Source organism: Somniosus microcephalus, chromosome 9 (assembly GCF_052327205.1).
Source record: "Somniosus microcephalus isolate GS21.2 chromosome 9, FLI_Smic_1.0, whole genome shotgun sequence".
In the NCBI taxonomy this organism is placed as follows: Eukaryota; Metazoa; Chordata; class Chondrichthyes; order Squaliformes; family Somniosidae; genus Somniosus; species Somniosus microcephalus.
The window spans coordinates 11,477,594-11,621,772 of NC_140995.1; the positions used below are offsets into that span (position 1 = coordinate 11,477,594).

The window sequence follows — 144,179 nt, forward strand, 5'->3', positions numbered from 1 at the left end:
GGAGATTTTCTTGAAAGATTACAGGATTAGAAGAGACCGTCACGGTCCATCTGGTTGGTTCCGAATTTGAAAAGATGCTGCATTCTACTCTATCTCAGGTAGCCCTCTGCGTAAACAATCTTAGAGAAAGTCTCAATTGTTGGTTCGCCTGCTCTCTTCTGAGCTTCAGTCTGTGCCCTCTTGCTGTAGTCGCTAGTGTGGAATGGGGAAGAGGAACCACAGTGATTGGCTGTAAGGTGGCACTGCACGCAATCTGCCATTCAACTCTGACCCTCACATACTTCAATCAGCGCATCAACGGTTGCACTTTAATTCAGGGGAGTGGGTGGTGAGTGGAAGCATCAGTGGGACTCCCCATTTAACTCATCCTAATCCATACGGTCTGGAGTGAGGATTTCAACCTCTACCAAATTGTTAGAAAACTTTTATTCAGTTAACGTTTCGAATTTAATTTGAAGACCATTTTTAACACTGAAATATAATTAAAATTGTTACTGTTCTATATGTGAGCTTTTTTGGAAATTGTAAACCATAAGATTTTAAATGACTGGTGCTTCTGTCAATCTTTAGGGTTAAGGACATTTGTTGAATGCGTTTGTGAAAACTGAGGCTGCAGCAGGGTTCTTGTTTACTGACACATAGAAACATAGAAGATAGGAGCAGGAGCAGGCCATTCGGCCCCTCGAGCCTGCTCCGCCATTCAATCAGATCATGGCTGATCATCCAAACTCAGAACCCTGTCCCTGCTTTCTCCCCATATCCCTTGATCCCTTTAGCCTTAAGAAATATATCCAACTCCTTCTTGAATATATTTAATGAATTGGCCTCTACTGCCTTCTGTGGTAGAGAATTCCACAGGTTCACCACTCTCTGGGTGAAGAAATTCCTCCTCATCTCTGTCCTAAATTGCTTACCCCTTATCCTTAGACTGTGACCCCTGGTTCTGGACCCCCCCGCCATCGGGAACATCCTTCCTACATCTAGTCTGTCTAGTCCTGTTAGAATTTTATAAGTTTCAATGAGATCCCCTCTCATTCTTCTAAACTCCAGCGAGTACAAGCCCAATTGACCCAATCTCTCCTCATACGTCATTCCTGCCATCCCAGGTATCAGTCTGGTGACACTCTGGGCAGGATTTTAACTTGGAGCCAGGTAGGGAGCGGAGGGGTTCGATTAACTTGGAGGCAGGTAGGGAGCGGAGGGGTTCGATTAACTTGGAGGCAGGTAGGGAGCGGAGGGGCTTGATTGCAGTCGGGAAACCCGGGAGAACGAATTTAACAGCAGGGCCTGATTAACATGTTTTTTCTGAGAGGCTGGCTGGCTGTCATGCGGGTAGGCCTGCGTCACCAGGCTGCCGCCGGGGAGCAGAGAGAAGGGAGGGATCGTAAGCCGGGATCGGGGTGGGTCGGAAGGCCGGGATCGTGGATGGGGGGGAGGGAATTGGAAGGCTGGGATGGGAGGGGGTCGGAGGTCGGGGGTGTGGGGGTCGGAAGGCCGTGATTGGGTGGATGGCGGGGGGGGGGGGTGATGTATCAGAAGGCCAGGATGGGTGGGCCGGAGGGGGGGTTGGGGGCCGGCAATCGGAGGCTGGAGTGGGGCCGGGGATCAGAGGCTGAAGGTGGGTTCGGGGCGGGGTCGAGGTCTGGGGATCAGAGGCTGGGAGGGGGGGGCGGCCAGGGGCAGGGATGGGAGGCCTGAGGTGGGTTCGGGGAGGGACTGGGGGCTGGGGATCGGAAACCGGAGGGGGGACCAAAGATCGAAGGTCTCGTGGGGGGGCGGGGGGAGGCCGGAGGCCTCATGGGGGAGGTTGGGGGGAGATCGGAAGGGTTGGGGGGTTCCGATTGCAGTGGGTGGGTGAGGCAGAGACGCTGGATCCAGCAGGTAAGTGGAAAGGCACTTAGCTCCTGGATCCTGCAGCCCTCACCTTTCTTTAGCTGGCGGGTTCTCCGAGGCCCGGGATACCCGGCTAATCAGAGTTAAATTTAAAATGGAGATTCAAAATGAGGCACGCAGCCTCATTCTAATATTTAAAACCAGAGCTGGGTGGGTTGGAGGCAGGTTGGGGGTCGGGATTCAAATTTCTACCACTTTAATCCGCCCATTTTTGTGGGTTAAAATTGCCCCCCTATACCTACTAAACATGACTGAATGAGAAAGGCTAGGGGGAAAAGTTTAGTTGTTTGTGCCTCCCGTTAGTGCTTTTAGAGGGCGCCAATTGGGGCGCAAAGCAACTAGCGCCCGGGCGCAACGATGTTTGCGCCGCTCACGAAATTAACTAGACATTTTGCGGCGGTGCTAAACACTACCGCCGCGATCTCCTGCGCCGGCAGATCGTGACGTCAGTCGAGTGCGCAACGCCCCGGTAGCACCCCGGACTGGATATTGAGTGGCGCCTCCTGCCTTACCGCCTCCCGCTAGCAACGACAGGTTGAGGGGAGCGTTTTGCTGTCAGAAAGGGACTGGGGGAGCGCTATTTAAAGGCGACCGCTTCCTGCCTTTTTTTGTCGGTGACATTTTTGCACCACGCATTCTGAGAGAGAGAGAGAGAGAGACTTCTGGAGAGATTCAACGCTGTGTGAAGGAGTTTTGAGTACTGAGCAGCACTTTGCAGGTTCATTTTGATTTGCCCTTCCTTGCTTTGCCAGCGCTCTGAGGTAGCACCCTCGCTCCTCGGCCTTTGCGCCTTAAGACAGGTGTGAAGTGCCCGATTTAGCGCTCCAATCACCTCCAGGGGCGATAAAAGCCAAGTTTGCTGTCGGAGGTGATAATTAGCACCAGGCGCTAAACTTTGCGCACGGCCGATAACGGCGCCCCAAACGGGGCGATACCAAACTTTTCCCCCTAGAAGTTTCATATTGGATCTGGATTTGGTTCCCATAATAAAAACAATTTTGGATTCTAGACTCTGAAGGCAAGTTGCATTCATCAAATGCAAACCCAAAAAGGGGAGGCAGGACAACACAACGGTACATTATACAATAGCAAAATACTACAGCTGCTGGAAATCTGAAACAACAACAGAAAATGCTGGAAATACTCAGCTGGTCAGACAGCATCAAGTAGAGAGAAACAGAGTTAACGTTTCAGGTCGATGACCTTTCGTCAGAACTGGAAAAGCTGGAGATGTAACAGGTTTTTAAGCAAGTGTCGGGGCCGGGAGAGGGAGGAGGGGAGGAAAGAACAAAGAGGAAGGTCTGTGATAGGGTGGAAGGCAGGGGAGATTAAGAGACAAAAGCGATGATGGTGCAAGGCAAAAGGAGATGGTGATGGGACAAGTTAAGAAACAAAAGTTGACTCTAGATGAGGTTTAAATGGCGATGGCAGAATGATCGACAGCTGCCATGTGAGAGAGAAAAGAAAAAATAGGGGCCGAGGTTATGGTCTGAAATTGTTGGACTCGATGTTGAGTCCAGAAGGCTGTAAAGTGCCTAATCGAAAGATGAGGTGCTGTTCCTCGAGCTTATGTTGAGCTTCATTGGAACAGTGTAAGAGGCCGAGGACAGAGAGGTCAGAGTGGGAGTGGAGCGGAGAATTAAAGTGACAGGCGACCGGAAGCTCGGGGTCACCCTTATGGACTGAACGGAGGTGTTCCGCAAAGCGGTCACCCAATCTGCGTTTGGTCTCCCCAATGTAGAGGAGACCACATCGTGAGCAGCGAATACAGTATACTAGATTGCAAGAAGTACAAGTAAATCGCTGTTTCACCTGGAAGAAGTGTTTGGGGCCCTGGACAGTGGGAAGGGAGTGTAGTGTATGTACCTTTAAGAGAGAACTACTTTTACAGCTCCTGTGTACTGTAGTACCGGCAGTGACCACACCTGTATATAAGCCTTGAGCAGGCATCTGTACTGTTAGTCTTTAGACTACCCTCCTTCAGTAAACACCTGTTGATTGTTAATCTGCAGCCTCCGTCTAGTTATTGAAGAACACCATACTTTAAGATTCACGGATTCAACAGTGGCGACGAGGTCGATTCGAATCTACCTGCAACTCTGCATTTCCTTCCAAGGATTCACTCCGGGAGGACGGTGGAAGAAAGTCGAGGCCAGAAGCACGGGCGTCGACCATGAGCAACCGCCCAGTCATCCGGCAGAGAGTGAACATCGCAGGGGAGGCTGTTGAGAGCTGGGCTTGGTTCTCCAGCCAAGACGATCCAGCAACAGACTGGCAACAGGTACAGCGCAGACCCTTCCCGGACAGCGGCGGCTGGAGCCGACCGACGGCACAGAAAAGGCCGAGCATCGTCGACGGGGTAAGAGAGAGGGTAAAGCGTACAGGGTGCAGCCGGGGGTTGAAGACTGAGCGGCGTCGACGGAAAACAAAAAGAGAGAGAGGGTAAAGCACAGCCGGGGTTCAGGACCGAGTGGCGGCAATGAGGGAGGCGCACAGGAGAACGCGCAGAGTGCAGCCAGGGCTCAAGGGCTGAGCAGCGTCCGCGGGGAAAGAAAGGAAGCGCGGGAGATGCCATTTGAGCCGCAGAGAAGAAGGGAGAGCGCGGGAGACGCCATTTTTGAAGCCGCAGCGGAGAAGGGCGAGCGCGGGAAGAAAGGAAAGCGCAGGAGACGCCATTTTGAGCCAGCGGAGAAGAAGGGAGAGCGCGGGAGACGCCATTTTAGACAGTTTAACCACACCCAGGGATGCCGAAGAGTGGCAGTGTCACTGCGTTCGACAATGAAGTCGAAGATTGGGCGACATATGTGGAACGCATTGAGGTGTACTGCAAGGCGAATGAAGTGCCAGATGCCAGGAAAGCACTGGTTTTGTTGAATTCCATGGGTGCAAAAACGTATGGCTTACTGCGAAACCTAATAACCCCAGAGGAGCCCGTGGATAAGGATTTCGAAAGCATAGTGGAAATCCTACAGGACCACTTAAACCCCACACCGCTGCTGGTAGCAGAAAGATTTAAGTTCCACAAAAGGAACCAGCATAAAGACGAAAGTAATGCTGAGTATTTAACGGAACTGTGCAAGCTATCGAAACACTGCCAGTTTGGAACGGGACTAGCAGGTACGTTAAGGGACAAGTTTGTGTGTGGGCTTCAAAGTGAAGGAACCCAGAAACGGCTTCGATCAGAAAAGGATCTTACGCTGGACAAGGCTTTCAGCATGGCAGTATCACACGAAGCAGCCGCACGGGGCACTGCAGAGATACAACGGAGACCCCAAGAATATGGCACCAATGAAATGTCATATGGAGCAGGGAAGTGTTATCGCTGTGGCAGAACAACACACGATCAGAAGGATTGTTGGTTCAAGGACCAAGTGTGCAGACAGTGTGGAAAAGCAGGACACATAGCAAGAGTCTGCAGGTCAGGGAAGAAAACCAGCAGCAAGAAATCTCCACAGGAGAAGTACAAAAAGATACATAAGGTGATGGACAGTAGTTCAGATGAACAGAAAAGTGATACAGACTCCGGAAGCAAGGAGCTGGGTTGTCTGAAACTACATAAGGTAATCAAAATGGAGGATCACCAGACTATCTGGGTCACGCTCAAGATAGACAGAGTCCAAGTGAAAATGGAATTGGACACAGGATCAGCCCTAACAGTCATAAACCGAAGGGACTACAAGCGGCTATTCTCACATATACCCTTGAAAGCTACAGAGATTGTCTTGAAGACGTACAAGGGGGCAAAAAGTCTACCCCAAAGGAAAAATAAGGGTGAACATGATATACAAAGGCCAGGAAATACCAAAAATGGACCTATATGTATTGCCAGATGGAGGACCACCACTACTAGGATGTGAATGGATCCGGAAGATACAATTAGATTGGCATTCCATACAGGCACTGAAGGTTGAGGCCAAAAAGGATGACGACGTCACACCTGGACGACTGTCAAAAATGCTAACTGACGCACAAGAAGTGTTCCAGGAGGGACTCGGAACACTAAAAGGCATAACAGTGACGATTAAAATAGAGGAAAATGCAAGCCCAAAGATTTTTAAGGCCAGACCGGTGCCTTATGCGATCCGACCAGCCGTCGAAGCAGAGCTGGAAGGTTTGGAACGTTCAGGAGTACTGTCAAAAGTGGACTGGAGCGAGTGGGCTACACCCATCGTTCCTGTAATGAAGAGGTCGTTGAGTAATACGCCTGGGGAACCAAAGAAGGTCCGCATCTGTGGGGATTTTAAGGTGACAGTGAACCCAGTCCTTCACACGGTACAATATCCGCTTCCACGGATTGAAGATATTTTCGCCTCACTATCTGGAGGAAAACACTTCACTAAGATTGATCTGGCCCAGGCGTACCTGCAAATGGAGGTAGACGAAGCCTCGAAACTATACCTCACGATCAACACTCACAAAGGTCTCTACCAATACAACCAGCTGGTGTTCGGGGTAGCATCGGCTCCAGCTATTTGGCAAAGGGCAATGGATCAAGTCCTGCAAGGGATTCCAGGGACCCAGTGTTATTTGGACGACATCCTGGTCACGGGCGAAAATGACAGTGATCACCTCGCCAACCTGGAGAAGGTGCTCACTAGATTGAAGGAATATGGGCTACGAGCTAATCGCCACAAGTGCGAGTTTTTCCAGAAGCAGATCTCGTATTGTGGCCACGTTATTGATGAAGAGGGGTTACATAAGTCCCCTGAAAAGATTGAGGCAGTAGTCAAGGCTCCAGCACCGGAAAATGTGTCACAACTGAGGTCGTTCCTCGGGCTGGTGAACTACTACCATAAGTTCTTACCCAATTTGTCTACAGTATTACACCCACTGAACACCCTACTGCAAACGGGAGTACCATGGAAGTGGAATGACAAATGTAAACGAGCTTTCCAGAAGTGCAAAGAATTGATCACATCAAAAGAGGTGTTGGCCCATTTCAACCCAGCACTACCAATTCGGTTGGCGTGTGATGCATCACCCTATGGTATTGGAGCGGTGCTGTCGCATAAATTCCCAGACGGGTTGGAGAGGCCAGTGGCCTTTGCGTCTCGGTCACTAACCTCAGCCGAGCGCAACTACACCCAGATTGACAGGGAGGCCCTCAGCCTAGTATGGGGAGTAAAAAAATTCAACCACTATCTGCATGGGCAGAAGTTCACCTTGCTGACTGACCACCAACCACTTGTCTCCATCTTTAATCCAAAGAAGGGCGTTCCGGTGATGACTGCACAACGGCTACAAAGATGGCCCCTTTTTCTAGGGGCGAACCAATATGAAATAGAGTATAAGGGCACGAAACAGCATGGAAACGCTGATGGGCTATCACGCCTGCCACTGCCTACTGTGGAGGAAGCACCAGCAGTGGACCCTGTCGAAATATTTTATTCGTCGATAATTGAACGCTTGCCAGTAACTAACGCGGATATAGAGAAGGAGACCTGAAATGATCCGACACTGTCTCGGGTATATGATTTGACGGTGAAGGGATGGCCAACACATGGCGACTCACTGTTGCCGGCATTCTCATCCAGAAGAGAACAGCTGTCAGTATGCCAGGGGACAGTGATGTGTGGATCCCGAGTGGTAATTCCACCCAAGTTAAGGGAGAGAGTGCTCAATGAGCTTCACGAAGGCCATCTGGGAGGGGTGAAAATGAAAAGCCTTGCTAGGGCTTATGTGTGGTGGCCGGGGATCGATCAACAAATCGAGGACCTAACAAAGAGCTGCTCAGGATGCCAGAAGGTCCAAAATGCACCACCACATGCCCCTCTACACCCATGGGAGTGGCCCTCCTCTCCATGGCAACGGGTGCATATTGATTTTGCTGGTCCATTCATGGACTCAATGTTCTTAATAGCAGTGGATGCGCACTCGAAATGGCCTGAGGTGATCAAAATGTCCTCCACCACTACGGAGAAAACGATTGCAGTCCTATGGACCATATTTGCCAGGAACGGCTTGCCAGAGCAGATTTGATCTGATAACGGACCACAGTTTGTGTCCGAAGAGTTTCGGAAATTTATGAGAAGGAATGGGGTAAGGCATTACACATCCGCCCCGTATCATCCAGCCACAAATGGATTGGCTGAGAGGTTCGTACAAACCTTTAAAAAGGCAGTAAGGGCCATGTGCGATGATGACATTCCACTACAGCATAAGGTGGACAATTTCCTGTTAGCCTACAGAAATGTGACACATGCAGTTACCAACCAGACCCCGGCCATGATGTTCTTTAACCGAAGGGTGAGATCTCGTCTGGATTTGCTCAGACCAAATGTGCAAAGAAATGTTGAGGATAAGCAATTCCAGCACATCAATGAGAAGCCGACAAGGAGCTTCAATGTAGGACGACCAGTCTTGGCCCGCGGCTACCGAACAGAGAAATGGCAACCCGGAGCAATATGCACACGGCAGGGGCCACTAATGTACACAGTGGATGTCGGGGAGAACATTGTGAGACGCCATGTCGGCCAGATCCTAGCGTCACAGGAACGAGTCAACCCCATGTCTCGCGTATCTGGGGATGAACCCGACATACCGGTAGCATCTACCCCAGAAACAGTAGCAGCGGGAACTGATGAACTAACCAACGACAGGGGGCCAGAATCGCCTCCGCACCAAGAACAAGACACTCAGGAAAGGCGCTATCCAGAAAGGATCAGGAAGCCGCCCCAAAGACTGAATCTATAAATGGACTATTTCAGTTAAATGTGCATGTTAAAGTGTTAACTGTTATTTGAATGTTATGGTACTGTTAATCTAAAAGGGGAGGAATTGTAGTGTATGTACCTTTAAGAGAGAACTACTTTTACAGCTCCTGTATACTGTAGTACCGGCAGTGACCACACCTGTATATAAGCCTTGAGCAGGCATCTGTACTGTTAGTCTTTAGACTACCCTCCTTCAGTAAACACCTGTTGATTGTTAATCTGCAGCCTCCGTCTAGTTATTGAAGAACACCATACTTTAAGATTCACGGATTCAACAGGGAGGAGGTAAAAGGGCAGGTGTTGCATCTCCTGTGATTGCACAGGAAGGTACCGGGCGAAGGGGAAGGGGTGTTGGGGTGTTAGAGGAGTGGATCAGGCTGTCGGGGAGGGGCCAGTCCCTTCAGAATGCTGAAAGGGGAGGTGAGGGGAAGATGTGTTTGGTGGTGGGATCACGCTGGTAGTGGCAGAAATGGCGGAGAATGATCCATTGAATGTGAAGGCTGGTGGGGTGAAAGGTGAGGACAAGGGGAACCCTATCATGGTTGTGGGAGGGAGGGGAAAGGGGTGAGAGCAGAAGTGCGGGAAATAGAACGGACATGGTCGAGGGCCATGTCAACCACGGTAGAGGGGAATCCTCGGTTGAGGAAAAAGGAAAACATATCGGAAGGTGGCATCGTCAGAACAGATGCGGCGGAGATGGAGAAACTGGGACAATTGAATAAAATCCTTACAGGAAGCGGGGTGGGAGGAAGTGTAGTCCAGGTAGCTGTGGGAGTCAGTGGGCTTATAGTGGATGTTTGTCGATAGCCTATCTCCAGAGATGGAGACAGAGAAGTCGAGGAAGGGAAGGGAAGAATCGGAGATGGACCATGTGAAGGAGAGGGAAGGGTGGAAATTGGAAGCAAAGTGAATTAAATTTTCTAGTTCAGGGCGAGAGCAGGAAACAGCACCAATACAGTCATCAATGTACCGGATGGAGACTGGTTGGGCCTCTGTTCAAGGAAGAAGTGGAACGCCCTCAGGCCATCCTGATGGGGGATGGAGGTGTAGAGGGATTGGACATCCATAGGGAAAAGGAGATGGTTGGGGCCAGGAAAGGGGAGAAAAAATAGAGTCGAGATAGGAAGAAATCAGTTCTGTGGGGCAAGAACCGGCTGAAACGATGGGTCTACCAGGGCAGTCCTGTTTGTGGATCTTGGGAAGGCGGTAGAAGCGGGCTGTGTGGGATTCGGGGACTATGAGTCTGACAGTCATGGAGGGAAACTCTCCAGAGGAGATGAGGTCAGTGACAGTCTTGGAAACAATGGCTTGATGTTTGGTAGTAGGGTCATGGTCCAGGGGGAGTTAGGTGGAGGATTCGGAGAGTTGGCGTTCAGCCTCCGCACGGTAGAGGTCGGTTCGCCAAACAACAACAGCACCACCCTTGTCAGCAGGTTTAATGGCAATGTTGGGGTTGGACCGGAGAGAACGGAGTGCTGTATGTTCAGAGGGAGGTAGGTTGGAGTCAGTGAGGGGAGCAGAGAAATTGAGATGGAGCCCAGGATTCTATTCACCTTCTGGGTCTGATTTTGGAAATTTGGATGAATTATCTTATTAACGTTAAAAACTTTATTGTGCATTTCTGGATCACCTTAGAATCGAGCCAACTAACACTCCCAGATTTGGCAGGAAACTCGTGCATGAGATCATGGCCTCAGACATGTCTGGACTGCTGAAGATCCCTGTTGTTTTTGTATAAACCCTCTACTTTTATTAGTTAATCATTTTAACTTATCCATGAATGCTGGAATAGCCCCACCTCCATCATCTTCTATTGCTTTCTGTCATTCTCCAACAAGAAAATATACTTGCAAATGGCAAAGCCAGGTGGAAAGCATTAGAGCGAAGGAGATATGAAGCCCAAATGATTGATGCTGGGCTAGTCCCTGCTACCCACGTGATGGACTCTGTTTGACACTTTTAACCATGTTTCTGTTTCAGGTGCGAGTCAATGCCCGAGGAACGCAGCTCACAACTAAAAATCTCATGCCTCGAATTCGCCCAATTTTTGACAGCAAGGCCTGCAATGTATTCTTCTCCTTCTTAGGCAGTCCCTCGGAACCGAGCATGACCTGCTTTCACATTAAGAATGAGTTCTCAGGTGACTGATGAGTCCAATGCGGGACCTGCAGTCTCTGTCACAGGTGGGGCAGACGGTGGTTGAAGGGGCGGGTGGGTGGGGTGCTTGGGTTGACGTGCGCTGCTTGCACTGCCTGCGCTTGGCTTCCGCTTGCTCCCGGCGAAGAGACTCGAGGTGTTCGGCGTCTTCCCGGATGCTTCTCCTCCACTATGAGCATAGAAACATAGAAACATAGAAGATAGGAGCAGGAGTAGGCCACTCGGCCCCTCGAGCCTGCTCCGCCATTCAATGAGGTCATGGCTGATCATCCAAATTCAGTACCCTGTCCCTGCCTTCTCCCCATATCCCTTGATCCCTTTAGCCTTAAGAAATATATCTAACTCCTTCTTGAATATATTTAATGAATTGTCCTCAACTGCCTTCTGTGGTAGAGAATTCCACAGGTTCACCACTCTCTGGGTGAAGAAATTCCTCCTCATCTCAGTCCTAAATGGCTTACCCCTTATCCTTAGACTGTGACCCCTGGTTCTGGACTCCCCGACCATCGGGAACATCCTTCCTGCATCTAGTCTTGGGCCAGGGATTCCCAGGTGTCGGTGGGGATGTTGCACTTTTTCAAGGAGGCTTTGAGGGTGTCCTTGAAGCATTTCGTCTGCCCACAATATTATTTACCTGCACAATGTATTCTGCGGCACACAATCCAGAATTAAATCCAGCTATACTTTGTAGCTGTATTGCAGCAAGATACTGTGCAAATCAGGCAGAAGCCGGGGCCCTTTCCCAGATCAGCCTGGGCCTGAGCTGAATTAATAATGATCCTACTTCAAGCACTGGACTTCAACCGGTTTTTGAAACCGTTTCATTTCTGACAGGGTGGTATAACCCAAAACGTACAACAGAGCCTGTCTAAGATGAACCTCCATTCACATTAAAATAATATTGTGGCACCATCTCATTTTTCCCTTTATTAGTTCATGAGTTTGTTAAATATAATATTGTAGGAATGTCTAGTTCCTATCAAAAGACTGAGGTCCACTCAGGCGATCAAATAAACGAGTTTTAATGAAAACTAACAGAGTTTAATGGATAATTACAGGAGAACATCGAATATAGGTCTAGTCAGTTCAGAGGCTCCATGAGGAGTGCTTGGGCGGTCCCGTGGCTGACGTCATGACGTCATCACGTTTTTCCCGCCAGTGGGGGATCACGTGATGAACCGCGTTTGCCCGCGCTATTAAAGTGATCGCGCTCTGTACATGTAAACAGTGAAAACAAAGATACAGACTCAGGCTGTGGCTAACATCTTATTAAAGGGAATTATATACAACTGATCGGAGTCCCTTAGTGGCTCCGCCACATGATGCTGTTCTGTCCCATGATGAAAATGTTTGCAGGAGCAACTCTTGATGTTTTCCTGGTATTTGACGCTTTGTAAAGTAACACAATTGTGCAACTAAATGCAAACGTGACATTAAATCTGTCAAAGACATTATTTAAACACTTAGAGAATTGTAGAATCGTACAGCACAGAAGGAAGCCATTCGGCCCATCGTGCCTGTGCCGGCTCTTTGAAAGAGCGATCCAATTAGTCCCACTTCCCCCCCTGCTCTTTCCGCCACAGCCCTGCAAATTGTTCCTTTCAATCTAGAAGTCGAAATTGAAATGACGAAGTCAATGTGCTGACCCGGGTCTGCCATTTGTAGCTCCCAAAGGGTTAACTATAGTAAGTGGCCCTTTGGAGATCATACACGAATGCGCACAGCTTTGTTTTTCCTCGCAGGGAAAATAGTCTGTATCTTTCAAGCTGCTTCCAATGACCAAAACCAACCGTTGTATCTGTAGCCTGCAAACGGAGTTCGCAGACGACAGCAAAAGAAAATGAGAACTACTGCTTGACATGAATCAGTCATTCATGAAAGAAAGACTTATAAAATAATACTGAGCAGCCTACTGGTGGCGCTGTCCAGGGAGAGTATAAATACTCGGGCACGGGCCCAGCTTGCGCAGGACATTCTTAACAGGAACTAGTGAAGGACACAACTAGACCTCCATGTTGTAAAACAGTTGATTAAAGCTTTGTTTAACGCTTAGACCAAGTGCCTAGTAGTTTTCTTACGTCACTGCTTGTTGAACTTATTGAACTGATCTTGTTGAAGCATATAAGATTCTGAGGGGGCTCGGCAAGGTAGGTGCAGAGAGGATGTTTCCCCTCATGGAGGAATCTAGAACTAGGGGCATAGTTTCAGAATAAGGGGTCGCCCATTTAAAACAGAGATGAGGAGGAATTTCTTCTCTCAGAGGGTCGTAAATCTGTGGAATTCTCTGCCGCAGAGAGCCGTGGAGGCTGGGCCATTGAATAAATATTTAAGGTGGAGATAGACAGATTTTGGAACAATAAGGGAGTGATGGGTTATGGGGAGCGGGTGGGGAAATGGGGCTGAGCGCAAGATCGGATCAGCCACGATCTCATTGAAATGGCGGAGCAGGCTCGAGGGGCCGAATGGCCGACTCCTGCTCCTGTTTCTTATGCTGTTAGTCTTCAGCACATAACCCACAACCACTCAGAAACTGGACAGACTGCAACAGGTTAAAAAAAAAAATAGACTGGTCAGCGTGCTTGCCTGGCACTGACTACAGTGCCTGTGGCAGCTGTCAGGAAATAAATAGAAGAGACAGCCGCAGATAAAGTGTTGGATGTTTTAAAAAGGAGCAGAAGATAGACTCTGTGGCAGGAAGTTGAGGTGTCAGGCCACTGAGCGATATGCTGCTTGCACACATTGGCATTAAAGAATGGAACCACCAGATAATGAGCAAGAGGACACAGCTGTCACTGGGATGATGAAGTAACTCCAAGGAAGTCAAACTTTGTCTGTGGTAAGTTACCCCACACTTTGTTTTCTTTGTATTATGTTTTTTTTTTCCTCCTCAGTTTTTTTAGTTGGAGTTTCTCTATTCTGTTGATTTCACAATCTAGGAGCATTTTATCCTTCTACCTACATCATACGTCGCTCACAGTCTTCTCTCTTTCAGTGCGGATTTCATGAACACAACCACAAACTGCAGATGACTTAAAGTCACAGAAACCCCGTTCCAGCGGCAGGTAGAACATCACAAAGGCAGATATCGGAACATAAGAGCCTTGATACTTTACCGAACAAAGATCTATCAGTTTCGGGCGTGAACATTTCAATTGGCCCCCCAGCAACCATCGCCTTTTGGGGGGACGAGTTCCAGATTTCCACTACCCTTTGTGTGAAGAAGTGCTTCCTGATTTCACTCCTAAATAGCTTAGCTCTAATTTTAAGATTATGTCCTCTCTTGTTCTGGATTCCCCCACCAGAGGAAATAGTTTCTCTGTATCTACCCTATCGAATCCCTACCTTGAATAGATCATCCCTCAACCAGGAGGGAGCTGTTCCGTTGGGACGGGCTTCACTTGGCCAGTGCTGGGACTAGAGTCCTGGCGGATCATATAACTAGGGCTGTAGAGAGGGCTTTAAACTAACTAGTGGGGGGGAGGTTCCTAGAGAGCAAATAATAAAAATGACAACAGAGAAGGTCATAGACTTAGGTAGCAGTGGGGAAATTAAAAACCAGAGCGTGTCAGGAAGGGGCAGAAGGTATGGAGTAAAAGGTAAAGTAATAAAAAGGGCAAAAGCAGGAACTAAGTGTCACAAAACATCTTTGAAAGTTCTCTATCTGAATGCACATAGCATTCGTAACAAAATAGACGAGTTAATGGCACAAATAAATAGATATGGGTATGATCTTGTGGCCATTACAGAAACATGGCTGCAGGGTGACAATGCCTGGGAATTAAACATACCAGGTTATTTAACGATCAGGAAGGACAGGCAGGAAGGAAGGGGAGGTGGGGTGGCTATGTTAATAAAGGAAGGAATCACTGTAATACAGAGAAATGATATTGGGTCAAAAGATCAGGATAATGAAACAGTTTGGGTGGAGGTAAGGAATAATAAGGGGAAAAAAACACTAGTGGGCGTAGTCTATAGGCCTCCAAACAGTGGCAACTCTGTTGGACGGAGTATCAATCAGGAAATAGTGGAGGCTTGTAATAAGGGAACATCTATAATTATGGGGGATTTTAACTATCATATTAATTGGACAAATCAAATTGGGCAGGGCTGCCTTGAGGATGAGTTCATTGAGTGTATTAGGGATGGGTTTCTTGAGCAGTATGTAACTGAACCGACCAGGGGGCAAGCAACCTTAGATCTGGTCCTGTGTAACGAGACAGGATTAATTAAAAATGTCCTAGTAAAGGATCCCCTTGGAATGAGTGACCATAACATGGTTGAATTCCATATTCAATTACAGGGTGAGAAGGTTGGATCTCAAACAAGCGTGCTAAGCTTGAATAAAGGAGACTATGAAGGTATGAGAGCGGAATTGAGTAGAGTGGATTGGGAAAATAGATTAAAGGGTAAGACGATACATGATCAGTGGTGTACATTTAAGGAGTTATTTTACAACTTCCAAAAAATATATATTCCACTGAGAAGAAAAGGGTGTAAAAGAAAAGACAGCCATCCGTGGCTAAGTAAAGAAATTAAGGATAGTATTCGACTAAAAACAAGGACATATAAGGTAGCCAAATCTAGTGGGAGGATAGAGGACAGGGAAAACTTTAAAAGACAGCAAAAAATAACAAAAAGATTGATTAAGAAAGGGAAGATAGATTATGAAAGTAAATTAGCAAAAAATATAAAAACAGATAGTAAGAGTTTTTATAGTTATATAAAAAGAAAAAGGGTGGCTAAAGTAAATGTTGGTCCCTTAGAGGATGAGACCGGGAAATTAATGGTGGGAAATATGGAGATGGCAAAAACACTGAATGAATATTTTATATCAGTCTTTACAGTAGAAGACAGTAAGAATATCCCAACACTGGACAAACAGGGGGCTAAAGGGGGGGATGAGCTTAACACGATTAAAATCACTAAGGAAGTGGTACTCGGTAAAATAATGGGACTCAAGGCGGATAAATCACCTGGACCTGATGGCATAAGAACATAAGAACATAAGAACATAAGAAATAGGAGCAGGAGTAGGCCAATCGGCCCCTCGAGCCTGCTCCGCCATTCAATAAGATCATGGCTGATCTGATCCTAACCACCAATCCACTATCACAGAACCATCTCCTGAATCTAACAGAATTAGACACACGAAATAGGAGCAGGATCAGGCTACACGGCCCCTGGGCCCGCTCCGCTACCCACAGGGCCATGACCGATCCGAACCGAGACTCATGTCCAAATTCCTGCCTGCTCCCCGTAACCCTTAATTCCCTTTACCTGGACCTGATGGCTTACATCCTAGGGTCTTGAGGGAAGTGGCAGTAGGGATTGTGGATGCATTGGTAATAATTTTCCAATACTCCCTGGACTCGGCAAAGGTCCCGGCAGACTGGAAAACTGCTAATGTAACAGCCTTATTTAAAAAGGGCAGTAGACAGAAGGCTGGAAACTATAGACCAGTTAGCCTAACATCTGTGGTAGGTAAAATTTTGGAGTCCATTATTAAGGAGACAGTAACAGGACATTTGGATAATCATAATTTAATAGGACAAAGTCAGCATGGTTTTATGAAGGGGAAGTCATGTTTGACAAATTTGCTGGAGTTCTTTGAGGAAGTAACGTATAGGGTGGATAAAGGGGAACCAGTGGACGTAGTGTATTTAGACTTCCAAAAGGCATTTGACAAGGTGCCACACAAAAGATTATTGCTTAAGATAAAAAATCACGGGATTGGGGGTAATATTCTGGCATGGATAGAGGATTGGCTATCTAACAGAAGGCAGAGAGTTGGGATAAATGGTTCATTCTCAGACTGGCAATCAGTAACTAGTGGTGTTCCGCAGGGGTCAGTGCCGGGTCCCCAACTCTTTACAATCTATATTAACAATTTGGAGGAGGGGACCGAGTGTAACATATCAAAGTTTGCAGATGATACTAAGATGGGAGGGAAAGTAGTGAGTGAGGAGGACATAAAAAACCTGCAAGGGGACATCGACAGGCTAAGTAACTGGGCAGAGATTTGGCAGATGGAATACAATACTGGAAAGTGTGAGGTTATGCACTTTGGCAGGAAAAATCGTAGAGCAAGTTATTATCTTAATGGCAAGAAACTGGAAAGTATTGAAGTACAAAGGGATCTTGGGGTCCTGGTGCACGAAACTCAAAAGGTTAGTATGCAGGTGCAGCAAGTGATTAAGAAGGCCAATGGAATGTTGGCTTTCATTGCTAGGGGGATAGAATATAAAAATAGGGAGGTATTGCTTCAGTTGTACAAGGTATTGGTGAGACTGCACCTGGAATACTGCGTACAGTTTTGGTGTCCATACTTAAGAAAGGACATACTTGCTCTCGAGTCAGTACAAAGAAGGTTCACTCAGTTAATCCCGGGGATGAGGGGATGGACATATGAGGAGAGGTTGAGTAGATTGGGACTCTACTCATTGGAGTTCAGAAGAATGAGAGGCGATCTTATTGAAACATATAAGATTGTGAAGGGGTTGGATCGGGTGGATGCGGGGAAGATGTTCCCGATGATGGGTGAAACTAGAACTAGGGGGCATAGTCTTAGAATAAGGGGCTGCTCTTTCAAAACTGAGATGAGGAGGAACTACTTCACTCAGAGGGTGGTAGGTCCATGGAATATGCTGCCCCAAAAAGCTGTAGAAGCTACATCATTACATAAATTTAAAACAGGAATAGACAGTTTCCTAGAAGTAAAGGGAATTAAGGGTTACGGGGAGCGGGCAGGAATTTGGACATGAGTCTCGGTTCGGATCGGTCATGGCCCTGTGGGTAGCGGAGCGGGCCCAGGGGCCGTGTAGCCTGATCCTGCTCCTATTTCGTGTGTCTAATTCTGTTAGATTCAGGAGATGGTTCTGTGATAGTGGATTGGCGGTTAGGATCAGATCAGCCATGATCTTATTGAATGGCGGAGCAGGCTCGAGGGGCCGATTGGCCTACTCCTGCTCCTATTTCTTATGTTCTTATGTTCTTATGTTCTTAAGCCATCAGGTCCAGGTGATTTATCCGCCTTGAGTCCCATTATTTTACCGAGTACCACTTCCTTAGTGATTTTAATCGTGTTTAGCTCCTCCCCCCCTTTAGCCCCCTGTTTGTCCAGTGTTGGGATATTCTTACTGTCTTCTACTGTAAAGACTGATATAAAATATTCATTCAGTGTTTTTGCCATCTCCATATTTCCCACCATTAATTTCCCGGTCTCATCCTCTAAGGGACCAACATTTACTTTAGCCACCCTTTTTCTTTTTATATAACTATAAAAACTCTTACTATCTGTTTTTTATATTTTTTGCTAATTTGCTTTCATAATCTATCTTCCCTTTCTTAATCAATCTTTTTGTTATTTTTTGCTGTCTTTTAAAGTTTTCCCAGTCCTCTATCCTCCCACTAGATTTGGCTACCTTATATGTCCTTGTTTTTAGTCGAATACTATCCTTAATTTCTTTACTTAGCCACGGATGGCTGTCTTTTCTTTTACACCCTTTTCTTCTCAGTGGAATATATATTTTTTGGAAGTTGTAAAATAACTCCTTAAATGTACACCACTGATCATGTATCGTCTTACCCTTTAATCTATTTTCCCAATCCACTCTACTCAATTCCGCTCTCATACCTTCATAGTCTCCTTTATTCAAGCTTAGCACGCTTGTTTGAGATCCAACCTTCTCACCCTGTAATTGAATATGGAATTCAACCATGTTATGGTCACTCATTCCAAGGGGATCCTTTACTAGGACATTTTTAATTAATCCTGTCTCGTTACACAGGACCAGATCTAAGGTTGCTTGCCCCCTGGTCGGTTCAGTTACATACTGCTCAAGAAACCCATCCCTAATACACTCAATGAACTCATCCTCAAGGCAGCCCTGCCCAATTTGATTTGTCCAATTAATATGATAGTTAAAATCCCCCATAATTATAGATGTTCCCTTATTACAAGCCTCCACTATTTCCTGATTGATACTCCGTCCAACAGAGTTGCCACTGTTTGGAGGCCTATAGACTACGCCCACTAGTGTTTTTTTCCCCTTATTATTCCTTACCTCCACCCAAACTGTTTCATTATCCTGATCTTTTGACCCAATATCATTTCTCTGTATTACAGTGATTCCTTCCTTTATTAACATAGCCACCCCACCTCCCCTTCCTTCCTGCCTGTCCTTCCTGATCGTTAAATAACCTGGTATGTTTAATTCCCAGGCATTGTCACCCTGCAGCCATGTTTCTGTAATGGCCACAAGATCATACCCATATCTATTTATTTGTGCCATTAACTCGTCTATTTTGTTACGAATGCTATGTGCATTCAGATAGAGAACTTTCAAAGATGTTTTGTGACACTTAGTTCCTGCTTTTGCCCTTTTTATTACTTTACCTTTTACTCCATACCTTCTGCCCCTTCCTGACACGCTCTGGTTTTTAATTTCCCCACTGCTACCTAAGTCTATGACCTTCTCTGTTGTCATTTTTATTATTTGCTCTCTAGGAACCTCCCCCCCACTAGTTAGTTTAAAGCCCTCTCTACAGCCCTAGTTATATGATCCGCCAGGACTCTAGTCCCAGCACTGGCCAAGTGAAGCCCGTCCCAACGGAACAGCTCCCTCCTGCCCCAGTACTGGTGCCAGTGTCCCAGGAAGCAAAACCCATTTCTCCCACACCAGTCTTTGAGCCACGCATTTAACTCTCTACTTTTATTTGTCTTACATCCTAGGGTCTTGAGGGAAGTGGCGGTAGGGATTGTGGATGCATTGGTAATAATTTTCCAAATCTCCCTGGACTCGACAAAGGTCCCGGCAGACTGGAAAACTGCTAATGTAACACCCTTATTTCAAAAGGGCAGTAGACAGAAGGCTGGAAACTATAGATCGGTTAGCCTAACATCTGTGGTAGGTAAAATTTTGGAGTCCATTATTAAGGAGACAGTAACAGGACATTTGGATAATCATAATTTAATAGGACAAAGTCAGCATGGTTTTATGAAGGGGAAGTCATGTTTGACAAATTTGCTGGAGTTCTTTGATGAAGTAACATAGAGGGTGGATAAAGGGGAACCAGTGGACGTAGTGTATTTAGACTTCCAAAAGGCATTTGACAAGGTGCCACACAAAAGATTATTGCTCAAGATAAGAAATCACGGGATTGGGGGTAATATTCTGGCATGGATAGAGGATTGGATATCTAACAGAAGGCAGAGAATTGGGATAAATGGTTCATTCTCAGACTGGCAATCAGTAACTAGTGGTGTTCCGCTGGGGTCAGTGCTGGGTCCCCAACCCTTTACAATTTTTATTAACGATTTGGAGGAGGGGACCGAGTGTAAAATATCAAAGTTTGCAGATGATACTAAGATGGGAGGGAAAGTAGTGAGTGAGGATGGCATAAAAAACCTGCAAGGGGACATAGACAGGCTAAGTAAGTGGGCAGAGATTTGGCAGATGGAATACAATACTGGAAAGTGTGAGGTTATGCACTTTGGCAGGAAAAATCGTCGAGCAAGTTATTATCTTAATGGCAAGAAACTGGAAAGTATTGAAGTACAAAGGGATCTGGGGGTCCTGGTGCACGAAACTCAAAAGGTTAGTATGCAGGTGCAGCAAGTGATTAAGAAGGCCAATGGAATGTTGGCTTTCATTGCTAGGGGGATAGAATATAAAAATAGGGACGTATTGCTTCAGTTGTACAAGGTATTGGTGAGACCGCGCCTGGAATACTGCGTACAGTTTTGGTGTCCATACTTAAGAAAGGACATACTTGCTCTCGAGTCAGTACAAAGAAGGTTCACTCGGTTAATCCCGGGGATGAGGGGATGGACATATGAGGAGAGGTTGAGTAGATTAGGACTCTACTCATTGGAGTTCAGAAGAATGAGAGGCGATCTTATTGAAACATATAAGATTGTGAAGGGGTTGGATCGGGTGGATGCGGGGAGGATGTTCCCGATGACGGGTGAAACTAGAACTAGGGGGCATAGTCTTAGAATAAGGGGCTGCTCTTTCAAAACTGAGATGAGGAGGAACTACTTCGCTCAGAGGGTGGTAGGTCCATGGAATATGCTGCCCCAAAAAGCTGTAGAAGCTACATCATTACATAAATTTAAAACCGAAATAGACAGTTTCCTAGAAGTAAAGGGAATTAAGGGTTACGGGGAGCGGGCAGGAATTTGGACATGAGTCTAGGTTCAGATCGGTCATGGCCCTGTGAGCAGCGGAGCGGGCCATGGGGCCGTGTAGCCTGATCCTGCTCCTATTTTGTGTGTCTAATTCTGTTAGATTCAGGAGATGGTTCTGTGATAGTGGATTGGCGGTTAGGATCAGATCAGCCATGATCTTATTGAATGGCAGAGCAGGCTCGAGGGGCCGATTGGCCTACTCCTGCTCCTATTTCTTATGTTCTTATGTTCTTATGTTCTAAACTCAAGGGAATGCAAACCAAGTTTATGCAACCTGTCCGCATAAATTAACCATTTAAGAAAGAAAGAAAGAAAGACTTGCATTTCTATAGCGCCTTTCATGACCACCGGACATCTCAAAGCGCTTTACAGCCAATGAGGTACCTTTGGCGTGTAGTCACTGTTGTAAGCCCTGGTATCAACCTGGTGAATCTGCGCTGTACCCCCTCCGAGGCCAATATATCTTTCCTGAGGTTCGGTGCCCAAAAACTGAATGCAGTGACTCCAGATGGGGATAGACCAAGGCTCTTGGTTGCAAAAGGGTTTGAGTACAGGAGCAAGGATGTCTTACTACAGTTATACAGGGCCTTGGTGAGACCACACCTGGAGTACTGTGTGCAGTTTTGGTCTTCTTACCTAAGAAGGGATATACTTGCCATAGAGGGAGTGCAGCGAAGATTCACCAGACTGATTCCTGGGATGGCAGGACTGTCGTATGAGGAGAGATTGTGTCAACTAGGCCTGTATTCACTCGAGTTTAGAAGAATGAGAGGGGATCTCGTGGAAACATATAAAATTCTGACAGGGCGGGTCTAGAGCGAGGGGTCACAGTCTCAGGATACGGGATAGGACATTTAGGACTGAGATGAGGAGAAATTTCTTCACCCAGAGGGTGGTGAACCTGTGGAATTCTCTGCTACAGAAGGCTATGGAAACCAAGTCACTGAATATATTTAAGAAGGAGGTAGATAGATTTCTAGACACAAAAGGCATCAAGGGGTATGGGGAGAGAGCAGGAATATGGTATTGAGATAGAGGATCAGCTATGATCATATTGAATGGCGGAGCAGGCTCGAAGGGCCGCATGGCCGACTCCTGCTCCTATTTTTCTATGTTTTTATGTTTCTCTGTACAGTTGAAGCTGGTGCTGGCTGCCTCAGGCCAAACCAATAGGACCCACCGCCTGTTCGAGGCGCGGATACTCGATGACGATTTTCTGTCTTTTCCCAATGTGGCGGGCGGCACTCATCCAGCCGGAAATGTGCCGGTGCTTCCTGCACGCCATCTTTGGGGGCTTAGTAGGCCAGTTAGTGCCCGAAAAACACGGCCAAATTTATAGGTCAAAGTCTCCCATTATAGTAACTTTGTTTTTGCTACATGCTTCCCTGATATTTATACATCTCCCCATTATATCATTACTATCAAGAATGCTGCAGTCAACTCGTATGAGAGTCTTGCATCCTTTCCTGTTCTTTAACTCTACCCATACTGTTTCTACTGACCGAACACCCTGACTGAAATCCTTCCTTTGCTAATGCGGCAATTTCGTCTTTTTATCAATATTGCTGCTCCTTCTCCTTTCTCAGTTTCCTTGTCCTTCCTAAAGATCCTATAGCCTGGAATATTTAGCTCCCAATCATTCTCAGATTGTAGCCAGGTCTCTGAAGTGGCTACTACTTCCTACCCTTTAAGCTGAATCTGTACTTCTAACTCACTTGTTTCACTTCTTATGCTATGTGCACTCATGTACAGAACTCGTATCTGGGTAACTGTCCCCCCACCCTGCCCTGCCCAAATGTCCAGCTGTATTTTTTCTTTCTCACACTTTTTGGGCAGGATTTTCATTGCACCGTGGAGGCGAGATTGGAGGCATGTGGGAGGTTAAAATCCTGAAATCGGGGGTCCCGACACCATCCCACCCCCCAACCCGCTTCCATGCCAGTTTCAAAGGAGGCGGGTACCTGCCCCGCACTGGGACCCACCTCCCCGAGGCAGGAAGGGGATCAGTGCCAATTAACTGCCTGTTAACAGGTAGTTAACAGGCAGTTTTTAGCCCAATCCCTATTTTCATTGGTGAAATGTGGGATTCCCGACGGCTCCAAACCACGCCAAGTTAGCGAGGCGGACCGTCGAGCTGAAGGGCTTGGAGGGTTCGAGATGTCCGCTGTTCAGGTGAGTGATGGGTGCATGAGTGAAGAGGTAAGTGTGTTTGGTGTGTGTAAAGTGTTTAAAGAAGTTTTACTTACCTTTACTTACTTTTACAGCCTTCCTTCCTTCAGGTCTTGGGAGTCCCTCATCTCACCGGCACAGAAAGCAGAATGGCCGCGAGCTGTCAAAAGTTGCAGCATTCAGCTTTCTGTTCCGGGGAGATCTCTAAATCAGCCTGAGAGGAAGGAATCAACTTGGAGTACAGATTGTCAGTGTTTCAAACGCTGATATTTCATCTGTCAAAAGGTCTTGACAGATGAAATATCAATCTGTGATGTCACCTGTTGCCGGGTGGCCCTTAATTGGCCTGCTGAGCCCGCTGGGCGGGTTTAACAAGGTCAATCAAGTCAAAATCACGTGGGTTGGCCACAACTCGATGGAGGCGGGACCACAACCCCGAAAGTTGTAGTCCCGCCTCCAACCTGACTCCTCAATGAAAATCCAGCCCAGGGTGTGAATTTTCCCCTCCCCCTCCCCTAACTAGTTTAAATCTCTCCCTGCTATGTAAAGGTACCGATTCCACATATAAAACTTTCACCCTTTATGATCTCAGGAAATGTAACTTCTACAAGAAACATGACAGAAGATAACCTGTCAGTAATTCTTACACTAACTTAACCAGCATGTGTTCAGTGGAGGACTGCACATTAGGGCTAATTTGGATGTTATTAATGTCAGTTTACAAATTCCAACGTAGCTTTACCATAGTAGCAAATTCTTTTCCGCTTGTGGATTAAAAACGTTGAATTACCAATAGACTTGGGGCGAATCTAATTCATTTAATTTACACTATAAATTCAGAATACTTATATTGTAGGAGTCTACGTACTCCTAGCAAAAAATACTGAACTCTGAGAGGTTCAACAGAAAAGGTTTAATTGTTGAGGCTACATATTGAACACAAAATGGCGTCAGAGACTACACCAAGTCCGACTGCCTTTCATCAGTCCACAGCTTCGGCTGCTCCTCCCCCGCTCTGGGCTTAACTATGTTGCAGATCGAGTTTCTTAAAGGTGTGATCCTTCTTCAAGGCATGACGCCTGATTTATAGTCTACGGACCGAAAAGCGGATTGTGTCCTTTCTGTGATCGGTACGCCACAATATGGTGTATTGTACAGGAGTTCAAAATCGCACTCAACATAGACATTAGCCTATGCCAGACTGAAATGCCATGTTGGCCTTTATTGCAAGGGGGTTGGAGTATAAGAGTAAAGAAGTCTTGCTACAATTGTACCGGGCCTTGGTGGGACCACACCTGGAGCACTGGGCACAGTTTTGGTCTCCTTATCTAAGGAAGGATATACTTGCCTTGGAGGCGGTGCAACGAAGGTTCACTAGATTGATTCCTGGGATGAGAGAGCTGTCCTATGATGAGAGATTGTGTAGAATGGGCCTATACTCTCTGGAGTTTAGAAGAATGAGAGGTGATCTCATTGAAACATACAAGATTCTGAAGGGGATTGACAGGGTAGATAATGAGAGGTTGTTTCCCCCTGGCTGGAGTGTCTAGAACTAGGGGGCATTGTCTCAGGATAAGGGGTAGGCCAGTTAAGACCAAGATGAGGAGGAATTTCTTTATTCAGAGGATTGTGAATCTTTGGAATTCCCTGCCCCAGAGGGCTGTGCATGCTGAGTCTTTGAGTATATTGAAGGCTGAGATCGATAGATTTTTGGACTCTAGGGGAATCGAGGGATATGGAGATCAGGCGGGAAAGTGGAGTTGAGGTCGATGATCAGCCATGATCTTATTGAATGGCGGAGCAGGCTCGAGGGGCCGTATGGCCGACTCCTGCTCCTATTTCTTATGTTCTTATGAAATGATTCTTATGGAACAGTGCGGCTATGACAAATGTGCCAACCATGGCAGTCGTCGTCCTTGTCATTATTGGTCTTTATGAACTCTGATTATTTATCTTCAGGAAAAGTCCTCGGTTATTGACAGTGTTGTAATTATTGCGAGTTCTTTGTTCCAGAAGAAAGCACCAAGGTCATCCCTAGCCATGTCTGGATGAATAGGTTACAGTCCTTTCAAAACTCCAAAAAAGCACTTCGTTGGCTGTAAAGAGCTTTGAGACGTCTGGTGGTCGTGAAAGGTGCTATATAAATGTAAGTCTTTCTTTTTTTCTTTCTTTCTTTTAAGGGAGGAAGAGGATAGAAAGGTGGTATAGGAGGACGAATATAAGAGTTTCAGGCAAGAGCTGCCGTCCTCAAAGGATCTGGAGGCTGCTCAGAAAATGGGGATTTTTTTTTGTTCTTTCATTTTTATTTTTGTGGGGTCAGGAGTGCCCACAAAACACCTCAGGTCCATTGTTGGCCGGGTAAGGAACAACCTCCAGGATTGCCTCAGCCCTCCCTTACCCCCTCCGCCCAACACCCAGCTCCCCCACTCCCCCCGTCCAACCCCCAACCCCCGCCCAAACTCCGCCCCCAACCCTGCCCAACCCCCAACCGCTGCACAAACCCCCGCCCCCCCACTCCCCAACCCAGCCCCCCGCCCCCGTGCAATCCCCGCCCCCCATTCCCCTCCACCATTAAACCCCCAATCCCCGCCCAACCCCCAACCCCCGCCCAACCCCAGCCCCCCACTCCACCCCGCCCTGTTCCCCCACCCCCCCGCCCCCCACTCCCCCTGCCCAACCCCCAACCGCCACCCCCCCACTCCCGAAGCCAACGCCCCCCCCCGCACCCCCACTCCCCTCCGCCCAAACCCCACCCCCCCCGCCCCCCCATTCCCCTCCCACCCCCCCACTCCACTCCCCCCCACTCCGCTCCGCACCACCCCCCCCCCGCCCCCGCCCAATCCCCAGCTCCGACTGGTGAGCTGCCACAGCGAACAGTTCGGCACTCAGAGCTCGTTGGCGATGTGTAAATGAGGCCCAGGCCTCAAAGTGGCGCCTGTCAATAACAACAGGTGTGTTCCACCCACCGGCTGTCCATTGTGTACCTCAAATTAAAATCGGCCTTTACAGCTATGACAGGTGTCCAAGAGAAGGGCCAATTCAAATGCAAGCACAGAATCATAGAACCATAGAATTGTTACAGCACAGTAGGAGACCATTCGGCCCATCGAGCCCGTGCCTGTTCTCTGCAAGAGCAACTCAGCTAGTCCATTTCCCCTGCCCTTTCCCCAGAGCCCTGCAATTATTTTTCCTTCAGGTACTTATCCAACTGCAGGAAACTTTCGTTTAACCGGAGGTTAAATGTCCGGAAAGCTCTATCTACCGGCAAAATTCAGGAGCCGTTTCCAAAAAGTTTTTTTACTTCTCATTGCTTTTTTTTTCCAGTCAGGCTCTGCAAGCTCTAGCTGAAGCTGTTGCTTAGCTACAGAGACGTTTTTAAGCTGCGGCCGACTGTTTTGAAGCTGTTGGGTTTGTTGATTCTCACGGAGCTCAAAAGCTCCGTATGTTTTAACATTAGCGCTGGTTTCTACGGCAGTTTTGATGGTACGGCACCAGCTCGGTCCCGTCAGTGCCGGATACCAGAAAGTTTTCTGTACCTTTTGAAAGCCGTGATTGAATCTGCCTCCGCCTCCCTTTCAGGCAGTGAATTCCAGATCCTAACCACTCGCTGCGTAAAAATGTTTTTCCTCATGTTGTCTTTCGATCTTCTACCAATCACTTTAAATCTGTGTCCTCTGGTTCTCGACCCTTCCGCCAATGGGAACAGTTTCTCTCTATCTACTCTGTCCAGACCCCTCATGATATTGAACACCTCTATCAAATCTCCTCTCAACCTTCTCTGCCCTAAGGAGAACAACCCCAGCTTCTCCAGTCTATCCACGTAACTAAAGTCCCTTATCCTTGGAACCATTCTTGTGAATCTTTTCTGCACCCTCTCTAAGGCCTTCACATCCTTCCTAATGTGCGGTGCCCAGAATTGGACACAATACTCCAGTTGAGGCCGAACTAGTGTTTTATGAAAGTTCATCATAACTTCCATGCTTTTGTACTCTATACCTCTATTTATGAAGCCCAGGATCCCATAAGCTTTTTTAACCGCTTTCTCAACCTGCCCTGCCACCTTCAACGATTTGTGCACATATACCCCCAGGTCTCTCTGTTCATGCACACCCTTTAGGATTGTACCCTTTAGTTTATATTGCCTCTCCACATTCTTTCTACCAAAATGTATCATTTCACACTTTTCTGCGTTAAATTTCATCTGCCACGTGCCTGCCCATTCCACCAGCCTATCTATGTCCTTTTGAAGTCTATCACTATCCTCCTCGCTGTTGACTATACTTCCAAGTTTTGTGTCATCTGCAAACTTTGAAATTGTGCCCTGTACACCCACATCCAAGTCATTAATATAATCAAGAAAAGCAGTTGTCCTAGAACCGACCCCGGGGGAACACCACTGTGTACATTCCTCCAATCCGAAAAACAGCCATTCACCACCACTCTCTGTATCCTATCACTTGGCCAATTTCGTATCCATGCTGCCACTGTCCCTTTTATTCCACGGGCTTCAACTTTGCTGGCAAGCCTATTATGTGGCACTTTATCAAATGCCTTTTGGAAGTCCATGTACACATCAACCTCATTGCCTTCATCAACCCTCTGTTACCTCATCAAAAAGTTTAATCAAGTTAGTTAAACATGATTTGCCTTTAACAAATCCATGCTGGCTGCCCTTAATTAATTCGCACTTGTCCAAGAGACTGTTAATTTTGTCCCGGATTATCATTTCTAAAAGCTTCCCCACTACCGAGGTTAAACTGACTGGCCTGTAGTTGCTGGGTTTATCTTTACACCCTTTTTTGAACAAGGGTGTAACATTTGCAATAACAACAGAAAATGCTGGAAAAACTCAGCAGGTCAGGCAACATCCGTGGAGAGAAATTTGAGTTGACGTTTCGGGTTTGACCCTTCTTCATTTTCTGTTGTTATTTCGGATTTCCAACATCTGCAGTATTTTGCTATTGTAACATTTGCAATTCTCCAGACTTCTGGCACCACTCCTGTATCCAAGAAGGATTGGAAAATTATGGCCAGTGCCTCCACAATTTCCATCTTTACTTCCCTCAGCATCCTAGGATGCATCCCATCCGGTCCTGGTGACTTATCTACTTTAAGTAGAGCCAGTCTTTCTAGTACCTCCTCTTTATCAATTTTTAGCCCATCCAGTATCTCCTCTACCTCCTCCTTCACTACGCCTATGGCAGCATCCTCTTCCTTATTAAAGACAGATGCAAAGTACTCATTTAGTACCTCAGCCATGCCCTCTGCCTCCATGCGTAGGTCTTCTTTTTGGCCCCTAATCAGCCCCACCCCTTCTCTTACTACCCGTTTACTATTTATATGCTTATAGAAGACTTTTGGATTCCCTTTTATGTTAGCTGCCAGTCTATTCTCATACCCTCTCTTTGCCCCTCTTAATTCCTTTTTCACTTCCCTCTGAACTTTCAATATTCAGCCTGGTTCTCACTTGTATTCTCAACCTGACATCTGTCATAAGCCCCTTTTTCTGCTTCATCTCACTCCCTACCTCTTTTGTCACCCAGGGAGCTCTGGCTTTTGTTGCCCCACCTTTCCACCTTGTGGGAATCTACCTCAACTGTACCCAAACCATTTCCTCTTGATAGGCAGCCCATTGTTCGATTACGTGTCATCTGCCAGTTTTCTTAAAGGGACCATGCACAATTTTTTTTGACAGCTCATTTCTCAGACTTTGACAGCATTGAGGTGCTGCAAACACTGACAATCACTGTACAAAGGTGAGCTCTTGCACCCAGGCTCTCCAATGACTCCCTCCATAGGCTAGAACAGATGGCAGCTGCAGGTGAGGCTACAGAAGCGATCTGTCACTGGTGAAAGAGGTTCTCCCAATGAGGTGGGAATAGACAGCCAATTCAAAACTTGTTACCTACAGAAAAGTGTGAATGCATTAAAAATGATTTTCCCAACATTTTCTTACCTCTGAAACTCACCAGTGCACCATTGGATCCTTCACACCACTTCTGCAGCTGTCATCAATGAAGAAACATTACAGCAGACTCACAACATGCCACACTTACCTGGCGTGGTGTTTGGACGTCAGGGAACCCGAGGCAGAAGTGGCAAAATTGAAAAAGAGCCTGTTGACAACTATCAAGTAGCTGTTAACAGGCAGGTAAGTGGCTATAATCCTTTTCCCGCCGCTAGGAGTCGGGTCCCTGCGCAAATCGGGGACCCGACACTTGGGAAGATTAATTGGAGGCGGGTTGACAGCGGGTTTCCTACCCGCTGTCAATCTTTGCGATTTTGACAACGGTCACACCTCTAATTTCGAACTCTGAGTACCAGCAAATTTTCGGGCAGTCATAACGGCACAGAAGGAGGCCATTTGGCCCATCGAGTCCGTGCCAGCTCTCTGTAGAGCAATCCAGTCAGTCCCACTCCCCCGCTCTATCCCCGTAGCCCTGCAAGTTTATTTCCCTCAAGTGCCTATCCAGTCTCCCCTTGAAAACATCGAGTGTCTCTGCTTCCACCACTTCCGTCGGCAGCGAGTTCCAGGTCCTCACCACTCGCTGCGTAAAAAAGTGTTACCTCACATCCCCCCCTGTATCTCTTGCCCTTTTCGTTGACAAGCAGTCGTAACCTATTACACATTGCGGAAATCCCCCTCCCTCCCCGCCCGGTATCTGATTAATAAGGAAAGTACTTTGTGGTTGTCAGCTCTTCATGGTAGTATTGATTTTTTACTTATTTTACAAAAAAAAAACCTGTATTAATTCTAATAGGTTGAGGTGACATCTCGGTGCTCAAAGACGAGATATGTGCATATCCTGCTGGCACACAGGATGTGGGCATGACTTCAGCTGGTTTTTTTTGGCTAAGCCTGTTGCATCTTCCGGGAACTGCGTCCACACGGGGAGAAGGCAGTGGGAGGGTGTGCCATCCTGTCTGGATTATGTGGGATGACGTCGGCAGCAGATGCTCCTGCACATGTAATTCGAAACAAGGCAGCGCTTGGTGTCAGCTGAATGCAGATTGTCGATGTCAGGCCGTTGCTGAAACATGCCATTCAAGCCGTCGTTTCTGGAGCAGCACTGCCTTTTGTGCAGGTGTAAATAGGCCGTGTTTCAAACGGGAACAGAAAAATCCAAGCAGTACAATTTGCTCTCTTACATAAACTCAATCTTTGGAAATAAAGAAGGCACACGATTTTTTTTTAAATTGTGGTACAGTTTTAGAATAAGCAGCTGGACATTTTTATTTTCCAGAAGTGCGTTTTAGAATTTTAAAGAAAAACTTTGTTGCTTTTTTTTTCCCCATTGATGGTCTTCACCTTTTTTGAGCCTTTGTAACTCTGCAGGGAATATTTAGAGTTTAGAACTGTCCACAAATTGTCCTATCAGCTGCTGTCCAAACGTCTGCGAGGAACGTGCATGTTCTGTAACCAAGAGATGTGGGCACTGACGTAAGAAAACTACTAGGCACTTGGTCTAAGCGTTAAACAAAGCTTTAATCAACTGTTTTACAACATGGAGGTCTAGTTGTGTCCTTCACTAGTTCCTGTTAAGAATGTCCTGCGCAAGCTGGGCCCGTGCCCGAGTATTTATACTCTCCCAGGTCAGCGCCACCCGCAGGCCGCTCAGTATTATTTCATAAGTCTTTCTTCCATGAATGACTGATTCATGTCAGGCACTTTATGAGACATCTACCTCTGCAATTTGTACTCCCCTTTTGGCAGATTTCTGCTGCTGGGGTACGTTCTTAATTTCTTTGTTTCTGTTTTGCCCCTATTGACCCTTTGGTAGTTCAGTCATCTTTTTTAACAAGCTTTGAGCGCAACAAGACAACTTGCGTCCCATTCTGACCTGTTCTGCCTTTCCCCTGGTAGCTGGGATTGACGTAAGCAGCCCACAACTGCACTGTTTTTGCATCACTGTGCTGTGATTCATGTTGAATAACTTTTTGCAAACATCCTGCGGCGCTTTGAAAACGATGAATTTGTGTCTTTATGTCGCCCGTCTGCAGCACTAGTGCAAATGGCAAACACAGTCAACTCCTTAATAAAAATAGACAATGCTGGAAATACTCAGCAGGTCAGGCGGCATCTGTGGAGAGAGAGAAACGGAGTTAACGTTTCAGGTCGATGACCCTTCGTCAGAACCGGAAAAAGTTGGAGATGGAACAGGTTTTTAAGCAAGTGCAGGGGCCGGGAGAGGGGGGAGGGGAGGAAAGAACAAAAGGGAAGGTCTGTGATAGGGTGGAAGGCAGGAGAGATTAAGAGACAAAAGGGATGATGGTGCAAGGCAAAAGAAGATGGTAATGGGACAAGTTAAGAAACAAAGGATGGCTCTAGATGAGGTGTAGAGTTCTGACGAAGGGTCATCGACCTGAAACGTTAACTCTGTTTCTCTCTCCACAGATGCTGCCCGACGTGCTTGAGTATTTCCAGCATTTTCTGTTTTTTATTTTAGATTTCCAGCATCAGCAGTATTTTGCTTTTGTATTACAGTCAACTCCTTGTTGGATGAAAGTTATCAACAGTTTTTTTTTTAAGTGTTCTTGTCAGGAACCAACATTGCACTGACTAATTATGGTATGTAGAGAGGATATGATGTGAACCAATAAAGAGATTCAGATGATACCACACAGAAGAGTTTGAGTGGTTTGCACTTGCCATTTGAATCTTGAGATTGAATTATAAAAGTAAAAGGAGAGGTATTCCTTAATTTGTTGTGTTGACTAATAGTGTAATATGAACATTTCTGTTAAAGCAATATTCTAATTAACATCTGCTTTAACATCTCAAAATGTATTTTCAGCACCGACTATTAAGTTTGGATTACAGGCGCTCCAGACCCAGCCTAACAACAACAACTAGCATTTATATAGCGTCTTTAACATAGTAAAACAGGAGCGTTATCGGACAAAATTTGACGCTGGGCCGCCTAAAGTGATACAGGAAACTCTCGATTTACCGGCACCCAAACAACCGGATATCTCGGTTAACCGGCAAAATTCAGGAGTAGGTTCAGTTAAGTTTTTCTTCATATTAGTGGTTCTTGATTCTTGGCTGTGTAATCGGGTGTTCCTGCACTTGTTGCTAAGCAACAGGGATGCTTGGTTTGTGGTCGGGCTTCTTGCACTTGTTGCTAAACAACAGGGAAGCCTGGATTTGTTGCTGTGTACGGAGCTCTCCTACCTTTTACTATACCTCTCTGTAATCCGGACTTTTTGATAAACCGGCACCACGCCGGTCCCGTCGGTGCCGGATAAAAAAGAGTTTCCTGTACTAGGGCAGGTGACCAAAAGCTTAGTCAAAGAGGTAGGTTTTAAGGCGCGTCTCAAAGGCGGAGAGAGAGGTAGAGAGACGGAGAGGTTTAGGCAGGGAATTCAAGAGCTTAGGGCCCAGGCAGCCGAAGGCACGGCCACCAGTGGCGGAGCATTAGAAATCGGGGAAGGAGAAAATGGCACAATTGGAGAATCGCAAATTGGAGATCTCAAAGGGTTGTAGGGCTGGTGGAGGTTACACAGATAAGGTGGGGGGGCAAGGCCATGGAGGGATTTGAAAATTAGGATGAGAATTCTAAGTTCGAGTCAAATACACTTAAAAATAATGAGGCCCATCTCCGACAGAGCAGGTACCCCAAGAATTTCAGGACTTCTGTCCAGCCTAGGTCCCGCTAGGTGGTGGAGGCTCGACAACTAAATTAACTGACAGCAGGAATAGAAACATAGAAACATAGAAGATAGGAGCAGGAGTAGGCCATTCGGCCCCTCGAGCCTGCTCCGCCATTCAATGCGATCATGGCTGATTATCCAAATTCAGTACCCTGTCCCTGCTTTCTCCCCATACCCCTTGATCCCTTTAGCCATAAGAAATATATCCAACTCCTTCTTGAATATATTTAATGTATTGGTCTCTACTGCCTTCTGTGGTAGAGAATTCCACAGGTTCATCACTCTCTGGGTGAAGAAATTCCTCCTCATTTCTGTCCTAAATGGCCTACCCTTTATTCTTAGACTGTGACCCCTGGTTCTGGACTCCCCGACCATCAGGAACATCCTTCCTGCATCTAGTCTGTCTAGTCCTGTTAGAATTTTATAAGTTTCAATGAGATCCCCTCTCATTCTTCTAAACTCCAGCGAGTACAAGCCCAATCGACCCAATATCTCCTCATACGTCATTCCTGCCATCCCAGGTATCAGCCTGGTGAATCTTTGCTGCACTCTCTCCATGGCAAGAACATCCTTCCTCAGATAAGGCGACCAAAACTGCACACAATACTCAAGATGTGGTCTCACAAAGGCCCTGTACAACTGCAGCAAGACATCCTTGTTCCTGTACTCAAACCCTCTCGCTACGAAGGCCAACATACCATTTGCCTTCTTAACCGCCTGCTGCACCTGCATGCTTACCTTCAGCGACTGGTGCACAAGGACATTTTAAACTTGTGCTTGCAGTAAAGGTAAGCGGTCACATCCAACCTAAATTAGTCAAAATGGGCTGGATATTTTTTTTTAAAAATTAAATGACTAAGGTCTCCAACTCCAATCGGATCACAGAGCTGGACGTTCTGCCCCACTAAGCGCGAGCCTCGAAGCACTTCCAGAGGGATCTCTGTTTATATTTACAGTTCAGGGCATTGTCGAGGGTTGCTCCCTCTGGCTGGAGATTGGGAGTGGTGGCAATTCGCCCAGTCTACATCAAATGCCCACAGGAGAATTGAGCCCTTTGAGCGCACATGGAGTGGCTTTTTGCAGCTTAGTGTTAATGGAGCTAAGCCCACCAGGCACATGAAGGTGTGCTCTACCCTTCGGAGCAATGAGTACAATGGAGCCTGATTTACAACCTCAAATACCATTAAAGCGCATTAGTCATTTTAAAATTGGTAGTATCTATGCTATGATATGACAGTTATCAGATTAGACTTTCTAGCATTTGCAGTGTCTGTACTTTCATTACTGTTGTGGTGTTCCATTGATGATGCAGTCAATGGATGGTGTGATGTATTCACTATCACGTGTATAGATTACATTGAACTAAGTTCCTCTGAACCGTAACTATAACTTCTAGAACACAGTAGCGATGTTCAAACTAAAAGACTGGTGTGGTGAGTTTGACTCCTTTGGCCCCAATGCAATGTATGCCTGTGTGATGCATGTTAGGACGAACTCCTGGCTGTAGTGGGACCCACAAAGACTGTTCAATAATGGCAGTGGTGATCTGGTCTGATATGGATGAGGAAATGGCTCTTTGAATTGGGACAGGAAGAGAGTTGCTCTGTGAACTGGGGGCTGCTGGAGAAGGAGAGTCTACCCTCAACAGTGGGGGGGGGGTTGGAGGGAAGAGTGTTTCCATGAACTGGGGGATCAGAAGGGAATGGTGACTCTTGTGAACTCTGGAGTTAAAAGAAAAAAGAGAGTACCTCCAGGAACTCGGAGAGTTGAAGGGAAGGAACGTCTCAGTGAACTGGGGGAGAGCTGGAGGGTAAGAGTGTATCTGAATTGGGGAGTTCACAGAATCACAGAATCACAGAAACCCCACAGTGCAGATAGAGGCCATTTCGGCCTATCGAGCCTGCACCGACACATATCCCACCCGATCCCCGTAACCCCTACACCAACACATATCCCACCCTATCCCCATAACCCCACGTATTTAATCCCCCCTAACACTAAGGGTCAATTTTTATCATAGCCAATCATCCTAACCCGCACATCTTTGGGGTATATTGTCACAGTTGAGGGGTATATTGTCACTGTGAACTGGGTAACTGAAAGGGGATGGTACCTTTCTGAACTGAGAGTGAGGCAAAGGGCAGAAAGTACATCTATGAACCTCAGAGGAGTTGGAAGGGGAGAATGTAGGCGAATTGGGGGTAGGGTTGGAAGGAGAGACTCTCGGGGCTGAATTTTGCCGGTGCTCAGATGGTAGGTTCGGAGGCGGGTCAGCTGTCAAAATAGCAAAGATTGACAGCGGGTAGGGAACCTGCTGTCAACATAAGAAATAGGAGCAGGAGTCGGCCATTTAGCCCCTCGAGCCCGCTCGGCCATTCAATAAGACCATGGCTGATCTTCTACCTCATCTCCACTTTCCTGCACTATCCCCATATCCCTTGATTCCCTTAATATTCAAAAATCTATCGATCTCTTCTTGAATATACTCAACGACTGAGCCTCCACAGTCCTCTGGGGTAGAGAATTCCAAAGATTCACCACCCTCTGAGTGAAGAAATTTCTCCTCATCTCAGTCCTAAATGGCTGACCCCTTATTCTGAGACTGTGACCCTTGGTTCTAGACTCCACAGCCAGGGGAAACATCCTCCCTGCATCTACCCTGTCAATCCCTGCAAGAATTTTGTAGGTTTCAATGAGATCACCTCTCATTCTTCTAATCTCTAGTGAATATAGGCCTAGTCTACTCAATCTGTCCTCATAGGACAATCCCCCCATCCCAGGAATCAGTCTGGTGAACCTTCGCTGCACTCCCTCTATGGCAAGTATATCCTTCCTTAGGTAAGGAGACCAAAACTGTACACAATACTCCAGGTGTGGTCTCACCAGGGCCCTATATAATTGCAGTAAGGTGTCTTTAGTCTTATACTCAAATCCTCTTGTAATAAAGGCCAACATGCCATTTGATTTCCTAATTGCTTGCTGTACCTGCATGTTAACTTTCCTGACATCAGTAGTAGGGAAAATGCGAGAATCTATTATTAAGGACGTGGTAACAGGGCACTTAGAAAATAATAATAGGATTGGGCAGAGTCAACACGGATTTATGAAAGGGAAATCGTGTTTGACAAATCTGTTAGAGTTTTTGAGGTTGTAACTAGCAGAATAGATAAGGGGGAACCAGTGGATGTGGTGTATTGGGATTTTCAGAAGGCATTCGATAAGGTGCCACACAAGAGGTTATTAAACAAAATTAGGGCTCATGCGATTGGGGGTAATATACTAGCATGGATTGAGGATTGGTTAACAGACAGAAAACAGAGAGTAGGAATAAGCGGGTAATTTTCAGGTTGGCAGGCTGCAAGGATCAGTGCTTGGGCCTCAGCTATTCACAATCTACATCAACGATTTGGATGAGGGGACCAAATGTAATATATCCAAGTTTCCTGATGATACAAAGCTGGGTGGGAATGTAAGTTGTGAGGAGGATGTAAGGAGGCTTCAAGGGGATATAGACAGGCTAAGTTATGAGTGGGCAAGAACATGGCAAATGGAATATAATGTGGAGAAATGTGAAGTTATCCACTTTGGTAGGAAAAATAGAAAAGCAGAGTATTTTTAAATGGTGAGAGATTGGGAAATGTTGGTGTTCAGGGGGACCTGGGTGTCCTTGTACACGAATCACATAAGAACAAAAGAACATAAGAAATAGGAGCAGGAGTCGGCCATTTGTCCCTTCGAGCCTGCTCCGCCATTCAATAAGATCATGGCTGATCTTCTACCTCAACTCCACTTTCCTGCACTGATGCCCTATTACCTTTGTTACTCTCTCTGTCCCTTCCTGACCCACTCTGCTTATTTTACCCAAAATGCTACTTAGCTCTAGAGCCTTGACGTTTTTCTCGCTGCTTTTAAGTTTACTTTTTCCTGAATCCTCCCACCCCCTTGATTAGTTTAAAGCCCAGTCTACCGCCCTAGTTATTCGGTTCGCCAGGACACTGGTCTCAGCCCGGTTTAAGTGGAGCCCGTCCCAACGGAACAGCTCCCTCTTTCCCCAGTACTGGTGCCAGTGCCCCATGAACTGAAACCCCTTCCTCCCACACTCTGAGCTGAAGTTCCTCAGGTTGCAGGCATTTACTGCTAATGTGGTTGTCCGGGATCTCACTGCTCTCCACAAACTCCCACATGCTGTAGCTGTGGCACACCGCCTGCACTGCCATCCCTATATGACCTTGTTTTATTTAATTAAATTTAATTAAATTTGTATTTAGGTAACTTAGTTTACAGTCAACCCGCCTCCACGGGAGTCACTCAGGTGTCGGGTCTGTCAGCGCTGAACAGACCCGACATCAAGCAGCGGGGGAGGCAATTAACCTCATTAAATGGGTTGTTAACATCCAATTAGCTGTTATTTTAAGCCTACATTTCAATTTTACGTGTTCCCCCACGGGCTACCCGCTGATCGGGGAACACGTCAGCTCAGTATGTTGTGAGTAGATTCAGCATTGAATTATCTCATAACCTGACAGCTGCCAAAGTTGTATGAAAGATCCCATGTTACAGCTGTTCACTTTCAAAGCTCAGAAACTGTTGGTTACTGCATTTGGAAAACATATTGAGCTTTCTGCAGCTTGCAAGTGCTTGGAGCCAAATCTCTATCCAGTACCACCTCATTGGAACAACCTCTTTCACCATTGTCAGATCGCTCCTGCCATCTATTCCATCAGCATCAGTGCCCTTGAAATTATCTCACCTTGGTCCTCAGAATCCCACCACGATCAGCCCCAACATCAGCAGCACCAGGCACACCAGCAGCACCAACAACACCAACCTTCTCCGCAATCAACTGATGCTGCACAGGACACAGGGCATCAGCACCTGAACACATTGCTGCCCGGGAGGCCAGGGATGGCCTCACCATGTCCAGATTTACTTCACTTGACCCTGGCTGGCACATGATGTGCCAGGTTGGCACCACCCCACACCAACACCATAAAGCATCCCTACATCCTAGGGTACTTAAGGAGGTGGCCCTGGAGATAGCAGATGCTCTAAGGATCATCTTCCGGAACTCCATTGACTCGGGAACAGTACCCGTGGATTGGAGGGTAGCTAATGTTACCCCAATATTTAAAAAGGGGGGTAGAGAGAAAGCAGGGAATTATAGACCAGTAAGCCTTACATCGGTTGTGGGCAAAATGCTAGAGTCCATTATTAAGGATAAAATAGCGGAGCACTTGACAAATGGGGAAAGGATCGGACAGAGTCAACATGGATTTACAAAGGGTAAATCGTGTTTGACTAATCTGCTGGAATCTTTTGAGGAAGTAACTGGTAAAATAGATGGGGGAGAGCCAGTGGATGTGGTGTACCTTGACTTCCAGAAAGCCTTCGATAAGGTTCCACACAAAAGATTATCATGCAAAATTAAGGCTCATGGGATTGGGGGCAAAGTATTAACATGGATAGAGAACTGGCTGGCGGATAGAAAACAGAGAGTTGGAATAAACGGCTCGTTTTCGGAGTGGCAGGCAGTGACCAGCGGGGTGCCGCAAGGATCTGTCCTGGGACCCCAGCTGTTCACAATATATATAAATGATCTGGATCAGGGAATTGGATGCAATATTTCCAAATTCGCTGACGACACTAAACTAGGAGGAGGGGTGGGCTCTGATGAGGATGTCAGGAGGCTACAGTGCGATTTGGACAGGTTGGGGGAATGGGCGGATACGTGGCAGATGCACTATAATGTGGATAAATGCGAGGTTATCCACTTTGGGGGTAAAAACAGGAGGGTAGATTATTATCTAAATGGCAATAGATTGGGAGATGGGGAAGTGCAGAGGGACCTGGGTGTTCTTGTGCACCAGTCACTGAAGGAGAGCATGCAGGTGCAACAGGCGATTAAGAAGGCAAATGGTATGTTGGCCTTCATATCAAGGGGGTTCGAGTATAGGAATAGGGATACCTTACTACAGCTGTACAAGGTGCTGGTGAGACCGCATCTGGAGTATTGTGTACAGTTTTGGTCGCCCCATCTGCAGAAGGATGTTCTTGCCATGGAAAGAGTGCAACGGCGATTCACCAGGCTGATACCTGGAATGGCGGGAATGACCTACGAAGAGAGATTAAATAGTTTGGGCTTGTACTCACTGGAGTTTAGAAGATTGAGAGGGGATCTCATCGAAACATATAAAATTATGGCAGGCCTGGACAGGCTGAATTCAGAGAGAATGTTTCCAATGGCCGGGGAGCACAGAACCAGGGGCCACAGTCTAAAAATAGCGGGCAAATCATTTAAAACAGAGATGAGGAAGAATTTCTTCACTCAAAGAGTGGTGAGCCTGTGGAATTCCCTGCCACAGAGGGCTGTGAAGGCTAATTCAATAAATATTTTCAAGAGAGAATTGGATATATTTCTGAAGGCTAAGGGGATTAAGGGTTACGGAGAAAAGGCGGGGACGGGGTACTGAACTGGTAAGATCAGCTATGATCTCAGACGAAGATCAGCCATGATCTCATTGAATGGCGGAGCAGGCTCGAAGGGCCGAATGGCCTACTCCTGTTCCTATCTCTATGTATCTATGTATCTATGTACAATGCCCAAGCCATTCCTTTCACACTCACCACCATTGCGGGGGGTGGGGTGTACCCTTATGTCTCAGCATTCACTGCAACTCACTAAGCCACTTCCAAAGGTGTACACAAATCTGTCCAAGAATGCAAAGTGCTGAAAATAAAGGTTTCAATATTTGACAGCACATTACCAGAATCTTCACATGAACATTTGCTAAACCACCCTTGTCTGTTGTTAGTTGGAGTTGGTATGCTTGCAGTAGAATGAGGGTGAGTGTGAGGAGTGGCTAGTGAGATGGGGAAGTGATAATGTAGATAGAGAGGGATGGGTGGAGGTGCAAGGTAAGTTGGTGTGAGTAAGGATGTGCAGGAGTAGGGTAGGGAAGGCAGAGTGATGGGGATGTGATGAGAGGCACAGCAGGATGAGGTTGAGTGTGGCTTTGTACTAACGTTTCGTGATCTACTGAGATCATTGAAACGTTTGCGGCACTGCACCCTGGTCCTCCTGACCACATCCTGCTTGTGCCCTCCTCTGCAATCTGCAACCAGGCTGTGTTGATCTCCTGGAGAGGTCTCTTCCACCCATTGGAAGGGAAGAGAACCTCCCTGCGTGCTGGGACTCCCTCCATAAGCATAGGGAGGGAGTCATGGGAGAGCCTGGGTGCAGCCCCGCACCTTTGTGTAGAGAATGTCAGTGTTTGCAGCACCTCAATGCTGCAGAACACTGACAGCACAACCGTCAAAATCAATGTGGACACGGTCCCTTTAAGGAAACCGGCTGATGACGCGGCATCAAATGTTGTCAGCAGACCCGCTTCCTATAATTGGCCGAGAAACACGCTGGGCGGGGTTTAACAAGCCCAATCAACGTAAATTAATTTCACAGAGCGGGCTGGAGCCACCAGCGGGGTCGGGACCCGCCACCGACGTCGCCCGCCGCGGACCTGCCGAGGTTAGTAAAATCCCGGCCTATGTTCCTATTTAGGGGTCCACGTACAGGAATCACCAAAAGCCAGTGGACTGGTACAGAAAATAACTAAAAAGGCTAATGGAATGGTGGCCTTTATCACAAGAGGGCTGGAATACAAAGGGGTGGAAGTCATGCTACAGTTGTATAAAGCTCTGGTTAGATCCCGTCTGGCGTGACTGTGTTCAGTTCTGGGCACCACACCTCAGGAAAGAGATACTGTCCTTGGAGGGAGAGCAGCGCAGATTCACCAGGATTATGTCAGGGCTTAAACGGTTAAATTATGAGGACAGGTTGCACAGACTAGGCTTGTATCTACTTGTAGATGGAGTTAAGATACAGATCAGCCATGATCCAATTGAATGGTGGAACAGGCTTGAAGGTCTGAATGGCCTACTCCTGTTCCAATTACCAATCCTCTTTCTTTTGTGTTATCAGCAGATTTTGAGATTGTGTTCCCCAAAATCAAGTTCACATCATCTACATATATATACAGAGAACAAAAGTGAACCCAGCTCTGCACACTGGGGTGTTCCATTTCCAACCATTCTCCAACCTAAGCAACACCCATATGCCCTAACTAATTTTCCCTTTATATCAACCAAATTTCTACCCACACTGCTACATTTAGTCTTGTACAAGTCAGGAGTGTGATGGAATACTCTCCACTTGCCTGGATGAGTGCAGCTCCAACAACACTCAAGAAGCTCGACACCATCCAGGACAAAGCAGCCCGCTTGATTGGCACCCCATCCACCGCCTTAAACATTCACTCCCTCCACCACCGGCGTACCGTGGCTGCAGTGTGTGCCATCTACAAGATGCACTGCAGCAACTCGCCAAGGCTTCTTCGGCAGCACCTCCCAAACCCGCGACCTCTTCCACCTGGAGTTAGCACATTCTCCCCGTGTTTGCGTGGGTTTTCTCCGGGTGCTCCGGCTTCCTCCCACAGTCCAAAGATGTGCAGGTTAGGTTGATTTGGCTATGATAAATTGACCCTTAGTTTTAGGGGATTAAATACATGGGGTTGTGGGGATGGGGTGGGATATCTGTCAGTGCAGGCTCGATGGGCCGAAATGGCCTCTATCTGCACTGTAGATTCTGTGATTCTGTGGAAGGACAAGGGCAGCAGGTGCATGGGAGCACCGTCACCTGCAAGTTCCCCTCCAAGTCACACACCATCCTGACTTAGAAGTATATCGACCGATCCTTCATCGTCGCTGGGCCAAAATCCTGGAACTCCCTCCCTAACAGCACAGTGGGAGTACCTTCACCACACGGACTGCAGCGGTTCGAGAAGGCGGCTCACCACCATCTTCTCGAGGGCAACTAGGAATGGGCAATAAATGCTGGCCTTGCCAGCAACGCCCACATCCGAAATACAAATAAAAAACATTTTTTTTAAATGCCTAATTTTTTCTAATAAGCCCCTTGTGGAAGCAGTATTCCAGTCTGGAATAGATGTGGATTTTTTAAGCACAGAATTCCTCTGTACTCTATGAGTAATTAAATTGTAAACCTGCTCTTTATAAATGAGTTTATGTTTTCGTTACACCTAAGCCCTGATGTTGTTTGGTTTTGCCAGAAAGCCTTTGGCACTTTGTGCAAACATGCCCTGAGTATTTAACCCCTTTCCAAATCCAACAATGCTTTTTTTGCCAGTCAGTATCCTATTAGTATTCTGCCATGGCTTAGAAATCTCACGCTTGCTGCACAATAACCTCACCAAGAGTGAATGAGGTGAGGAATCCAAGTTATGGGATGGTTTATTCCCAGTCAGTAATAAAACGCAGAGCTAAATATCCCCCAGGGCACACGCAGCAACTCGTATGGGAACCACAAATCTGTGTTCACTTTCTTTGCTTTTTTTCCCCCCCAAAGGCCATCAATACTAAATGGAAGCTGTGTTGAAACAGGTAGCCTAATCTACTGGTTGAAATCAATCTCGCGATCTCCTGTAATTGTCTGTGTTTTTTGTCCCAATGCTGCAGTTTTTACATTTCGTCAGTCTGTTATATTTTGTGCTATGGCAGAAATGTGTTGGCCCTGAATTTCATTGTACGACCGGTGCACTTTTTTTCAGCTCAAAGGGGTCCGCATTGGTTCAGTGGGTAGCACTCTCGCCTCTGAGTCAGCAGGCTGTGGGTTCCAGTCCCACCCGAGAGAGTTGAGCCCGGTAATCTAGGCTGACACTCCCAGTGCGGTGCTGAGGGAGCGCGGCACTGCCGGTTAAACCGGGGCCCCGTCTGCCCTCTCAGGTTGGTGTAGAAGATCCCACGGCCACTATTCAAAGAAGAGCAGGGCAGTCCTGGCCAAAACTTATCCCTCAGCCAACATCATTAAAACAGAATGGCCTAGAAATTCAGTGGGCCTTGCGCCCACTTAGCGCCTAAAGAGGTCTTTTGCGCCGGCGGGGTGGTTGCGTGGAAATTGAGTGCAGCGGTATTGGCGGCGGTAGCCGTTAGCGCTGCGCCGGGACCGATGACGTCATCGGTGTGCGCGGTGGCCCGTAACGCCCCGAAACCGCGCCGATCCCCATATTTATTTGCGCCCACCTCCTCCGAAGCGGGCGCAAACAGCGAACAGAAAACGGGGCCGTCCTGCTGCCATAGTGGGGCGCTTTAAAGCTGAAGGTGCGGCCGGCCGCTTTTTCGGCGGCCGCCTGCCCGCACCTCCTTCCCCGGCCTCCTCCACCCCCCCCGCGGCATTGCCGGCTGGTTTCCGTGGAGCCCGGCACTTCTCCGTTGTGCCGGGCTCTTTTGCCGGCACTCGCGATCGGGGCTCCGGCCGTTGCAGGCACCTCCCCCTTAAGAGAAGGAGGAGGCCTGCAGTACCGCAGCCTGCCGCACCGCATCGGGTGGCGCTGCGGCAACTAGCGCGCCGGTATTCAGTTGCAGCGCCCCAAACGGAGGCGGGCACACCCTGGTATAGCGCCCGCTTCCGAATTGGGGCGCAGAAGACGAATATACGGCGTGCGCTAATGCCTCCCCGCCCAGCGCTAACTTTTGGGCGCGAGCGAGCTGCCCGCGCCCAAGTGAATTTCTAGGCCAATATCTCTATTATCTCCTTGCTGTTTGTAGATCTGGCTATGTGCAATTTGCCTGTAGTGTTTCCTATGTTACAACAGTTGTAAAGCGCTTTGGGACATGAAATGCACGATACAAATGCAAGTCTTTCTAATAATCTTACCCCTTCTCTCAAATTGCTTTGACACATTTAGCTTGCAGTACCCTTGATGAGGTGAGGCGAAGGCACTGTTAATCAGGCTGAATTGTATTCAGTTTTAGGTGGCCAATATGGCATGAAATATTCTTCAGTGGACTAAGAACATAAGAACATAAGAAATAAGAGCAGGAGTCATCCATACAGTTCTGACTAAAGGACATCGATCTGAAACGTTAACTCTGTTTCTCTCTTCACAGATGCTGCCTGACCTGCTGAGTATCGCCAGCATTTTCTGTTAAGATCCCCAAGGCGTTATTCAAAGAAGAGCAGGGGGGGGAGTTCTCCCCAGTGCCCTGGGGCCAATATTTATCCCTCAACCAACATCGCTAAATCAGATGATCTGGTCATTATTTCATTGATGATTGTGGGACCTTGCTGTGCGCAAATTGCCTGCCGCGTTTCCTACAATAACAACGGCGACTACACTTCAAAAAGTACTTCATTGGCTGTAAAGTGCTTTAGCACACCCTGCGGTCGTGAAAGGCGCAAGTTCTTTCATTCTTTTAGAGTCATGGAGTTATACAGCCCTTCGGCCCATCGTGCCCGCGCCTGCCATCAAGCCCTGTCTATTGTAATCCCATTTTCCAGCACTTGGTCCGTAGCCTTGTATGCTATGGCATTTGAAGTGCTCATCTAAATGCTTCGTGAATGTTTTGAGGGTTCCTGCCTCTACCACCCTTTCAGGCAGTGAGTTCCAGATTCCAACCACCCTCTGGGTGAATTTTTTTTTCTCAAATCCCCTCTAAACCTCCTGCCCCTTACCTTGAAACTATGCCCCCTGGTTATTGACCCCTCTACTATGGGGAAAAGTTCTTTTCTATCTACCCTATCTATGCCCCTCATAATTTTGTACACCTCAATCAGGTCCCTCCTCAGCCTTCTCTGCTCCAAGGAAAACAACCCCAGCCTGTCCAGTCTCTCTTCATAGCTGAAGCGCTCCAGCCCAGGTAACATCCTGGTGAATCTCCTCTGCACCCTCTCCAATGCAATCACATCCTTCCTATAGTGTGGCAACCAGAACTGCACAAAGTATTCCAGCTGTGGCCTAACTAGCGTTTTGTACAGCTCCATCATAACCTCCCTGCTCTTATATTCTATGCCTCGGCTAATGAAGGCAAGTATCCCATATGCCTTCTTAACCACCTTTTTTCAATTCTCAACGTGCACTCCCAACACAAATCGCTCTGTGCCAGGAGCGCAGATTTGTAAAATCCACCCCACCCCCCACCCCCAGCCCCCCCCGACCGTGTTAAGGTGTCAGGGTAGAACGTCCAATTAGTGAGGTTCAAGTTGGAATGCTTCAAACACACGTGCAGCATTTGTGTGTGCACTATTTTTACACAGGCATTTACTTTAAGTGGGTTAACGCCTGTGCAGAACCAGTGCATGCAGGAATGCAGTACGAGAGCATTAAGTGTTTGTATGTGAACTCTGTCACTTGGAAGCTCTGCACTGCAGTGTCAAGCTTCTGCATGCTTGTCACCTCCGTGTAAAATCTCTGCATTTTTCTGTCCTCCAATTCATTGACCCGGATGTAATCTGTCACCCCCGATCCTCTCTAACTTCTACCGCTACACTATAGAGAGCATCCTGACAAACTGTATCACGGTATGGTATGGCAGCTGTAGCTCCCATGACCGGAAAGCCCTGCAGCGGGTAGTCAAAACTGCCCAACGCATCACCGGCACCCGGCTACCGACCATAGAACATATATATCAGAAACGCTGCCTACGGAGGGCACGGTCCATCATCAAAGACCCTACCCACCCCAGCCACAGTCTGTTCGCCCTCCTACCATCTGGAAGACGCTACAGATGCATTCGCACCCATACGACCAGATTTAGGAACAGCTTCTTTCCCAGGGCTGTCATCCTACTGAACTCCACAAATAAACACTAAAGCCTGCACATCTGCCGATGCACTTTATTATGGTCATATTTATGCTAATATATATGTACAAATGTATGTTGAAATGTTTAAGTGTCCTAATCCAAATTGTACACTCTCGGGAGCCGCAAGCCTACATTTCGTTGTACTGCACTTGTGCACTAACAATGACAATAAAAGTTGATTTGATTTGATTTGTAATTTCCGATCGGAGGCTTCCTGCGTACGGATGCCTCCCATTGGAGAAAAATCTACGCTCTTACCCGAGGGCTCCCGAGGTCCGGACATTTTCACTCCTGGGCCTCTCCGCAGTCGGAACGCGCAGGGCCCACGTATCCCAGGGGCGCAGGCGGTTCGCAAGCCTCCCTGGGAGCACCTGGGCCAGGCGAGCCAATGGGAGAAGGGAATCTCCCTTCGTAGACTTGACAGATAGACCCGTCAAATATATGAATGGGGATCACCCCAAAAACACATCAAAACATTAAATAAGTTGAAAAAAAACCATCACGTTTTTAAAATGAGTTAAAATTACATTAAGTTAAATATTTTAAACAAATATTACATTTTTTGAAAAAACTAATTAAAGATTTTTACGGGGCTAAAAATAAACTTGTCTTTTTTAAAAGTATTTTCAAATTATAAATGAGTGAAAAAAATATATATTTTTTTACTTTTTAAACTCTTATGCTGGTAAAAGCTGGCTTTACTCAGGCTTTTACCAGGCGTAAGATTTCTAAGGGTTTTCAGTGGGCAGAGGTTCTGCAGAAAGTGGAACCCTCCCCCCGCAGAGGCCCTTCTCCAGGGCAGGTGGAGGATCTGTGAAGAGGATTCTCCACAGATCGGAAATGCCGGTTTTCAGCGCATGTGCTTCGCATGCCTGAAACCGGCATTTCCAATGTCCCTACGGGTGTGTACACAGCTCGTACCCACCCGTAGGCATCGGAATATCTGGGCCAATATTTTGGATTTTTGTTATCTCAATCATAATTAAATAAAATCTTTCCTCGCTCTCCCCCCACCTCCCCCCATCCAACTTTTTCTCTCCCAGTCGTATTCCACAAAAAAAAATTCCCCCCTGCACACAGTTGTTATGACAGTTCCCCACACCATCCCATTATAGCCTAAAATAACATTTATCGCATTAGCAACATCAAAAGAAAATTTGCCCCTAAACCTACCCATCCCATCTTGTACTTACTCCAGCAACTCCCCTTCTCCTACACATATGATGCGAAGGAACCATTCAACGTCATCAACTATCTTGACCTTGCTTTTTGCACTCCCCCACCAACAGCGAGCATCTGCTTTTCCCAAACCGCTGTACTCTATGGCCCAGCCCGACTCAAGCCCCGTTTTCTGCGGCCCGAGTTAAGGGCATAGATACTTGTGCAGCAGGCCCGAGGACAGGCAAATTGTCGACGACACATAACTGCTTTCACAAAGTGCTCTGTTGTTTGCCTGCCTGAGACAGAGGTCCACCTTGAACTGCCAGCGCATTTCACACTTCATCTAGAGCCATCCTTTGTCTCTTTACCTGTCCTATTACCATCTCGTCTCGCCTTGAATATCTCTTAATGTCTCTTCACCTCTCACAGACCTTCCCTTTTGTTCTTTCATCCCCTCCCCCATTTCCCAGCCCCCAAACTTGCTTTTTCATCCGTTTCATTTCCTGCTTTTTTTTTCTCAGTTCTGAAGAAGGGTTTCGACCTGAAACATTGACTCTATTTCTCTCTCCACAGATGTTGCCTGGCCTGCTGAGTTTTTCTAGCGTTTTCTGTTGTTATTTCCACCTTGATCTTGTTGCAATCTGTTTTCCCGCCCACCACGGACAAAGTGCTCTGGGCTCCACCCACCTGGCTACAGCCGAGTCTCAGCTTGGGAAGATGCAGCGAGCGGACGAATACTTCAATCAAGATTTAGAAAGACTCAACTGGTCTCGGGAGAGCCCCTGAGCTGCAGCCCAGCTGCAATGTTTTTTTTTTAAAGTATACAGTTACAGTCCCGTACGCCCACAAAGCCCACGACCTCTGCGCCTGCCTGCTCTGCTCCAAAGGCCCACCTTGGCTCAGCCAAGTCCAAGTGACCAGCCTTCATCCAGACCCCACTATCCTGCCTCCTCTGCCACTCCCTCCCAGATCCAAGTCAAACGCACTTGGCTTCGGCCCAGCTACAAGGCCACCCAGTTTCTCTCTCACCCATTGCGTGGTGCAGCAGGTTGGTGAGATGTGCTATAGCAAAATACTGCGGATGCTGGCAATCCGAAATAACAACAGAAAATGCTGGAAAAACTCAGCAGGCCAGGGCAACATCCGTGGAGAGAGAAATAGAGTCAACGTTTCAGGTCGATGACCCTTTGTCAGGACTGAAAAAGCACAGGAAATGAAACAGATTAAAAGGCCAGTTTGGGGGCTGGGAAATGGGGTTGAAAGAACAAAAGAGAAGTGAAGAGACATTAAGAGGTATTCAAAACCAGACGAGATGGTGATAGGACTAGTGGAGAGACAAAAGATGGAATGAAGATGAACAAGGTTGAAAAGCCAAACGGAGATCCCGTCGAAGAGAAGAGCAGAACTTCTTCAAGGTAGGCATTCCTAGAAGAGGTGTGGCAGTGAACCAAACACTAGTACGATAGCAAAATACTGCGGATGAGGTGTGCTGCCTGCTTTTAAACCGTTTGGCTTCCTTGGAGCATTTGAGTGGGGCTGTGATGGTCAGGCTTCTTACGAAGGGAATTTAGTTTTAGCTGATGGTCTACAGGAGAGCTGTGGTTTCAGATCCAGGGAGAAACAAAATTGCTTCTATGTCGATCAGAGGGCTGGAGCCTCAAGGGTGCCTCGAGGGGAGGGGAGACACACCAATCATCACCTTTACAAGCTGGCAGGCAACTCACACGTCATCACGCCAGTGTTTTACGAGAAAACAAGTCAGACTTATTCAGTGGCATTTGAGGCTGTTGCTATCAACCATTCAAATCTTTTGAAAGTTGGGACAGGAGTCTGTCAGAACCAGATAGGTTGGAGGATGTGAGTGGAACTAGTCAGATGTTATTTCCTCCTATTCTTTGTTATGCACAAACTTGAGGCCAAAAAAAAAGAAAGAAAATGAGCCGTTGATTTCTGTTGCAGTTTGTTTAGTTCATGTTTGTCCCCCAAATACGTTATAAATGACAAATAAACTGCCGAAATGCAGCTTCTGAAAACGTCAAGTTCTTTGTAGGTCTGGCAGTCGTCTTATGTGAAATTATTTTCTTCAGAATACTGGTTGCAATTGCTTCTGTGACATAAGGTGGATGTTTCCCTGGTCTGAAGGCACGAACTGGTTTTATTTGGCAATTTCTATCATTGTGCTTGTGAAACACCCGCGGTTTGGAAATAATATGGGGAATGGGTTTGGAGCTATGATGCATTTTACTTAATTAAAAAAATTATACTGAGATTCACATTCAGAATTACGGTCGGCTCCAAAATGACAATAAGGCGTCAACAATCAAAGTGTTCTGGGGCCATGCCCTCAGAGAAAATAATGTTGCTGCCTTTGTCACTGATATCGCCCTTTAGTAATTTCTGAATCATCACTGTTCCCAACTGCGTACGGCAATAAAAATATAGAAATATTGAGGGAAATAAACTTGCAGGGCTACGGGGATAGAGCGGGGGAATGGGACTGAGCGGGTTGCTCCGCAGAGAGCCGGCATGGACTCGATGGGCCGAATGGCCTCCTTCTGTGCCATTATGACTCTATGACTCATTATGACACTGTGACCCGCAGCGTAGATTGTAACAAGGCTACGTCTCACTGGACTCAGTCGAACTCCTTGGCTTCACGTGCCACAGGTCTATCTATACAGTGCTGTCTTTGTGAGCTGTCAGATTTATTGAAGCGATTGGCAAGCTTTCGCTAGTTTTCTAGGTTAGCATGTATGAAAACTAGATGGAGAGAGAGCCAGACAGACAGAGTAGATAGAAGACAAAATGAAAAACAAAGCAAGGGAGACAAAGAGTTAGACAGTGGGAGATAAGCGAGGAGTCAGTTCCAGGAAAAAAGAGACGCATGCGGTATTTTAATTTTTGTCTGTAAGCAATGCTACTGGAGATTAACTAGTTAATGATTTCTTTGTAAAAATTGGGGTAAGGGGTAAACAGTTGTACGCTGCATGCACTTCATTCGGGTCTTCATTCTGGTCTCCTTATCTAAGGAAGGATATACTTGTCTTGGAGGCGGTGCAACGAAGGTTCACTAGATTGATTCCTGGGATGAGGGGGCTGTCCTATGATGAGAGATTGTGTAGAATGGGCCGATACTCTCTGGAGTTTAGAAGAATGAGAGGTGATCTCATTGAAACATAGAAGATTCTGAAGGGGATTGACAGGGTAGATGCTGAGAGGTTGTTGTCCCCTGTCTGGAGTGTCTAGAACTAGGGGGCATAGTCTCAGGATAAGGGGTCGGCCATTTAAAACTGAGAGGGGGAGGAATTTCTTCACTCAGAGGGTTGTGAATTTTTGGAATTCTCTGCCCCAGAGGGCGGTGAATGCTGAGTCTTTGAGTATATTCAAGGCTGAGATCGATAGATTTTTGGACTCTAGGGGAATCGAGGGATATGGAGATCAGGTGGGAAAGTGGAGTTGAGGTCGATGATCAGCCATGATCTTATTGAATGGCGGAGCAGGCTCGAGGGGCCGTATGGCCTACTCCTGCTCCTACTTCTTATGTTCTTATGTTCTAGTAGATAGATGTATCCCAGTAATTTTTCTTTTCTTTTAAGAAAAAAGAAAGACTTGCATTTATATAGCACTTATCATGACCACAGGACGCCGGGTATGCACAAGTTGCTCTGATCTTTCTGCTTCTGTGAAATGAGCTTCAGCCCAAATAATAAAGTCTAACGCTACGATATTTACCACCATTCGGTGGACAGTACATCGCAGTAACTTCAGATGTAAAATACCATGCTAAACGGGTGATTGTTAAGCCCGGGGCACACTATCCTGTTCGTGTCACGGATAAAAGTTTCAGATCATACGAAGGTGCGGGTCTGCTAATGGAAACTGCCTTCTTGGTGTGGACATGAGATTAACGTGTTAGGGGAAAGCCTGAATTGTAACAGTTCCACCTGGCTGAGACTGTGCACCTCATTAACCTCAAGTGCCGTTTCCTTAGAGGGCCACATGCATTGAAAATTGCTAGTTTGGAAACACTTGATTACATCCCCAGAGCACTCTGCCTGTCTGCTTCACATATCCCATAATGTCAAGATTTTAAATCACTTTAATGTGTTAATGGGCTATTAATGGACAGCAGAACTCACACATGCACGTAGGCTCTGCCCCTCTCATATGCTTTCCATTGCCCTGTATCTGTGTCCAGATAAATTCCCTTGTTAAGTGCAAGATCTCCCACAGATATACAAGCACTGGAATGAAACACTCCATTGTGCAGGAGTAGCTTGCTTTTGTAACATTTAGGGGGGAAAATTCAGTTGTTTGCACCTCCCGTTAACGCCTTAAGAGGGCACTAATGGGGCGCAAAGCAACTAGCGCCCGGGCGCGGCGATGTTTGCGCCGCTCATGAAATTAACTAGACATTTTGTGGCAGCGCTAAACACTGCTGCCACGATCTCCTGCGCCGGCAGATTGTGACGTCAGTCGAGTGCGCCACGCCCCGTTAGCGCCCGGACCGGATATTGAGTGGAGCCCCCTGCCTTACCACCTGCCGCTAGCAACGACAGGTTGAGGGGAGTGTTTTGCAGTCAGGAAGGGACTGGGGGAGCGCTATTTAAAGGCGACCACTTCCTGCCTTTTTTTGTCGGTGACTTTTGTCGTGTATTGATTGTGAGTTTAACACCAGTCAATACGGTAATGTAATTTGCGAGTTTAACACCAGTTAATACGGTAATGTAATGTGCATTGCATTATGGGAATTACCCGGGAAAACGGCAGTCGGCCATTTTACCAATAAAGTAAAGATCACAGTTATAAGCCTGTCTGCCTGACTCTGATTTAATTCGACGTATTTACATGCTTGATTGAACGCATTAAAGCATAGATACAACATTGGCGACGAGGATAATGAAAAGAATCTTTTTAAATAGGTAATTGCCCAAGTTTTAGTTAGCTAGGATGGAGAAGACCGGCATTCAAAATTTTGCATGCTTCACCGAGCCAGCCACGTTGGGTCCAAGATGGATGAGGTGGTTAACGTCTTTTGAGCTTTATGCCAACGGCAAAGGACTCATTATCGACGATACCTCTACAGCTGCCACAAAGCAGAGGAGAAGAGCTCTACTTCTACACCTAGCAGGACCAGATGTCCAGGATATCTTTTCGACTCTACCAGACACAGGAGAGCCAGCAGACTACACGGCGGCGGTTAGTGCTTTGAATCACTACTTCGTGCCCCAGGTCAACGCAGCATTTGCTAGACAGACTTTTCATAAGTTGTCCCAGAAGGCAGGTGAGACTGTGCAACAATTTGCTACTTGCTTGCGGCAGGCTGCTAAAGACTCTGCTTTTGGGGGGGTGGTGGATAATCAAATAAGAGACGCTATCCTGAGTAGGTGCACGTCAGCCTATGAGCGGAGGAAATTGCTAGAGGAAGGGCAAGGTCTAACGCTCGCCCGCACGTTACAATTGGCCTCACAATGTGAAAACGTCGAGGAGCAGATGTCAGCCATGTCATGTACAGAGAAGGCGGAGACAGATACTGTTCGTCGTGTTACACAGAAAAGAGGGTATTATGCGAAAAGCTCGACAGTGAAACCAAAGGGAAATGGCGATAGGAACGAAAGGAAATGTTACAGATGTGGACACACAGGCCACATGGGCAGAGATCCGAAATGCCCAGCACGTGGACAAACGTGTCATAAGTGCAAGGGAAAGGATCATTTCTCCAAAGTATGCCGCACAAAGGGTACAAAGAAACACAGTGTGAACAATGTAGAGGAACAAAATAACTGTGCATTTGCTGTTACTGGAAATAACGTGACAGAGAGACTTACCTTTTGTGTGGGGGGAGTAAACCTGAGAATGTTAATTGATTCGGGTGCAACTAATAATGTGATAGATGAGAATACATGGGAAGGATTAAAGTCAGAACATATTAAGTGTCAGTCACATGTCCCTAAGACAGAGAGAAAGTTATTCTCTTATGCTTCTAGCCGACCACTGTCAGTTAAAGGTGTATTCACATGTGGGATTACAATAGGTAAGAGAACTGAGCAGGCGGAGTTCATTGTGGTTAAAGGCCATGGAGAGCCGTTGCTAGGAAGGGAGACAGCCATGAAACTGGGAGTTTTAAAAATAGGCGCAGATGTCTCAGCTGTGGTAGATGTAAGACAGCTACTAGAACAGCGGCATCCAAAGGTGTTCCAGGGAGTAGGAAGGCTGAACACAAAACAGATCAGTTTGTATATCGACCCACAAGTGAAGCCTGTGGCCCAGCCACTCAGGCGTATACCATTCAACTTAAGGGGGGTAGTGGAGGCCAAAATAAAACAATTGAGGGACATGGACATTATCGAACCTGTAACTGGTCCCACCCCATGGGTAAATCCTGTGGTTATTGTACCAAAAGCGGATAAGGATGTAAGGTTATGCCTAGACATGAGACAAGCAAACCAGGCAATAGTGAGGGAACGATATCCAATCCCCACCGTTGATGAGATACTCCAAGGTATGAACGGCTCGACGGTGTTTAGTAAGCTAGACCTGAAATGGGGTTATCACCAGCTAGAACTGACCCCTGAGTCACGAGAAATCACAACGTTTGCAGTACATAACGGAGTATACAGGTACAAGAGGCTGATATTCGGTGTATCTTCAGCTAGTGAGCAATATCAGCACGAGATAGCTAATGCCTTAGCTGGAATAGAGGGTGTTGAAAACATCTCAGACATTATCGCGCATGCACACGACCGGGAAACGCACGACAGATGCCTGCACGCTGTCATGACCAGACTAATAGAAAGTGGACTGACACTAAACTCAGAGAAGTGCCAATTCAACATGGACCGATTGATTTTCATGGGAATCCTGTTGTCTGAAAAGGGCATCGGGCCAACAGCAGAGAGAGTGCAAGCGGTGGCAGAAGCTCGGGAACCAGAGAATGCTACAGAGGTGAGGAGTTTCTTGGGACTCATTGGGTACAGTAGCAGATTCATCCCGCAGTTTGCAACGCTATCAGAGCCACTGTGACGCCTGGCGAGAAAAGACACACCATTTAAATTTGGATCACAACAGAGACAGTTATTCAGTGCACTCAAGGAAGAGTTGGCCAGAGCCGGCACTTTAGCATACAGGTTGACTATCCCTTATCCGAAAACCTTGGGACCAGCTGTGTTTCGATTTTCGGAAATTTTCGGATTTCAGAAGGTATTATTTCAGACTGGGAAACTCTGAACATTAATTTGGTAATTAGTATTTGTATTTAATACAAATTTTAAAAGTTCAGGCTACCTCTTGCGACTGTTCCGTGTCTCATTCCCCTTCCTGCTTCTCTGTGCTGCCGCTCCCAGTGTGTTTACAGCTCCCCCTGCTCCGTATCTGAATTCCTCGACTTAGCGGGGGTCTGGGGCTCGACTGCCGCCGCCAGTTGTGGGAAAGCCGGATATCGGCTGACTCCTACGCTAAGCTGGCCCGCAAATCAGGTCAGAAAAGCATCGGCCGCGTCGGGTCATGTTTGGTGCCACTCGGGTTATGTCGTGCGCACGATTTACGCTCCACAAAAAAACTTTCGGTTTTCAGAGGTTTTCGGTTTTCAGAAGTGCGGATAAAGGATAGTCTACCTGTATTTTGATAAGGACGCACCAACCAAGGTGATAGCAGATGCCAGTCCTGTAGGTTTAGGCGCAGTACTAATTCAGGACCAACAGGGACAAGAGGTGCCAATATGCTATGTAAGTCGTCGTTTAACAGACTGTGAGAGGAAATACTATGGGCTTGTGAGAGGTACACCACGCATTCTGAGAGAGAGAGACTTCTGGAGAGATTCAACGCTGTGTGAAGGAGTTTTGAGTACTGAGCAGCACTTTGCAGGTTCATTTTGATTTGCCCTTCCTTGCTTCGCCAGCGCTCTGAGGAAGCGCCTCGCTCCTCGGCCTTTGCGCCTTAAGACAGGTGTGAAGCGTCTGATTTAGCGCTCCAATCACCGCCAGGGGCGATAAAAGCCAAGTTTGCTGTCGGAGGCGATAATTAGCACCAGGTGCTAAACTTTGCGCACGGCCGCTAATGACGCCCCAAACGGGGCGATACCGAATTTTTCCCCCATGGAGTTTACGGTGAGGAAGTCTGAGGACATCCATTTTGGATGTGAGAAAGTCAAATCAGAATATTTCCTTAATGGTGAGAGACCAGGAGCTGAGGTGGAGCAATGGGATTTAGGAATCCATGTTTACAAATCACTATAACCTAGTGCACAGGTACAACAAAGTAATTTTTTTTTTAAAAAGGTGAATGGAATGCTAGCCTTTATCTCGAGGTCTATCCCTGCAAGCCTCCACGGACAAGGTGGCACACCTCCGTCAGAGCCATCCCAGTGATCCTGAACCTCCTCATGCACTGCTCCTCCACCGCCACTGTCGCAATCGGCGCAATGGCCCGGATTTCACGAGGCCTGTGACCGCGTACGCACACCCTGCGCGGCCGTAAGCGCCCTGCAGGTTCCGGGTCTCTGTGTGCGCTGCACATGCGCGAAAAACCCGGGGCTTGTGATCCGTCAAGTTCCAGCTCGACGGACCTTCCACACCCCCCGGGAAACGGGCACTCGCTGGCGCAGGGTCGCGCCCAGCGAAGGCCCACGATACTCTTACACCTGGTAAAAGCAGCCATGGGGGCCTTGTTTTACCAGCGTAAGGGTTTAAATAAATATTTACATACATTTTTTAAAAATCATTTAAAAATTCAAAAATCTTTTAAAATTTAGTTTGTTATTTTCAGTCCCCTTTTAAAATGTTTAAATTTAAATTTATATTTCAAAAAATAAAATTTTTGTTTTAAATGTTTAATTAAATTGTATTTTAATTAATTTTAAACACGTCATGATTTATTTTTATTTAGGTTGTGTGAAAATGTATTTTTTGGGTGATTCCTATTCGTGCTCATGGGGATTCCGGACGTAAATGGAATCCTCATGAGCATAATGGGAATCCCCCCTTTGTCATTGGTTGGGCCGGCCCATGTGATCTCAGGGGCGCTGGAGAATCGCGCGCGTCCCCGGGATACGTGGGCCTTTACGCAGGCCTACGCCCACAGGCCCAGGACCGCAGGAGTCCCATGATACGGAGGCACCAGCTGGGTGCGGACTTTTCTTGCAGACCGGAGACATTCGCCCACGGGAAGCCTCAGTCTGCAACTTCAGGTCCACTATCTGGAGTAATACACAAAGCAAATCCTCCTCCTCCTGTTCTTTTCCCTCTTCTTCGTCCTTTTTCTTTTCCTCATCCTCATCCTAGTCCTCGTTCCACTGCTCCTCCTTTTCCTCCTCCTCCTCCTCCTCCTCCTCATCCTAGTCCTCGTCCTCCTCCTTTTCCTACTCCTCCTCCTCCTAGTCCTTGTCCTCCTCCTCCTCCTTTTCCTCCTCCTCCTCCTCCTCCTTTTCCTACTCCTCCTCCTCCTCCTATTCCTTGTCCTCCGCCGCCTCCTCCTCCTCCTCCTAGTCCTTGTCCTCCTCCTCCTCCTCCTCCTTTTCCTACTCCTCCTCCTCCTCCTAGTCCTTGTCCTCCTCCTCCTCCTCCTCCTTTTCCTAGTCCTCCTCCTCCTCCATTTCCTAGTCCTCCTCCTCCTCCTCCTCCTCCTAGTCCTTGTCCTCCTCCTCCTCCTCCTCCTCCTAGTCCTCGTCCTCCTCCTCCTCCTAGTCCTTGTCCTCCTCCTCCTCCTTTTCCTAGTCCTCCTCCTCCTCCTTTTCCTAGTCCTCCTCCTCCTCCTTTTCCTAGTCCTCCTCCTCCTCCTCCTCCTAGTCCTCGTCCTCCTCCTCCTCCTCCTAGTCCTACTCCTCCTCTTCCTTTTCCTAGTCCTCCTCCTCCTCCTCCTAGTTCTACTCCTCCTCCTCCTTTTCCTAGTCCTCCTCCTCCTACTTCTCCTCCTTTTCCTAGTCCTCCTCCTCCTCCTTTTCCTAGTCCTCCTCCTCCTCCTCCTCCTCCTAGTCCTCGTCCTCCTCCTCCTCCTAGTCCTTGTCCTCCTCCTCCTCCTTTTCCTAGTTATCCTCCTCCTACTCCTCCTCCTAGTCCTCCCCCTTCTCCTCCTTTCCATCTTTGCTTTAAGAAGTTAAAAAGCTAACTTCCCTCACTTTTTGCTAATGGTTGTTTTTGGACAGGCAGGAATCCTCAGAGACGCACTGAGAACAGATGAAAAGTCCGTTGCCACTTTTTAACACTATTGCGCTTCTTTACACTCTCGTCTACTTTTTTTGGAAAAAAATCTTGAACGAAGGAAAATATGACCCTAGGTGTACATTTTCACTTTCATTAATTATTAGTGGGGAACGCTGCTTTATACTCACTTCTCCTTTTTCACTAAAAATAGTGGATAGAGGAAAATATAGCCCCTGCTTACCTATTAATAAACAAGAAATGGCCTCAATGCCAGTTGTACGTCCAACAGATGGCATATCCTTATTTTTTACGGTCTTGCATTTATATAGCGCCTTTCATAACCTCAGGACATCCCAAAACACTTTGCAGCCAGTCAAGTACTGTTGTAATGTAGGAATCGCGGCAGCCAATTTGCACACAGCAAGGTCCCGCAGACAGCAAAGAGATAATGACTAGATAATTGATTTTCTTTTAATCATGTTGGTTGAGGGATAAATATTGGCCACAACACCAGGAAGAACTCCCATTGCTCTTCTTTGAATAGTGCAATGGAAGCTTTTACACCCACCTGAGAGGGCAGACGGGGCCTCTTGGTTTAACATCTTATCTGAGACACTGCACCTCTGACAGTGTAGCACCCTCTCAGTGATGCACTGGAGTGTCAGCCTAGATCTCGTGCTCTGGACTTGGACTTGAACCAACGACTTCTGACTCAGAGGCAGCAGGACTATCCTCATGCCCCCCTCCCCCCACCCAGGCAGATTTACCATGTCTGTAGTCCTCCTAGTCCTCATCCTCCTCATCCTCATCCTCGTCCTCCTCCTCCTCCTCATCCTAGTCCTCCTCCTCCTTGTCCTCCTCCTCTTCCTCATCCTAGTCCTCCTCCTCCTCCTTTTCCTAGTCCTCCTCCTCCTCCTCATCCTAGTCCTCCTCCTCCTCCTCCTTGTCCTCCTCCTCTTCCTCATCCTAGTCTTCCTCCTCCTCCTCCTCCTCATCCTAGTCCTCCTCCTCCTCCTCCTAGTCCTTGTCCTCCTCCTCCTCCTCATCCTAGTCCTCATCCTCCTCCTCATCCTAGTCCTCCTCCTCCTCCTCCTAGTCCTTGTCCTCCTCCTCCTCCTCATCCTAGTCCTCGTCCTCCTCCTCCTAGGCCTTGTCCTCCTCCTCCTCCTCCTTTTCCTAGTCCTTGTCCTCCTCCTCCTCCTAGTCCTTGTCCTCCTTGTCCTCCTCCTCCTAGTCCTTGTCCTCCTCCTCCTCCTTTTCCTAGTCCTTGTCCTCCTCCTCCTCCTCCTAGTCCTTGTCCTCCTCCTCCTAGTCCCCATCCTCCTCCTCCTCCTTTTTCTAGTCCTCCTCCTCCTCCTAGTCCTCGTCCTCCTCCTCCTCCTCCTAGTCCTTGTCCTCCTCCTCCTCCTCCTACTCCTCCTCCTCCTTTTCCTAGTCCTCCTCCTCCTCTAGTCCTTGTCCTCCTCCTCCTCCACCTCCTCCTCCTCCTAATCCTCCTAGTCCTTGTCCTCCTCCTGTCTGTAGTCCCATAGTGAGTATGCTCTACAACTCATTGGGTCCCGCTCCGCCCCATGTGTCCCGCTCCGCCCCATGCGGAGTAATGTAATTTGCGGCCCCTAGGGGTGCGTACGAGGTGCACACGCGCCCGTAAAGGCCTCGCAAGTTCCGGGTTCAGGCAAGCGCTGCGCAGGCGCTAAAATCCGGAACTTGTGTCTTGGCAGATCCTCCGCATCCCCGGGAACAGGGCCGCCCTGGGCGGAGAGTTGGGCTATCTGCCCAACGAATGCCCGTGCAATTCTTACGCCTGGTAAATGCCGGCGTAAGGTCTGATTTTACCAGCGTAAGAGTTTTAAAAAACACAAAAATAAAATTTTATCAATAATTTATACATTTAAAAACCTGTGAAATAAGGTGGTTATTGTTAGCCCCTTTAAAACGTAAACTTATTTTTCAAAAAATTACATTTTGTTTTAAATATTTAATTAAATGCCATTTTGATTAATTTTAAATATGTGAGTTTTTTTAATTATTTATTTGATGTGTAGAGGTATTTTTGGGGTATTCCCATTTGTGCTTATGGGGTTTCCGTATATACAGAATCCCGATAAGAATGAATGGGGATCCCCTTCTGTTGATCGTTGTGCCAGCCCCACGACCCCAGGGGCGCTTGCGAACACGCCTGCGCCCCTGGGACATGTGGGCCTCTACGCAGGCCTACACATAGAGGCCCAGGAGCGCAGGTCTCCGTGGATCCTGAGGCAGAACGCAAGTTCGTAGATTTTTTTGCCGGTCGGAGGCATCTTCCCGGGAAGCCCGCAAATTCAGGCCCATTGTTGTCAATATGGAGTGACTCACGGAGTTCACTGGATCAAATAATCCTTCCTGGACTTAATGCCGCTCGAGGCCAAAGCTATGTGCATAGAATTGCTAGTTGGTAACATAATTCGCATTGTTGAAACATTACCACATACCGAGGTATTGTTGAATTTAACCATTTTTGAGGCAAGAATTTATATTTAATCGATAAGCCTCGTCATTTCTCTTTGTATATTTTGTCAGAAGCGAATTAGTGGTTGGGATCATTGAAATGGATGGCACATCACTTTTTTAAAATTCGTTTTTTATGGGATGTGGGCATCGCTGGCAAGGCCAGCATTTATTGCCCATCCCTAATTGCCCTTGAGAAGGTGGTGGTGAGCCGCCTTCTTGAACCGCTGCAGTCCGTGTGGTGAAGGTACTCCCACAGCGCTGTTAGGGAGGGAGTTCCAGGATTTTGACCCAGCGACGATGAAGGAACGGCCGATATACTTCCAAGTCAGGATGGTGTGTGACTTGGAGGGGAACTTGGAGGTGGTGGTGTTCCCATGCGCCTGCTACCCTTGTCCTTCTAGGTGGAAGAGGTCGCGGGTTTGGGAGGTGCTGCTGAAGAAGCCTTGGCGGGTTGCTGCAGTGCATCTTGTAGATGGTACACACTGCAGCCACGGTGCGCCGGTGGTGGAGGGAGTGAATGCTTAAGGTGGTGGATGGGGTGCCAATCAAGCGGGCGGTTTTGTCCTGGATGGTGTCAAGCTTCTTGAGTGTTGTTGGAGCTGCACTCATCCAGGCAAGTGGAGAGTATTCCATCACACTCCTGACTTGTGCCTTGTAGGTGGTGGAAAGGCTTTGGTGCTCCCACAGCTGTACCTGTGAATCCCCACATAACAAACTCCCTAGTCTCAATCATACCATTGGGGGGAAGGTGCACAGTAAAGACTACAGACTGCCCTCCCACCCCCGCACATACACACATACACACACACAGGAATGGAAAGGAAATGTACAGGCAAATCTACCCCACAGTCAGGCCATTTTAATTCGCCTCCCAGCCTCCAGCTCCATAACATTCCTGATAGCAGTTCTCAGGCCTGTCCTCTCAGTCGAGGAACAAAGTGTGGAGCAAGAAGGCTTGAAGTAGGCGGTCAGGTTGTCCCACATGAAGAAGATTCTCCTGTGTAGTTACCCAATCACCTACAAAATTCATACCTTCGTTCATCATTCAACAAATTGTCCAGTAAATCTTAAGCAATGCTCCATCTCCTCCAGGACAAATGCAGACATGTCCCAGGTAGTGTTAATTTCTATGCGAGCACAATCCTGATCCAGGCAGCAGCCTTCCGTGACTTGTGTAAATGTCATTTGGGAAATCAAAAGCAGCTCTTACTGGAAAATGACAAGTTGTTTTATTTCAAAGAGTTCTCAGCCCACAGTAATTTAATGCTTTTTGCTTCAGACTGGTTGAGTGTGATTTAATGACTTGGAACAGAAGAAATGCGCCACAAAGATTGACACGGCGGATTAGCAAGAAAGAAAGACTTGCATTTCTATAGCGCATTTCACGACCACTGGACGTCTCAAAGCGCTTTACAGCCAATGAAGTACTTTTGGAGTGTCGTCACTGTTGCAATGTGGGAAACACGGCAGCCAATTTGTGCACAGCAAGCTCCCACAAACAGCTATGAGATCATGGCCAGATAATCTGTTTTTGTTATGTTGGTTGAGGGATAAATATTAGCCCCAGGACAATATTAACAAGCGTATGTGTACCTACCCCCACAATTGTGTACACACAGGGGGGAAGATTTCTTCTGGGTGCAGGGTGTGGCAAGATCATAACCCCATTTGTAAAGAACGATTTTGCTAAGAGGTGGAGAAACTTTCCCCATGCTGAGCTCCCAATCGCTGCTGTGCTGTCGGGGACTAAAGCAGAACCTGAGCACATCCACAGAAGAAGAGAAGGGAAAAACCAGCAAGTCATGCTGCCTCCCCTTTCTCTCGGCCAAGTTGTATTTATTCTCGTCAAGCTGTATTTCAGCACTTGTGTGCAATTTGGCTCAGGTGGGAGCACTCCTCCCATAATGTAAGTACAGGAAACTCTCGATTTACCAGCACCTAAAATAACCGGAAATCTCTGTTAACCAGCAAAATTCAGGAGTAGGTTCAGGTAAGTTTTGCTTCATATTAGTGGCAGTTCCTGGATCTGTGGCTGTGTAACTGGGGTTCGTGCACTTGTTGCTAAGCAACAGGGACGCTTGGTCTGTGGCCGGAGTTCCTGCACATGTTGCTAAGCAACAGGGAAGCCTGGATTTGTTGCTGTGTACGGAGCACTCGTACCTTTTAACTATACCTCTCTGTAATCCGAACTTCTTGATAAACCGGCACCACGCCGGTCCTGTTGGTGCCGGATAATAAAGAGTTTCCTGTAGACACTCCAGTTTAATATTGAAGGAGTGCTGCATTATCCAAGGTGCCGTCTTTCAGATGAGACGTGGAACCAGGGCCCATCGGCCTGTTTTGATGCTTCAGGTGAAGGTTAAGACCCCATAGTGCTGCTCAAAGAAGAACAGCGAATTTTCCAAATAACCTTGCCAACATTTCTCCCTCAAACACCATTAATAATAGACTGACTGGTCATTCGTCGCACTGTTGTAATGGGATCTTGCTGTGTGCAAAGTAACTGCCATGTTTGATTACATAACAACAGCCAAGGTGCTTCAAGTGATCCAACTCTATGTGAAACATTTTGCAATGTTCCTGATAGGATGCTGTACATATGCAAGTCTTTCATTTTATTTCTGTATCTATCTAAACACACTTACTGCAGCATGGGTGTGTTGGCTTTTATTTTGTAATGTAAGAAGGGATTGCAAAAATGGCTGGAAATCCGACGAACTTAATGGCCTAAAACATTACGCTAAATGCCCCCTATTGTTCTAATAACATAATCAACATTTCTAGCACATGAGAACAGATGGCAACATCCCAAGTTGTAATTGGTCAGATATGTCTCTGTGAGTGCATTTATACTCTAATGGTGTCCCACTGTACTAAGAAGGGCAGAAATCCGTGAAAAATCATACCGGTAACATTACACTTCACAAAAGAGATTCAAACACCTAACTTGGTGGACAGCGTTTCAGTCTGATAGATTTACTGCTATAACAGCTCCAATGCTGCTGGTAATGGGGTGGCTCTTGGCAGCAGCGCAAAGAAAGCACTCAAGACAAGCACTGCTATTTTCCCACTTTCCTGCATCAGCAAGAGGGAAGCTGCTGCCAGCATTCAGGGTCAGGGACGTGCCAATCTACACTACGGCAGGTCAATGACCTGTCAAAACCATTTGCCTTTTGCGCTGTCAAAACCACTTTTGTACTAAAGAAAGACTTGCATTTCTATAGCGCCTTTCACGACCACCGGACGTTTCAAAGCACTTTACAGCCAATGAAGTACTTTTTTTGAAGTGGAGTCACTGTTGTAATGTGGGAAACGCGGCAGGCAATTTGCGCACAGCAAGCCCCCACAAACAGCAATGCAATAATGACCAGATAATCTGTTTTTAGTGATGTTGATTGAAGGATAAATATTGGCCCAGGACAGTGCCATGGGATTTTTCACGTCAACCTGAGAGAGCAGACGGGGCCTCGGTTTAATGTCTCACCTGAAAGACGGCACCTCCGACAGTGCAGCACTCCCTCAGCACTGCACTGGAGTGTCAGCCTAGACTTTTGTGCTCAAGTCTCTGGAGTGGGGACTGTGAACCCACAACCGTCTGACTCAGAGGCGACGGTGCTACCCACTGAGCCACGTCCGACACTATCACAAACAGCTCAGTGGAGGAAAGACGATTTAAAAGTTGGAGTTTTATTCTTAAAGAAGAAAAAATAAACCAACATTCAGATTCCAGTCCATAGCAGGAATATGGTGACAATTACATCACTTTGCATGGGTACTGAAGCAGAACAAAGACACAGATATTCAGAACAGATAACAGCAAAACTAGTGTTTGCATTTCAACCAAGTTACCACCATATAAAGGGAAAATTCTGCACTATATTTTAACTGTTTATTAATTCTAAGCCCTTAAAGCTAACAGCTGCTCACTTTAAAGAATTGCCAATTGGATTTCATTTTCTGAACAGAGGACTGGAACGTCTCTATCTGTGGCCTGGCATTGTCTCTTATAGCTTACATTTTTCCCCAAAACAATTTAACTTCCTAGATTAGTTTGTGTGATTCCTTCTAGAACCCACTCATGAAATATCGGGGTGGATCTCTGGACTGGGCACAGGGTGCACCCACAGGTGGCAATTGGTCCTCGGGCCTCGTCAGCACACACCCGGCGTGAGTTGCCGGCACTGGTCCCGCCACCACAAGCCTCTGGCCCAAGTGAAGCGAGCAATGTCGGGCCACCTGTCTCGTCGGCAGCGGACCCTCGGAGAAGTCCCGGGAGAGGCGGGGTTTGGAGGTGCGGCGGGGCGAACTGTCACAATTACTGTGGAGTTGGAGAAGCACCTGCTGCTCCTCCTGGTTCCACGGGAACAACATTTTTTTTAAAGAAGGTAGAAAAATTGTAAATAACAACAGAAAATGCTGGAAAAACTCAGCAGGCCAGGCAACATCCGTGGAGAGAAAATAGAGTCAACGTTTCGGGTCAAACCCTTTGTCAAGACTAAAGAAGCACAGGAAATGAAATAGATTAAGAGGCCAGGCTGGGAGAGAACAAAAGAGAAGTGAAGAGACATTAAGAGGTATTCAAAACGAGACGAGATGGTGATAGGACTAGTGGAGACAAAAGACGGCTCTAGATTAGGTGTGAAATGTGCTGGCAGAATGGGAGACAGCTGCCATGTGGGAGAGAAAAAAAAGGGGCGGGGGGGAAAAGGCCAAAACAAAGATGTGGATAAAAAATATAAGTAAAAATGTAATAGGGGCCGAGGTTATGATCTGAAATTGTTGAACTCGATATTGAGTCCGGAAGGCTGTAAAGTGCCTAATCGGAAGATGAGGTGCTGTTCCTCGAAAAATTGTACTTGCCTCTCGTTGGCGGTCGCAGGGGCTACTGAAGAGCCCAGAGTGGGGCTGGTCCAATGCCTTATCATTGACTAATGTTTGGATGGGGGGGGTCCTTCAGCAGGCGTCAGGCTCCTTGCGCATGTAAGGTGTCTGTTTTAGGTGTCAGCCCGGGATGCTTAAAAAATGGGCCCATGAATTTAGCAGTGGGACCAATGTGGTTGATAATGAAGAAGAAGAAGAAAGCTGTAGACTGCAGGAAGATATCGATGGACTGGTCAGGTGGGCAGAACAGTGGCAAATGGAATTCAATCCAGAGAAGTGTGAGGTCATGCATTTGGGGAGGGCTAACAAGGAAAGGGAATACACATTAAATGGTAGGACACTGAGAAGTGTAGAGGATCAGAGGGACCTTGGAGTGCATGTCCACAGATCCCTGAAGGTAGCAGGACAGGTAGATAAGGTGATTAAGAAGGCATACGGGATACTTGCCTTTATTAACTGTGGCATAGAATATAAGAGCAGGGAGGTTATGCTTGAACTGTATAAAACACTAGTTAGGCCACAGCTAGAGTACTGCGTGCAGTTCTGGTCACCACATTACAGGAAGGATGTGATTGCACTGGAGAGGGTGCAGAGGAGATTTATGAGGATGTTGCCTGGGCTGGGGAATTTTAGCTGTGAGGAAAAATTGGATAGGCTGGGGTTGTTTTCTTTGGAACAGAGGAGGGTGAGGGGGGGGCCTAATTGAGGTGTATAAAATTTTGAGGGGCCTAGATAGAGTGGATAGGAAGGACCTATTTCCCTTAGCAGAAGGGTCAATAACCAGGGGGCACAGATTTAAAGTAATTGGTTGGAAATTTAGAGGGGATTGGACGAGAATTTTTTTCACCCAGAGGGTGGTGGGGGTCTGGAACTCACTGCCTGAAAGGGTGGTAGAGGCAGAAACCCTCATCACATTTAAAAAGTACTTGGATATGCACTTGAAGTGCCGTAACCTGCAGGGCTACGGACCAAGAGCCGGAAAATAGGATTAGGCTGGAGAGCTCTTTATCGGCCGGCATGGACAAGATGGGCCGAATGGCTTCTTTCTGTGCTGTGACTTTCTATGATTCTATGAATACCTGTGCAGGCTGTCCCACTGTTAAATTGGTGTGCTTTGCAACCATTTTACGCCTGATAAATGGACATGATGCATACCAATTTCTACCCCATTGTCAATTTTTCAGCAGAGCTACCCTAAACTTGTACTGGTCCAAGGTATTTCCTGTAACATGCTCTCAGCGTTGCACTCTATCATTGAAAAGGACATGGACCTATGATGCGCTTCTCTAGAGAGCTCAGTGGTTAATCCTTCCTGTTCTGTTCTTGACTCAGCCTCGTATCTTAACACGGAGTTAGGTCTGTAAGGTAGCCTGTTTCCAAGCTCCCAGTGGCTCAGTGAGTAAGTACACTATGTGATGTGGTTCGGAACCACACAGACCAGAAAAGTCCCTTGTCTGTAATGAGTAAATTGATCTGGGCAACAAATGCATAAGCAATGCAACTGACCTCAACATCTCTGGGCCATAAAAAGGCAAAATCAGCCAGAGTTCCAGCTCCTGACTGCTACCCAATGGCCCCTCAAGGAAAGTGTGGACATCACGCTAGGACAGGACTGGGCTTGGCTCTGCTCCTTCCCACTGCTGAACAGTCTGCTGGCAATCACTGTCTAGACTCATGCATGAAAAAGGGCCACTGGGACAGGATACCTTCTTCTTCTTCTTCTTCTTAGGCAGTCCCTCGGAACCGAGGATGACTTGCTTCCACACTAAAAATGAGTTCTCAGGTGACTGATGAGTCCAATGCGGGACCTACAGTCTCTGTCACAGGTGGGGCAGACGGTGGTTGAAGGGGCGGGTGGGTGGGGTGCTTGGGTTGACGTGCGCTCCTTCCACTGTTTGCGCTTGGCTTCCGCTTGCTCCCGGCGTACAGACTCGAGCTGTTTGGTGCCTTTCCTGGATGCTTCTCCTCCACTTTGTGCGGTCTTGGACCAGGGGTTCCCAGGTGTCGGCGGGGATGTTGCAATTTTTCAAGAAGGCTTTGAGGGTGTCCTTGAAGTGTTTCCTCTGCCCACCTGGGGCTCTCCTGCCGTGTCGGAGCTCCGAGTAGAGCACTTGTTTTGGGAGTCTCGTATCGGACATGCGGATGATGCGGACATCCCCAGCATTGAAGCTTTGACCACGCTTGATCAGCTCCCATGGACGGGTCACATCCTCCACATGCCCAGTACGAGACTCCCAAAACAAGCGCTCTACTCGGAGCTCCAACAGGATACCAGAGAGCAGCCAGCAACAATCGAACCATACCTCAGCAAGGAGTCAACACCTTCAAAAAAAACAGTGAGGAGAAAACTGAGAGAAAAGGGCTTACAAAAAATGCCCGGTTGCGCATAATATGGTGCACATGTCAGAGGAAACTGGTTACTTCTGGCCATGCAGACTCTCACAGAAACATATTGAAACACCAAAAGTTAGCATGCAGGTACAGCAAGTAATCAAAAAGGCAAATGGAATGTTGGCCTTTATTGCAAGGGGGTTGGAGTATTAAAGCAGGGAAGTCCTGCTACAACTGTACAGGGTATCGGTGAGACCACGCCTGGAGTACTGCGTACAGTTTTGGTCTCCTTATTTATGGAAGGATATACTTGCATTGGAGGCAGTTCAGAGATGATTCACTCGGTTAATTCCAGAGATGAGGGGGTTGACTTATGAGGAAAGGTTGAGCAGGTTGGGCCTATACTCATTGGAGTTTAGAAGAATGAGAGGTGATCTTATTGAAACATATAAGATACTGAGGGGGCTCGACAGGGTAGATGCAGAGAGAAGCTCACCGTAAACTCGAGGAACAGCACCTCATCTTCAGATTAGACACTTTACAGCCTTCCGGTCTCAATAGCGAGTTCAACAATTTCAGATCATAACCTCGGCCCCTATTACATTTTTACTTATATTTTTTATCCACACCTTTATTTTGGCCTTTCCCTCCCCCCTTTCTTTCTTTTTTTTTCTCTCTCCCACATGGCAGCTGTCTCCCATTCTGCCAGCGCATTTCACACCTAATCTAGAGCCGTCTTTTGTCTCCACTAGTCCTATCACCATCTCATCTCATTTTGAATACCTCTTAATGTCTCTTCACTTCTCTTTTGTTCTCTCCCAGCCCGGCCTCTTAATCTATTTCATTTCCTGTGCTTCTTTAGTCTTGACAAAGGGTTTTCACCCGAAACGTTGACTCTATTTTCTCTCCACGGATGTTGCCTGGCCTCTGAGTTTTTCCAGCATTTTCTGTTGTTATTTTAGATGCAGAGAGGATGTTTCCCCTCGTGGGGAAATCTAGAACTCGGGGGCATAGTTTCAGAATAAAGGGTCGCCCTTTTAGAACTGAGATGAGGAGGAATTTCTTCTCTCAGAGGGTCGTAAATCTGTGGAATTCTCTGCCCCAGAGAGCCGTGGAGGCTGGGTCATTAAATACATTTAAGGTGGAGATAGACAGATTTTTGCAAGATAAGGGAGTGAAGGGTTATGGGGAGCGGGCTGGGAAGTGGCTTTGAGCCCAAGATCAGCCATGGTCTTATTGAATGGCGGTGCAGGCTCGAGAGGCCAAGTGGCCTATTCCTGCTCCTATTAGCTATTTTCTTATGGAAGCTCAACTTCTAATCAGCTCATGATTGGGTCTTACCTTTTTCACATCTCCTCCTGCGGTGTTACAGAACTGCATTTTTTTGACAATCCTCTTGATTTCGCTGGACTTGGGACACCATTAGAGCAGTCACAGCTCTGTGACTGATTAATACTCAGACTGGGGTTAATTTTGCGAGTATGTGTTGCTAGCAGGGAGTCTCAGGCACCATTGGCACAAATCAGAAATTTAGGTGTACACTGTCCATGATTTTCCACACATTCAATTTGGCAACTTGTAAAACAACCCCAGGGGGGACAATGGTGTTAATGGGGCGGTAATGGCCTCAAAATGGGGTCATTGTCAAACGCAAGTATTAAGCATAAGAAATAGGAGCAGGAGTAGGCCATTTGGCCCCTCGAGCCTGCGCCGCCATTCCGCGTCAGTGTCAGCTGGGGCTCAGTGGGTAGCGCACTCGCCTCTGAGTCAGAGTGGATCGGGTGGATGCGGGGAGGATGTTCCCGATGATGGGTGAAACTAGAACTAGGGGGCATAGTCTTAGAATAAGGGGCTGCTCTTTCAAAACTGAGATGAGGAGGAACTACTTCACTCAGAGGGTGGTAGGTCCATGGAATATGCTGCCCCAAAAAGCTGTAGAAGCTACATCATTACATAAATTTAAAACAGAAATAGACAGTTTCCTAGAAGTAAAGGGAATTAAGGGTTACGGGGAGCGGGCAGGAATTTGGACATGAGTCTAGGTTCGGATCGGACATGGCCCTGTGGGTAGCGGAGCGGGCCCAGGGGCCGTGTAGCCTGATCCTGCTCCTATTTCGTGTGTCTAATTCTGTTAGATTCAGGAGATGGTTCTGTGATAGTGGATTGGCGGTTAGGATCAGATCAGCCATGATCTTATTGAATGGCGGTTGGCCTACTCCTGCTCCTATTTCTTATGTTCTTATGTAGAAGGTTGTGTGTTCAAGTCACTCCAGGGTCTTGAGCGTAAAATGCTAGGCTGATACTCCAGTGCAGTGCTGAGGGAGTGCTGCACTGTCGGAGGTGCCGTCTTTCGGATGAGATGTTAAACCGAGGCCCCATCTGCTCTCTCAGGTGGATGTAAAAGATCCTCATGGGCACTATTTCGAAGAAGAGCAGGGGAGTTATCCCCGGTGTCCTGGGGCCAATATTTATCCTTCAACCAACAGAACAAAAACAGATTATCTGGGTCATTATCTCATTGCTGTTTGTGGGAGCTTGCTGTGCGCAAATTGGCTGCTGCGTTTCCCACATTACAACTGTGGCTACACTTCAAAAGTACTTCATTGGCTGTAAAGAGCTTTGAGACATCTGGTGGTCGTGAAAGGCGCTATATAAATGCAAGTCTGTCTGACTTCCAATAAGACCGTGGCTGATCAGGTCTTAGCCTTAACTTCACTGCCCGCTCCCCATAACCCTTGACTCCCTTATCGTTCAAAAATCTGTCTATCTCCACCTTAAATATATTCAATGACTCCGCCTCCACAGCTCTCTGGGGAAGAGAATTCCAAAGATTCACGACCCCCTGAGAGAAGAAATTCCTCCTCATCGCCGTTTTAAATGGGCGACCCCTTATTCTTATTACCTCAAAAAAAGACATCTACTCAAAGGGAGTAGGTGTATTTTTGGAGTCAGTCATGGTGCGGATGGCCTCTCATTTTTTTCTTTGGGCATCTGATGGCATTTGAACTTCTAACCTAAATTCCCCTCAGTAGACAAATGCACCACCCAGCGTGGTTCTGAGCCATAGAGACCAGGTTCCCCAGCTGCTCTGAGTTAGCTGAATGTCGCTGGTAACCAGCCGTGGGCCTCTGTGCCCATCCGTTGGGTGGGGAGGTGTGTGGGGGGGTGGGGGGGGTGGAAAAGAAAATCAGCATAATATTTCCTGATCACGCTGGGGGGGGGTCTAGAAATCTAGAAGTCTAGAGCCAGGGGTCACAGTCTCAGGATACCGGGGTAGGACATTTAGGACAGAGATGAGGAGAAATTTCTTCACCCAGGGAGTGGTGAACCTGTGGAATTCTCTACCACAGAAGGCAGTGGAGGCCAAGTCACTGAAAATATTTAAGAAGGAGATAGATAGATTTCTAGACACAAAAGGCATCAAGGGGTACGGGGAGAGAGCGGGAATATGGTATTGAGATAGAGGATCAGCCATGATCGTGTTGAATGGCGGAGCAGACTCGAAGGGCCGAATGGCCTACTCCTGCTCCTATGTTTCTATGAACCCTTCCGTACATGTGGACACTAGGGAAAGACCTCATTCGAGTGAGCTGTGATGCCCCCCCCCTCCTCCCCTCCTGCAACTGCCGACATTCACTCTGTAGGTTCGCTCGTGTAGACTCGCACTTAGCCAAGTGGTTGTGAAGCAGAAAATCGGTATAACTGGTAAATCTGTGCGCACTTTTACTAATTTCCCCACAAAAGATTCTTGTCACACCAGCAACTGTCAAATTGTGCCCCGATGTGAGTCAGCACTTTGAAAACAGAAGAGGTGAAAAGGCAAGAAACTTGGGAGGGAAATTCATAAAATTACATAGGATTTTACAACACAGATACAGGCCATTCGGCTCCACAGGTCCATGAGGTGTTTATGCTCCACCCGAGCCTCCTCCCACTCATCTCCAACTATCAACATATCCTTCTATTCTTTTCTCCCTCATGTGCTTATCCAGCCTCCCCTTAAATGCGTCTATGGTATTCGCCTCAACCACTCCCTGTGGTAGCGAGTCCCACAGTCTCACCACTCTCTGGGTAAAGATGTTTCTCCTGACTTCCTTATTGGACTTATTAGTGACTTTCTTAGTATTTAAGACCAACTAGTTTAGGAATCCCCTGCAAGTAGAAACATCCTCGCTACATCTACCCTGTCGAACGCCCTCATAATTTTAATGACCTCTGTTAGGTCGCCTCTAGTCTTCTCCATTCTAGAGAAAAGAGCCCCAGCCAGTTCAGTCTTTCCAGAGAGTTGTACCATCTTACACAGGATTACACAGGATATACGGCACAGAAACAGGCCATTCGGCCCAACCAGTCCATGCCGGTGTTTATGCTCCACTCGAGGCTCCTCCTGTCTTTCCTCATCTAAATCTATCAGCATAACCCTCTATCCCCTTCTCCCTCATGTGCTTGTCCAGCCTCCCCTTAAATGCATCTATACTATTCGCTTCAACCACTCCCTGTGGAAGCGAGTTCCACATTCTCATCACTCTTTGGGTAAAGAAGTTTCTTCTGAATTCCCTATTGGATTTCTTGGTGACTATCTTATATTGATGGTCTCTAGTTATTCTCTTCCCCACAAGTGGAAACATTCTCTCTCTATCCACTCTATCAAAAATTTTCATAATTTTAAAGACCTCTATTAGGTCACCCCTCAGCCTTATTTTTTCAAGAGAAAAGAGACCCAGCCTGTTCATCCTTTCCTGATATGTATACCCTCGCATTTCTGGTATCAGCCTTGTAAATCTTCTCCAAACCCTCTCCAGTGCCTCTATATCCTTTTTATAATACGGCGACCAGAACTGTACGCAGTACTCCAAGTGTGGTCTAACCAAGGTTCGATACAGGTTTAGCATAACTTCCCTACTTTTCAACTCTATCCCTCTAGAAATAAACCCTAGTGCTTGGTTTACTTTTTTTTTATGGCCTTGCTAACCTGTGTCGCAACTTTTAGTGATTTGTGTATTTGTACTCCGAGATCCCTTTGTTCCTCTACCCCACCTAGACTCGCACCCTCCAAGTGATAAGTGACCTCCCTATTCTTCCTACCAAAATGTAATACCTCACATTTATCTGTGTTGAACTTCATTTGCCAATTATATGCCCGTTCTGCACATTCTGAGTTCTGGTATCATCCTTGAAAATATTTTTTTGCACTTTCTCCAGCTGCTTCTATATCCTTTTTGTAACATGGAGACCAGAACAGTGCACAGTCCTCTATAATGTGGTCTAACCAAGGTTCCACATTTAAAAGTGGCAAAAATCAAACAGAAACAATTTACCGCTGGCGATTTTGTCCGTCTTCACGTCCAGTAACTCTAAGAGGCTGAAGAGGATGTAAAGTACTGAGATGAGGAGAGCTACGGCAGCAGTGATATTGAAATCCACTGAGATACCTGTAGCTGAGGGAGGGACAGTTGCATTTTGCCGGGCGGAAAATCCCAGCGATCTCTCTGCTCGAATTCCCAATATGCATTCCTGGTGCATGAAGCCCCGCCCTGGGAGCACAAATTCATGAAATCTAGCCGAATGTGCCAGCGTTGTGAAATTGCACACTATAACGTTACTTTGCAGTCAAAGCATGAAGCTCTTTGTGCCACTTTTAGATGTACTAACAGGGAACAATGTCGTTCCCCACTCCCTTTCTGCAGCACTGTAGCACACAGCCCATGTGTCAGGCTGTAATCTGATATGACCAGCCCTGTGTTACTTCAGTAAGGAAATGTCACGTAAAGAGTAGAGGGAATTAATTGAATTTAGATCAAACTAATTTCAATTTCCTGTTGGAGTTGAGCATCCGTGCTCAAACTAACAGTGAGCCGATATATTCTCACCGTCACCAGCTCTGTTAGAAATTAGCCAGAATGGCTATCGTCAACTTTAATGGCCTGGATATTATCAGGGGCGGGTTGTGTCGTCGGGGGCAGACGTTCGGACGGGAAACCCCGAAGTCTGGGTTTCCGCGCACGATGTGGAGTTTTTTGGCCCTGACATGTTCCCCGCTCGGCAGTCGGCCTGATTGACCACGTAGCTTTCAGTAGTGCGGGGAGCACTCCAGAGCAGACCTCAGGACCAGGTAGATCTGGTCCATGACCCCGGAGGAGGCCCGCTCTCCGACCTGGTGGGGGGAGTCTGTTCGATCCGGGGGGAAGGGGTTCGATCCCTGACCCTGGGGGGTCCGATCCCTGGGGGGGTCCGATCCACATCAGGGGCCTTTGTATGGGAGGGGCAGGGTCTGATGGACAGGGAGCTTAGGCGGCAGGGGGAAAGCCTCCTGCTCCTCCTGGCTCACAAGCAGTGCTTTGAAGGCATTTACCTTCTCCTGAAGTTGTCCGTGCCTCTCTTCAGCTGCCAGGTTTCCCGAGGCCTGGAAAACCCAGCCACCCACTGTAAAACCTGCAAATCAGCACTTTACGGCCTTCTGGGCATGCACAGTATCCCGGAGCCAGGCACGCACACCCGATCCCCTTCTGGGCATGCACAGTATCCCGGAGCCAGGCACGCACACCCGATCCCCTCCTGGGCATGCACAGTATCCCGGAGCCAGGCACGCACACCCGATCCCCTCCTGGGCATGCACAGTATCCCGGAGCCAGGCACGCACACCCGATCCCCTCCTGGGCATGCACAGTATCCCGGAGCCAGGCACGCACACCTGATCCCCTCCTGGGCATGCACAGTATCCCGGAGCCAGGCATGCACACCCGATCCCCTTCTGGACATGCGCGCTGTTTACCAAATCCGCGCATGCACAGTACCCAACAGTTGCAGCCTGCAGTGGGCCACGCTTTCCTCGGCTCTGTGGGAGAAGGTCACTGGATCCATTGGTGGCCGGGGGGTCAGGGGTGTGGGGCGGTGCGGGGAGGAGAGAGAGGTTCGAAAGGGGAAAGAGAGAGGAAATTGGAGGGAGGAGGGAGAGGAGATCGGAGGAGGGAGAGAGAGGAGATCAGAGGGGAGAGAGAGAGAGGAGATCAGAGGGGAGAGAGTGAGAGGCGATCAGAGGGGAGAGAGAGAGAGGAGATCAGAGGAGGGAGAGAGAGGAGATCAGAGGGGAGAGAGAGGAGATCAGAGGGGAGAGAGAGGAGATCAGAGGGGGAGAGAGAGGGTTGCAGGGGGGAGAGAGAGGAGATCAGAGGGGGGAGAGAGAGAGAGAGAGTCAGAGGGGGCGAGAGAGAGAGAAAGAGAGGATGGGGAGAGAGGGAATCGGTGGGGAGAGAGAGAGAGAGAGAGGAGGGAGAAGAGGGGGAGAGTGAGTGAGGAGGGGGAGACAGAGAAGGGGAGAGAGAGAGAGAGACTTTGGGGAGAGAGAGAGACTTTGGGGAGAGAGAGACTGGGGAGAAAGTGGAGGGGGAGAGAGGAGGGGAAGAGATAGGAGTTTGGAGGGAAGAGATAGAGGGTCGGGGGGGAGAGAGAGAGGTTGAGAGAGAGGAGGAGGAGAGAGAGAGGGGAGGGAGAGGAGATCGGAGGAGAGGAGATCAGAGGGGGAGAGAGAAATAGAGAGAAGAGGGGGGAGAGAGGAGATCGGGGGGAGAGAGAGAGAGAGAGGAGGGCAATAGAGAGAGGGAATCAGAGGGGGAGCGGGGGAGCGAGTGGAGGGGGAAAGGGAGAGCGAGGAGGGTGACAGAGAGGAGGAGAGAGGGAGAGAGTGTCGGAGAGAGAGGAGGGGAGAAAGAGGAGATCGGAGCGGGGAGAGAGAGGGTCGGAGGGGGAGAGAAAGGAGGGGAGAAAGAGAAAGAATCAAAAGGGGGAGAGACAGGGTGAGAGAGAGAGAAGGGGAAGAGAGAGAGGAGGGGGAAAGAGAGGAGATCGGAGGGGGGAGGGAGAGAGGAGGAGACAGAGAGGGAATCAGGGGGAAGAGACAGAGGGTAAGAGAGAGGGGAGAGAGAGAGGAGGGGAAGAGAGAGAGGGTCAAAGGGAGAGAGAGGATTAAAGGGGGAAGAGAGAGAATGGGAGGGTAGTGTAGAGGAGGTGAGGAACACGGTGAGCACAGTGGGGATGGGGGAATAACGTGATCCAGATGGTAAGCTGGTTCACATTCCTCCAACCCCACCCCTGTTACACTCGCACCACGTTCTCCCTCTCCTCCCCCTAGACCTGGTTGATTTCTCGGAAAGCTCAGTGCGTGTGTGGCAAGTGACATCAATGGACTGGACGAAATCCGGAAGTCATGACACTGTCACTATTCACTTCATACCCAATAAACCTGTTAACAATCCGTGACCAACACACAATGCCCCATTTATGGCGGAGGGGAGGAGGTCAGGAACTTATTAGGGGGAAGGTCAGGAACACGGGGGTGGGGGAGAAGGTCAGGAACTCGGTGCGGTGGGGAGATCAAGCACTTGGGCAGGGGGAGAATGTCAGGAACTTGGGGGTGAAGGTCAGGGTCAGTAACTTGTTGGGGGGGGCAGGAACTTGTTTGGGGGGTGGGAGAAGGTCTTAGCCTGCGAGGGTGAGCCCTGTTTGTTCTGTGTGAGCTCCGTTCTGTCTGGAGTAGGCAGTCTGAATGGCTCGAATTAAACTTTGCAAAGTAATTGATTACTTAGGCAGGCAGGATCTAATTACACATTCCAGAGAAACTGCTAGGTGTGTCTTGCCCTCCAAGGTGGCCCATCAGGTGCAGCCTTTGGTCACCTGAGGAAGAGAGTGTTTGAAGACCAGCACCTTAAACCCGGCACTAAGCTCATGGTCTACAGGGCAGCACTGATACCAGCCCTGCTGTATGCCTCAGAGACATGGACCATGTACAGCAGGCATCTCAAAGCACTGGAGAGGTACCACCAATGCTGCCTTCGCAAGATCCTGCAAATTCATTGGCAGGATAGGCGCACCAACGTCAGTGTTCTCGCTCAGGCCAACATCCCCAGCATCGAAGCTTTGACCACGCTCGATCAGCTCCGGTGGATGGGTCACATCGTCCGCATGCCCGATACAAGACTCCCAAAACAAGCGCTCTACTCGGAGCTCCGACACGGCAAGAAAGCCCCAGGTGGGCAGAGGAAACACTTCAAGGACACCCTCAAAGCCTCCTTGAAAAATTGCAAAATCCCCACTGACACCTGGGAACCCCTGGCCCAAGACCGCACAAAGTGGAGGAGAAGCATCCGGGAAGGCGCCGAACACCTCGAGTCTCTTCGCCGGGAGCAAGCGGAAACCAAGCGCAAACAGCGGAAGGAGCGCACGTCAACCCAAGCACCCCACCCACCCGCCCCTTCAACCACCGTCTGCCCCACCTGTGACAGAGACTGTAGGTCCCGCATTGGACTCATCAGTCACCTGCAAACTCATTTTTAGTGTGGAAGCAAGTCATCCTCGGTTCCGAGGGACTGCCTAAGAAGAAGAAGAAGGTGTTGGAAATAAATGCTTTCAGTCTGGGGGGGAGCATTCCAGAGCATGCCTCAGGACCCGGTAGGTCCGATCCATGACCCCAGAGGGGAGCCTATTCCCGACCCGGGGGCGGGGGGGGGGTGGTCTGTCCGATCCGGGGGGGTGGGTGGCGCAGTCCGATCCCTGGTCCCGGGGGTGTCCGATCCCAGGGGTCCGATTCCAAACCCCGGGGGCCTTTATATGGTGGGGGGTTTGATGGGCGGGGAGCTTGGGGGACCGGAGGAAACCCTCCTCCAAGTCATTAATATATATCAAGAAAAGCAGTGGTCCTAGAACCAACTCCTGGGGAACACCTTCCTCCAGTCTGAAAAACAACCATTCACCATTACTCTCTGTTTCCTGTCACTTAGCCAATTCCGTATCCATGCTGCCACTGTCCCTTTTATTCCATGGGCTTCAACTTTGCTGGCAAGCCTATTATGTGGCACTTTGTCGAACGCCTTTTGGAAGCCCATGTACACCACATCGACCGCATTGCCCTCATCAACCCTCTCTGTTACCTTATCAAAAAACTCAATCAAGTTGGTTAAAATCTATTTGCCTTTACCTAATCCATGCTGGCTTTCCTTAATTAATCCACACTTGTCCAAGTGACGGTTAATTTTGTCCCTGATTACCGTTTACATAGGATTACATCGGATATACGGCACAGAAACAGGCCATTTGGCCGAACCAGTCCATGTCGGCGTTTATGCTCCACTCGAGCCTCCTCCCGTCTTTCCTCATCTAAATCTATCAGCGTAACCCTCTATTCCCTTCTCCCCCATGTGCTTGTCCAGCCTCCCCTTAAATGCCTCCATACTATTCGCTTCAACCACTCCCTGTGGTAGTGAGTTCCACATTCTCACCACTCTCTGGGTAAAGAAGTTCCTTCTGAATTCCCTTTTGGATTTCTTGGTGACTATCTTATATTGATGGCCTCTAGTTATGCTCTTCCCCACAAGTGGAAAAATTGGGCTAGAATTTCCCAGGGCCGTGGAGGCGGGAATGGAGGCGTGTGGGGTGTTAAAATCGTGAAATCAGGGGGCATGAACCCATCCCGCCCCCAATCCACCCCCATGCCTGTTTCCCAGGAGGCGGGTACCCGATCTGTGCTGGGAGCCGCCTCCCCGAGGCGGGAAGGGGATTAGTGCCAATTAACTGCCTGTTAACAGGTAGTTAACAGGCAGTTTTTGGCCTAATCCCTATTTTTAGCCCTGAAGTGTGGGCCGCCCGACGGCTCCAAACCACGCCAAGTTAGCGAGGCGGACCGTCGGGCTGAAGGGCTTGGAGGGTTCGAGATGTCCGGTGTTCAGGTGAGTGATGGGTGCATGAGTGCAGAGGGAAGTGTGTTTGGTGTGTGTAAAGTGTTTAAATAAGTTTTAATTACCTTTATTTACTAATGCAGGCTTCTTTCCTTCAGGTCTCGGGAGTCCCTCATCTCACCGGCACAGAAAGCAGAATGGCTGCGAGCTGTCAAAAGTTGCAGCCTCAGCTTTCTGTTCTGGAGAGATCTTTAAATCAGCCTGAGAGGAAGGAATTAACTTGGAGTACAGATTGTCAGTGTTTGACAGCTTCAAAGAGCTGTCAAACGCTGATATTTCATCTGTCAAAAGCTCTTGACAGATGAAATGTCAATCTGTGATGTCACCTGTTGCCGGGTGGCCCTTAATTGGCCTGCTGAGCCTGCTGGGCGGGCTCAACAAGGTCAATCAAGGGAAAATCGAGTGGGTTGGCCACAACTCGATGGAGGCGGGACTACAACCCCAAAAGTGGGAGTCCCGCCTCCTACTCGCCTCCATTGATAAAATCCAGCCCATTCTCTCTGTATCCACTCTATCAAAACCTTTCCTAATTTTAAAGACCTCTATTAGGTCACCCCTCAGCCTTTTTTCAAGAGAAAAGAGACCCAGCCTGTTCATCTTTTCCTGATAGGTATACCCTCGTATTTCTGGTATCATCCTTGTAAATCTTCTCTGCATCCTCTCCAGTGCCTCTATATCCTTTTTATGTTTCTAAAAGCTTCCCCACTACTGAGGTTAAACTGACTGGCCTGTAGTTGCTGGGTTTATCTTTACACCCTTTTTTTTTGGAACAATGGTGTAACATTTGCAATTCTCCAGTCCTCTGGCACCGCCCTCGTATCTATGGAGGATTGGAATATTATGGCCAGTACCTCCGCAATTTCCGCCCTCAATTTCCTCAGCATCCTAGGATGCATCCCATCCCCTCCTGGTGATTTATCTACTTTAAGTACAGCCAGCCTTTCTAATACCTCCTCTTAATCAATTTTTATCCTATCAAGTCTCTCCACTACCTCCTCCTTCACTATGTCTATGGCAGCATCCTCTTCCTTGGTGAAGACAGATACAAAGTACTCGTTTCGTACCTCAGCCATACCCTCTGCCTCCGTGCATAGGTCTCCTTTTTGGACCCTAATCGGCCACTCCCCTTCTCTTACTACCCTTCTGCTATTTATATGCCTCATGATTCTAACCATTTTGATTTCAACAATGAGTGCCGATGACATCGTTAGGGGAGCTGGTTTGGAAGAATTACATTGTTTGAAAGAGGAAGAGAGCTGACTTAAGACACACTGCTGAAGTGACAAGCTCACTGAAGCTCCCTGGGGTTAATGACTGTATCTCTACTAATGTTAATTCAGCTTCCTCACACTGTTAACAGAGTTGGAGCCAATAACACAGGGGTGCTTCGGCTTTAACCGTTTATTTTCATTCATCTTTGTCACCCTGTCTGTCTCAGTAACTCCCTCCGTCAGTTCCCCTGGTGATGTCATTAGTACATACTGGTTAATGACAATATTCAGAAGAAATTACAGATATAAGCAGAAGAAAACAAAAAGGACATCAAAGTTAATCCCAATTCTTTGTAACTGGTTGATTTTTCAATAGGCTCCTGTTGTCAAGACTTTCTTTTAAGGATTTGTTATGAGCAAGGCATGGGGGGGTCAGTTGTTTGGTACAAGATAATGGAAAACATTCTCTGCTCGGTACTCACATTTTGTGCAAGCTGAGTGCAATTTTCATCCCATTTGAACGGCACATTGCACCTGATTTTAACCCATTTTCAGTTTCCTATATGCATTGCAATGCACACAAGGCAGTTCATTATAGTCAAAAATGTGAAACTGACCCATGACTGCTGTGCGTAGGGTTTGTTTGACCGCACTCATCATCTCCTTGTTCACTGTCAGCAAACTCTATTCACAGATGCCAGTGGGTTCCCTCCCCATGTTCTCCACAGTCGTATCGTAAGAAAACATGGAATAAAAAGAGGTCACTCCAAGCCATTCCTTCCAGAGCCAGCCAGCTCTATTATGTACTGTATCCAGCCCATTCAATCTCTTGAAGAAAGATTCTACAAAGATTCTCCCTACCCAACCCTAAATGTAAATCAGACATATATATCTAGCTCTATATCTGCCCTACATTCTTCATCCTTGGCCGCCTTCTTCTTCTTAGGCAGTCCCTCGGAACCAAGGATGATTTGCTTCCACATTAAAAATGAGTTCTCAGGTGACTGATGAGTCCAATGGGGGACCTACAGTCTCTGTCACAGGTGGGGCAGACGGTGGTTGAAGGGGTGGGTGGGTGGGGTGCTTGGGTTGACGTGCGCTCCTTGAGCTGCTTGCGCTTGGTTTCCGCTTGCTCCCAGTGAAGAGACTCGAGGTGTTCGGCGCCTTCCCGGATGCTTCTCCTCCACTTTGTGCGGTCTTGGGCCAGGGATTCCCAGGTGTCGGTGGGGGGATGTTGCACTTTTTCAAGAAGGTTTTGAGGGTGTCCTTGAAGCGTTTCCTCTGCCCACCTGGGGCTCCCTTGCTGTGTCGGAGCTCCGAGTAAAGCGCTTGTTTTGGGAGTCTAGTATCGGGCATGCGGATGATGTGACCCGTCCATCGGAGCTGATCGAGCGTGGTCAAAGCTTCGATGCTGGGGATGTTGGCCTGAGCGAGAACACTGACGTTGGTGCGCCTATCCTGCCAATGGATTTGCAGGATCTTGCGGAGGCAGCGTTGGTGGTACCTCTCCAGTGCTTTGAGGTGCCTGCTGTACATGGTCCATGTCTCCCTCCCCAACCCTAAATATAAATCAAACATATATCTCTAGCTCTACATCTGCCCTTCATTCTTCATCCTTGGCTGTGGTACCAGCAGCTCAGGACCCAATGAGTTGAACATAGCATTCAATCACCTCTTTCTGTTTTTACCTGCAAACTCTCATCCTGTTCCCTAACCAGATATGCACACAGTTCTTTCAGAAGATTTTAAAGTTGGCACAACGTTAGTTATTTTTGCCGGGTGTCTGTTCTCCACAAACAATCAGGAGGGAAAATCTTTGGGGGAGAATTTGGGCCTCCCGTTATTGCCCCGGGGGGTGGGAGGGGTTGCGATAAGGGGGTGCTAACCGCTTACCGCCCAGGCGCGGCGAGAATATCGCCTCCTGCTAAATTCGGCAGGAGGTTTGCGGCGGCGGTACGGCGCTGCGCCCCGATCTCCTTCGCCCGGAGATCGTGACGTTATCGCCGTGCGCTTCGCCCCCATCAGCGCCCCGGACCCAAACTTCGGTTCTGCCCCCTGCAACATCGCCAGGCGGGAACACCGGCAGCTGCCGGAAGCGTCCATCGGGAGGCCAGGCGCTTTGGGGGCGATGCTTAAAGGCAAGGTGGCCGAGGTAGGGGAAAAAATAATCAAATGCTCTTTCTCTTGTTTTTTCATCTGTCTTGGCCAGCGATCGATCAGCCCGGCACTCTGCTGCAGTGCGTTGGGCCGGACCACAGCTGCCGTTGGGGACCAGGTAAGTTTTCCCCTTGCAGAGCCTGCAGCGATGGCCCTTCCCTTTAAGGGAGGGAAGGAGCCTTCCAACGCGGCAGCGCTGCACAGCCCAGTGTACAGAGCTGCTCACCTACCGCCCGCCTGCTCCAGGAAGGAAGTGGAGCGCTTGATTTAGCGCTTGATCCACTTTCTTCCTGGAGTGCGAAACTGAATTTTTTTTAAATTTGAGAACCATTCGTGCCTGGCGCTAATTTTCTCAACTTTTAAAAGTAAGCGCCCCAAACGGCCCAATAATGAATTTCTCCCGCGATCTAATCTCATGCCTTGATTGAGGTTTGTTAATTTTATGCTAATGTCCTCTAGTGCTCTGTAAAAACTTTCAAAATGGACCTGCTTGAATTTGCGTTCTCCTTCCCTCTCAGCATTTCAAAAACCTGGCTCATGCCTCCTCTCGACCTTTACTCCAGTGAAAACAAGTTCAGTTTCGTGAGCCTCTCCTCATAACTCATATCCCAGAATCATCGTTGTGGCTCTTTCCCCAAACAATCTCCAATGCTGTTGAAGACAAACAGCCCCGAGACTACAAACAGCATACTAAATTTTGTCTTGACAATGAGGTCACAATAACTTATGTCAACTTATGATCAAGTGCACTTGAGATGATTCCCAGAACTTCATTCGCCTTCTTGATAACAGCTTCACGTTGTGTGGATTCTTTCAGTGAGTGACTAATAACCGCACCCAAGTTCTGTGGACATCAAGTGGGTGAAATGACACGAACACAGAATATAACAGAACTGGATCCCTGTCCTTGTGAGACTGGGGTCCTGCCAAGCTGCTGCTAGTTTTGTTTTGAAAAGGAATATTAAAAACAAAAACCTTTACTTGCTTCAAGTTATGCTAAACTTGGTTAGACCACATTGGAGCACTGCGCACAGTTCTGGTCTCCATATTATGGAAAGGATACAGAGGCACTGGAGAAGGTGCAAAAAAGATTCACAAGGGTGATACCAGAACTGAAAGGATATACCTATTGACATGAATCAACTAAGCGGCCTGCGGGTGGCGCTATCCAGGGAGAGTATAAATACTTGGGCACGGGCCCAGCTTGTGCAGGACATTCTTAACAGGAACTAGTGAAGGACACAACTAGACCTCCATGTTGTAAAACAGTTGATTAAAGCTTTGTTTAACGCTTAGACCAAGTGCCTCGTAGTTTTCTTACATCACCTATCAGGAAAGGTTGAACAGGCTGGGGCTCTTTTCTCTAGAAAAGAGAAGGCTGAGAGGTGACCTGATAGAGGTCTTTAAGATAATGAAAGAGTTTGATAGGGTAGACGTAGAGAAAATGTTTCCACTTGTGGGGGGAGTCCAAAACCAGAGGTCATGGCCCCTTTAAGGGGGTGCGCGGGCCATTCGAAATACAGCGCATGCGTGGTTTTTGTATTGAAAAGCCAGCTGCGTGGGTTCCCTGGAGCGCTGCACTGCCACACAGCCATGCAGCTTACAGGGGAACATTGGCCATCAATATAAGATCGCCACTCATAAATCTAAAGGGGAATTCAGGAGAAACTTCTTTACCCAGAGGGTGGTGAGACTGTGGAACTCACTGCCACAGGGAGTGGTTGAGGCAAATAGTATCGATGCATTTAAGGGGAGGCTGGACAAGCACACGAGGGAGAAGGGAATAGAAGGATGTGAAGTGGGGTGGGAGGAGGCTCGTGTGGAGCATAAATGCCAGCACGGAGCAGCTGGGCCGAATGGCCTGTTCCTGTGCTGGACACCCGATGTAGCTCGCTGTAACATTCAGCAACAGATAACTTTCTCTTCCTTACATTCACAGGGACATGGTTCAGAGCTGATATTTACTGTGTACATCTCGTTGCATGCAAATCAAAACACGATCCTGTATGTATGGGTACACAGTGGGCAGGACACACCCCAAAGCTTGAACTTGCCTGCCTGTACCTGAGATCACAAACAAATGCGTTCAGTTTACAAGTGGGCCAAGCAATTATTAGTGCATTTCTAATTTTTCCCATTATGTCGACAAAGATACATTATTACAATTTATGGGCGTTTTAAAAGATCTCGGGGGTAATTTTGACTTCGGGTGACAGTGTGAAACAGGCGCTAATGATTCAGCCGCCCCTTCTACATCTCTCCCAGTTTTTATTTCCAGTTACACTAAGTTGTTGAATAAAAACTGACCAACGCCAGTTAGCCTGAAATGACAAATTAAACTTTAGCGGAAATGAACTGCATAACGTAAAAGAGCTGCGGCATTTCACTCTGTATTCATGGACTGGGACTCTGACTGCAATGTGACATCGACATTTCTGCACCAGGTAGCGGGAGGTAAAGGTGGTCAGAATAATGGACTTCAGCAGTTGTGCTGCAAAATTGCACAGAGGCATTGGCAGGTTAAAGTAGCTTTTAGTTAACTTCAACACGATGTGAAATAACTGGCAGGAATTCAGCGTGCTGCCTTCTACTAAAGCACCAGAAGCATCGTATTTAATTTCCCACCAAAATACCAAATATTGATAGAAATTTTACTTAGCAATTATATACCATATACCAGATGTAATACAATAATAAAGTCATATTTTCTACCCAATTTTAGATTATCTCTGTTGGAATCACAAAGTTGGACAAGTAACCCCTAAAGCCTGTGTGTCGTTTTGAATGATGCAATTCTCTCTTTCACCCAGATGTGAGTTATAAGTGACGTAATTTGCTTCACCACAGATGAACATACTGACCCGTGGCTCTGCACCTGGTGTTTTGGCATCTCCCGATTGCAGTTATAGTGGAATCATGTGCTTGTTTGTTTGATTAAAGCCTGCAGCAACAGCTCATCGAAACCCCTACTACAGTATACGCCTAAAGGAGCGTTTGCTGACTTGGTGCTCCTCCTCGTCATCCAACAAGATCACATATCAGAGACTCCGTACACTTCCCTGGCCACAATTATTTTAAGGAGGGATATATTTACATTGGAGGCAGTTCACAGAAGGTTCACCAGGTTGATTCCTGAGATGAAGGGGTTGTCTTATGAGGAAAGGTTGAGCAGGTTGGGCCTATACTCATTGGAGTTTAGAAGAATAAGAGGTGATCTTATTGAAACATAAGATTCTGAGGGGGCTTGACAGGGTAGATGCTGAGAGGATGTTTCCCCTCGTGGGGGAATCTAGAACGAGGGGGCATAGTCTCAGAATAAGGGGTCGCCCATTTAAGAAGGAGATGAGGAGGAATTTCTTCTCTCAGAGGGTCGTGAATCTTTGGAATTCTCTACCCCAGAGAGATGTGGAGGCTGGGTCATTGAATATATTTAAGGCTGAGATAGACGGATGTTTGAGCAACAGGGGAGTCAAGGGTTATGGGGAGCGGGCAGGAAAGTGGAGTTGAGGCCAAAATCGGATCAGCCCATCATCTCATTAAATGGCGGAGCAGGCTCGAGGGGCCGAATGGCCTGCTCCTGCTCCTATTTCTTATGTTTAATTGGTCAGAAAATCGTCGTCAGCGCAGCCCAGAATTTCCTGGCCAGCGTGTCTCCTTGCCAAGAGTGTAAAGTCAGCGAACCATCGCTCAAGAACTAAATAGCAATGTCCTTTTCCTCATGAGGCTGTAACAGCCAATATAATAGGAATAATAGGTGTTCCATTCTGAAAGGATTACACCAATTTAGTGATTAGTCGAAAAAAATGTAAGAATTTCTCCATGGGAAGCAAGGAGAATATTAACCGAGAGAGTGAAGCAGATTGTTACACCAGCCCTGAAGTCTGAAAGCAGCTCAGAGGCACAAGTGCACGTAAAAGAAAAAGAAAGAAAGATTTGCGTTTATAAAGCGTCTTTCACTACCTTAGGATGTCCCAAAACTGTTTACAGCCAATGAAGTACTTTTTGAAGTGTAGTCACTGTTGTAATGTCGACATCACATGCCATGTCTATACGTGTAGACATTACTGCAGCTGCAATCGATATAACCCCGGTAGTGCTAAGATGGATCATTAATATATCTAGATTATTAGAAATTAAAGCCCGGAATTTCCCTGTAAATTTAGGTTTTGAATTGTTCTTACTGAGACCTACACTACAGTTAACCAAAGTGCTGTCAGTCACCCAAAATTTTCCAGCGCCTCCCCCGTCCGGTCCCCCACGCGTGTTTCGAATTCCTAAGCAGCTGGAATGGCCGTGCCAATTCAAAATGGGAATACTGTTGTGATGCTGGAGACACACTGAATAAGGAAACTTATAAACAAATTAAAGAGAGAAGCAGTCCGCCACCTATTAAGAATGGCATGTGTTCTGTGCTTTTACAATGCTCAGTACAGTACGAGTGGAGTCAGGTTCCTTATTCATCCCAACAACACCCAGCTCTACCTCTACATCAACACCCTCGATTCCATAGCTATGTCTGTGCTGTCAGTGTGCCTGATATCAGGTTGCAGATGAGCCATAACTTCCTCCAGTTGAATACTGAGGCCATTGTATTCATCTCCTGCCAAAGCCACCATACTCTTGATCCTAACTTTATCCTGCTCCACGGCTGCTCCATCAGGCTGCGCCAGATGGCGTGCAACTTTAGTGTCCTGAGCTGAGGTTCAAGTTCCATATCATGTCCATCATCAAAAACCAGCCTGCTTTCACCTCTGCAGCATTGTCCACTTCCTCCATCACACTCTCTCCACTGCCAAAGGCCTTATCCACGCCGTCGTTACTTCAAGACTCAGCTTCTTGAACACCTTCCTCACCGTCCTCCCGAACTGCTCCCTATGCAAACTCCAACTTGCCCAAAACTGCAGCACTGTATCTTATGCCATATTGAGTCTCATCCCCTTATCACCACTGCCCTCGCTGACATCCACTCCTTTCCAGTCTCCAGTGCGCCAAACACAAAATGTTTGGCTTCATTTACAAATCTCTCCAAAGGTCTCGCCGCACCCTGTCTTTGCAACTTCCCCCCAACTTGACATTCCAACCTGTGTCCTACGATCCTCCAACTTTAGTTCCCCCCACCCCGCACCCCCCCCCCCACCCCTTGGTAGCAGAGGTGGCAGCCATCTTGGCTTCACTCTCAGGAAACCCGCTGTCAACCCGCCTCCACGCGAGTCTCCCAGATGTCGGGTCTGTCAGCGCAGAACTGACCCGACACCAAGCGGCGGGGAGAGACAATTCAGCCACTTGTTAGGAGCCAATCTAAGAGAATTTTTGAGGCTTACTTCTAATTTTACCTGGCCTGGCGTGTTTTGAGTCTGATGTTTGTGAAAAGCAGGCTGAACAAGGCCAATCAAGGGAAAATCACATCTGCAGAGCGGAGGCAACTGGGAGCAGGACCGGAACTTGGAAACCAGCTCTCCCGCCCCCATCCCGCCTCCGCCATCAAATTCAGGGCCTAAAATTCCCACAACGATTAATCCTGAATAGGTAACGATAGCTTTGTCGTTCGTATTGTGTCAGTATATGTAAAGTGCCACCTATTGTTCCAACCAAACATTATCCAACATCAGTTGTACTATTATGAATCACTTATAATTTTCACTAGCACAGGTTGAGCGTCCCAAATCCGGAGTTCCAGAATCCGTAAAATGTTCCGGACACCCTGAGGGAGGCTCACCAAAATCCGGAAATAGCGGAACCTGGGCCCAGGCATTTCCGGACTCGGCACGTGTTTCTGATGTCCGGAAATATCGCAACCTGGGCTCGGACGTTTCCGAACTTCGGACATCAGAAACACATTCCGAAGTCCGTAAAAACCCGAAAACCGGCTCGGTCTCGGTCCCGAGGTTGCCGAATTTGAGACGCTCAACCTGTACATCAAAATTACAGAATATCTTTCCTTAGTTATGTATGCCACTGGCTGTATTCAAAGGATGTTTTGGGTTTTATTAACAAAAATTAAATACAAATAGCTTTGGAAAAATAATCAGCCTCAGAATAACAAAGGAAGGTGTAGGATTCGCAAAATTCCCACATTCCCCAAGGTTATTAATAAAAGGGACCCTGCATGGACATTAAAAAGGGTGCCCAAAAGATGGCGGCCGCACCTCGTGACCAAAAGCCTGCAAGATTTTAAAAGCTTGGACTCTGTGGCAGCACAAGCAGCTTTGGGAAATCGAAACTTAAAATGCAGTTTTTGTGAAAAGGGGCTTTGTGTTTTGAAGCCCAGACAGTTACACTGAATATGCATTACGTCAGATCGTAGACAGATCAACCCCAGTCAGGCCTATACATGAGGCCATTAGTTTGTCCGCATAAATAATCGGAAACAGCTCAAGGGAGCCATCAAGGCTGGACAGGCCGATCAGAATGCATTAATGACAATACAATCCGGACATTAAGGCCATCAGGTGCGATAAACGGCCATCTAAAAACCAGTTAACTTAGATTGGTATAATCATGTTAAGAAGCCCGCCAAAAGTGAAACAATGGACTGACCTGATTTGGCGCGCAGCTAGGAGTTGAAGCAACGGGTATAACTGTAGGCCCCCTGTAGCAATCACTCTCTTGGCTTGACTCTCACTCTGCTCTCGACCTCTTGTCGGGCCTTGGGCTGCCGCCGCCCGTACTCATGCCCTGGCCTCGTGGCGGGTTCTCTCCTCGCTCCCCGCGGTAAGATTTCAGCAGTCAAGGACAACCATACCAGTCGCTGGGGAGGGGAACGAGACCCAAGTCCAAAGTCATACAGGAAACCCAGGCCGCAAAAAGGGGGCGAGACGAGACGAGACGAAGAAGTAGGTAACAACTCAATAAGAGCAGAGCAGAGCAGCGAAAGACGTATTGATGAAGGCCAAGCGCCTGGTTATAAGCTGACGCTTGGGGGAAACATCTTGTGGAACACTGCGAATAAACGCAGGTGTCCACGCCACGATGAATAAACTGGCATTGGAAGCATGGGTAGTAAAATCTAAGCAGTAAAGACTGCCAACTGTCTGATAAACATAACGTTACCGCCGACGACCGCCCGAGGGAGAAGAAGAAGAAAACCTATCGCGACGAGATGCCGACGGTAGCTGAGGAGAAGAAAGGTGTGTCGCAGCAGCTGCTCCAGCACCGCGCCCTGAGACCACGTGGCGACAGTGTACCTAAAAGGGCAGAAGACCAGACCTCAAAACTCGCGATTGCTAAAACGACAGGTTTGTTTTGGATTGGTGAGCATGAATTCTGACCCCTCATAGCTCAATCTAGTTAGGTATAGGGGATGGGATAAGGATAAGGGGATTGTTAAAGTAGTTGCTTTCCCTCGATGTGCCGTGTGTTCCCCATTCCCTGTATAAGTATAATAATTTTGCATTTGCCCTGTATTTTACACCAGTGACTTCTCATTAGACTGTGTTCTATTTCTGTTTAATAAAATCTTGGTTTTCTTACACCAAACTACTTGTCTACTCGATTTTCTGTATCGCCGCCTGTACCTAAATCCAGTGTCTAGAACCCAGGGGCGTGGGAGCGATTCGAACCGCTCACAGACAGTCAGGGGCATAACTGACTGGGCGCACGCGCCACCCGCCACCCCCTACAGAAGGTCAAAAAGAACAGGCGAAACAGCAACGAGAACTGAAAGGAAAACAGATTTGAATTATTACAGATTCCTTTAAGAATGGCCTTTGGATTGATTGGGTTACCTTTATTGTTCTCACAGTCACCATGTTAAGCTGGATTAATCCCATACTGCTGTACCAATGATTCGCAAGGCATGATGGACTACTTGACATGCAGTGAATAGTTTAAATGTAAAAACTGATGCAGGGCTGTGGGAATGCAGTACACATAGATAAGAAAGGACAGGAACAGAATGTTTAGATAACTGTTGGAGACAGTCTCATGGTCGAATTTTGTTGAAAGCAAAAGTGAATTTTAAACAGAACTCTGTAAAAAGAAACAAATTACTTGTGCAGCGTGTGATCGCCTAGTTTTCTGTATTCTCATGATGACTTGCAATTTATGAAAATGTATAAATATTGTAGCCCCGTGAGTCTAAGGGGGGCACTCTTTGGGAGGCATACTTGTGTGCAAACGCAATTGGGTTTCTCAGAGTGAAGTCCAGGTACCTTAATAAAATTTTACTTATTTTACAGTTTCTGACTTTGTGTATTACTGAGAAAGTGATAGACTGACCGGCGTGTTTAGTCTCCTAAAGCAGCGAACCCTGACCCCCAAGTTAGGGGTGGATCCTCCTCACAGAAGCGAGGGGTTAACAACCAGAGGGGTTCCTTCTCCCTGACAGCTGTCAAAGGCCCGAAGTGGAATAACTTCGAGTGCAGCCCTAACTCAGCACAGACAATGGCAATTAATAAATTATTATTAATTGCCACTACTTTGCTAAATATTTAGCAAGGCTCAAGAAAGGTCCTTGCCAGGAGCAGGGTCTAGAAGCACAGGATTTCACAGGACCCCACCACACACTATATCAGAATCAAAACAAGGAAAGTATGAATCACTATGTTTGTACCTCACTGACAATTAGGCCATAAAGAATTGGTAAAAGTATTTCTTAAGCCTTCCACTGATGGTGGGGAAATCTACTGAAATTACCTTAAGAGATTAAATTTTAGCGAATACAAAAAATGGGACTGCCGTTTTAAACCAGTAAGGGTAGATAACAGTAAGTAATATTGCCGGTAAGTATTACAAATGTTAATTATTGTGACGGGAAAGCAAAGAGAATGGCCTTCGATAAGTTACCCCATAATAGACTAATGATTAAGGTCAGAGAATGCGGAGTCAGGGGACAAGTAGCAGAATGGATCGCTGGCTGGCTTCAGGACAGAAAGCAGAGAGTGGGGGTAAAGGGTAGCTATTCACAGTGGCAGAAGGTGGGTAGTGGTGTTCCACAAGGATCAGTGCTGGGACCACTGCTGTTCGCAATTTACATTAACGATTTAGACTTTGGAATCAAAAACACAATTTCTAAATTTGCAGATGACACCAAATTGGGAGGGATAGTCAATACTGAGGAGGACTGCAACAAATTATAGGAGGACATTAATAAACTTGCAGAATTGGCAAATAAAGTTCAACACAGATAAATGTGAGGTATTACATTTTGGTAGGAAGAATAGGGAGGTCACTTATCACTTGGAGGGTGCGAGTCTAGGTGGGGTAGAGGAACAAAGGGATCTCGGAGTACAAATACACAAATCACTAAAAGTTGCCCCACAGGTTAACAAGGCCATAAAAAAGCAAACCAAGCACTAGGGTTTATTTCTAGAGGGATAGAATTGAAAAGTAGGGAAGTTATGCTAAACCTCTATTGAACCTTGGTTAGATCACACTTGGAGTACTGTGTACAGTTCTGGTCGCCATATTATAAAAAGGATATAGAGGCACTGGAGAGGGTGCAGAGAAGATTTACAAGGATGATACCAGAAATGCGAGGGTATACATATCAGGAAAGGATGAACAGGCTGGGTCTCTTTTCCCTTGAAAAAAGAAGGCTGAGGGGTGACCTAATAGAAAATTTTGAGAGGTTTTGATAGAGTGGATACAGAGAGAATGGGCTGAATTTTCCCGAACCTGTCGGGAAGAAGGCGGGACTTCAACTTTCGGGTTTTTGACCCGCCCACTTCGACGTCCGGCCAATCCGCTCGATTTTCCCTTGATTGACCTTGTTGAGTCCGCCCAGCGGGCTCAGCAGGCCAATTAAGGGCCACCCGGCAACAGGTGACATCGCAGACTGCAATTTCATCTGTCAAGATTTCTTGACAGATGAAATATCAGTGTTTTACAGCTGTTTGAAGCTGTGAAACACGGAGGGGTCGATTTTCTGCCAGCCGTCGGGCGGCTTTCCAGGTGGCCGAGGGCCGAAAATCGCCGAAAAAGCGGGTCGCGACTCCCCCCCCCCCCACCTGATTCCCCGCCCCGTCCGACTTTCGGACCGCCGTTTCTCCGCGACCCGCTTCAGTCCCGGCCGCCGCTGGCGGGACTGGTCGTCGGAACACTAATGACCAATTATTGCCTTGTTGAAGTAGATTTCCCGGGGCCATTGCGAATTTGGGGCTTTCCCCACCTGAAACACGCCTGCGGGGAACCCCGCTGATGAGACCTGGCGTGAAGCTTGCCAGCTTGCCTGCTTGCAGCTGCAGGTCATTCGGAGAAGTTGCGATTTAAAGGGACAGCACTTGTATGTTGAAGGACCTTGTTGTTGCAGGCTTGGGGCTACTTCTTCAAGGCTTAGGCACAGCTGTGGAAGGTTGGAGCCTCACACACTTCTCCAATGCGATCTCCTGGGAAGCCTCTCTTGCCACCCTCACTCAGCGCTTCCTCAGTGGAGGCATCTACGAGAAGCATGGGACGCCTTTTTTTCCCTCCCTTCTTTCCATTAGAGGATCTCCAGCAGCAGAGGCAGCAGCAACAGAACCAGGAACAGCAGGATCAGCAACAGGAGCACCAGGCTGCTGCTCACTCACCTGAAGCTGCACAGGCCAGAAGGAGCCAGTGCTTGGAAGTGGCTTGAGAGCACCTTGCTGCGCTTTAGGGGGCCATAGGGACCCGTTTCTGCACTGGCAGTCCTACTCAGAAGGACTTCTATGAAGATCTGGTTTCTCTGTTCAACAGATGGCCAACGCTCCTCAAGAGATGTCATTCTCTTATGAGCACTCACCATGTTTTCCGTACCCTGGCGAGTTATCTCCTCCATGGAGGCTGCCAAACTTTCCATGGTGATGCGTTCATGCGCCAATGACTCCACAAAGGCTCCGCTCATGGTCGCTATGGGCTCGTCCATTCGCTCCACACTCGCAGCGACCCTGGAGACAAAACCTGCCAGAGACTCCTGCATCTGTGCATGGAGATCCATCACCTCTTCTCTTGCGGATGGACCCAGAGGCAGAGGGTCGACATGCAGCGCAGCTGAGCTGAGCTGGCAGAGTCAAATTCAAATTCAAATGCTTTATTGGCATGAAAGTTTACAGAGAACCATATTGCCAAAGCTTACATAGCAAAAAGGTACTTTTTCAAACATTTTGTAGGTGTCAATCGATTTGACATTTGTTGGGTACATACAATATTACTTTTAAACAATATTCATTTTGAACAGTCTTTGTACTTCATTTGGTACGTTCAATATTAATTTTAAACAGTCTTAATTTTAAACAGTCCTCAGGTTGTGACATGTTGTTACATATTTGGCCCCAAGGTATGGTCTGTCTCCTTCTCCCAGGACTAATCTCAATTTTGACAGGTCATCCAATTCCTTGAAATCTGGGGTTGTTTGGCTTAGCTTGTTGAATAATATGTTTCTTGATGTGTTGAATTTTTCGCATTTTAGGAGGAAATGCATTTCTGTTTCAACCTCGCCGGCCAGACATTGATCGCATATTCTATTCTCTCTAGGCTGCCAGGATTTCTTGTATCTGCCTTTTTCAATTTCCAGTTGGTGGTCGCTTAGTCTGTACCTGGTGAGGGTCTGTCTCTGTTTTGTGTCTCTGATGGTCGTGAGGTAGTCTGCCAGTTTATATTCTCTTTTTAGGGCCCGGTAACATTCTAATCTGCTTTGGCTTTCGGTTATTTTGTTCCAATGTTCCAGGTAGGTTTCTTTGCATTGTTTAATGATTTGGTTCACTCGGATTGGTGTTTGGACGGCTGTGTTGGTCTGTGCGCCCTCCGACGAGGACTCTTCACTGCTGTCCCTGTCTCCAGAATCTGCTGAGGCTCACTTGTGAGCTGTGAAACACCAGGTGACAACACTACTCTATGTCCCGAAGGTCCCCCCGAGGTGTGAGTGTCTGCACTGGTGCTGGGTGCGCTTACTTCTGCTGACGCTGCGCCCTCAGAGGTTGGAGCTTACTCTGAGGAGTCTTGCTGCACAGCCTCTTCCTCCTCCACAGTGAGGACTAGGGCTCTGGATGGTACTGTGGGGGAGTTAAGGAAGGAGTTAGAGATGTAATGCCAAGGTTCTTCTGGTGACTCCCAGCGAGTTGGCATCTGTTGACACCTGCATCCATGCAGCATTGGTCTCAGTGGGAGGCCTCTTCCTCCTTGACCTAGGGAAGAGGACCTCCCTGTGGGCCCTAACCCCATCCAATAATGCCTGCAGTGAAACCTCATCGAATTTGGAGGCAGCTCGGGGTCTGGCACTGGCCACAGCTGCTGCAGGCTCCTCAGCCATCCTGTATGGTTCGTTTGGAAGCCTTCAGAGGATGCAGTGCTTGCTATGGACCTTGAAAGCACCACGAATGATGACATCATAATGTGGGGATTTCTGACTCGAATAGGACAATTAGCAAGGCTTCCCACATGCTGGGAATTAATTGGCCACTTGAGGGAAAATTGTGTGAAGCTGGCTGACACTTTTTTATGTGTGTCAGAAACCCCACATTCGGGGAAACCTGACCATTTCCCACACAAGCCGAAAATTGGGGCCAGACAGTCTGAGTTCTAACCTGAGTCCTTCTGCACAGACTCAGTTAGAACTCTCAGCAGCACTCAAAGCTGAAGGCTGTCACTTTTCACAGATCGCAGCCGTTCAGCTTTAAGTGCCGGCTGAGTGATGGGCTCCCGACACCTACAGGAAGAAAGGCTGTGAAGGTAAGTAAAGGTAAGTAAAAGTTCTTTACACACTTCAGACACACCAAACACACTTACCTTTGCACTCATGCACCCATCACTCACCTGAGCGCCGACATTGGGACCCCTCCAACTCCTTCAACCCGACGGCCCGCCTGCTCTACCTGGCGTGGTTTAGAGCCATCGGGAAACCTAGTCGAAACCCCTGAAGATAGGGATTAGGCTAAAAACTGCCTGTTAACTACCTGTTAACAGGCAGTTAATTGGCACTAATCCCTTCCCACCTGGTTTCGGCGGGTCCCAGTGCGGGGCGGGTACCCGCCGCCCCTGAAACTTGCGTGGGGCGGGGTTTTGGGCAGGATGATGTCGGGACCCCCAAAGTCGGGATTTTCCCCCGCCCCACACGCCTGAAAACCCGCCCGACGGCTGGGAGAAAATCAGGGCCAATGTTTCCACTTGTGGGGAAGAGCATAACTAAAGGCCATCAATATAAGATAGTCACCAAGAAATCAAATAGGGAATTCAGAAGAAACTTCTTTACCCAGAGAGTGGTGAGAATGTGGAACTCGCGACCACAGGGAGTGGTTGAAGTGAATAGTATAGATGCATTTAAGGGGAGGCTGGACAAGCATATGAGGGAGAAGGGAATAGAGGGTTACGCTGATAGAGTTAGATGAGGAAAGACGGGAGGAGGCTCGAGTGGAGCATAAACGCCGGCATGGACTGGTTGGGCCGAATGGCCTGTTTCTGTGACGTATATCCGACGTAATCCTATTTAATACTAATTAGTATGGATAGTAACTGTAACAATGAATGATACACTCAAGGGGGGAGATTTTGACTTTGTGCCGTAGTGTAAAATGGGTGATAGTGAATCAGCAGCCCATTTTACATCCCTCCTGATAAAGACCGAGAGAGATGTAAAACTGGCTGCCGATTCGCTGTCACCCGTTTTACATTATCGCACAAAATCAAAATGACCACCAAGGAGTGATAAGTACCGGATTCAGCAAGTGATTTCCTACTGAATTTTTACAGACTCCCCATGTAGCGTGAGTTACTACTCTAAGTCCAATATTTATGCGTAAAAAGTCCCAGCAGTGGTGAAAACGTTGGCCCGTGATTTCCGACCGGAAGCTTCCTGTGTGCGGAGGCCTCCTATCGGGAAAAAATCTACGCCCTTATCTGAGGGTTCCGTAGGTCCGGACTCTTCCGATCCTGGGTCTCTCCTGGTGCACGCGGGCAGAGGCCCAGGTATCCCAGGGGCGCAGGCGGTTCGCAAGCGTCCATGGGGTCACGTGGGCCAGGCGAGCCAATGGGAGAAGGGAATCCCCCTTCATACTTTTGACAAATAGACCTGTCAAATATATGAATGGAGATCACCCCTAAAAAACACTAAAACATCAAATAAATTTTTGAAAAACCATCACGTTTTTAAAATGAGTTAAAATTACATGAAATTAAATATTTGAAACAAAAATTTAATTTTTTGAAAAAAATAATTAAAGTTTTTTACGGGGCTAAAAATAAACTTGCCTTTTTTAACGTATTTTTATATTGGGCAGAAATTCGGGTCGGGGGCTTGCCGCGCGTGCAAGCCCCCGATCTGCACTTACCCGACGCGCCTGCCGTTCACCTCCAGGGACGCCTGGAATTCCTTTTTGAAAGAGAAGAATCCCGGGCAGCGTCTGACGTCACGCCGCCCAGGAGTGCAGCCAGCGCGAAGCCTGGAGCGCGCTGTGCAACTGAGACACGCCCCTTGAGGTCTCAGTTTAAGAGGACACGCCGCCAATGTTTCTCACAAGCTGCAAAACATTTTTACTTGCAGAGCAGCATTTTAAATATGTTTTTGGTATTTTTATGAAGCTTTTGGTAACTTTTATAAACTTTTAAAAACGTTTACATTATTTTGAAGAATCTGAAGTAGTTTTAAACAGAATTAAAGCAATTTAAAGATTTTTAAAAGCCCTGAAAGAACTTTTTTCATTCCATTTATTTATTTAGCAACGTCGTCGTCGTCATACGTGTCTTCACACTGTTCCCTTTGGGGAACTGTATGAAGTGGTGGAAGGATTTATGGCTGTGATTAACGCTCCTTCCGTGACCATAACCATCTTTGTACCTGCCATTAGGGTGGTTAGTCCTATGGCGGGAGGGTTTTACGGGCTCCCACAAGCTATACGAGGAGGGGGGGCCACCCACACCCACGGACGCAAATATCCCACTGGATGTCAACCCAGAATTTAGAGCCGGAGCTCCGACTCCACTTGCCGGGACTGTCTGGAGCGGGGTTCGGAAACCCTACCCCGTCTGGCCCAGCGGCGGGGATCCTACCGCTACGCCAAAGGCCCACTCCGATTAGCAATGTGAAATGGCTGGAATGAGCACAATTCACAGCATTAAAAGAACTCACAATTGAATTAATGATGACCTCAGCAATCTCCTCAATGAGGTGGAGGCGCAGCGCCTGCTCATCATTGGTAATGAGAAGTCCAAAGCGCCGCAAAAAGGACAGATGATAGCTTGGCCTTTCAAGTGGCAACATAGGGCTCCAGTCACGGGGAGGGAAAAGGCGCAGGAAACGTATGGGTGTCACCTTTTGCGTGGAGTGGGCCTTTTGCGTAGCGGTAAGCATCCCCGCCGCTGGGCCAGAAGGAGTAGGGCTTTGAACCCCGCTCCAGACAGTCCCGGCAAGTGGAGTCGGAACTCCAACTATAAATTCTGGGTGGACATCCAGCGGGATACTTGCGTCCGTGGGTGTGGGTGGCCCCCCCCCCTCAGATGGGTTGTGGGAGCCCGTAAAACCCTCACGCCATAGGACTAACCACCCTAATGGCTGGTATGAAGATGGTTATGGTCACGGAAGGAGTGTTAACGTGGCCAGGAATCCTTCCACCACTTCATACAGTTCCCGAAAGGGAACAGTGTGAGGATACGTACGACGATGACCTCTTGCGCAATGCACCTCCTTGGACCCTCAGTCACAGGTGCGAGGGGGCAAATCGTGCAATTGTTAAATTTTTCATTTTATTGACATGTAAAATGTTGGCCCAGTAATTCCGTTCCAAACGCGTGAGTACGGTCGGGGTACTCACGCGTCTGGCCGGAGGAAATGCCGGTTTTCAGCATGCACAGCGCATGCAGGGAAAACCGGCATTTCCTGTCCTCTGAACGAAGGGGTTCAGAGGCAGAACGCGTGCGACTGCACAGGCAGCGCATGCGCAGTAAAATTCGCCGGTTTCAGTCATGCTTTCAGTGAGGTTAAGTCTTTACAACTTACACATGAAAAAAGCATGAGTACAGTTGCTCCAGAGGCTGTGGAGGAAGATATATTTTATCGTGGAGCTTCTGAAAGGCAATATTTTTGTTTGGGAAAGGGAGGAAAGTTATTTTAAGAAATGCTGAGGTAAGTTTTAAAGTTTATTTTTGTTTTTTAAAATGGGTTTTCAGTACTGTAGGTAGAAGGGGCAATTGTGGCTATGTGAATTGAATTTGCTGTGTTTATTAAATGTGAAAATGACTCCAACATTTTTAAGAAAGAAACTTTTCATCAGTAATATATTCTTTTAAGTAATTATGTATGTATGTCTGTATATATTCCTTTGCGTATATGTATGTATGTATATATTCCTTTACTTATGTGTATGAATGTATGTATTTAATTATGACTTTCAGAGAAAGTAACTTATTGGAAAATCATAATTAAATACATACATTCATACACATAAGTAAAGGAATATATACATACATACATATACGTAAAGGAATATATACGGACATACATACATAATTACTTAAAAGAATATATTACTGATGAAAAGTTTCTTTCTTAAAAATGTTGGAAATGTTACATTATTCATTTTAGAACAGTCATTTTCACATTTAATAAACACAGCAAATTCAATTCACACAGCCACAATTGCTCCTTCTACCTACAGTACTGAAAACCCGTTTAAAAAAAAAAAATTAAACTTTAAAACTTACCTCAGCATTTCTTAAAATAACTTTCCTCCCTTTCCCAAACAAAACATTGCCTTTCAGAAGTTCCACGATAAAATATATCTTCCTCCGCAGCCTCTGGAGCAACTTTACACATGCTTTTTTCATGTGTAAGTTGTAAGGACTTAACCTCACTGAATCCATGAATGAAATCGACGAAGTTCACTGCGCACGCGCTGCCTGTGCAGTCGCACGCGCTGTGCCTCTGAACCCCTTCGTTCAGAGGACAGGAAATGCCGGTTTTCCCCGCATGCGCTGTGCATGCTGAAAACCGGCATTTCCTCCGGCCAGACGCGTGAGTACCCCGACCGTACTCACGCGTTTGGAACGGAATTACTGGGCCATTATAAATGAGTGGAATTTTTTTTAAAAACTTTTTTAAAGTCTTATGTTGGGACACTGGTCAAGAAGGTAAGAGCCCATGGGATCCAGGGCAATTTGGCACATTGGATCCAAAATTGGCTTAGTGGCAGGAGGCAGAGAGTGATGGTCGAAGGTTGTTTTTGTGACTGGAAGTCCATGTCCAGTGGTGTACCGCAGGGATTGGTGCTGGGTCCCTTGCCGTTTGTAGTGTACATTAATGATTTAGATATGAATGTAGGAGGTATGATCAGTAAGTTCGCAGATGACACGAAAATTAGTGGAGTGGTAAATAGCGAGGAGGGAAGCCTCAGGCTGCAGGACGATATAGACGGGTTGGTCAGATGGGCAGAACAGTGGCAAATGGAATTTAACCCTGAAAAGTGTGAGGTGATGCATTTTGGGAGGACTAACAAGGTAAGGGAATACACAATGAATGGTAGGAACCTAGGAAGGACAGAGGATCAGAGGGACCTTGGTGTGCATGTACATAGATCCCTGAAGGCAGCAGGACAGGTAGTTAAGGTGGTTAAAAAGGCACATGGGATACTTGCTTACATTAGCCAAGGCATAGAATATAAGAGCAGGGAGGTTATGATGGAGCTGTACAAAACACAGCTGGTTAGACCACAGCTGGAATACTGTGTGCAGTTCTGGTCGCCACACTATAGGAAGGATGTGATTGCTTTGGAGAGGGTGCAGAGGAGATTCACCAGGATGTTACCTGGGCTGGAGCGCCTCAGCTATGAAGAGAGACTGGACAGGCTGGGGTTGTTTTCCTTGGAGCAGAGAAGGCTGAGGGGGGACCTGATTGAGGTGTACAAAATTATGAGGGGCATAGATAGGGTAGATAGAAAGGAACTTTTCCCCTTAGTAGAGGGGTCAATAACCAGGGGGCATAGATTCAAGGTAAGGGGCAGGAGGTTTAGAGGGGATTTGAGGAAAAACTGTTTCACCCAGAGGGTGGTTGGAATCTGGAACTCACTGCCTGAAAGGGTGGTAGAGGCAGGAGCCCTCAAGAAGCATTTAGATGAGCACGTGAAACGCCATAGCATACTAGCCTTCTCTGCTCTAAAGAAAACAACCCCAGCCTGTCCAGTCTCTCTTCATAGCTGAAGCGCTCCAGCCCAGGTAACGTCCTGGTGAATCTCCTCTGCACCCTCTCCAATGCAATCACATCCTTCCTATAGTGTGGCGACCAGAACTGCACACAGTATTCCAGCTGTGTTTTGTACAGCTCCATCATAACCTCCCTGCTCTTATATTCTATGCCTCGGCTAATGAAGGCAAGTAACCCACATGCCTTTTTAACCACCTTATCTACCTGTCCTGCTGCCTTCAGGGATCTATGTACATGCACACAAAGGTCCCTCTGATCCTCTGTCCTTCCTAGGTTCCTACCATTCATTGTGTATTCCCTTGCCTTGTTAGTCCTCCCAAAATGCATCAGCTCACACTTTTCAGGGTTAAATTCCATTTGCCACTGTTCTGCCCATCTGACCAACCCGTCTATATCGTCCTGTAGCCTGAGGCTTCCCTCCGCACTATTTACCACTCCACCAATTTTCGTGTCATCTGCGAACTTACTGATCATATTTCCTACATTCATATCTAAATCATTAATGTACACTACAAACAGCTCTGTGCATCTCCGTAAAACACCCATTTTCTCAACCAAACAATGGAGCAGACTCTCTCCCCCGGCACCTGTGGAGGGAATCCCTCACAGGATGTCCATTTCCCACCATTGTTTGAAGTATGAATGAACTGCTTGCCAAACCAATTTGAGCCACTTTTTTCTTTCTTCAGGCTCGATAGAGGTTTGGCTGTTTTCAAAATATTAAGTAACCAGGCACCTGGTAAACAGCCATGGGACGGTACTTATCAACCATAAGACTAACTGCTAGATCTACTGTTTCAGCTTTTCCACCACTTCTCTGAACAGAAAGTCCAATGGCGAGAAAGTTGAAAAAAGTTCTATTACGAGCTCCCCTTTAGAAAAAGCTTGCTCTTGATTTTGCCACAAATAGCACTCAGACGAAATCTTCCACTCGGCCATCAGTCTCAGTACCTCTGGGCTGGGGCTGGGGAGAAAGATCAGCCAGGGGTCCCACACACAATCGATACCAGTGACTCCCACTTGAAGGTTTTGTGTGAACAGGATGGGTACGATTGTGATGGCTCGTGGAATAAGGTAGTCGGCCTTCATTGTAAATGCTATGACATGGATAATGGCCATTTGGGTGAGACACATAAAGATTAACAACTTGTATTTATACGGCGCCTTTAATGTAGTAAAACGTCCCAGGGCGCTTCACAGGAGCGTTATCAGACAAAATTTGACACCGAGCCACGTAAGAAGAAATTAGGGCAGGTGACCAAAAGCTTGGTCAAAGAGATAGGTTTTAAGGAGCGTCTTAAAGGAGGAGAGAGAGACAGAGAGGCGGAGAGGTTTATGGAGGGAATTCCAGAACTTAGGGCCCAGGCAGCTGAAGGCACGGCCGCCCATGGTGACTAGTGCTCATGGAAATTCGTGCAATACCGTCAAGAGGAAATTGCCACACAAAAAAATAAATAGCATTAATAATATTGGGAGAGTATTCTATTCTAATCATGAGGAAACCGGGAACAAAATATGCAATTCAACCTATCAAGCCCACTCTCTCCACAAATTATATGCAATTTGCCCTATCACAGACTCTAAACAATTCAATCCCCTATGGGATGCAACAAACCATAGGTGTAACCACCAAAAAAAATCTCTCGGACTCTTAAAGTTAATCAAGCAAATTCAACCTTAACTCCACACTAGTAAACTCTGACCAGTTGCACTCCACAGATGACTCATGAGATGCTTGCATTTCTGTAGTCCCGTATCACATCAAAGCATTTTAAAGTGCTTTACGTAATAAATGACTTTTTGAAGTGAAGTAACTGTTCTTGTGTAAGCACACTCATCCAATCTCCTGAAGAACAGAACTCATCTTGATTTGTGAAGTATTTCATTATCATGTCTGTCCTTATTCTTACTTCAATCTCCTTAACAAAGTATTTACTCCATTCCTTTTTTTAAATGGAGTCAACCCCACTGAATACGCTCTTAACTGTAATTACTAATATATTTTTTTAACTATTCACACTGCAGCAGATATCAGTGATTTCATGAACACACATGCACAGAGAGTATTCCTGAGAATGATAATTTAAAAGAAAGACTTGCATTTCTACAGCCGCTTTCACAATCACCGGACATCTCAAAGCGCTTTACAGTCAATGAAGTACTTTTGAAGTGTAGTCACTGTTGTAATGAGGGAAACGCGGCAGCCAATTTGCACACAGCAAGCTCCCACAAACAGCAATGTGATAATGACCAGATAATCTGTTTTTGTGATGTTGATTGAGGGATAAATATTGGCCAGGACACCGGGGAGAACTCCCCTGCTGTTCTTCGAAATAGTGCCGTGGGATCTTTTACATCCACCTGAGAGAGCAGACAGGGCCTCGGTTTAACATCCCATCCGAAAGATGGCACCTCCGACAGTGCAGCACTCCCTCAGCACTGCACTGGGAGCGTGTCAGCCTAGCTTTATGTGCTCAAGTCCCTGGAGTGGGGACTGTGAGCCCATGACCTTCTGACTCAGAGGCTGAGTGCGCTACCCACTGAACCACTGCTGACACTTTTAAGGCAGACTTTTGTAATGCACGGAGAGCCGTCCTCAAGCTATTCCTGTCACATGCACGCTGCTGTTGGTTTTGTGTGTATTTTAGTTTTCATTCAAAAGATATTGAAATTTCTGGAGAGCTTCCTGACAATAGCACGTCTCCAAAAAGCCCCCAGTGGGTCAGTGAGTAGATGAAGGGAGTTACAGAGACTAGAAAGATGCCTGCTTCAGTCCCTGTTTTTTGTACTTAACTGATTTCAACTGGTAACAGTGGAGAGAGTATTACAAATAACTTCAGCACCTTGGGAAAACCACCCATGGTTCCTATTGCCAATCACTATAATGTTGCCCTTGCACAGGGGTTGGAGAATGACAGAATATATATAATATACGAATATAAGAAATAGGAGCAGGAGTAGGCCCCTCGAGCCTGCTCTACCATTCAATTGGCATCAGCACCACTTTCCTGTCTGTTCCCCATAACCCATGACTCCCCTATAGCTCAAATATAAGAACATAAGAACATAAGAAGTAGGAGCAGGAGTAGGCCATACGGCCCCTCGGGCCTGCTCCGCCATTCAATAGGATCATGGCTGATCCGAACCTAGACTCACGTCCACTTCCCTGCCCGCTCCCCGTAACCCCTAATTCCCTTATCAGCTAGGAAACTGTCTATCTCCGTTTTAAATTTATTTAATGTCGCAGCTTCCACAGCTCTCTGGGGTAGCAAATTCCATAGATTTACTACACTCTGAGTGAAGAAGTTTCTCCTCATCTCAGTTTTGAAAGGGCAGCCCCTTATTCTTAGATTATGCCCCCTCGTTCTAGTCTCACCCATCAGTGGAAACATCCTCCCCGCATCCACCCAATCAAGCCCCCTCACAATCTTATATGTTTCGATAAGATCGCCTCTCATTCTTCTGAATTCCAATGAGTAGAGGCCCAACCTACTCAACCTTTCCTCATAAGTCAACCCCCTCATCTCCGGAATCAACCGAGTGAACCTTCTCTGAACTGCCTCAAGAGCAAGTATATCTTTTCTTAAATATGGAAACCAAAACTGTATGCAGTATTCCAGGTGTGGCCTCACCAGTACCCTGTATAACTGAAGCAAGACTTCTCTGCTTTTATACTCCATCCCCCTTGCAATAAAAGCCAAGATTCCATTGGCCTTCCTGATCACCTGCTGTACCTGCATACTAACCTTCTGTGTTTCATGCACCAGGACCCCCAGATCCCTTTGTACTGTAGCACTTTGCAGTTTCTCTCCATTTAGATAATAATTGCTCGTTGATTTTTTCTGCCAAAGTGCATAACCTCACACTTTCCAACATTATATTCCATCTGCCAAATTTCTGCCCACTCACTTAGCCTGTCTATGTCCTTTTGCAGGTTCGTTATGTCCTCCTACTCACTGCTTTCCCTCCCATCTTTGTATCATCGGCAAACTTGGATATGTTGCAATTGGTCCCCTCCTCCAAATCGTTAATATAGATTGTAAAGAGTTGGGGTCCCAGCACTGACCCCTGCGGAACACCACTAGTTACTGATAGCTAACCCGAGAATGAACCATTTATCCCAACTCTCTGTTTTCTGTTAGATAGCCAATCTTCCACCCATGCCAGTATATTACCCCCAATCCCGTGATTTTTTATCTTGTGCAGTAATCTTTTGTGTGGCACCTTGTCAAATGCCTTTTGATGTCCAAATACACCACATCTACTGGTTCCCCTTTATCCACCCTGTTTGTTACGTCCTCAAAGAATTCGAGCAAATTTGTCAAACATGACTTCCCCTTCATAAAACCATGCTGACTCTGTCCGATTAAATTATGCTTATCCAAATGTCCTGTTACTGCTTCCTTAATAATGGACTCCAACATTTTACCAACCACAGATATCTGTCTATCTAGGTTGGGATGGCCTTCCCCTCCACAGTTACAACAAGCTGCCACCACTCACTGCCTCAACTCAAACTTGAAGAATGGCTAGATCAAAAGGTACAAATATCAGGGGGAGTATTCTGTTCCAATCAGAAGAAGATATGGAACAAGAAACGTGACACAACCCATCAAGTCCATTCTCTCCATCGGCTGCCTGTGGAAATATGACCCGGCATGAGTCAGAAGTGGAGGGGGGGAGGAGGGGGGAATTGGTGAGAAAACAATACATGTGGATCGGCTTTCCTTGTGAAGGGATAAGCCATATAACCTATTCAGAAAAATACACCATTCTATGAAAGACTTCTGGGCTTATTAAAACATGACAAACTGGGTCTGGAAATCCAGAAACCTAACGATGAAAAAGCTGTGAAAGCATTCTGGCTATAGAGATAAGATAGTTGTTGACACTGAATCAATAACCTTATTGAAACGGAAGGTTAAAGGCTCCGGTAGTCTGAACCTTTCAGAATCAAACAATGGTTCACCCTGGATAAGGTGTTCTAATTTACACTTCGTAAAGAAGCACATAAAAATAAGAAACATCTGCCTTCGTAAAAATGACATCAAGTAAAACACACCTGATGTCACACCGTTTTTTATGGTAAACTTCGAACACCAAGAGACATAATTCTGTAATGCTACCAGCTGAGGTGACTGTAAGAATTGCAGGGGTCAGCAGAAAAATGACTGGAGATAATTAGCTTACATCAACAGAAAACCTTAAAGGAAATACCACTGGAAAAGAGTATAAATATTGAACTCTCAACTGGGATAGTAGATTCGCTTTAAAGGGGCAAAACGATTCTCGGCTTCAGAGGTGGCTCTGTAAGTCTTCAACTCTTTGTACCTCGGGGATCAAAGGTATTTGATTTTGGTGGATATCCTGTAGAAAACTAAGAACTGTAAAACTGTAGTGAAGTTAAGATTTGCGAGAAAGGTTCTCTGATAATAGAATTGTAAGCTTTCTCTTTTTGGAACTGTTAATGTTGCGATTGACTCACCGACTGTAAATTACATGTCGGTTCTTTAATAAACCTATATATTTTTAGAATTGTCTCACATAAGACTTCTGTATCAAACTCATGAACTCAATCTCTGTACACTCTTTGGTGAGGAGTTGCAGAATTCTGGGGGAGTTTTCCGGACCCTCATAATATCCGGAACGTTACAGTCTGGCTAAACTTATTAAAAGTGCTATCTGGAGGACGGTAACATTTTCAGGTTGTTCCTTTCCTTTAGGGAGAGATAGTCCGGACCTTTAGGCCCAATTAAGCTTCTTTAGGATTCGGTTACCTCAAACTTTAGTTGAAAGTGAATGTCTGAGGAATACGCCTGATCCAGGGTAGCCCTAAAGGGGCTAGGTCTAGTAATTATCCTTTCATCCTACAGCAAGCTGGTGAGAGAGAGCATGAGACACTAGTTAGAGGCATATCAGATGTTGGGTATTTGCAGTGAGATGGTGGGAGGCCATGCACACTAATCACACACCATGACACACTCACATTCCATCAAATTATTCTTACAGTCAATTGCATTAATGAATATAATGAAATTCAGACAAATCGAGAACAAAGTGGGCAAAAGGGCAGTCTGTTCCCACACTGCATTTTTAAAAATCAGAACTTAATTCTCAACAATCTGTTTCCAAATAATGCCAATTATGAAACGATTTTTCTCCCACCATTCTTTTAGAAGTTATTTCTATTCTGCTGGGTATAATTACATTTTATTAATGTCGCTGCTTCTAAATCAGCCCGAGTGCAGAGGCAGAAAGAGAGAGAGAGATTACCAGCTGTTGGATTCTGAATTTCTAAAAGTGACAGGTAGTTCATTGCAAAATGTGCACGGCAGCTTTAATGGCCGAGCCCGTGCGGACATTTGCAAATTCAACAGACACGGCAATCAGTCACCCCTTTATGCGCCAAATGTCCTTTGCAGCTTTCGAGGCATATTGTCTGTCATGTGCCATCTGCATGCAGAGAGAGCACTGACTGTGCTCGCTGTCAAGCCAAGTCCAGTGCTGCGGCGTTCCACTGCTCCTGAACATGGAGCTGAAACACATGCGCGCCGTGAGACCCTCGTTGGTGCTTTCAGTAGAAATGGCAGCGCGCAAACTGGTCACGCTTATCTCAATTGCAAGCAACACATATTGCTGAGTATTAATATCATCTGGCACGCCTGTCGAGCCGCCCTGATTGGGCCGCCAGCTGTTTGCCTGTCTGAGGGCAGGCAGGAAATTCACAATGAATGCGGCTGCCCCGTACATTGTGCAAAGCTCCCCCCAATAGCCTGGGGCGGAGAGGGAGGGAAGGAGGGACCAACAAACTTTTACCCTTTCTGATATCCTTACTTTTTCTTCTCCAGCCGGAGGACAAGGCAGGTCACAGGTCACAGGTCTCCTGGTGTCCACTGTCAGGGTTATTTGTGGTTCGGCACGACGGGGGTCGCCCGACTGCAGTGCATTTCCAGCGCTTTATAACATGCCCGCTCGTGGATCGGGACGAAACGTTCGAAAGGATGTTCCCGATGGCGGGGGAGTCCAGAACCAGGGGTCACAGTCTAAGGATAAGGGGTAGGCCATTTAGGACAGAGATGAGGAGGAATTTCTTCACCCAGAGAGTGGTGAACCTGTGGAATTCTCTACCACAGAAGGCAGTTGAGGCCAATTCATTTAAATATATTCAAGAAGGAGTTGGATATATTTCTTGAGGCTAAAGGGATCAAGGGGTATGGGGAGAAAGCAGGGACCGGGTACTGAATTTGGATGATCAGCCATGATCTCATTGAATGGCGGCGCAGGCTCGAGCTCAAATGGCCTACTCCTGCTCCTATCTTCTATGTTTCTATGTTTCTATAGCTCTCTTGATGATTCGGTGGATGAGCGCAACAACTGGCCTGATACTCCAACCATGCCCACCAGGAAGGACACAGGTTCAGTGTCTCACCGGTGCTGCATTAGCTGATCGTGTCTATATTGTTAGAGGATGCTTCAATTGATCCCCGCGCTCACCGACAGCACGATCTGCCTGGCGTTCAAGTCCCCGGCGTTACCTCGTACCAGCGGCGCAAAACGGGTGGGTAGGGGAGGTCCTGATTTGGCGTACGTCGCTGGATTCGCCATGCCCCGTAAACTGCTGGCGCTAACGGGAGGCACTAACCAACTGAATTTTTCCACCAATGCAATAGCAAAATACTGCGGATGCTGGAAATCTGAAATAACAACAGCAAATGCTGGAAACACTCAGCAGGTCAGGCAGCATCTGTGGAGAGAGAAACAGAGAGTTAGGGCTCGATTTTGTCAATGGGGAGCTTTTGGAGGCGGGACTCCCACTTTTTGGCCTCCATCGACTTGTGGCCAACCCACGCTACTTTCCCTTGATTGACCTTGTTAAGCCCCGCCCAGCGGACTCAGCAGGCCAATTAAGGGACACCTGGTTACTGGTGACGTCAGCGATTGACATTTCATCTGTCAAGAGCTTTTGACAGATGAAAAGTCAGTGTTTGACGGCTCTGTGAAGCTGTCAAACACGGACAATCTGTCTTCTAACTTGAGTCCTTCTACTCAGACTCAGTTAGAGATCTCTCCAGACCAGAAAGCAGAGGCTGCAGCTTTTGACAGTTCAGCGGCCATTCTGCTTTCTGTGCCGGTGAGCTGAGGGGCTCCCGAGACCTGAAGGAAGGAAGCCTGCAGGAAGAAGTAAAGGTAAGTAAAACTTATTAAAACACTTTACACTTACCTCACACACTTACCTCTGCACACGTGCACCCATCACTCACCTGCACAACGGACATCTCGACCCCTCCAACCCCTTCAGACCGATGGTCCGCCTCGCTAACTTGGCGTGGTTCAGAGCCATCGGACAGCCCACACTTCAGGGCTAAAAATAGGGATTAAGCAAAAAACTGCCTGTTAATTACCTGTTAACAGGCAGTTAATTGGCACTAATCCCCTTCCCGCCTCGGGGAGGTGGCTCCCAGCACAGGTCGGGTACCCGCCTCCTGGGACATTGGCACGGAGGCAGGTTGGGGGCGGGATGGGTTCCTGCCCCCCGATTCTGCAATTTTCCCACCACTCCCGCCTCCAAACCCGCCTCCTCGGGGCTTGGAAAATCGAGCCCTTAATGTTTCAGGTCCCAGAAGAACGTTTCGGGTGATGGAGGGTCCCAGAGCTGAAAAGTTGACTTGTTCCTCTCTCACCACGGATGCTGGCTGGCCTGCTGACCGCTTCCAGCATTTTCTGATGTTATTTTTGAATTTTTCCGCCGTTGTTCCTGAATTCAAGGCAAATTGCCGGCATGCAGAAGCTGTGATTGCGCGTGAATCGGATGCAGTGTGCAACTGGTGCTGAGAGTGGAACGTGAGCGCATCATGAGGACGCCGATTGCTTTGGTAGAAAAGAAAGAGCATGTCTTGCCAAGTGCATGTTTGTGGCTGTCACATAAGAACATAAGAAATAGGAGCAGGAGTAGGCCAATCGGCCCCTCGAGCCTGCTCCGCCATTCAATAAGATCATGGCTGATCTGATCCTAACCGCCAATCTACTATCACAGAACCATCTCCTGAATCTAACAGAATTAGACACACGAAATAGGAGCAGGATCAGGCTACACAGCCCCTGGGCCCGCTCCGCTACCCACAGGGCCATGACCGATCCGAACCTAGACTCATGTCCAAATTCCTACCCGCTCCCCATAACCCTTTATTCCCTTTACTTCTAGGAAACTGTCTATTTCTGTTTTAAATTTATGTAATGATGTAGCTTCTACAGCTTTTTGGGGCAGCATATTCCATGGACCTACCACCCTCTGAGTGAAGTAGTTCCTCCTCATCTCAGTTTTGAAAGAGCAGCCCCTTATTCTAAGACTATGCCCCCTAGTTCTAGTTTCACCCATCATCTGGAACATCCTCCCCGCATCCACCCGATCCAACCCCTTCACAATCTTATATGTTTCAATAAGATCGCCTCTTATTCTTCTGAACTCCAATGAGTAGAGTCCCAATCTACTCAACCTCTCCTCATATGTCCATCCCCTCATCCCTGGGATTAACCGAGTGAACCTTCTTTGTACTGACTCGAGAGCAAGTATGTCCTTTCTTAAGTATGGACACCAAAACTGTACGCAGTATTCCAGGTGCGGTCTCACCAATACCTTGTACAACTGAAGCAATACCAAGTCACGTGAGGAAAGGAGCTGGCTCAGCTTCTAATTGCCTCTCCAGCTCCTGTTGGAATGACCACTAATACTCGCTGCCCAGGTTTGCAAATGGAGTCTGGATACTTGGGCTATGCAACAGAGGAACCGGGTGTCCCTACTTTCAGCAAAGAAGAGGCAAAAGAACCAGAGGCGACATGAGGAAACATTTTTTTCTACAGCGAGCTGTTGTCAGCCTGAAAGAGTGGTGGAAGCAGATTGAATAGTAACATTCAAAAGACAATTGGATAAATACATGAAGGGGAAAAAAATTACAGGGCTATGGGGAAAGAGCAGGGGAGGGGGTTAATTGGAGAGCTCTACCAACGAACCAGCACAGGCAGGATGGGCCGAATGGCCTCCCTCTCTGCTGAATGATTCTATGATTCTAAGAGGAAAAAGCTGTTAACACTCTAATTGGAAACAGAAGTTGTGTTCAGAGAGACTGACACAGCTGCGATGACACTGGGAACTGAGGGTAAGAAAAACTTAAACAAGCTGAAAGGCAACGCACAAGATTAAACGGAGATAGCCCAGCGAACCAATGGGTGGAAGAGAATGAATGCAAATGAGGAGAGATTGAGTAGACTAGGCCTATATTCTCTAGAGTTTAGAAGAATGAGAGGTGATCTGATTGAAACATACAATATTGTTACAGGGCTTGACAGGGTAGATGCAGGGAGGATGTTTCCCCTGGCTGGGGAGTCTAGAACCAGGGGTCACAGTCTCAGAATAAGGGGTCGGCCATTTAGGACTGAGGTGAGAAGAAATTTCTTCACTCAGAGGGTGGTGAATCTTTGGAATTCTCTACCCCAGAGGGCTGTGGAGGCTCAGTCATAATCTTATTGAATGGCGGAGCAGGCTCGAGGGGCCAAATGGCCGACTCCTGCTCCTATTTCTTATGTTCTTAAATGGGTATGACGAAGATAACAGAATGGATGGGTCAATGAAAGACCAGGAAGGATCTAAGTAACAGAAGAAAACAAGGCTGAGACTTCTGTGAAGCAGGCAACAATGAGGTTGAGGTTAAGCAACTAAACATTGTGAGGGAGGGACGGGGAGTGATTGAGGCGAATATTTACTACATTTAATGTGCCACATTTTGAAGATGACCCTGATTACAGAGGCGTTGTTCTCAATTATACAGATTACAATAAGTAAGGAACAAAATGTGAAACCATTTAAAACCTCTAAGCCAACTGTTATTTCTCCCACTGCCCCCTCTAAGTAGATAATGCTTAAAGAGACAGGCATCAGTAGAGTGTGAGGAGTCGATCTGTGGCCATTGTGGTAAGAAAACGTTTACAGTTTGCTCTTGCGGTCAGACTGCACTGCGGGCAAAAGCTGCCATTAAGAGCTGGGAAGTTGTATGCTGGCACCAGCCCCCTGAGCGCAGTGGGTGTGGTGGTTGGAATCCCTTTGTACATGCGCTAGTTGGAGGAGAGGGGCGAAGGAGAAAGAGCACATTCAGGAACTGAGGTATCATCATCGGAGGCGAAGCACCTACCTGCCTTGATCTTGTATACGCCGCAAAGGAATTACCTGGACCTCTCAGAGGAAGCAGTGCCTTCAGAGGCTTCAATTCACCGGGGAGGCAGTGACAGAGCTGTGGGGCATACTGTCGGACGGCCAGCAACCCAATGCCAAGAAAGGTATGGTGCTGCCAGTGGTAGTCAAAGTGACATCGTTCTTAACCTTTCTTGCTGTCGGCTTTTTCCAGAGTGCCGGTGGGGACGTCAACATCAATCGGTCGGCAGGGCATTTCTCCATAAAACAGCTGCTTGATGCCTTGCAAACAACTGCATCATTTTCCCCATGGACACCAGACAACAGGAAACCAGAGTCCTAAATCACTACTGAGTGGCAGGATTCCCAAAAGTCCAGGGATCATTGATGACCAATTAGCCCTTTGTGCTTTTGTGAACAAGAATGCCCCAGACATGAACTGCAAGGCCTTTTGCTCAATCAGTGTTTGTGTTTGACCATCGACATTGGTTACTGTCAGTTAGTGTCCAAGTCGCAGGGCAACAGTCACGACGAGTCATTCATTTTATACCAGTCCACCTTGCCACCATTATTTGCAGATACCCAGAAAGTTTAAGAGCTGGCCCCTGGGTGACCAAAGATATCTGCCACTGCCTTTGGTTATGACTTCTTTTACGGCATTCATATCCACCAGCCAAGCACAAATACAATGGGGCACCTGCCTCTAGCAGATGCATTATTGTGTGTACTGGAGGATTGCTGAAGCTGCACTTGCAAGTCGTGGGGTATCGTACAACAAAATTACATGCTACAGGTTAGAGAGATTGTATAACTCGGGGAATGCACAGGCTCTTCCCATGAGCAACACATAAATAAAATCAGCAACTAGCTTCTTGTCTTATGTTCGTCTGTTTACTTCAAACATCTTGAAGAGATTTGCAACCGGCTGTTTTGTCTGAGGCAAGAGGCTTTGCAATGGTGGCCTCACAATAGTGACACCATCAGGGCTTTACTTCAACAGACATCCATTGGCAGGATAGGCGCACCAATGTCAGTGTTCTGGCTCAGGCCAACATCCCCAGCATCGAAGCTTTGACCACGCTCGATCAGCTCTGATGGACAGGTCACATCGTCCGCATGCCCAATACGAGACTCCCAAAACAAGCGCTCTACTCGGAGCTCCGACACGGCAAGAGAGCCCCAGGTGGGCAGAGGAAACGCTTCAAGGGCACCCTCAAAGCCTCCTTGAAAAAGTGCAACATCCCCACTGACACCTGGGAACCCCTGGCCCAAGACCGCACAAAGTGAAGGAGAAGCATCCGGGAAGGCGCCGAACACCTCGAGTCTCTTCGCCGGGAGCATGCGGAAGCCAAGCGCAGGCAGCGCAAGGAGCGCACGTCAACCCAAGCACCCCACCCACCCGCCCCTTCAACCACCGTCTGCCCCACCTGTGACAGAGACTGTAGGTCCCACATTGGACTCATCAGTCAGCTGAGAACTCATTTTTAGTGTGGAAGCAAGTCATCCTCGGCTCCGAGGGACTGCCTAAGAAGAGACTTCAACGGAAAGGAAAAGCGGGCAGCGTGTATAACGGGCGACCAATCTGCAACCACCCATTTTCCGCCCCCACTGAGAGTTAAAATGTACCCGCCCCCGCATCCCTTGCTCACAACGTAGCATTACTAAGCAGAACACCCTGTTGTTCTGCCTCAGCACATGACCTGTGACCAGCAAAGATGGAGAAAATTGACAGAAAGCCCTGACTTGTGAGTTTTAAATTTAATTCACTTGAAACTTTTTTTTAGGCACAATGACTCAGCCCCCTTCGGACCCATGATCGGCAATGTGCAATAAGTTCAAACAGGGCGGAGGTTTGGCACAGGGTCTTGACTCCGTTTTCCTCCGCATTACAACCCAGAAGTAGATGCACATGTGGCATAACACAAAAGAAAATCAACCCCATTATCTCTTGAAGCTATGCCATTCCCCGGTGAAAGAGAAATACACTTCAGGCCTAATCGTGTGGTGTACAAGCAGAGGACAGAGGGACTAGAAACATAGAAATATAGGAGCAGGAGTAGGCCATTCGGCCCCTCGAGCCTGTTCCACCATTCAATGAGATCATGGCTGATCATCCAAATTCAGTACCCTGTCCCTGCTTTCTCCCCATATCCCTTGATCCCTTTAGCCTTAAGAAATATATCCAACTCCTTCTTGAATATATTTAATGAATTGGCCTCTACTGCCTTCTGTGGTAGAGAATTCCACAGGTTCACCACTCTCTGGGTGAAGAAATTCCTCCTCATCTCTGTCCTAAATGGCTTACCCCTGGTTCTGGACTCCCCGACCATCGGGAACATCCTTCCTGCATCTAGTCTGTCCAGTCCTGTTAGAATTTTATAAGTTTCCAAGAGATCCCCTCTCATTCTTCTAAACTCCGGCGCCTAGGTTGCAGATGTGCATTAGCATGACGTCCTGTCACCTTGGAGTCCTGGGTTTTTGAATCCAGCCCAGACAGATGGAATAAAATTCCCTGCCGGCTGACTGGAGAGTCCCTGAATACAATGAGCTTGGGCAGTCTCACTCCAGCACCGGTAGAGCATGGTAAGGAAGTGATCCACAATTTGGTACTAAATTGGTAATAATCTCACTCAGAGATGCCACTTAATGGCGTGGGAAATGAAAATGCCACGTTGCCCATGTCTTGGCAGTAGTGCTAAAGCACTTTGTTTTGGGAAGAGTGGGCAGACCTGTACTCCACACCTGACTGTGAAATACCTGCCCTGGTTTTTGTGTGTTCGATGCTGCTAACATAGAAACATAGAAGATAGGAGCAGGAGTAGGCCATTCGGCCCCTCGAGCCTGCTCCGCCATTCAATGAGATCATGGCTGATCATCCAAATTCAGTACCCTGTCCCTGCCTTCTCCTCATATCCCTTGATCCCTTTAGCCCTAAGAAATATAACTAACTCCCGCATCTCTGACATGGGCAAGCCTTCCATTCCCAGCGCTAACATCCCTCAGTAGAATGTGCTCTCTTGTTGTTTCATTTCCCACCATTAGCACCGCAACGAGCCTTTTTTTTTAAAAAACAGTCAAGCAAAATTCAAACAGGAGCCAACCCATCCATCATTATCTGCCAGGCCAACCTCTTTGCCCAAAAAAACTGAAAGCAGGAAGCAGTAAGCTGAACATAGGAAAAAGGGCCTGTTTCTCTGTATTACGGAGAGTAACTCAGGGTCTGGATTGTGTTCCAAGAAAGTAATACGCCTTGGGATCCAGATGGCATTTGATGAATCACCAACTCGAGCTTCACTCTCACAGCTTAAGAGGCTCTCCCAGCCCCTTCCACGCACTTCAGCCTGTAACACACCGAGTGTTTCCCCAATAAATAAAAGGACCCGAGGGAATCAGTGCTTTGCAACATTACACTGTGCGCAACTAAAAACATGACTAATGTTTGGTGATGAGCTGCATGTAAGTCATTTAAAGGGACGCACCCTCTCAGTCATACACCACCTCTACAAAAAAATTCCTGCAGTGCTCGCAGTTTATGGTGCGCCGTTTCAGTACTCTGCTTACTAAGGGGATTTCTAACACCTGGACGCATATACAGTAATTCAGAAAGATTTACAATTGGAACAGATTATTTTTCATAATTACCATGAAACGAGGAAGTGTTTTTTTAGACATAAAAAGGGCCAAATTACCGTAGAATCTGCAAAGTGGATGATACATTCCCACTGATTGTGCAACCAATTTATTAGGAACCAAAGTGAAGTGAGTTGCACTCGGTGTCATAGCATTGGCAGTTTGCTCTTGCGGTTTTGAAGGTTGAAGAAAGTGTTGTTTTGTGGTTAAAGACTGCCTTTTGTGCATTAACCGATATGTGTGTTCATCAGAGAAGAATTACATTGTACTTGCCGGAGGCGCTGTGTGAGACCACAAGCAATTGTGCAGCTTTTTATTGCATGAGTGTCCCCTCAGATGTTTCGTGGTGTGCACTCGAATATTTGATCAGGTTTAGGAATTGGCTCCTGAAGATGTAGTTGCACTTCTGTTCAGCAGCATTACTAAGAGAATTGTTAACAAGCCTTATTCACAAAGTCATTGAAGTAGATATTGATGCTGTTTTAATTAATAATAAATGCAAGTCTTTCTTTTAATTTGCTGAAATAAGTACTCTGCTGTGCAATCTAATAATCTCCTCATAAACATTAAGGAAGAATAAATAAAATGATCGAGGATTAAGGTCCTTAATGCTTTTGCAGTGAACACCAAACTCTTTGGGCTAGTAAGATATTTATAAGTTCCTAGAGAGCAAATAATAAAAATGACAACAGAGAAGGTCATAGACTTAGGTAGCAGTGGGGAAATTAAAAACCAGAGCGTGTCACGAAGGGGCAGAAGGTATGGAGTAAAAGGTAAATTAATAAAAAGGGCAAAAGCAGGAACTAAGTGTCACAAAACATATTTGAAAGTTCTCTATCTGAATGCACGTAGCATTCGTAACAAAATAGACGACTTAATGGCACAAATAACTACATATGGGTATGATCTTGTGGCCATTACAGAAACATGGCTGCAGGGTGACAATGCCTGGGAATTAAACATAACAGGTTATTTAACGATCAGGAAGGACAGGCAGGAAGGAAGGGGAGGTGGGGTGGCTATGTTAATAAAGGAAGGAATCACTGTAATACAGAGAAATGATATTCGGTCAAAAGATCAGGATAATGAAACAGTTTGGGTGGAGATAAGGAATAATAAGGGGGAAAAAACACTAGTGGGCATAGTCTATAGGCCTCCGAACAGTTGCAACTCTGTTGGACGGAGTATCAATCAGGAAATAGTTGAGGCTTGTAATAAGGGAACATCTATAATTATGGGGGATTTTAACTATCATATTAATTGGACAAATCAAATTGGGCAGGGCTGCCTTGAGGATGAGTTCATTGAGTGTATTAGGGATGGGTTTCTTGAGCAGTATGTAACTGAACCGACCAGGCGGCAAGCAACCTTAGATCTGGTCCTGTGTAATGAGACAGGATTAATTAAAAATGTCCTAGTAAAGGATCGCCTTGGAATGAGTGACCATAACATGGTTGAATTCCATATTCAATTAGAGGGTGAGAAGGTTGGATCTCAAACAAGCGTGCTAAGCTTGAATAAAGGAGACTATGAAGGTATGAGAGCGGAATTGAGTAGAGTGGATTGGGAAAATAGATTAATGGGTAAGACAATACATGATCAGTGGTGTACATTTAAGGAGTTATTTTACAACTTCCAAAAAATATATATTCCACTGAGAAGAAAAGGGTGTAAAAGAAAAGACAGCCATCCGTGGCTAAGTAAAGAAATTAAGGATAGTGTTCGACTAAAAACAAGGGCATATAAGGTAGCCAAATCTAGTGGGAGGATAGAGGATTGGGAAAACTTTAAAAGACAGCAAAAGATAACAAAAAGATTAATTAAGAAAGGGAAGATAGATTATGAAAGTAAATTAGCAAAAAATATAAAAACAGATAGTAAGAGTTTTTATAGTTATACAGTATAAAAAGAAAAAGGGTGGCTAAAGTAAATGTTGGTCCCTTAGAAGATGAGACCGGGAAATTAATGGTGGGAAATATGGAGATGGCAAAAACACTGAATGAATATTTTGTATCAGTCTTTACAGTAGAGGACACTAAGAATATCCCAACACTGGACAAACAGGGGGCTATGGGGGGGAGGAGCTAAACACGATCAAAATGACTAAAGAAGTGGTACTCGGTAAAATAATGGGACTCAAGGCGGATAAATCACCTGGACCGAATGGCTTACATCCTAGGGTCTTGAGGGAAGTGGCGGTAGGGATTGTGGATGCATTGGTAATAATTTTCCAAAACTCCCTGGACTCGGCAAAGGTCCCGGCAGACTGGAAAACTACTAATGTAACACCCTTATTTAAAAAGGGCAGTAGACAGAAGGCTGGAAACTATAGACCGGTTAGCCTAACATCTGTGGTAGGTAAAATTTTGGAGTCCATTATTAAGGAGACAGTAACAGGACATTTGGATAATCATAATTTAATAGGACAAAGTCAGCATGGTTTTATGAAGGGGAAGTCATGTTTGACAAATTTGCTGGAGTTCTTTGTGGAAGTAACATATAGGGTGGATAAAGGGGAACCAGTGGACGTAGTGTATTTAGACTTCCAAAAGGCATTTGACAAGGTGCCACACAAAAGATTATTGCTTAAGATAAAAAATTACGGGATTGGGGGTAATATTCTGGCATGGATAGAGGATTGGCTATCTAACAGAAGGCAGAGAGTTGGGATAAATGGTTCATTCTCAGACTGGCAATCAGTAACTAGTGGTGTTCCGCAGGGGTCAGTGCTGGGTCCCCAACTCTTTACAATCTATATTAACGATTTGGAGGAGGGGACCGAGTGTAACATATCAAAGTTTGCAGATGATACTAAGATGGGAGGGAAAGTAGTGAGTGAGGAGGACATAAAAAACCTGCAAGGGGACATAGACAGGTTAAGTAAGTGGGCAGAGATTTGGCAGATGGAATACAATACTGGAAAGTGTGAGGTTATGCACTTTGGCAGGAAAAATCATAGAGCAAGTTATTATCTTAATGGCAAGAAACTGGAAAGTACTGAAGTACAAAGGGATCTGGGGGTCCTGGTGCACGAAACTCAAAAGGTTAGTATGCAGGTGCAGCAAGTGATTAAAAAGGCCAATGGAATGTTGGCTTTCATTGCTAGGGGGATAGAATATAAAAATAGGGAGGTATTGCTTCAGTTGTACAAGGTATTGGTGAGACCGCACCTGGAATACTGCGTACAGTTTTGGTGTCCATACTTATGAAAGGACATACTTGCTCTCGAGTCAGTACAAAGAAGGTTCACTCGGTTAATCCCGGGGATGAGGGGTTGGACATATGAGGAGAGGTTGAGTAGATTGGTACTCTACTCATTGGAGTTCAGAAGAATGAGAGGCGATCTTATTGAAACATATAAGATTGTGAAGGGGTTGGATCGGGTGGATGCGGGGAGAATGTTCCCAATGATGTGTGAAACTAGAACTAGGGGGCATAGTCTTAGAATAAGGGGCTGCTCTTTCAAAACTGAGAGGAGGAGGAACTACTTCACTCAGAGGGTGGTAGGTCCATGGAATATGCTGCCCCAAAAAGCTGTAGAAGCTACATCATTACATAAATTTAAAACAGAAATAGACAGTTTCCTAGAAGTAAAGGGAATTAAGGGTTACGGGGAGCGGGCAGGAATTTGGACATGAGTCTAAATTCGGATCGGTCATGGCCCTGTGGGTAGCAGAGCGGGCCCAGGGGCCGTGTAGCCTGATCCTGCTCCTATTTTGTGTGTCTAATTCTGTTAGATTCAGGAGATGGTTCTGTGATAGTAGATTGGCGGTTAGGATCAGATCAGCCATGATCTTATTGAATGGCGGAGCAGGCTCGAGGGGCCGATTGGCCTACTCCTGCTCCTATTTCTTATGTTCTTATGTTCTTATGTTAATGTGTATCCTAGAGCACCTACATTACTCAGCCGCCTTTTCATTTAATTGCACTTTGCTCCATTATTGAGGACAATTCAGGTTGCTATGACATTATTTTTCTTGCTATGAATGGCGAGTGTATGATATAGTGGGGGAGACAATTGGTGATATAGAGGCTGAACCAGACTTTGCAACCTTGATGTCATATTTGACCCTGAAATGAGCTTTCGACCACACATCTGCGCCATCACTAAGACCGCTTACTTCCACCTCTGTAACATCGCCTTGCCTCAGCTCATCTGCTGCTGAAACCCTCATCCATGCCTCTGTTACCTCTAGACTTGACTCCTGGCTGGCCTCCCGTGTTCTACCCTCCGGATACTTGAGGTCATCCAAAATTCAGCTGCCCATGTCCTAACTCGCACCAAGTCCCGTTCACCCATCACCCCTGTGCTCGCTGACCTACATTGGCTCCCGGTTAAGCAGCGCCTCGATTTTAAAATTCTCATCCTTGTTTTCAAATCCTTCCATGGCCTCGTCCCTTCCTATCTCCGTAATCTCCACCAGCCCTACCACCCTCCGAGATATCTGCGCTTCTCCAATTCTGGCCTCTCGAGCATCCCTGATTTTAACCGCTCAACCATTGGCGACTGTGCTTTCAGCTGCCTTGGCCCTAAGCTCTGGAATTCCCTGCCTAAAGCTCTCCGCCTCGCTACCTCACTTTCCTCCTTTAAGACGCTCCTTAAAACATATCTCTCATCTGCCCTAATTTCTCCTTATGTGACTCTGTGTCAAATTTTGTTTGATAATGCTCCTGTGAAGCACCTTGGGGCGTTTTACTATGTTAAAGGCGCTATATAAATACAAGCTGTTGCTGTTGTTGTTATGCTTTTTCCCAGAGCAGGTGGTTTTTGATTTTCCTTGAATGGATCCAACATAAAACTTGCTGCCGTGCGATCCAGTTTCCTCTTGTAGGGCTGTGGCGGCATTTCCATATTCAATTATTTACATGTTTGCATACAACAGACGTTTGCATATTATGCCTGCCCATTCCTGTGGTATTTGCTGCAACCAGTCAGGGTACATTAGGTTCTCTGCAGTGCAATGTAAAGATGTACAAGTATGCGAGAAAAGCCTGGCATTCCTGAGTACAATATAGTTTTCTTTTCCTTTGCAATCCTCATGGGCTCAGCTCCTGGTTAATGACATCCACTAACGCCCAACATGTCGATAAAGTTCATCTCGTTGATCAATTGTGCCAGTTTACCAGCTTGAAGCATAGTTCGCACATTCCAGCAACCAATCGGAAGCTTTGGGTGAACCTGGAGTGAGGGTTCTTCAGGGCGCCAACTTCCTGCTAGTGCAGAGTTTGGCTGTTGTCCATTATACAGTCCTTTAAAAAAAGACTTACATTTCTATAGCGCCTTTCACGACTACCGGACGTCCCAAAGCACTTTACAGCCAATGAAGCACTTTTTGAAGTGTAGTCACTGTTGTAACGTTGGAAACGGGGCAGCCAACTTGCGCACAGCAAGCTCCCACAAACTGCAATGTGATAATGACCAGATCATCTGTTTTTGTGATGTTGGTTGAGGGATAATTATTGGCCCCAGGACACCGGGGATAACTCCCCTGCTCTTCTTTGAAATAGTGCCATGGGATCTTTTACGTCCACCTGAGAGAGCAGATGGGGCCTCAGTTTAAAGTTTCATCTGAAAGCCGGCACCTCTGACAATGAGGCACTCCCTCAGCACTGCACTGGGAGTGTCAGGGAATTCCAAGCAATTCTAGGGTTCTGGTTATAAGATTGGCATCTTCTGATTTCTATTTCTGTGACAAGCAGGGTTTTACATGGCAGGCCTGTGCAAAGACTCTCCTCCTGTATTTGGGCTGGGGACTCACAGTGTGGGCTATAGTTAGCATCACACAGGTGGAGTTATTTCTCCTGTAGGTGATTCTGAATTAGCTAATTTCGCACTGAGTATGTTTGAAACTTGGCGCCTTCTTGGTCCAGAGGACTCAACTTTCTTTCTTTCTTTCTTTTCTTTTTCAGCTACTCTGATGAACCCATTCCGGCATTGCTCGTCAAATGCTTCTTGAAAGTACAAAAAAATCACACTACCTGACATGAATCTTGTCATTCATGTGGAAATGACTTATGAAATAATACTGGGCGGCCTGCTGGTGGCGCTGTCCAGGGAGAGTATCAATACTCGGGCACGGGCCCAGCTTGCTCAGGACATTCTTTAACAGGAACTAGTGAAGGACACAACTAGACCTCCATGTTGTAAAACAGTTGATTAAAGCTTTGTTTGACGCTTAGACCAAGTGCCTAGTAGTTTTCTTACGTCACTACCTAACCTTTGCACACCAAATTAGAATATTATTAGGTTCCTGTCTCCCTTATTAACAGGTTTCAGAACTGGTCAGGTTTATTATTCTGCAAATGCTGTGCATCCACAAAAAGGGACTGCAGTGCAGATTGACCAGAATGATACCAGGGCTAAAAGGGTTAAATTATGAGGACAGGTTGCTCAGACTAGACTTGAATATAGAAGATTAAGGGGTGATCTAATTGAGATGTTTAAGATGATTAAAGGATTTGATCAGGTCGATAGAGAGAAACTATTTCCTCTGGTGGGGGGAGTCCAGAACAAGGGGGCGCAACCTTAAATTTAGAGCCAGGCCGTTCAGGGGTGATGTCAGGAAGCACTTCTTCACACAAAGGGCAGTGGAAATCTGGAACTCTCCCCCACCCCCACAAAAAAAAAGCTTTTGAGGCTGGGGGTCAATTGAAAATTTAAAAACTGAGATTGATAGATTTTTGTTAGGCAAGGGTATTAAGGGATACGGAACCAAGGAGTTAAGATACAGATCAGCCATGATCTCATTGAAAGGTGAAACAGGCTGGAGGGGCTGAATGGCCTACTACTGTTCCTATGTTCCTATGGCCCTATTGTAAATCCCAGTTGTAAGACTCCCATGAACTTGCTTTTGGAGAGGGCTAACAAGGCAAGGGAATACATTATAAATGGTAGGACACTGAGAAGTGCAGAAGATGAGAGGGACCTTGGAGTGCATGTCCACAGATCCCTGAAGGTAGCAGGACAGGTAGATAAGGTGGTTAAGAAGGCATAGGGGATACTTGCCTTTATTAGTCGAGGCATAGACTATAAGAGTAGGGCGGTTATGCTTGAACTGGATAAAACACTAGTTAGGCCAGAGGTAGAGTACTGCGCACAGTTCTGGTCACCACATTACAGGGAGGATGTGATTGCACTAGACAGGGTACAGAGGAGATTTACCAGGATGTTGCCAGGACTGGAGAATTTTAGCTACAAGGAAAGATTGGATAGACAGGGATTGTTTACTTTGGAACAGGGGAGGCTGAGGGGAGACTTAATTGAGTTGTATAAAATCATGAGGGGCCTAGATAGAGTGGATAGGAAGGACCTATTTGCCTTAGCAGAGAGGTCAATAACCAGGGAGCATAGATTTAAAGTAATTGGTAGAAGGATTAGAGGGGAGTTGAGGAGAGATTTTTTTCAACCAGAGTGTGGTGGGGGTCTGGAACTCACTGCCTGAAAGGGTGGTAGAGGCAGAGACCCTCATCACATTTAAAAAGTACTTGGATATGCACTTGAAGTGACGTAACTAAGTGCTACGGACCAAGTGCTGGGAAGTGGGATTAGGCTGGAGAGCTCTTTTTCGGCCGGCACAGACACGATGGGCCAAATGGCCTCCTTCTGTGCCGTAAATTTCTATGATTCTATGATTCTAACTTGATGCCTGTCTGTGCATGTTTTAAAAGATTGGGATGGCTCAGCAAGATTTTGCAGCGTGGAGCTGAACCACACTGACTAGAAAGATCTGGGTCTGTGTCCAGTCTGTGCGACGTTAGTAATCTCACCCAGGGCAGTGGTTAAGGTGTTACGATTGGCCTCAACACTCCTGGACCTGGGAGAGGAATGTTGGCCAGTGTCAGTATCCAGCGGGTCCCACTGAAAGTGCGTGTATGTGGTTGTTGGGTGATGGCGGGATCGAACTCAGCTACCATACGCCACTAGGTAAAAATAGCCTGTCAACACTTGCTGTCAAGCCTCCCAGATGAATGATGGTTATTTGGGGAAGGATAGCAGAAAGAATGAAAGATAAAGCTGTAGGTTTTCGCCCTTGCCCATTTCACGTCTTCCGGGATCTACTCGAGAATTTGTTTTTTCTTCTTCTTTCCTGCTCCACCAAGGCAGGTAGATGGAGTTAAGATACAGATCAGCCATGATCTCATTGAAAGGTGAAACAGGCTGGAGGGGCTGAATGGCCTACTACTGTTCCTATGTTCCTATGGCCCTATTGTGAATCCCAGTTGTAAGACTCCCATGAACTTGCTTTTGGGGAGGGCTAACAAGGCAAGGGAATACATTATAAATGGTAGGACACTGAGAAGTGCAGAAGATCAGAGGGACCTTGGAGTGCATGTCCACACACTCCTGTTTGGTGGGATTAAAAATAATAAGGAGACTTGCATTTATATAGCAACTTTCATGACCTCAGGGTGTCTCAAAGCACTTTACAGCCAATTAAGTACTTTTTAAAGTGTAGTCAAATGTTGTAACATTGGAGCAACTCATGGCCGCAGACCCGTGGCTTAGCAAGAAGTCAACATCTTCAACAGAGGAGTGGAGAGGAGAGGTTGACGGAGAAGATTGTCAGGAGGAAACAATTTTTTTTTAAATTAAATAAAATAACAGTGGGAGAAGAAGAAGAAAATATACTTATGTTGAATGTTTCACAGGCAGCTGGAAGGGGAGAGAAGTGAAACAGTAAATATTAGAATAATTTGCTTGGCTAGTTTGCTTAGCATCTGGGGGAGGGAGTGGTCCAAAGCAACTTTATGAATGAAAGTATATTTAAAAGTTAGGAGGAAGTGAAACTGCTTTCATGAAAATTGATTTAATGATCAATTCAAAAAGCTGGAAGATGGAGAAAAACTGATTTTATAGAAATCGATTAATAATCAAGAGTTGGGAGGGGTTGAAATAAAATGGCATTGATTAAAATTGTATTGTGCTCATTATTAATTCTCAAAACAGGCTAGTTTCAAATCTCCTGCAAGCGATCTTCCATAGTTGCTGTAGCAAGTCGATCAAGTGCTACGGCTTTATCAGTATCAGGGCACAAGGGACTTTGGTGTTTCCGTTCAGATGCTTGGAATCGCAGTGGGAAAAGCCAGTTCCTCCCTTTTGTCCTCTGGCATTCTTTCTAAGTAAGCACCCATTTGAAAGTAATAGCATTGTAAAGAGTGCATTTATAAATAAATGTCAAGGTTAGATAGATGACTAACCCCCACCTCCACCCCCCCACCCTGCAACCCCCCCACCCCCGCCGCCCCACATCAGGCAAAGAGATTGGGTAATGGGTGCTAAGTTGGACAGATTCGCTGTGTCTGAACAAACGTAACCTCTAAAAATACTTGTACAATAAATACCATATTGACAGAGATTTATTGCACGCATTTGAGATTAAGCTACTTGCCGTAAGTTAAGACAAGCCTGCTTTAATTATCCTCATTAATAAAGGAAGTGCATGTTTGTACCACCTCTTTTCTGCACCACGTCTTGGGGCGATTCATGTGTGGTGACTGCTCAGAAGTTAGGGTTTCATATTGGCTGCTATGTTTTTGCTGCAAAACTCAACCAAGTACGTAAGGTATTTGGGTAGGGTTAAACACTAATGGGGACTTGCAACAGAAACCCGTACATCAGAGTAGCCGTGGATATGGCAAAGTAACCTGGCCATTTATTTATTTGATATAAAAACAGAAAATGCCGGAAATACTCAGCAGGTCAGGCAGCATCTGCGGAGAGAGAAACAGAGTTAACGTTTCAGCTCGATGACCCTTCGTCAGAACTGGAAAAAGTTGGAGATAGAACAGGTTTTTAAGCAACTGCAGGGGCAGGGAAAGGGGGGAGGGGAGGAAAGAACAAAAGGGAAGGTCTGTGATAGGATGGAAGGCAGGAGAGATTAAGAGACAAAAGGGATGATGGTGCGAGGCAAAAGGAGATGGGACTGGGACAAGTTAAGAAACAAAAGATGACTCTAGATGAAGTGTAAATGGCGATGGCAGAATGATCGACAGCTGCCATGTGAGAGAAAGAAAGAAATTGGCAGCTGTCGATCATTCTGACGAAGGGTCCCAGACCTGAAACGTTAACTCTGTTTCTCTCTCCACAGATGCTGCCTAACCTGCTGAGTATCTCCAGCATTTTCTGTTTTTTATTTCAGATTTACAGCATCCGCAGTATTTTTGCTTTTGTATTTATTTGATACCTTGGGGTAAATTTACGCCTTTACCACCTGTCTGGTAATCAGCGGAATTAAAACTGGGCAGGTACTGGAGGTGTGGAGCTCCACCTCAGCATGGCAGGGTTAGTACCAGTAATTCAGTACATGCAATTCTTGGGTCTTGGGATAGGGTTCATGGCCTAGAAATTCAGTGGGCTTTGCGCCCAGTTACCGCCCAAAGAGGGCTTCTGCGCCAGTCTGCAAACTTCGGGCGAACTTCATTGACGCGCTAATTGCGGCGGTAGCCGTTAGCGCTGCGCCGCCACCGATGACATCATCGGTGTGCGCAGCACCCCGGTACCGCCCCGACACCGGCCCGACCCCCATCTTCAGTAGCGGCCGCCTCTTCCGTGGCGGCCGCTAATAACATTCGGAGACCGGGTCCGTACAGCAGCCTTAGTGGGGCGCTTTAAGGTGGAGGTGCGGCTGGCCGCTTTTTCGGCGGCCACCTGCCCGCACCTCCTTCCCCGGCCTCCTCCACCCCCCCCCCCCCCGCGGCATTGCCGGCTGGTTTCCGGGAGCCCGGCACTTCTCCGTTGTGCCGGGCTCTTTTGCCGGCACTCGCGATCGGGGCTCCGGCTGCTGCAGGCACCTCCCCCTTAAGAGAGGGAGGAAGGCCTGCAGTACCGCAGCCTGCCGCTCCGCTGCGGGTGGCGCTGCGGCCACTAGCGCGCCGATATTCAGTTTCAGCGCCCCAAGCGGGGGCGGCCACACCCTTGAACAGCGGCCGTCCTCGACTTTGGGCGCTGAAACTGAATATCGGCTGGGCGCGAGTGGCTCCGCGCCCAGCGGTAAATTCTGGCCACCAGCGAGCTGGCGGGGCTATAGCTAATTTCTAGGCCCATGTGTCTGTTACTGACCCGAGGCTTGGTTCAGTGCATTTGGCCCAGCTCCAAATTGGTAACTACACAAAAAGATTTGACTACGTTTACAAATAACCTGTTTGCTGCGGAACAATTCAAAGTGATTGTACACAGAGACTAATGTGATCTTCAAACAAGAGTTTGATTCTCTTCCTTTTTCATTTTCCTTTCTTGCTCTGCCACTTCGGTCCTCTCCCATTCAATTGGATAAAATGTCAGTGCTACATAGGGTCATAGGGCTAAAAATTGAGCAGCGCCCCATAGCACCCCGGAAAATTTAGCGCCCCCGCGCCGGAAATTGAGTGATTGCGCCCCAAGAGGGAAGCGGGGCCACTACTGGAAGCGCCCCGCATCCCGCTTGGGGTGCTGCGAGTCAATATCGCAGTGGCGCTGCGGCACGTCGCGCCGCGGTATTGCAGGCCTTCCGTCCCCTTCTTAAAGGGGAGGGGCATTGCGCAGCGTAACCCGGGGCCCAGCTGGGCCCCCGGGGATCGGGAGTGCTGGCAAAAGAGCCCAGCACTCAAGGGAAGTGCCGGGCTCTTGGAGCGCAGACGGCACTCTGCGGGGGGTGGAGGGGGGGTGCGTTCAGGAGGCCAGGGACAGGAGCGGAGAGGCAGGTGCTGGCAGGTGGCCAGCAACAAGAATGGCCACCCCGCACCCCGCATTTAAATTGCGCCTCCCCAGCCGCAGGTAGACCCCCCCCCCGACCCCAGCGGACATAGCATCCGGCGGTAAGGCCCGAAGATCCTGCGGGCTTGCCAGCCAATTAAGAGAAAGCTGGTGTCAGATGACATCAGTTGATGACGCTTCATCTGCCGGTTTTCTTAAAAGGAAATGAACCATTAATTTTTGACCGATGCTTTGACAGTGTTTGACAGCATTGAGGTGCTTTCAAACACTGACAATCACTGTACAAAGGTGAACCTTTTCACCCAGGCTCTCCAATGACTCTCTCCTTAGGATAAAACAAATGGCAGCTACAGGTGAGGGCACAGAAGAAATCTGTCACTTCTCCCAATGAGGTGAGGCCACACAAACACTTCAAAGCTTGTCACCAACAGAAAAATCTAAACACATTAAAAATGACTTTCCCAACATTTCCTTACCTCTGATACTCACCGGTGTCCCATTGCATCCTTCACACCACTTCTGCAGCTGTCATCTATACATCAACATAACACAGACCCACAGAATGCTTCACTTACCCTGGCGGGGTTCCCCGATGTCAAGAAGCCCACAGCAGTAGTCTCAAAATGGGAAAAAGCCTCTTAACTGCCTGTTAACTACCTGTTAACAGGTAGTTAAGTGGCTGTAATCCTCTTCTCGCCGCTAGGAGTCGTGTCCCTGTGCAAATCGGGGACCCGACTCCTGGGAAGATGGGTTGGAGGCTGGGTGGGAGTGGGTTCGGGACCCGCTCCCATTCTTTTTGATTTTCCCAGCAGTCCCGCCTCCAGATCCATCACTTCAGGGCTGGTAAAACCCAGCTCTTTGTGTCTGTCTTCATGGAAGAAGACGCAAAAAACTCCCCGGAAATAATGGAGAACCAAGGGTCTAGCGAGAATGAGGAACTGAAAGAAATTATTATTACCTGTAGTAAAAAAATAGTACTGGAGAAATTAATGGAACTGAAAGCTGATAAATCCCCTAGACCTGATGGCCTACATCCTAGGGTTTTGAAAGAGCTGGCTATAGAGATAGTGGATGCATTGGTTGCCATTTTCCAAAATTCCATAGATTCTAGAACGGTTCCCGCAGATTGGAAAGTAGCAACTGTAACCCCACTATTTAAGAAAGGAGGGAGAGAGAAAACGGGGAACTACAGACCAGTTAGCCTGACATTGGTAGTAGGGAAAATGCTAGAATCTATTGTTAAGGAGGTGGTAACAGGGCACTTAGAAAATAATAAATGGATTAGGCAGATTCAACACGGATTTATGAAAGGGAAATCATGTTTGACAAATCTGTTAGAGTTTTTTGAGGTTGTAACTAGCAGAATAGATAAGGGGGAACCAGTGGATGTGATGTATTGGGATTTTCAGAAGGCATTCGATAAGGAGCCACACAAGAGGTTATTAAACAAAATTAGGGCTCATGGGATTGGGGGTTATATATTAGCATGGATTTGGTTAACGGACAGAAAACAGAGAGTAGGAATAAACGGGTCATTTTCGGGTTGGCAGGCTGTAACTAGTGGGGTACCGCAAGGATCAGTGCTTGGGCCTCAGCTATTCACAATCTACATCAATGATTTGGATGATGGGACCAAATGTAATATATCCAAGTTTGCTGATGATACAAAGCTGGGTGGGAATGTAAGTTGTGAGGAGGATGCAAGGAGGCTTCGAGGGGATATAGACAAGCTAAGTGAGTGGGCAAGAACATGGCAAATGGAATATAATGTGGAGAAATGTGAAGTTATCCACTTTGGTAGGAAAAATAGAAAAGCAGAGTATTTTTTAAATGGTGAGAGATTGGGAAATGTTGGTGTTCAGAGGGACCTGGGTGTCCTTGTACACGAATCACTGAAAGTTAACATGCAGGTACAGCAAGCAATTAGGAAAGCAAATGGTATGTTGGCCTTTATTACAAGAGGATTTGAGTATAAGAGTAAAGACTTCTTAATGCAATTATATAGGGCCCTGGTGAGACCACACCTGGAGTGTTGTGGACAGTTTTGGTCTCCTTATCTAAGGAAGGATATACTTGCCATAGAGGGAGTGCTACGAAGGTTCACCAGACTGATTCCTGGGATGGGGGGATTGTCCTATGAGGAGAGATTGAGTAGACTAGGCCTATATTCTCTGGAGTTTAGAAGAATGAGAGGTGATTTCATTGAAACATACAAAATCCTTACAGGGCTTGACAGGGTAGATGCAGGGAGGATGTTTCCCCCTGGCTAGGGAGTCTAGAACCAAGGGTCACAGTCTCAGAATAAGGGGTCGGCCATTTAGGACTGAGATGAGGAGAAATTTCTTCACTCAGAAGGTGGTGAATCTTTGGAATTCTCTACCCCAGAGGGCTGTGGAGGCTCAGTCATTGAGAATATTCAAAACAAAGAACGATAGATTTTTGGATATTAAGATAATCAAGGGATATGGGGATAGTGCAGGAAAGCGGAGATGAGGTAGAAAATCAGCCATGATCTTGTTGAATGGCGGAGCAGGCTCGAGGGGCCAAATGGCCGACTCCTGCTCCTATTTCTTATGTTATGTTCTTATGTTCTTATGTGAGAATGAGCAGCCCTAGTAATGGCCGGGATGTAAGGTTTGAGACTGAGCTCAGGGTCACACAGGTCACCAAGAGTATACACCGTCTGGTTCAGGCTGAATGAGCAGCTGAAGAGGGGAATGGAATCAGAGACTAAGGTATAAAAAGTATCCAGTGATGACTGTGTTGCGTTTGCAAAGATAATCCAGAGACCGTAAGCAGAGTTCAGTTCATGCTGCTTTTTAATGGCTGCTCCACACACACACTCCCAGGCAAAAGCAATCGAATACCTATACACAATACAATGATAACAGCACTATCAAACTCCATGTGCTCAGGCCAAGGCAATCGAGTACCTATCACCAATGTCAGACATAACAGACTGAAAAGGATTGCTTCTGCCTGGGCAACACTGAGTTGGAGAAGGTTCTGCCAACATTCTAACGTGTGTTCCTAAAGAGGAGGTGTCTTCATGAGCAACGTTTTGGCAAACCTTATTTTGTTTGGGAGAGGAGAAGTCAGAAGGGACACCCATGGGCCACTTCTGTTACAATCAAATTGTAAACAAATAAGAATGTTCTGCTGAATAGATTTTCACAATGATAGTATGTAGCCTAATATCTCACACTATTATTAACTTTAAACAAAATATAAGTGCAGTGGAAGGAAAGAAAAAACCCACATAAAGGGGTAGATCTCGACTCTGTGCGATAGTGTTAAACAGGTGATAGCGAGTCAGCAGTCCGTTTTACAACTCTCCCCATTTTTATTTCTGGTGGCTTCATTGGAAATAAAAATCGGGAGAGGTGTAAAACGGACTGCCAACTCATTATCACCCTTTTCACACTACCGCACAAAAGTCAAGATCTACTCCATATCTTTTTCAACTTTGTTAATGAGTTGACATCATTAATTTATTCATTAGTACAAAATAATTAGAATTTCTCCTTCATGTTTCAACAATCAATATTCATGGAGCAACGGAACACTGACAGTCAGAGGCCCCAGTCTTCTTAGCAACTTAGTGACTGAACCAAACTAGTTTCAGGAAACTCTTTTTTATCCGGCACCGACGGGACCGGCGTGGTGCCGGTTGATCAAAAAGTCCGGATCACAGAGAGGTATAGTTAAAAGGTACGAGAGCTCCGTACACAGCCACAGGTGCAGGAGCCCCGGTTACACGGCCACAGATCCAGGAGTCCCTGTTGCATGGCCACAGGTGCAGGAACCCCAGTTACACGGCCACAGATCCAGGAGTCCCTGTTGCATGGCCACAGGTGCAGGAACCCCAGTTACACGGCCACAGATCCAGGAGTCCCTGTTGCACGGCCACAGGTGCAGGAACCCCAGTTACACGGCCACAGATCCAGGAACCCCGGTTACACGGCCACTAATATATAGTAAAACTTACCTGAAGCTACTCCTGAATTTTGCCGGTTAAGAGAGATTTCTGGATATTTAGGTGCCGGTTAAAAGAGAGTTTCCTGTATTGTCTAAAGGTGGTAGGTATTACATTGCCGACGTGCTCCTGCTGTTGATAGCACTCTGTTGTATAGAGGACCTGGTCTCCTGAGACCGGTGGGTATTGGAGACCTTGTGAGGTATGTTTAATTCTCCACTTTAAACTAAAAGCACGTGGCCAGATTCCTTCCCTTTTAGCAAGGGCAACTGTGGAATCATGCCTCCAGATTAGACGTAGCAGCAGCAGAAAATGTAAATAGTGGAGAGCGGTGCACAGAGTGCCATGTCCCCAAGAGCCATTGACAATGTAAAGGCGTTTTTAGATTCCATTCGTTCAGCCAGCCAATGGACCAGTTCTGGTCTCTTACCTTCAGCTGCACTCCATCGTGTAAACAAGTCCAGCTCCCTTATCTCAATGGGATAATGCGGGTCTTCAACTCTGCCGTCTACTTAAGGAAGGCAGTTTTAGCAAGGCAGACACAGAGAGCTGGTCATGTGTGTTTTGCTATCTGTCGGACTTTGTGAAAAAGCAGAGCTTACTTAGCAAACCTATGGAGATCAGAAGGGAACCCCACTTAAAACGTAAAACCAGATCCAGTTCAAGCGTGAAGACAAAACTGCCTTAAAAATTATTTGGACATTGTTATTGATGCAAAATCCCTGGGTTTTAGAAGTTAGTGAATTTGATGTTTTAGAGAGTGGAATTTTCTTAGCAGACATGAGTGCCTCTGAACTAATTAGAACCTAATTTGTAACTTATTCTGAGCACGTTTTCTCAAGTGTCAGCTGTGGTTCAGTGAGTAGCACACATGCCTCTGAGGTCAGAAGGTTGTGGGTTCAAATCCCACACCAGGGGCTTGAGAACCTAAAGCTAGGCTGACACTCCAGTGCTGTGCTGAGGGGGTGCTGTGCTGTCGGAAGTGCCGTCTTTCAGATGAGACGTTAAACCGAGGCACCGTCTGCTCTTTTAGGTGGATGTAAAAGATCCCATGGCCCTATTTTGAAGCAGAGCTATATTTATCCTTCAATCAACAGAACAAAAACAAATTATCTGGTCATGATCACATTGCTGTTCGTGGGATATTGCTGTTCGTGGGATCTTGCTGTGTGCAAATTGGCTACCGCGTTTCCCACATTACAACAGTGACCCTACTTCATTGTAAAGTGCTTTGAGATGTCCAGTGGTCGTGAAATGCAAAGTCTTTTTAAGATTGATAGTCACTTCATATAGTTCCTCAGGAACTAAGTTTATGGGCCCAAGTTAAAAATACATTAAATATTGTGAAATTAGCTAAGTTTTAGTACAATGGGCATTTTTTTAAAAGTGGCCTTTCTTAATTTGTGATAATAACCAAAATGATGTTAAGGGGTGCTCAATATAAAGGATGCGATTGTTGCAGAGAAATTGTCTACAATAATTGATAATTATATTTAAAGTTAAGGGTTCCATTTTATCAGTAATTTCAATTTTGAGAAAGAGAAATTCAATTTTGCAAACAAAACAAAATAGCAAACTGGGAATATTATACAACTCACACTTCAAAACACTCCAGAAACTGTTTGTTCCAAAGATTATAGACGAACTAGCATTACTATTTTTTAGGCTGTAATCCATTGCTACGGTAACAGTTCAGGCTGTTCTAAGATGTCACGAGAATAATGCCCCCTCCCCTTTGAAATGATGCGTGACCTTTGACCTATCCTCGGCAAGGTAGACACGCCTTCCGCCCACAAATGATTCTCTAAATAATGTACCCACATTCAAAACAATTTTGGCATTGATGTGAAAAAAATAGTAATAAAATTAAGAAAGGTCAACCCTCCCCATGTTGCCAGTTGTGTTTTTACAGATTGCAGTGTGGCATTATTGCTCAACATTCAAAATAACTAGCAATTATGTATAAACCCTGTTCAGTAAGACAAGTCTCCCTATTGTCTGCCTGTATAGGCTGTATTTACAATCTCAGTGAGACTGCACTACATCCTTTGTTACTTATCTTAGCTTTTGCATGACGTTCAAGGTATTTTGCTTACATTTCAATGTGCAAAATTGGAAGAGGGCCTTAAAAAGTTCTGTTGTAGCATAAATTTCATTAAACTTTACACTCTCTTTTAATTTTTTTAAATGGTCTTCCGTTTTCTTCCTTCAGAGTATCACCCCACCGCTTGCTCAACAGAAGCCTATTGGCTTGGATAGAGAATTGGTTAGGATGTAGGTGACAGGGAGTAGGCATCATGGGTAGGTGCTCAAGTCGGCAGGATGTGACTAGTGGTGTCCCCCAAGGACCTGTACGGGGGCCACAGCTTTTCTCTATATTTATAAATGACTTGGGTGAAGGAATAGAGCGCCGTATACCTGAGTTTGCTGATGACACTAAGTTAGGTGGCTCAGTAAATTGTGCAGATGGGAGCAGAAAATTGCAATGGGACATTGATAAATTAAGTGACTGGGCCAAGCTGTGGCAGATGGAGTTCAACGTGGGAAAGTGCAAGATCATCCACTTTGGGGCTAGGAAAGAAAGATCCGAGTATTTTACTCAGGGTTAAAGAGTTAAATTATGAGGACAAGTTGCATAAACTTGGACGATAGCAAAATACTGCGGATGTTGGAAATCCGAAACAACAACAGAAAATGCTGGAAAAACTCAGCAGGTCAGGCAACATCCGTGGACAGAAATTTGAGTTGACGTTTCGGGTCGAACCCTTCTTCAAAACTGGAAAGAAAAGATAGATTGGAGGCAGGGCTGCGATCGGACAAAAGAATAAAAGAAACAAAAGAAGTAAACTGAAAGTAACGAAGATGAACAAGGTTGAAGAGCCAAATGGAGATCCCGTCGAAGAGAAGAGCGGGATCTCCGTTTGGCTCTTCAACCTTGTTCATCTTCATTACTTTCAGTTTACTTCTTTTGTTTCTTTTATTCTTTTGTCCGATCGCAGCCCTGCCTCCGATCTATCTTTTCTTTCCAGTTTTGAAGAAGGGTTCGACCCGAAACGTCAACTCAAATTTCTGTCCACGGATGTTGCCTGACCTGCTGAGTTTTTCCAGCATTTTCTGTTGTTGTTTTGCATAAACTTGGCTTGTGCTCCCTTGAGTTTAGACGGTTATAGGGTAATCTAATTGACATGTTTAAAATCATAAAGGGGATTCGATAGGGTAGATAAAGAGAAGTTATTTCCTCTGTTGGGGGAATCCAGAACTAGAGGGCATCATCTTAAAATTCGAGGTAGTTCATTTAGAAGTGAAATCAGGAAGCACTTTTTCTCGTGAAGGGTGGTTGAAATCCGGTACTTGCTCCCCAAGAGCCTGTGGATGCTGGGTAAATTGAAATTTATAAGACTGAGATCAATAGATTTTTGTTGGGTAACGATAGCAAGGGACATGGAGCAAAGGCAGGTCAATGAAATTGAGGTACAGATCAGCCATGATCTAACTGTATGGCGGAACAGGCTCGAGGGGCTGAATAGCCTATTCTCATTCCTTTGTTCCTAGGCAATGACATGCTGCTGAAAATGGTAAACACATGGATATTGGGTGAGGACAGGTTTGGGTTCAGTTGTCATGTCATAGAAACATAGAAACATAGAAGATAGGAGCAGGAGTAGGCCATTCGGCCCTTCGAGCCTGCGCCGCCATTCAATGTGATCATGGCTGATCATCCAAATTCAGTACCCTGTCCCCGCCTTTTCCCCATATCCCTTGATCCCTTCAGCCTCAAGAAACATATCCAACTCTTTCTTGAATATATTTAATGAACTGGCCTCCACCGCCCTCTGTGGCAGAGAATTCCACAGGTTCACCACTCTCTGGGTGAAGAAATTCCTCCTCATTTCAGTCCTAAATGGCTTACCCCTTATCCTTAGACTATGACCCCTGGTTCTGGACTCCCCGGCCATCAGAAACATCCTTCCTGCATCTAGTCTGTCCAGACCTGACAGAATTTTATAGGTTTCGATGAGATCCCCTCTCAATCTTCTAAACTCCAGTGAGTATAAGCCCAATCGACACAATCTCTCCTCATACGTCATTCCTGCCATCCCAGGTATCAGCCTGGTGAATCTTCGCTGCACTCCCTCCATGGCAAGAACGTCCTTCCTCAGGTATGGTGACCAAAACTGCACACAATACTCAAGGTGCGGTCTCACCAAGGCCCTGTACAACTGTAGCAAGACATCCTTGTTCCTGTACTCGAACCCTCTTGCTACGAAGGCCAACATACCATTTGCCTTCTTAACCGCCTGCTGCACCTGCATGCTTACCTTCAGCGACTGGTGCACAAGGACACCCAGGTCTCTTTGCACTTCCCCTTCTCCCAATCTATTGCCATTCAAATAATAATCTGCCTTCCTGTTTTTGCCACCAAAGTGGATAACCTCACATTTATCCACATTATAGTGCATTTGCCATGTTTCTGCCCAATCACCCAACCTGTCCAAATCGTACTGGAGTTTCCCGACATCCTCCTCGCAGCTTACCCTCCCGCCCAGCTTTGTGTCGTCTGCAAATTTGGAGATATTACATCCAATTCCCTCATCCAGATCATTAATATATATTGTGAACAGCTGGGGTCCTAGGTCATGTTACAAGTTCTGGTTTTTACTGAACCATTTCTTCTGCAATAGTTTCACAGCAGTTCCTGTAAGCAGATTCTTAACTCGTTCGAGAAGATAACTTTGGCTATTTACATTGGGGCACCCATTTGCAGTTTACATCGATAGCAAAATACTGCAGATGCTGGAAATCCGAAATAACAACAGAAAATGCTGGAAAAACTCAGCAGGCCAGGCAACATCCGTGGAGAAAATTAGAGTCGACGTTTCGGGTCTAACAGTTTTGAAAAAGGGTTAAACCCGAAACGTCGACTCTAATTTTCTCCACGGATGTTGCCTGGCCTGCTGAGTTTTTCCAGCATTTTCTGTTGTTATTTTGCAGTTTACATCAACACCCTAATCTTAACATACGTCTGGTTTTAAACCATCAAACAGCCACATGCTAAATGACTTTTTATTTTAAAAGGACACAAGCAAAATGACATATTTGCAACATGCCCCAATGGTCAAATAGCTCACTAACACCTATTCTCTACGTTCACAGATGAAGAATGGCCATCTTGGTGAGATACCAGGTGGCTGGGAGCGCTCATGAAACCGTCACATCATAAGTCACTGTCTTCAGGAAACGAGGGGTAGAGGGAGAATAATCAGAGCAAATGAATAATAAATATTGTCATTTACAAGCACATTGCAGGTAAACTTTTGAAAATACTGCTCCAAGTGATGATCTTCATTTGATGGGGCATGGGTCAAAGAATCACGCTCCCAATTCAGAAAGAAAGACTTGCGTTTCTATAACGTCTTTCACAACCACCGGACGTCTCAAAGCACTTTACAGCCAATGAAGTACTTTTGAAGTGGAGTCACTTTTGTAATGTGGGAAACGTAACAGCCAATTTGCGCACAGCAAGCTCCCACAAACAGCAATGTGATAATAACCAGATAATCTGTTTTAGTGATGGTGATTGAGGGATAAATATTGGCCAGGACACCGGGGAGAACTCCCCTGCTCTTCTTCGAAATAGTGCCATGGGATCTTTTATGTCCACCTGAGAGAGCAGATGGGGCCTCAGTTTAACGTCTCATCCGAAAGACGGCACCACCGACAGTGCAGCACTCCCTCAGCACTGCACTGGGAGTGTCAGCCTAGCTTTACGTGACTGTGAACCCACAACCTTCTGGCTCAGAGACGAGTGTGCTACCACACTGAGCCACAGCCGACACAGCATTCCCGATTTGCTGTTGATTAATTTTAAGGATCAGAAAATCGGAAGCACTGCGAATCAGACACACTGACTTTTGTGCGATAGCAAAATACTGCGGATGTTGGAAATCCGAAATAACAACAGAAAATGCTGGAAAAACTCAGCAGGTCAGGCAACATCCGTGGACAGAAATTTGAGTTGACGTTTCGGGTCGAACCCTTCTTCAAAACTGGAAAGAAAAGATGGATCGGAGGCAGGGCTGCGATCGGACAAAAGAATAAAAGAAACAAAAGAAGTAAAAAAGAGACAATGAAAGGTGTTAGAAGCTAGGCGAGATGGTAATAGGCTGAGATTGGGTGTAAAGTGTACTGGCAGGGCAAGGGATAGCTGCCAGGTGTGAGAGCGAAACAAAAGGAAAGGGGGGGGGAAAAGAGTGGAAAAATTACAAGAAAAAATGAAATAGGGGCCGAGGTTATGATCTGAAATTGTTGAACTTGATATTGAGTCCGGAAGGCTGCAGAGTGCCTAATCGGAAGATGAGGTGCTGTTCCTCGAGTTTACGTTGAGCTTCCGTGGAACAATATAAGAGGCCAAGGACAGTGCGGTCCGAGTGGGAATGGAGCGTTGAATTAAAATGACAGGCGACCGGAAGCTCGGGGTCACCCTTACGGACTGAACGGAGGTGTTCCGCAAAGCGGTCACCCAATCTGCGTTTGGTCTCCCCAATGTAGAGGAGACCGCATCGTGAGCAGCGAATACAGTATACTAGATTGCGAGAAGTACAAGTAAATCGCTGTTTCACCTGGAAGGGGTGTTTGGGGCCCTGGACAGTGGGAAGAGGGGAGGTATAGGGGCAGGTGTTACATCTCCTCCGCTTGCACGGGAAGGTGCCAGGCGAAGGGGAAGGGCTGTTTGGGGTGATAGAGGAGTGGACTAGGGTGTCTCGGAGGGAGCGGTCCCTGCGGAATGCGGAAGCACCCATCAAGTGAGGCTCCACATTGAAATTTGTGTGCATTTGACATCTGCGTGGAGTAATGAGCAGAATCTGATATGAAGGTATCAGAAGCAGGAAATTCAGTTGGCAAGTGTGGAAATCGAGGCCCTTCTTCCATTCCGCTGCAGTCAGGGCCTTTCTTTTAGGACATAGAATTTCACCTTTGCAATATCTAGTGCCAGCGGAAACTAAGCCGGATTCATTAGCCAAGGTTAAGTGCTTCATTTCTTGTTGTTCAAAGAAGAAGGAAAGCCTAAGGGAGTAATTTCGTTACAAATTACTCGCATTGTGTGTACACTGTTTATTCAAAGGAGAATGTTGTTGTATTTTTCCACAAACTGGAATATATTACCTTTAATCCATGACGATATGGATTTAAAATTAGTGTTCATCTTGGCCACCGAGCCATAACTTTGGTGAAGACAATTTGCGTCAGCTGTTTTTTTTCAGTTAGCGGAAAATAAATTGAATCGTAACTCCCAATAAATCAACGACTGCCAATTTAACTCTAAGATCTCTGTCCTGACCGAAATAGGCAGACGTCCAATATTAGTCCTACAGCAAAATACTGCGGATGCTGGAAATCCGAAATAACAACAGAAAACGCTGGAAAAATTTAGCCGGCCAGGCAACATTCGTGGAGAGAGAAACAGAGTTAATGTTTCAGGTCGAAGACCCTTCTTCAGAACGAGGGTCATTGACCTAAAACGTTGACTCTATTTCTCTCTCCACGGATGTTGCCTGGCCTGCTAAGTTTTACCAGCATTTTCTGTTATCCAATATTAGTCCCTCTGCTTCCTGTCACCAGCAGAAAGTCACCGGCAGCACCTTCATCTAATGGCTCTTCGGATAGAGGTCATTTTGACATCTCTTTGGAGAAATAAACCATTCATCATCGTAATTTTACTGCACCGACACTTTTATTTTAACAGGGCACAATTGCACAGGTCATACTTATTAGTGATTCAAAGCAGGTAACAATTCAAATGAGAAAATATTTAATCATCCCATGCTTTTGTTCACCCAAAGACCTTGATAATGAGACACAATTTATCACAAAAGTTCTCTTTGTTAATGTGACCTTTTTATCCGGTAATGTTAATCCACTTGAAATTAGCTTTGCCGAATCTGGATTATCAAATTCCAACTTATAACTAACTCTATTTCTAACAATTGACCGTTCCTGTTTGTTTCTGCTGCCTTTAGAGTGTTTGCAAAGTGAAAGGTTCAAGTGGTAAGCAACCAGATGCAAGACTGGTCCAATAAATGAGGGGAAAGAGACAGAATTACTCACAAGTGTTGCAGATGAGAGTGAGTCGTGTAGGCTGTTGTCGTGTGAGAAATAAATTCCACAGGCAGCAACTTACCATCATCTATTCTATTTATACCACAAGTATGGGATACATATGACATTAAAGTCATAAAGGATTTTAGGTGTACAAGATTATGACGGGTTTGGATAGGCTAGACGGGGAAAGGCTGTTCCCACTGGTTGATGGTACAAGGACTAGGGGACACAGATTTAAGGTTTTGAGCAAGAGATACAGGGGGGATGTGAGGAAAAACCTTTATACACAGCAAGCAGCGAGGACCTGGAACTCGCTGCCGACGGAAGTGGTGGAAGCGGAGACACTCAATGTTTTCAAGGGGAGACTGGATAGGCACTTGAGGGAAATAAACTTGCAGGGCTACGGAGATAGAACGGGGGAGTGGGACTGACTGGATTGCTCTACAGAGAGCCGGCACGGACTCGATGGGCCGAATGGCCTCCTTCTGTGCCGTTATGACTCTATGGGCAGGATTTTCATTGTGCTGTGGAGTCAAGATTGGAGGCGTGCGGGGGGGTTAAAATCCCGAAATCAGGGGTCCCGACCCCTTCCCGCACCCAAACCCGCCTCCATGCCAGTTTCAAAGGAGGCGGGTACCCGCCCCGCACTGGGACCTGCCTACCCGAGGCGGGAAGGGATTATTGCCAATTAACTGCCTGTTAACAGGTAGTTAACAGGCAGTTTTTAGCCTAATCCCTATTTTTGATGCTGAAGTATGGGATTCCCGATGGCTCCAAACCACGCCAAGTTAGAGGAGTCGGGCCGTCGGGTTGAAGGACTTGGAGGGGTCGAGATGTTGGTGTTCAGGTGAGTGATGTGTGCATGAGTGCAAAGGCAAGTGTGTTTGGTGTGTCTAAAGTGATTAAATAAGTTTTACATACCTTTTCTTACCTTTTCAGCCTTCCTTCCTTTAGGTTCCGGGAGTCCCTCATCTCACCGGCACAGAAAGCAGAATGGCTGCGAACTGTCAAAAGTGACAGCCTTCAAGTTTCTGTGCAGGAGAGATTTCTAACTGAGTCTGTAGAGAAGGACTCAGGTTAGAAGTGAGACTGTCAGTGTTTGACAGCTTCAAACAGCTGTGAAACACTGGTATTTCATCTGTCAAAACCTCTTGACAGATGAAATTTCAGTCTGTGACATCACCTGTTGCCAGGTGGCCCTTAATTGGCCTGCTGAGCCCACTGGGCGGGCTCAACAAAGTCAATCAAGTTAAAATCGCGTGGGTTGGCCACAACTCGATGGAGGAGGGACTACAACCTCGAAAGTTGTAGTCCCGCCTCCTTCCCGACTCCTGAATGAAAATCCAGCCCTATGACAAGTCATTCTGATTTGAATTTGGTTTTGAGCCTATCTCTTGTAAGCATTTAATTCACATCATGACATAATGGATAGCAGTGTTCAATATCCCTCCTAATGTGCTTGGTTGGCATCTTGAAAATTCTTTGAGCCGTGATTGAAGTAAAACATTAGAAGCAATTACATACCACAAAAAATAGATGTAAATGTAATAGTCACTGATTTCAATAGCACAGCACTATATTATATGTATAATATACAGGAAACTCTTTGGTATCCGGCACCGACGGGACCGGGATGTTGCCGGTTGATTAAAAATTCCGGATGACGGAGAAGGTTATCTACCGAGGCTATTTTTAACAAACAGAAATAAAAAAATCAAGAAATGTGCAGTATACAGTAATTGGGTACTCACCTACAGAATGTTGTGTTAAATGGATGATGGAAGTTGCTTGATTAAGTACAGTACTGCCAGTTGAGGGTAATCCATAACTCTTTAATTACTTAACAGTAAAACAAAACTTATACAGTACACATAAAAATGGCGGATCGGAAGAGACTACCGGCAGCGCGGGAGAGTCAGACTCCTGTTATTGAGGTGTTCGGACTTCCGACAGTGCCAAGAAGCCGAGTAGTGGCAGTTTGGAGAACTACCCCCACTGACTAACTCGGCCACCGCGGGAGACTCGGACTCGGACTCGGCAACATTGCCGGTTATTGTGGTGTTGTTTTCGGAGTATGAATTTTGCCGGTTAATAGAGAATTCCGGATATTTAGGTGCTGTTTAAACGAGAGTTTCCTGTATCTAGATGCAGCCTATTTGAGTAATATTCAGGGTGTGCCTGTACACCTAAATGCCAGTAACAAGGACGCAACCCCATTCAGCAAGTCAAGAAAGTTCACCAAATGTGGAACTGAAGCGAGGAGCACATCCCTGTTCTGAGAGCTTAGTTTTCAAGGCCAAATGATAAAATCAAGATTTTTTCTAATGTTTACAATGAGTCACCCAACCAGAAGCTCGAACAAGTGATTAAAATGTTCCGTTTTATATTGAGTAGTTGCAGGGGGAGAAACAGGAAAAGAAGCCTTTGTCCCTTCACCTGAATAAATTATGCAAATAAGAGCCTACTAAATAACAAAACTGTATAACCATGGTGTCTGGCCCCATACAACTGGGTAAAAAAAAAACAACTGCACCACAAGCAATTCAATGTGGCTATGTTGTTGGTCCTTATTTTCACTTATACACAAAGATCCAACCCCGTTACCATGCTGTTTGTTCCCATCAAGTGCACATGATTTCGATGCCAAGACAGCTGATAGCATAACAAAGCAGAGGGCCATAGCAACCAGCACTGGGCTTGGAAGCCACATCGCATGTCCCAGCGACTTTGTTTCTACAATTGGAAGTGCAACAACGCTCATAAAAATATAGACAAGAGTGACCAACGCTGGGTCCTCAATAAACATAAAGGGCTGGATTTAGTGAATAGAGGCGAGTTGGAGGCGGGTCTGCTGCTTGTCGGGTCTCAGTCCCGCCTCCATCATGTTCTGGCCAACCAGGGGGTTTTTCCCCTGATTGACCTTGTTAAGCCCGCCCTGCCGGCTCAGTGGGCCAATTAGGGGGAAGTCACTGACAGAGCACGTCAACGTCTGACGTACCATCTGTCAAGAATTCTTGAAAGAAGGAATGTCAGCGTTTGACAGCCCTGTGAAGCTGTCAAACACTGACATTCTGTGTAGTTTGATGAGGCCTTGTGTTCAGGACTCATCAAACCTTTCAACTTCGTAGAAAGCAGATGACTGTTGGTTCGGAGGATCCAACAGCCAGTCTGTGAAATCTACAACGAAGATGTCGGGACTCCGGATCCACAGCGGCTGAACGCTGTAGGCAGAAACAAAGGTAAGTGAACATTTTCTAACACTTAACACTCACCTCACATACTTACCACTCCACACTTGCACCCATCACTCACCTCTACATCTCACTTTAAGGCCCCTCCGACCCCCGCAGACCTCCTACTCGACTCCTCCAACCCGGCGGGGTTATCCGAGGTCGGGAAGCCTTCACCTGAAAAGGTAAGATGGTACTAATCCTTTTTTCTGCCTGTTAACTACCTGTTAATGGTACGGGGGCGGGTTTGCCATCTGCTCCCACTTTCTGCAACTTTACCGGCTGTCCCACCTCCATACCCGCCTCCTCGGGGCTGAGAAAATCCAGCCTAAAGTGTTATTTGGTGAGAAAATTATGAGGTGGGGAGGAAGTGAAACCAGTCATTTGCTCTCTGAGCTCCTGTGCCCACAATTACAATGCAATCTGAATACCCTTATTGCTTACTTTTAATTCTTTTATCCATAATGCCTAGGAAAACATGGCCTAGAAATTCAGTGGGCCTTGCGCCCACTTAGCGCCTAAAGAGGTCTTTTGCGCCAGCGGGGTGGTAGCGCGGAAATTGAGTGCAGCGGTATTGGCGGCGGTAGCCATTAGCGCTGCGCCGGGACCGATGACGTCATCGGTGTGCGCGGTGGCCCGTAACGCCCCGAAACCGCGCCGATCCCCATATTTATTTGCGGCCGCCTCCTCCGAAGCGGGCGCAAACAGCGACCAGAAAACGGGGCCGTCCTGCTGCCATAGTGGGGCGCTTTAAAGTGGAAGGTGCAGCCAGCCGCTTTTTCGGCGGCCGCCTGCCCACACCTCCTTCCCCGGCCTCCTCCACCCCCCACCCCGCGGCATTGCCGGCTGGTTTCCGTGGAGCCCGGCACTTCTCCGTTGTGCCGGGCTCTTTTGCCGGCACTCGCGATCGGGGCTCCGGCCGTTGCAGGCACCTCCCCCTTAAGAGAAGGAGGAGGCCTGCAGTACCGCAGCCTGCCGCACCGCATCGGGTGGCGCTGCGGCAACTAGCGCGCCGATATTCAGTTGCAGCGCCCCAAACGGAGGCGGGCACACCCTGGTATAGCGCCCGCTTCCGAATTGGGGCGCAGAAGACGAATATACGGCGTGCGCTAATGCCTCCCCGCCCAGCGCTAACTTTTGTGCGCGAGCGAGCTGCCCGCGCCCAAGTGAATTTCTAGGCCCATGGCTATTTTATTGAGATAGGAATCAGGCTTTATTTGTCACTGGCAGTGCTTCTTAATGCAGCACAATAAAGCACAACTCAGGAGTGTGATGGAATACTGTCCACTTGCCTGGATGAGTGCAGCTCCAATAACACTCAAGAAGCTCGACACCATCCAGGACAAAGCAGCCCGCTTGATTGGCACCCCATCCACCACCTTAAACATTCACTCCCTCCACCACCGGTGTACCGTGGCTGCAGTGTGCACCATCTACAAGATGCACTGCAGCAACTCGCCAAGGCTTCTTCGGCAGCACCTCCCAAACCCGCGACCTCTTCCACCTGGAAGGACAAGGGCAGCAGGCGCATGGGAACACCATCACCTCCAAGTTCCCCTCCAAGTCACACACCATCCTGACTTGGAAATATATCGGCCGTTCCTTCATCGTCGCTGGGTCAAAATCCTGGAACTCCCTCCCTAACAGCACTGTGGGAGCACCTTCACCACACGGACTGCAGCGGTTCAAGAAGGCGGCTCACCACCACCTTCTCGAGGGCAACTAGGGATGGGCAATAAATGCTGGCCTTGCCAGCGACGCCTACATCCCGTGAACGAATTTTTAAAAAACATCCTGCCATCCAGATAAAGATCAGGGTCACATTCACCGTCTTCCGCGACTGCCTGGATGTTTTTTCTGCAGCTGACTGGAGAGGAGGTGCATCAGTGGTAGCAAATAATCCAGAAGGTTCTGTGAAGTAGGGGACAGAGAGATAATTGAAACACAAGGAGATTGCTGAGTACTTTAATTAGCTCAGTGTCCCCTATTCAAGCATAAAGAGCTCTGGATGATTCACTACTGCCTTTAATAGATGCATCAGTATCAGCCATTTTTAAAAAACAACTTATTTTGCCAAACCCAGACCACCTTTTTCTCCTCCCGTCCTGAATGCACTGACTCCTGTCATGGTACAGTTCCACAGACGTGAGTCCCTCACCCAAGCAGCCATTCTTCATTCATGAGGCTGGGCAGTGTTAGCAGGCTACGCAACCAAGAAGAAAATCATAGTCCAGTCCGATCGCCTCTCCACCTCTCTCCCTTCCTTTCAGACTCTGCTAAAAACCAACTTCTTTGACCAAGCATTTGGCCACCTGTCCTAATGTCTCCTTCTGTGGCTCAGTGGGTAGCACACTCTCGCCTCTGAGTCAGAAGGTTGTGGGTTCACAGTCCTCACTCCAGAGACTTGTGCACATAAAGCTAGGCTGACACTCCAGTGCAGTGCTGAGGGAGTGCTGCACTGTCGGTGGTGCCGTCTTTTGGATGAGACATTAAACCGAGGCCCCGTCTGCTCTCTCAGGTGGATGTAAAAGATCCCATGGCACTATTTCGAAGAAGAGCAGGGGAGTTATCCCTGGGTCAATATTTATCCCTCAACCAACATCACTAAAACGGATTATCTGGTCATTACCACGTTGCTGTTTGTGGGAACTTGCTGCCATGTTTCCCACATTACAACAGTGACTTCACTTCCAAAAGTATTCGTTGGCTGTAAAGCGCTTTGAGACGTCCGGTGGTCGTGAAAAGCGCTATAGAAATGCAAGTCTTTCTTTCTTTCAGTGTCAATTTTTGCCTGCTCCTATCTTCTATGTCCTGCTCCTATCTTCTATGTTTCTATAGCAGGGACAGGGTACTGAATTTGGATGATCAGCCATGATCGTATTAAATGGCGGAGCAGGCTCGAGGGGCCGAATGGCCTACTCCTGCTCCTATCTTCTATGTTTCTATGTTACACTCCTGTGAAGCACCTTGGGACATTTTACAACGTTAACAGGAGCTACATAAATGGCAGTTGTTGTTGATCCTGTTCACAATTGCACATTTTCAACAGAGAGCATTGGAGACCAATCAGGAGTAAAACCTTTGAACCCTCCCACCACCCCACCCCCCACCTCCCAAGTTCAGGGACACCGAGACCAATTATACCACCTTTGCTTCTGTATTAGCTGAGATCAGCTAATTCAGCACAGACAGGCAATTGAACCGAAGACCTTCTGATGTGTATGGTTTAGTACCAACCGTGTGACGCATTTACCCAATAATCTGGATCAGTCATTTCTATCCTGAATTTAGATAAATGCTTCCACTATGATTTTTTTTTTAACGTTCCTTTCGCTTTTTTTTAGAATCCTATTTTTGCGAGGCGGGTTTTTGAATTTATTGTAATTAGACTGTAACTTTTCTGTTCTACTTGGTTCTGCTGACTGTTTGAGAATTTTGAAATCTGTTCGTAAATCCAGATCTATTAACAACCAACCAGACAGCCAAATACAACCTTGGACTTTACGCGAGCATTGAGTGATGTGGTTGTAATGACTGTTTAGTGCGTTCTGTGCTGGAGTACCGAACAATAAGCTGCTTACAGCACGAGATGCCACTTCATTCCCAGAATGCAGGATTTCGCAACACAACAGTACCCGTCTCTCAGCCAAACAGATTAGTTCAATTCAACAATCTGCCGACTAATATGGTAATAAAGAACATCCAGGCATGTTTAATCCTAAAATTGGGGGAAGGGGGAACGGACCTGTTTAAAGCAT

At 46.9% G+C, this 144,179-nt stretch overlaps 1 long non-coding RNA gene across 3 annotated transcripts; it reads left to right on the forward strand.

The window, feature by feature from the left end:
• The first annotated feature begins 13,408 nt into the window (after positions 1-13,408).
• On the forward strand, positions 13,409-119,576 carry LOC147112255 (uncharacterized). Of its 3 annotated transcripts, none has more exons than XR_015079469.1 (3): positions 13,409-13,599; positions 25,135-25,267; positions 119,334-119,576. It is a non-coding gene; the product is annotated as an uncharacterized LOC147112255 (long non-coding RNA). The 3 variants fall into 3 exon arrangements; XR_015079468.1 differs by lacking the exon at positions 119,334-119,576 and adding an exon at positions 83,249-83,394; XR_015079467.1 differs by lacking the exon at positions 119,334-119,576 and adding an exon at positions 43,738-51,396.
• Positions 119,577-144,179: the final 24,603 nt, after the last annotated feature.